This window comes from Camellia sinensis, chromosome 2, assembly GCF_055761805.1.
Source record: "Camellia sinensis isolate YWXY chromosome 2, ASM5576180v1, whole genome shotgun sequence".
Taxonomy (NCBI): Eukaryota; Viridiplantae; Streptophyta; class Magnoliopsida; order Ericales; family Theaceae; genus Camellia; species Camellia sinensis.
In genome coordinates this window covers 27,984,913-28,129,091 of record NC_138962.1, presented here as the reverse complement: position 1 = coordinate 28,129,091, position 144,179 = coordinate 27,984,913, and the positions used below count along the sequence as shown (strand labels likewise).

Sequence of the window (144,179 nt, the reverse complement as noted above, 5' to 3'; positions counted from 1 at the left end):
CCCCCTATGGTGCCTTAATTACCACACAAATCCCAGTTAGACCATTGGCTTTTGATCCACCGAACCACATTTTCCATGGTTCAACACTAACCATACCAAGTTCCATCGTTTCTTGGCTTTCTATTTGACATGGATGATCTACCAAGAAATTAGCTAAAACTTGTACTTTTACTGCTTTTTAGGGGACATATTCTAGATGAAATTTTGATAAAACTAATATCAATTTGCCAATTCTTCCTCTCAACATAGGTCTAAATAGCATATATTTAACCAAATCTGTGGTTGCAATTGCCAAAACAGTTGTAGGCAAAAGATAGTATCTTAATTTCATTACAACAAAATACAATGCAAGGCACAGCTTTTCTACTACTGAATATTTACATTCACAAGAATTTAGAAACCTACTAAGGTAATAAACTGCTTGCTCTTTGCCTTCTTCATTGTCTTAGGCTAAGAAAACTCCCAGTGAATCTTTTACTCCAGTTATGTACAACTTCAAGGGCTTATCACCCTTTGGTGGCATCAGCACTGGAGGGTTGGCCAAGTAGGCTTTGATTCCTTCGAAAGCATTTTGATGCTCTGTTGTCCACACAAATTCCTCTTCATCCTTTAACCTTAATAAGGAAGAAAATACTTTAGTTTTCCCTGCAGTATTAGAAATAAATCTTCGAAGAAAATTAACTTGCCCAAGGAACTTTTGTACTTCTTTCTTACTTGATGGAGGTCTGGCTTCAATGATGGCTTTGGCTTTATTCTGATCAATCTGTATTCCCTTCTTGTGTACTACATAGCCCAAGAAGTTTCCAGCTGATACGCCAAAAGCACATTTGAGAGGATTGAGTTTCAACTTGAACTTTCTCATTCTTTCAAAAGCTGCCTCCAAGTGAAACAAATGTAATGTTCCTCCATGGATTGGGACTTTACTACAATATCATCAATGTAGCACTCTAAGTATCCTCCAATGAAATCAAGAAAGATAGTGTTCATAGCTCTTTGATATGCAGCCCCAGCATTCTTCAGACCAAATGGCATCTTAACCCATTCGAATGTGCCAATGTTCACAGGACATCTGAATGCTATCTTATGGCTATCCTCTTTTGCAATGAAGATTTGGTTATAACCAGAGTGCCCATCCATCATTGATAAAATTTGATGCCCTGCTGAACTGTCTACCAATAAATCTACTATGGGCATAGGATACTCATCTTTTGGAGTTGCTAGATTCAGATTTCTGAAATCGATGCATACCCTCATTTTACCATTCTTCTTAACTACAAGCACAATATTGGATAGCCATTCAACATACCTGGCTGTCCTAAGAAAGCCTGCCTTGAGAAGCCTAAGAATTTCCTCATTGACCTTCTGAATCACTTCAGGACTCATCCTTCTTGGTTTTTGCTTATATAGCTTGAAGTTAGGCCTCATAGGGAGCCTATGTTCTACTAATGATCTATCCAATCCTAATAGCTCATTATAAGACCATGTAAAACAATTTTTATATCTCTTCAAGACCACTAATAACTGGTCCCTGTCAAGAGCATTCAACCAAGCACTCAAATAGGTGGGCTGCTGTATAGAACCTTCCCATAAATTCACTTCTTCCAAAGGGTCTTGTATCTGAGGACTCACTGATACTTCTTTTTTGATTTCTTTTATCTTCAAAGCAATCTCCTTGCTTTGTCCCACTCCCAGTTTTCTAGATTCAACATCTTTACCCTCCTCCTCATAGACAAAGTCTGTCCACAAGGCTTCTTCTTTCTGTATCTCCTGGACTTTTGTTTCAATGTCCAATGCACAGTATTTATCCAAGGCAAAAACCCGGACCTGTTGCTGCTCTTGCTTACAGCCAATTGCCACGGCTTCTTCCTCTTACTTACATCTTCTAAACTATTGATTTTATGTCTAATACTGAGAACTTAATTAAAGCCAAAGATCTGCCCTCCTAGGTTCCATCTTTTTGCCTACAACCAGGCATCATTGTCATCTTTGGCGACAAACTCTTCATCAGCACTTTTCTGGACTAAGTGCACAAGCTATGAAGGGTTGAGGGCCTGCGTTGATCTCCTCTGCCTCTCCATTGCACAAAGCCATCCTGATTTTTTAATGTAGAGAGGAAGACACACATTTATTGGTGTGAATCCAATCCTTACCAAGTAGAGCATTATACTTAGCATTGTTGTTGATAACGAAGAATGCCGTCATACAGTCCCTGGTTCCCACACTCAAGTTGATAGGCAAAATACCTTGAGTCATTTGTTTGTCTCCAGCGAAACCAACAATAGTTGTGCTGGTTGGGATCAACCTGGGGTTCCTTTTTTCCTAGTTTCTTCAAAGAAGATTTCGGAAGCAGATTTACTGCTGCCCCATTATCCACCAATACTCGGTTCATCTGTATCCCATCGGAAAAGGTCTTGATATACAAGGGTTTGACATGTTGTGTCATGGATGTCATGGAATACTCAAAAGGGTATGACAGGTTAATACTCACCTCTTCTCACTCTCATCTCCAGTTTCCATTGGTATGGCCACTTCAGATTCATCTTGCACCATACTCACTTGTGAGTCCTTACTAGAAACTGGAATTGGGTCAATTTCTTGACCTTCTTGGTTCTCATCTTCAGCTTGGAATTTCTGTGGTAGTATATGTACCATATTCACTGATACTGGAGGAAACAAGCCAAATTGGATGACTGGTTGTACATGTTTCTCCTCTTGGCCAACTTGTTCAATTACTTCAGAAGCATCTTCTATGCTGCATTTTGGCACTTCAGTACTAGTAACTTCCTTCAAATGGTCTGTCTCTACTGGTTCTTCAACGAAAAATGTTTGTTCAGCCATAAAGGCTTCAAACATTTCCTCCTCAACCATCTCCTTATTTTGGCCTAGGCCAACCTCTCCCTCTGTTTCACTATCACTTTCCATCAAAGCCTTTTCCAATCCTGCTAAACTGGATCTTTCTTTGGCTTTTAGTTCAGAGTGAACTTTGGCCAATTGTTCTCTGCTGCAACTCATTTTGTCTTGAGGAGTCGATTTTGGATTATGGTCTGACTTTGGATTTTTCTTTCCTTCTATCTGGCCCTTTGTCTGGACTAATGAAGAGCTTTCTCCACTTTCTTTCAGATCTTTCTGGTGCTGAGTGTACCTACGCTAGATCTTTCTTCTTTGGGATCTAGAAATCACTGGGACCATGTTTGGTTCCTTTGTTTTTGGATGCTTTAGTAACACCCAATTATTTGGGGCCACCAAGGGAGGTTTAACCATCCTACCTCAGTCTCCAATAGCATTTCTTTGGGTAGGTATCTCCCTAGATTTGTTTTGTATGACAAACCAATCTGAAACTCCAGGTACCCATGAACCCATTAGCTCAGTTGTTGAATTGTCTCTTTCTTCTTTCGAAGCCAGTTTCAAGGCTGTCTGTAAAGGCCACTGCTTGGCCCTGACTCCCTGTTTTGGGCCCAATTCAGGCTTTTCATGAAGGTGGCCACTTTCCATCCTGCATAAGGCTGGTCTAGGGGGTCAGTCTCTGGCTTTGATTCCATAACCTGAACCCCTTTCAGGTCTCCTTTCAGGATGATTGCCCTCCATTCTGTAATAGTTAGGTGGTCTGGATTCATGTAGAGGTCTCTTGCCCTTGGAGTGCATTCTGGTGGCTGTTGGCTCAGTCATTATGGTTGCTGCTTAATACCAGTTGGATATGGCCTTTTGTTATAAGCACTGGTTGGTTTAGGACGCCTCTGCACATCCTTATAATATTACTTGCCATCAATCGGAAGCCCTTTCAACCACTTGTAGCTCAACCTACATCTGGGACACATTCTTTGCATGGCAGCTACCTCTAAAGAATCATTATCCAGTGCCTCTTCATCAGAGTCTTCCCTCTGGTCTGCAAAACCTTGTCCAACAGCTGGTAAACTCCTAGCAACTTTCTCGACAATAGTCTGGCTGGCAACATGCATCTGCACATTGACCTCTTCTAATTCTTTCAAGGACAATTCTGGAAGTCTGGCACAATAACATTAGCGGCCACTTCTCCAATTTCTGGGAATGAATTAGTGTCAATCCCCATGGCCTTTTTTGCTTTAGCTGGGAATTTTAAACTCCCCTTTCGAATCTGCTCTTGGATCTTGTCTCGAAAAACAATGCAGTTTTTTGTTGAGTGGGACCAAGAATTATGCCATTTATAATACACTTTTCCTTTAAGTTCCTCTAGAGACGGAATTTTGACTCCTTTTGGTAACTTCAGAAAGTTGGCCGCAAGCAAATGATCAAAAATGTCATCTGCCTTTGTTAAATCGAAAGAGTATTTCCTGAAGGTCTTTCTTTTTAAACTGTTGGTCAATTGTTGTGTCTTTATGAATTAATGCCTCACAGATCACAGGTTCTTTCCCTACAATCTCTGCTGCATCAATCTCATAATTAGGATCCCTATAATACGTCTTGTATGATGCATTACTTCGATCTTGTTCTTCCTTTAGTAATGCTTCATACCTAGACACCTTATAGGTTAGTTCCACTAAATCTCTAAACTCAGTTGAGTCAAACTCCTTTCGAAGCCTAAACTCTAAACCATTTTGAACCAATCTCACGAATTCTGGCTCTGGTAGGATGACCCTACATTTGTTTTGTGCTCTTTTGAATATGGCAATAAATTGAGCAGCCTTTTCATTAGGCCTTTGACTCAACCTTGCCAAGTCTGCCATGGAAACTTCTAGCTCTGTTTGGAATAGTTGGGCATGAAATGCCTCCTCCATTTGTTGCTAAGTCTGAATAGAGCTAGGTGTAAGGTTAATATACCATACGAAGGCTGCCCCAGTAAGAGAATTTGGGAATAACCTTAACTTCATGTAATCATTATTGGTAAATTCACCACATTGAGCGGCAAACCTAGCAATATGCTCTACCGTTGACTGATTTCCATTCCCATAAAAAAGAGCAAAGTCTGGTATCCTGAACCCTCTTGGGTATTCATGTACCTGTAGACACCCCATTTTTGACCACCCTTAAGACTTGGGCGTTACTGATGGTTTACTTGGTGTTGAAAGCTGTGCAGTGTAAAGGTTTGGTTTCTTCGACGATAGGAGAGTCAAATCCCAACCTTATACCTCATTTTAGACCAAAGCTATTTTGAATGATTTTTAGACCTTAAAACCCTCTCTTTCAAAACATTTTTGAAACAAAGTTCCTACGATGCTCCGAGGCTCACATTTCGTTAAATGTTGCGCTTTTCGGTAAACCGAGCAAGGACAAAATGGAAATGAATGAAAGAGAGATGAAATCTCCAAAAAAATCTTTCAAAACACCTTGTTTAGGGGTTTAGAGTTGAAGAAAATGAGAAAGGAGAGAAGAAAACTAGTTTGGAAGAAGTTCGGCATTAATCCGGTTGGATAGAAACTGCACGGCTTCACCAAAACAGAAATAACTTTTTGCACAGTTGGAATTTTGATGCAAGGCTGACGCCATTGGAAAGCTAACTTCTGGGGCTTCAATATGGAAACTTTTCCAACCACTTTTGGCCTTGCCAACCATTAGCCAACCATTTTTTTTTTCGGGAGACCATTTTTTGTCCTGAAAAACCAGAAAAAGTAGTTGGCCGACCAGTAAAAGTAGCTGGCCGACCACTCAACTGGTCGGCCACTTTCTAGCACCTTTTTGGAGATATTTTTGGCTAGCTGGCACAGCTGGAGAGCATTTGAACCATCCTTTATACACATGTATGGAGGGATGGCCTTGAACCTTAGCTTCTTCAAGAAACTTTGCTTTTAGAGAACCACCTCCTCCCTCCTCTAGGTTCATAAAAGTTGCTTGAGATTTATACATATACCTTTTGTAGCTATCTTGCCCTTGGTCTTCATTTTGTGCTTCAAAAGTGTAGTTTTACCACACTTTAACACACAAACACACACTCAAACACCATCCTTGTGTTGCTGAGGCTTCTTGAGGTTTGTTTTGGTGTTCTTGGACTAGTTTGAGCTCAAAGAATTTGCTAGAGTTTCAGCTTTAAAGGTGGTCTTCAATGGTGAGTTTCTAACCCTTAAATCCCCTATTTTTGCTTAAGCTTTTAGCCCAACTTGCATGCTATTTTAGGCTTAACTTTCTACTGGAAAAAGTTTTGTTTTTGCATGCTTAGAATGCTTGTTTAAGGTCACTTTTTCATTGGGGGTGATCTACCCCCTCTTAGGCCTTGTTAGGCCTTGTTTTGAGCCATCCCTTTAAGCTCTTGTTGTAGCCTTTGCATGACCTTTCTACCACTGAAATCTAGAGGATTTTTAGTGGTGGAAAGGTGGTTTTAGGGTCCTAAATAGGAGAGGTTCATCCCCTCTCCTTATGTTTTGTATACTTGCTTCATATGCCTCATGTTTGAGCATGTTTGTTAAACTTGTGTTGACTTGTTCTTAGCATGTATTTGGGGTTATTTTGAGATATCATGCCACTGTTTTTGGTTGTCTTGATCATCCCTTGCATGCACAATACACTTGTAGTGTAAATCTCATAAACTAGTCTTGTATGCTTCATGAAGTAGCATGTCTTTCTAGCTTATGTTGAGTTCATTTCAACATGTTTTTGGTGATATTTTGCCATGTCATACCTCTGTTAGGGTTTGGTTTGGTCACCCTTTGCACGCTCCTTGCACTTGTAGTGCATTTCCATGAAATAGCCTAACATGCATCATGTTTTAACAGGTCATTCTAGCATGCTTTAGACTTAACTTCAAGAAGCTTTTATCCATGTTTTAGCATGCTCTAGGTCTTATTTTGGTTGTTTTAACCATGCATGACTTGCTTTGTATAGTCATGGTTCAATCTAGCTTATTAGTTTTGTGCATCAAGTCCACTAGCATGCTTTACTTGGACTATTTGAATGATTTGGCATCATTTATTATGTGATTTCAGTCCATGTTTCATACGCATGCACTTGCATTTATCACTCATTCAATGCGTTGAAGGGTTTGCCCCTTTTATGCCTTAACATGAATCATTGCGTATGCCTTCAAGCCTTAACTTGCGAGCCATCATTTCAATGTGTTTTTGGGGTTATCTTGCCATGATATAACTCTAATTTTTGTTGGTTAAGTCATCTCATGCTTGGTCTTAATAAGTATAGTGTAATCCACCTTATTTGCCTTGTATGCATCATGCCTTATGCCCTTCATGCTAGCTTATTTTGGCTTTCTTCCATGCATATTTTAGTATTATTTTGACATGTTCTAGGACTGTTTTGGGTTGCCTTTGCCATATCCTTCATGCTTTGTATAGCTATAGTGCAATTGGCCTTGCTAGCTTTGTGTTTTGTTAACTCATGCATGCTATCTTTGAGCTACTTAGATGATTTGACATCATTTAATACTTCATTTCAGAGCTTTTAGCATTGCCATGTTCCCACATCTTTCATGCTTTGAATGCCTTTAAGTGTTGTGCATTGTTGCCTTACTTATAGCCTAGCATGTATGCCATCTTGCCTAGGTCTTTGAACCTCCATCTTAGCATGTTTTGATCATTGTTGTGACCTATTTCAGCTCTGTCCATAGTTGGTTCATGCACATTTGCCATGTATTGCATGCCCCTCTTTGTGTTGCTCTTTGCTAGCTTCATGCCTTAAGGACTCTAGCATGCTATACTTGATATGTTTGAATGATTTGGAATCATTTCTTACCTTATTTCAGTGTATTTAGTGTTGGTACATTTCCGTATTTATCACTTCTTGAGCACACTTGAGAGTTGTGCTCTTAGACCTAGTTGAATGGCCAATGCATTGTGCATGCATGCCTTGCCCTTTTGTGCTTTTATTCTAGCATTATGACCACTAATTTGGACATGACCGAGGTCTATCCATTTTGGTTTAAGTCCATTGAGCATTGTGTATGCCATGAGGTCCATCGCATTGAGTGTGCCATGTTGTTTGCATGATTGATTTCGCATTGTATATGTCATGTAGTTCATCGCTTTGAGTATGCCATGTTATTTGCATGTTTAGGTCACATTGCATTGAGTGTGCCGTGTTCATTGCATTGCATATGCTAGTTGTCATTTAGCATTGTGTTTGCTAGTTGTTGTTTGCATTGAGTATGCATATCCTTTAGCATTGATAGTTGATTATGTTCATTGCATTGAGTACGCCATGTTGCCACATTGCATTGTGTATGCTATGTAGTTCTTTGCATTGTGTATGCCAAGTAGTCCTTTGCATTGAGTATGCATGTCCCTAACATTGCTAAGTTGCCCTTGTAGCATTGCATTGTGCATACATACATTAGCATTGTGCATGCCATTAGCCTTGTTAGATTGTTCATGTTGCATTGCATGTTTGCATACTTGTCCCTTACATGTTTGCATGCTTACGTTATATTGCATTCCATGCTTGCATGCTTGAGTTGCATTGTGTATGCCATGCTTGTGTTGCATTATGTTTGGAATAGGTGTTAACCCAAACACGGGAAACGAGAGACGTTTCATACTTAAAGTGATGAAACGTGCCTTAATTCCTGGTCGTCGAAGCTCTTGATCCTATATGATAAAGTTTTAGGCTTTATTTGTTTACTTGTGCATTCATTTTCATATTGAATTGTGCAACTTCGCCTCTCGGCCATCACGCATTGAAATGCACGATTGGTGGCCCGAGGGTCGAGAACTACACTCCCTTGAGTTCATGACATGATAAGGAGGGTGGTTGTGCACACATATCTTGCAAATACATTGCCATGCCCTTTTTTGCTCTCTGTTGCAGCAAATTGCAGTTCAGCAGCAACAACTGGTCGACCAGCCAGAAAAACTAGCTAACCGACCACTTTTTCTAGCTTTCTACAAGAAAAGTGGTCGGCAGGTGGCTGGAGAGACCAAAAGTGGTCGGCCACCCTCCCACAGGTCTCCCAAGGTGGAGTTTCAGCTTTCTGGAGCTTGGTGCAAGTTTCTGAGGACAATTGAAAACAGTGGCAAATCGGGGCATCGCATTGGATTTCCAAACGAGACGACCGGGCTTGCATGCATTTCTCTCCGTCTGAGGCTCCTGATTTACTGCTTTCCTTAGCTGCCATGCTTAGATAGCTAGCTTTTGCTTTGTTTTGTACCTTAATAGTTAATGCGTTTAGCTATTTAAATTTGTTTTGTAATAATTAGTTAACTAGGATTAGTTAATTAATTGTGTTGTAATAATTAGTTTAATTAGCTTAGATTAGCTAGTTAGCTCCTTATTCGGTCCCTCCGTCGAGAGGGCCAATTGTTGTAATAAGCGTGCGTGCGTACGTGTGATGCATGTCTTCCAACCCCCATTTCTTTCTCCCTTTTACTTAACCGCTTACGATGGTTAGTTTTAGGGCATATTTTGTTTAGCATACCTCATGCTTCGCATGCGTGCATCCATTCATCTGTCTTGCATACACCGGGCTCGGCGCATCATACTAACTGCATTGTATTTTCAATACATTTACTTGAATACGTGTTCAACAGCCAGGGCCGACCTTGAGTTTTCGGGGGCCTAAAGCGAATAATTTTTCGGGGCCTTTTAGATATTCATAAAAATAAAAATAAAAATCACCTTGTTTGGTTTAGAATTTTGAAAAATAATTATTTGAGTTTGTAATTCTTATTTTTTTTATATTCTTTGTATTTGGCAACTTTTTTTTGTTTTTTTTTAAAAAAAAAATACAAATATTATAGTTTTTAAGTGTATCTAAATTAGATGTATCTACAAAATAAATAAATAAAATTGCGTAAAATATTTAAAAACCACTAAAAAATACATAATTTGGCCATAAAAAGAGAAGAAAGAAAAATAGGCCCCAAAAACATATACATATATTTTATATTTTATCTTTTTAATTGGGCTAACAACTAACACTTATAAATATTTTTTAATTGTGTCTTTTATTAATTGGGTCAAATAGAACTTTTGATGGCCTAAATTAGTTAAACAAATTTGAGCCATTTTGAATTTTTAATATAATATAAGATAATGAATTTATGGACCTTTTTTTTAACCTAATTTTTGGGGCCCTAGGCACAGGCCTCAATGGCCTTAGCCCAGGACCGGCCATGTCAACAGCATGTTATCAAGTTGCATTTCACGTGACATTCTAGGTAGCCGAGCCTATCTTAGTTACATTTTCGCATGTGTTGCATTAGTCATCTTGACATGAACTAGGATCATGCATAATTTCTAACTAGTTCTTTGTTTAGACTCGGAGTACACTGTGAGTGTTTACGCTTTAGCATACTGCATGTGTGTTAATGTTGCTATGAAAGCATGCTTGCCATGAGGCTAACTGCTTATTTGATATAATTGCCTGAATCCTGTGGGTGAAGGTTAAATTGCTTGAATTGGAATAATTCATTGAAATCTGCGATTTAGCCTACTTGCGAGTAGCAAACTTCAAACCGTTTTCAAACAAACGAGCATGCAATGTTTTGTTCCAAATTAAGCGATCTAGTCTATACTTGTTTGTTGTGCGCATCACGTAGTAAGATTAGCTAATTAACCGGAATAAGAGCACATGTGTTTTCAAAAACAACATATCATGCTTAGTACAGGCCGATCTTTGAGCGGGCGAGCGGGGGTGTTCATTGCATGACCTTCCCCTCTCATACCCAAGTTCCCGAGCCGAGACAACTTTGGTGATGACGGACACGTGGCCTTCGGCACGAGTCAGGGTTTCCTAAATTTCCCCCAAAATAAAATATTTAGGTAGCGACTCTGTATCTGGCAAAGCAGTCCATGTTTGGCATTTCTTTATAAAAATCAGTTTTCCAAAACGATTTGCCAGATTTGGACTCTTTGGTGATTTATCGGTCTTACATCGCACATTGTAAGATTAGATTCAGAACCGTGACATTGAGTCCGAACTGTAGTAGCTTAGAGAACAAAACGAGATTCGCGCCGGCCCTCGTAAGCGCGCGCGGATGTCGGGGAGTTCCCGGGAGCGCGTCTACAGTACCCTATCTACCTATTCTGGATATTAGGGGTGAGCAGCGGATATACCGATCCGTGAAAATCGACCGAACCAAATCGATCCGCCGCATTTTGGACGGATGTGTGATGACGAGCGGACGGTTGCGGATTGATTTTCTCCAATCCGCCAATTAGGCGGACGGATGGCGGATTTGAGGTTCCTTTGGCCGCAACCGAACCGCCAAACCGCGAACACCCTTAATAATTTATAAGACTTTGTGTTTTCAATTTGTTTAAATATTTTATTTGTGTTTTCAATTGAAAAAGAGTTTAAATATTCTGTTGAAAAAATTTTCAACTTGAATATATTTTTTGAATTGAAAAAAATAAGCGTATTATTTATTTATATTTTTTGATTTTTAAATCTAACTCTAAAAGTAATAAATAGAAAATATGATATATGCTGGTTGGTTTTGTTTTCAAAAACATATATAAAGGCAACAATACAGAGACATACAATCTTTACTACTGCTCTGTTCATGGTTTTGGTAGTTTGAATTGTTTTTATATTTTAAGAACCACATATTGTAATACTTTATGTGAACAAGGCATGCTGTGATTGTAATATGTGGATGAGGCTTGTAGTGATTATGTATTCTAAAGTTTCAAACTTTCTTTCTTTGGATGAGGCATGCAGTAATTGTAATACTTTTTAAGTCATTGACTGTAATACTTTTTTTTTTTTTTTTTTGAGGAAGTGCATAAGTTGAACTATATTAAAAATTTATAAAATTTCAAACCGCCAAACCGATTCGCATCCATCCGCCAATCCGCTCAATCCACATCCGCCGGATTGGCAAACGGATGCAGATTGATTTTCTCCAATCCGCCAATCTGGCGGACGAATGGCGGATTAGAGGTTCCGTGGCCGCAACCGACCCGCGCCCACCCCTATTAGATATGGTTTCCTGTACACAGGAGTTTGAACCTCCCGAGCCATCGGTCCACACATCTCTTTAATAATATCATTAATTTGGTCTCTATGAACCATATTTTGGGCCTATTGAACCACTACTGGATGAACAAACACAGGATTTGGTGGACAACCTTGTGCCTGAAGTCGTCTTGGTCAATAGGGTGGTATATTTGGGACTGGTTGTCCCTGTGGTGCTGGCTACTGTTGAGGGTATGGGTGACCCCTCAGAGCCTGTCCTGCGAAAGGACCTGCGAAAGGTGCTGGAACAGGTGTTGTGTCTCTTCCAGTTGCAAGAAACCCTTCCAACCCCCTGGGTATAAATTCGAACAAGGGATTAGTGAACTCCCTTGTGCCAGGTATGGCTTCGAACATGGGATTTGAGAGCATCCTTATGCCATTTTCTTGTGTTGGGCCAGATCCACCAATTTGCATGACTTTACTGTTAAGTAATAAGGCATTTTGATTTGTCACAGGCCTCGAAAAAGGCTCATACCAAGACTAAGGTGATGGTCTTTCAAAATTTTGGTTACTAGTTTGACCATTAGTATGTCTATTACTCTGCATATGCTGTTTATCTCTAGCCAATCTCTGCTGAGGGACATTTGAAATTTCCTCTATGTGCCTTGCGTTAGTTGGTTGATGAGTATTCATTCGATCCAAAAAAGATGTAGCCCATCTTTTCATTGTGTTCATTAACTGTTGTCTCATGGCATCTACTAGGCCTCCCTATGGATTCATTAGCTAAGTAGATGGAACAGTGGATGGTCCAATTCCTTGGCCTCGTCCAATACTTTGAACATGTGGTTCTTGCACTGAAGTGCTGGTCTGTTCGATCATAGGTTCTGATAAAACAGGTACTTCCACAGGATGTGTTATCACATTATCCTCTAGATTAGGTATTTCTACCTCTCCTTCCACGCCTTTTTCCAAGTGTTCATTTTCTCCTTGTCTTCTAAGTCTAGTCATTTTAATTAGTCCCACCAAGCGTGCCAAAAATATATGTTGGCTTTTTTGGCTTTCGAAAGTTATTATTGTAATTGTGAGCGTGCCAGTAAGGATCAATCAGTCCTTATAGAATATTAATTGACAACTAATTATCAGACGATTGTGTTTTAGTTCTTTCAGCCTCAATGAAGAAGACTTTTACTGGTGACTTTGTTTAGGAGAATTAAGAAAACAATGATTAAATGAAGAACAATTGTAACATTTCATTAAGTAAAATAAAAGACTTACAATGATCCAAATCAGCCTCGTAAAGGTTTACAACAACAAACTACTTGAAACTACTCCTATGAACGAAGTGCAGTGCAAGAATTTGAAGTACAGAAATGTAAAGAACAAGAAATGTAAAAACTAGAAGGAAAATAAAGTAGTAAAACTGGTTTTTTGGATCTGAGTTTGGGGCCATTTTCTGGGGCCTTCTCTGCTATTGATTTTTCTTAATGACAACCGTCAAACTGCATTTCTAACCGTCGAACCATCCCTTCATGGTCGCTGATCATGTTGCCTTATAGGTTACTCCACTACGCCATATCTACAGTTAGGCTTCCCTCCTAATTTTGAATTTAAATATGAGTAACCATTGAAGCCACGTCATCTTGCATCTCTTTGCTGATCCAGTGCTATGCAGATCTACAAAAACCAATACGAACTGCCACGTCTGTGATTATGATTGAAGATTTGAATTGTCTTCTTATATTGCCCTCATCCTATCACGTGTCGAACTGTAATTGGCTTATACAAAATATGTAGCCAACACTATTATAAAATAATTACAAATTCATGAAAAAAATTATAACTTTAATTATTAATATGTATAAAATTTACCATGAATCTGTAATTATTTTTCAAAATTAGCATTGATTTGTTGTTTTTTCAACTTGATTTAAGCTCATCATTAATTATTTTCGAATAATCTTCAATGCTTGTTCAATTCACATTGATGATATCTTATTTTGTATAATTCAATAATTACAAGTAAATTAAGACAAAAGGAAACACAATGAATTTGGATTTAATTAAACTAATGAAAAGCTAAATGGGCCTTCATGGATTTTAGTGCCTTCAAAACCGTACTCAATTTATATATGTATATGTTATATTTTAGTCATTCGGATGGGATCTTCAAATGTGGGTTGAGCTATTCAATCCTGTTATAATGTAAGACTGGGCCTGACCCAAAACACACACATTCTAGCCCTAACTACAACTACCCATATTTTTACCTAAAATCACATGCTATATGCCTTTCTTTACTATAATCCACTCCATATTTCTTTATGCCAATTGCTTATATGAAGGTTCCAAATATGGATCAACCCTCCTACACATACACATACACATACACATACACATACACATACACATACGTCTCTTTTATCATAAATCATTTCATGGATTTGGAAAACCACATGATTGATTGTATGCTCGATGAATGGTATTGTTCTACCGTATGATCACATGCAATAATAGAAATTAGGATAAAATTATAAATACATCTCCTGAGTTTTGTTTAAAATACGAATTGTCTCCTGTGATTTGAAAAATTACAAATACCTCCCTGTTAGAATTTTTTATTTAACCGAATTAATTAAAAAAGTGAAATTTCTAACTGTTCACCTATACAATAATAAAATTATCTGAATTATTAATTAAAATAAAATTTTAATATTATTAAAAACTGTTAATTAATTAACTTGATGATTTATTAATAAAATGACTTATTTGTTATGAAATTAAAAATCTTAAAGGGCATAATATAATTTTTAAAATCACAAAAGATAATTTATAATTTAAGTAAATCTCAAAAATGTGTTTATAATTTATTGCAAAAATCATGAGCATCTCTAATATTATCAGTCAAAATTCCAATTAGTACACTTATGCTGTAATTGTATCTCCAATGCATGTGATGATAATTGCATAGGAAAGGCATGTAACATAGAAGGACAGATAGGACAGGGAAAGGAATGAGTCCATGAAGGAACTAGTGAAAGAGAAGGAAGAGCTTTCATAACTTCGTTTCCTTACAATTTAAGGTCTGATTTGGCATACCCGGAAAGATTTAAAAGGTTAAAAAATTATTTAAAAAATTAAAAGGTTATCGCTATTTACAAATTAAAAATATAAAAAAATTAATTTTTACAATATTTTAATAAAAATATAAAAAAATTAATTTTTACAATATTTTAATATAAACAACGACTGGACAGCGTTGTTTCTGATTGATGGTTCAGTACTTATTAGTCTATTCAAATGAACCCAAAAAAAAATTAGATGTATATATTTATTAAGTTGGAGTGTAATGTTGGGCCCATGGGGACCCACCATGGTCCGTTTTTTATAATCCAAACCGTTCAATATGTAGAACTCATCGAGTACTATATGCCTGCAAAAAATCACGTTGGTCGGATATGGATAGTTATGTGATCGAATCAGATTTTTTTTCAGCCATTTACTTTTCACGATCCATTAATTTCATACAAAACTGTTTTGATCACATAGCTACCGATATCCGATTAAAGTGATTTTTCGTAGGCATACAGACCTGAACGAGTTCTACACATTCACGGTTCAGATTATTGAAACGAGACCTTTGGTGAGCCCTACGGCCGAACAGTACCCGTGAAGCCTCATGCACCTTTCAACCCAGCCGTACTTTTCTCAACCGCCTATCACTGTCATGTAGGGGTAGAAATGTAACTTTTTTATTTTATACAATATTTTAATATACATTTTTTTTATAAAAAAGACAAAAAATTATCCAAACAATCATATTTTTCTCCTCAACTTTTTAATCTAAAAAGTCAAAAAATATATTTATTTAAGACATCCAAACAAACCCTTAATATCCCCTTAACAATTTTTTTTATTATATCATCATGGCATTTATATATCCTCTAAATTAACAAATATTGTAATTAAAATCATTTCATTGAAGATGCTCTAACCAAATGGTCCCGTAGCCCCTTGGTTACTTACTCTGAATTTTTCTTAAGAATTTTATCCATAATAATTGATAGTATTTTAGTTTAAGCTTCATACAAAAAAAAAAAAAAAATCAAATTTATAAACAAAAACTTAGGTTTCGTTTAGAAAGAGAGTTGATTTTTTTTACTATTTTAATGTGAGATTAAAAAGTCTAATTTAAGTTAGATTTTTTGACTTTTTAAACTATCAGGAAAAAAAAATTATTATGTTTGAATGTGACTATTTATCTTATTAATTTTTTAGTCTATTTTGTCATTTTATGACTATTTTAGCCTGGTAATCTTATGCCAAATGAGGGCTTAAGCTTATTTTGAAAAGTCAACTTATTAATTTATTGTTTATTTAAGTTAAATCACATCTCTAATTTTTTTTTACACATTTTATTAAGAAAAATAAAATAATTAAAAAATCGATTTTTTTTTTCTTACATATAAAAACAGGCCTTAAAGTAAAATTTTTAAAATATATAGTACGGAAAATATTATAAATCCCAAATAATCTATCAAACCTATTACATGAACGCAGGTCCAGCCCTGGGCATAGGCTCACAAGGCCATGGCCTAGGGCCCTCAAAATAAACTCAAAAAAGGTCCACTCCTATTATAATTTAGTGTAATATATTAGGTATGTTTTAAGTTTAAAAAAAATTAGAAAATGGCCAAACTAACTTAAAATAAATTGATCTATTAAAAAATTAAAAGGCCGATTCAAAAAAATTAGCATTGTTATCCATTGAAAATAGACCCAAAAAATGGGCCTCTCTTATTATAGTTTAGTGTAATATATTAAGTATATTTTAAGTCCAAAAAAAATTAAGGAAGACCCAAATTAACTTAAAATAAATTGATCCATTAAAAAATTAAAAGACCCATTTAAAATAATTAGCATTTTATCCATTGAAAATGATTTTGCAAAAAAACTTAGATTGTGCAAGTATTATTGATCTATTTACTTCTAAAAATGCAAGAAGAGCGAGGATCAAGCTATACTTATTAGTTGTTGTAATATAATGCTAAGTATTTTTTGTGATTTTAACACAAATCTTTTGTTCTTTACTTTCAATTTTTTTTATTCAACGAAAAAAATAAATGTGAAGGGAACCAAAAATTTATTAGTTGATTATCGGCTTTGAGTCCAGAAAATCTCAGGACCGGGCCTGCAAGAATGTAAAATCCATACAAATTTATGTGTATAAGCCTCCGTTTGGGAAGTGGGTTGGCTTTTTGGCTTTTTGACTTTTTGGCTATTTTAGCCTGGGCTATTTTAGCCTGGTTTGGGAAAGGTTTTTTGGCTTTTTGGCTTTTTGACTTTTTGGCTTTTTTTGTGAGAGAGGATTGTAATGATTATGGGTTGGATTTGATGTTTTGTTTTTTGTGGCTAAAATAGCCTATTTTGTTTTTTGTGGCTATTTTAGCCAAAAAAGCCTGGGCTTTTTCTTGCCAAACGGAGGCTAAATCTCACATCCATATGAAAAATTTGATAAAAAATTTAATAAATTATTTAGAATCCTTAACATGACTGAGCTAGTAATCAACTTGTTTGGTTTTGATTTCCAGAAAATAATTTTTAGAAAATTCTATTTGTTTATTTTCATATTTTAATATTTTCAATGAATTTTTTTAATATTTTAAGCAATTTTAAAAAAAAATTAGACATGCCTAACATCAATACACTTAAAAAGTATAATATTTATAAAAAAAAAAATCTTTAAAAAATTCACTAAATACCAAAAAATACAAAAAAAAAATAAAAATTCAGTACGGAAAATATTATAAATCCCAAATAATCTACCAAACTTATTGCATGAATGCAGGACCGGCCTGGGCATAGGCCTACAAGGCTATGGCCTAAGGCCCCTCAAAATAAACTCAAAAAAAGGGGTTACTCCTATTATAATTTAGTGTAATATATTAAGTATGTTTTAAGTTTAAAAAAATTAAAAAAATGCTCAAACCAACTTAAAATAAATTGACCCATTAAAAAATTAAAAGGTCCGTTTAAAAAAATTAGCATTGTTATCTATTGAAAATAGACCCAAAAAAAAGGCTTCTCTTATTATAGTTTAGTGTAATATATTAAGTATATTTTAAGTCCAAAAAAAATTAAGGAAGGCCCAAATTAACTTAAAATAAATTGATCCATTAAAAAATTGAAAAGCCCATTTAAAATAATTAGCATTGTTATCCATTGAAAATGATTTTGTAAAAAAACTAGATTATGCAAGTATTATTGATTTATTTGCTTGTAGAAATGCAAAAAGAACGAGGATCAAGCGATACTTATTAGTTGTTGTAATGTAATGTTAAATATTTTTTGTGATTTTTACACAAATCTTTTGTCCTTTACTTTCTTTCTTTTTTTTCATTCAATGAAAAAAACAAATGTGAAACGCCCCAAAAATTTATTAGTTGATTATCAGTTTTGAGCTTCGAAAATCTCAGGACCGAGCGACATGAATGTAAAATCCATATAAATTTATATATGTATAATTCTCACATCCATATAAAAAATTTGATAAAAAATTTAATACATATTTAGAATCCTTAACATAACTGAGCTAGTAATCAGCTTGTTTGGTTTTGATTTTCAAAAAATAATTTTTAGAAAATTCTATCTGTTTATTTTTCGTATTTTAATATTTTTAATGAATTTTTTTAATATTTTTAGCACTTTTTAAAAAAATTTAGACATACCTAATAACATCAATACACTTAAAAAGTATAATATTTATAAAAAAAAATATTTAAAAAATTTCCAAATACCAAAAAAATACAAAAAAAATAATAATTCAATATATTTTTTATACTTTTATGTATTTATTAATTTTTTTAAATATTTTTTATAAATATTTTACTATTTAAATATATATACATCTAAAATAATAAAAAATAAATTTAAAATTTTAAAAATATTTATTAAAAACAAAAATATATATATATAAAAATAAAAAATTAAATTTTTAAAAAATTAAATTCAAAAAATTGAAACCTATTGTCAATCATCTTTGGCCACGTGAATCAAATTTGATGGGACTTGAGCCTTCAGATTTAATTAAAAAAATTGAAACCTATTGAAAATAGTACACACGTAATGTCCGAAGTGATGGGACTTGAGGCAAACTATCATCTTATTTCATCGTCTTTGGCCACGTGAATGTCAGTTTTGTCACTACACTTTCATGTGAGCTGACAATTCAGAGTGTCTCAAACATTTAGGCCTTGTGTTTCTTAAAAATTTTTAAAAAATTTTTTTTATAAATAAGTTTTTAAAAATAATCAAATCAAATAAATTTTCTCAAAAAAAATTTCTAAAACTTGTTTGGTTTACAAGTTTTCTAAACAAATCTCTCTCTCATACACATCAAATCAATCACTTTTTTCAAAACTCTCTTTCAAAATAATTTTCCAAAACATATTTTGAAAAAAATCAAACCAAACAACTTTTCGTACTTTTTATCTCTAAAACTTATCTCCCAAACTCAAACCAAACATATCCTTACTTTTTTTTTCCTTTTTTCTTTTTTTTCATTAAGAGCACGTTGGGAGTGTATTATATAAATATATTTTTTTATCTTTTTATTTTTTGAATCATATTATTTTTTTATTTTTTAATATTTTTTATAAAAAATTTAAAAAATATATTTATTTAGGTTATTCTAAACAATTCCTTTGATTAAAAAATTGAATTAAAATTTTATTTGATAATGAGTATTTCAATACTAAATTTTTAATTTTCATTAAACAACCGGCCGATTGAGAGGACAACTAGAAGGATGTCCGGGCAGTCGATTGACCTAGTGTAATCTTTTTTTCAAAAAAATTTCAATCTGATCGTCTATCCGATTGTCCAGCAGGTCATCTATCCGGTCGTCCATCGACAGTCACTTGTAAGATTTGATGAAAGGTTAAATGCACCCTTGATTTAATGAAAAAAAAATTAGGTTTCGTTTGATAAACCTCTCAAATTATAGTTCTACCCATTGTTTTGAGTGTGTTGTTTGTTTTGAGCTTTCAAATCATAATTCTACACCAATTTCTCAAAACTCAATTCAAAACATAATCATTACTTTTAAAAACTCATAATCAAACACATAATTCAAAACTCTTTTCAAAACTCAATTCAAATCAATATTTTAATTTTTTAAATATTTAAATATTTTAATTTTGTTAAGATTTTAAATATTTTAATATTTAAACATGTTACGATTTTTTTAATTTTTTAATTTTTTGAATATTTTTAAATATTTTAATTTCAAAATATTACGATTTTAATTTTTTATATTTTAAAATATTTCATAAAAATAAATTCAAACTCTATTTTATAAAAAATATTTTTAAATATTTTAATTTTTTTTGTTATGTATTTAGTTGCGATTTGGGTGTAGAGTTGTGAAAGTAGTATGGAGTTTCGAGTTATGTATTTGGTTATGAGTTTTAAAAATAATTTCGTAATTGAGTTTTGTTTTATATGTTTAGTTACGATTTGAGTGTGGAGTTGTTTTTAAATTTAAATTATTAACATTTTAAATTATTTAAAATTTTTCATTATTTAAATTATTTAAATTTTTACGATTTAAATTTTTTGAATATTTATTTTAATTTTTTACTTATTAAATTTTTTAGATTATTTAAATTATTTAAATATTTATGATTTAAATTTTTTGAATATTTATTTTGAAAAAAAATTATTTCCTTTGTAGTATTTTCAATTAAAAAATTGATTAATGTTATTTTCTGTTAATAATAAAAAAATTTAATTGAATTTTAAAAAGAGTTTAGTTATGAGTGTTGATCAGAATTTTCAATAGTGTGAAAGCAGTGTGTTTTGTTATGAATTATAACAATTTGAATTAAGTTTTGAAAATTCTTTCCAAAACTCATAATCAAACAAATTTTCTTACTTTACTTGTCAAATCAAACTTTCAAAACTCGATTCCACACTTAATTCAAAACTCAATTCAACACTCTATTCAAAAACCATAACCAAACAAATTTTCTACACTCAAATCATATTTTCACAACTCACAAACTCAAAATACAACTCATACTCTCAAATCATATTTACAAAACTCTACCAAACGCGACCGTAGACTTTCTTTATTTGATACCAATTTACTGAAATGATTGGAATACCGTTTTTATCAAATTTTAAATTTGTTGAAAGATTTGAGTTTGAATTAGAGATAGTCTTATGAATTTATATATAGGGTTCGTTTGGAAAGTGGGTTGATTTTTTGACTTTTTAGTTATTTTAACCTATGGCTAAAAAGCCTCGATCGGGAAGGGGACTTATTGGTTTTTTTTTACTTTTATGAGAGAAAGAATGTAACGATTATAGATTAAATGTGATGTTTTGTCTTATTAAACTAAAAAATTTATTTTATCTTTTTATTATCAAAATAATCTCCAACCCAACCCTTTTTTCTAAAGAAAGCCATATTGATTTTTTTAATTTTAAAAACTATAAAAATACATCTTCTTGAGAGGGGTGAAGGTGATTAATTTATAATTAAGAAATAATAATTGAGAGAGCTTACTGTATATACACTACAAGAAAAGGGGTCAAACAACACGGAAGCAATAGCGACGGCGCGCCTCCCGTCGCAAAAAATGGTTTTTTGCGACGGCAACTTATACCGTCGCAAATAAAGGCGTTAGCGACGGCGTTTGTCCCGTCGGTAATAAAACCACGCGGATAGTTAGTAAATGCTGAATTATTTGCGACAGCGTTTTTTACCGTCGCAAAAAATATTAGTTTTGAGACGGCATATGTTTGCTGTCACAAACAGTGGCCATTTGCGACGGCAAACTTTCGTCGCAAAAAGTGACTTATTAAAACGGCGCCGTTTTATGATGTAATTAGCAACCATTGGCGACGGTGTAAAACGAACCGTCGCAAAAAGTAAAAAAAATAAAAATTACCCCCGCCCTTCCCTTTCATCTTGCTGCTCGATGATTTCAGCCAAATCCCTAATTCTTGGAAACATTTTTTTTCCCCCAAATTCCTCAAACGACCTACAAAGGCGAACGGCTCTCTGTAGCGGTGGTGCGGTGGTGCGGCGGTGCGGCGGCGACGACAACGGCTCTGGTTGGTCCAGCGACGACAACGGCTCTCTCTGCGTATGCTCTCTCTCTCTCTCTCTCTCTTTCTCTCTCTCTCTCTGTATATATATATATATATATATAGATGAATGTATATTTGTTTTAGCCTCTTGGCTCGTAGTTTTTTGATAATCACAATTGAAGTATTCCATCTAGGAATTGTTTTTCACGTTAAAATCATTTATGTCCAGATTATTGATTGCTAAGCTTAGATCTAAATCGATTTTTTTCCTTGTGTGAATTGATTAAAATTACTGCTAGCTTGTTGAGTATTGTTGTTGTGTTGCCATCCATATGCTTGTAATTGGAATTAGACATAATCACAAATCACAATCTCAGAACTTAGGGTTTTGATTCTTTACCAACATGACAACTACCAAAACTAATTTAGTACCAAACCAAAATCTGCCTAATTGTTTAAGCAGGCAACAGAAGCCCAGAAACCATCAAATTACAATAAGGGTTTAATTGTCAACCACCAAGGGAGATAGCCGTGGGAGTGGGAGCTCAATCCAACTCGGTTCGATGAGTAAGTGGCTCTATGAGGACAAGGCAATCCTCATCCATATTTGTTCCTGATTTTTGCTTGCTAGGATCCTGGTAAGACTAGAATCAAACTATGACTCAAGTCCGTCTTGAAGAAGCGTCTATGGTTGCCTTGCTTTGTAGGGTCCGCAATGGATAGGGGCTTCTCTTTGGTCATCATGGCCTAGTAGTATTTCTAGGGATGGTTGCCAAAATAAAGGACCTAATAAAGGAGATCAAAGAGAATTGGAACAGCAAGCAAAACCTTATGCTCTTAAAGCTGGTTTGAATCATGAATATAAGTAGAGATTTGGAAAGAGAAATGAGAAGGTAAGGGAAATGATTTTCTTTTCCAAATCCTTACTTAAATTCTTAATTTGATAGATTAAGCTAAGAAAACTATTCATATAAGATTAAAATATGTGAGAAAAATTTGTGATACCCTTGTTTGATTGTATCCCCACATGGGGGAAGTTGACTTGATATTTGTATTTATTCAATAATTCATACCCAATTTTACATAAAAAGACACTAGCTAGTTATGGCTATTATGGTCTCTTTTTATTTATGTGTACAGATGATGGATAAGAGTTGGATTGATTTGCCAAATAGAATGTCGAGCGAATACATTAATGGGATTGATGAATTCCTTGTGTTTGCCTACACCAATACGGTTGAAAGTTCGATGATCAGTTGTCCGTGTAGGAAGTGTGAGAATCGATACTATTTTGTACGAGAGGGTGTACGGGAGCATTTGATTTTGAATGGTTTTTTTAAAAAATACAAACATTGGATTAATCATGGGGAATCTTACGTATCTCTGCATAGTAATCGAGAGAATAAAACATTAAGTAATTTAGACATTGGGGATGATATGATTGGAATGATACAAGGGGCTATGGGAAATCCACATGCCGGTACAAGTGTTGAGGGTGATGAACCACAGGGGCCTGATCCCCATGCATCTGAACCCCAGCTCGGTCCAAATGCAGAGACTGCAAAGTATTTCAAACTTCTTCAAGATGCACAAAGTGAATTGTATCCGGGTTGTCAGAAGTTCACATCTTTGTCATTCATTGTTCGACTTCTACATTTGAAAGTGTTTAATCAGTGGACAGACAAGTCTGTTGACATGTTGCTTGAGTTATTGAATGACGCGTTCCCGTTGGGTGTGAAACTCCCGGACTCATATTATAAAGCTCAAAAGGTCACAACAGATTTGGGCTTCATGTATGAGACGTGGGATGCATGTCCGAACAGTTGCATGTTGTTTCGAAACGAGGATGCCAATCTTGATAAATGTGTCATATGCAACAGTTTTAGATGGAAATCAAATGGTGATGGTGGTTTAAATGGTCCTAACAAAGGTGGCAAACAAATAGCTACAAAACAGATGAGGTATTTTCCTTTAAAGCCAAGGTTACAGAGGTTGTTTATGTCATCCAAGACGGCCAAGTTCATGTGATGGCATGCAGAGGAACGAACTAATGATGGTGTCTTCAGGCATCCTGCTGACTCCCTTGCATGGAAAGATTTTGACCATCGGAATATTGACTTTAGTAATGATTGCCGAAATGTAAGGCTTGGCTTAGCATCTGACGGTTTTAACCCATTCAGGACGATGAACATAGTTCATAGCACTTGGCCTGTTGTGCTCATTCCATATAACTTGCCGCCATGGATGTGCATGAAGCAACCATTTCTAATTTTATCCGTACTTATTGACGGCCCGAAAGGACCTGGTGACAAGATTGATGTGTATATGCAACCGTTGATTGAGGAGTTGAAAGAACTATGGAATGAGGGTGTGTCAACATTTGATGCATCAGCAAATCAAATGTTTCAAATGCATGCAGCTTTACTGTGGACAATTAGTGATTTTCCTGCATATGCAAACTTGTCAGGATGGAGCACTAAAGGCGAATATGCATGTCCTTATTGCAATAAGCAAACTACATCGTGTTGGTTGAAGCATAGTAGGAAACAATCGTACTTAGGTCATCGCAGATTTTTACATACTGGCCATAAATTTCGGAAGGATAAAGTATCATTTGATGGTAGTCGGGAAGTTAGACTCAAACCAAAATTGTTGTCTGGAACTGAGATGTTGCTACAATTAGAATCTGAGGGTATTTTAACCCAATACAAGAGGGATGACCTTAAGGAGAGGCATAGGAGATAGGTAGAGAAGGAGAAAGCTGGACATCGCATCCATAGTTGGAAGAAAAAGAGTATCTTTTATGAATTGCCATATTGGGAGCACAATCTAATAAGACACAACCTCAATGTGATACATATAGAGAAGAATGTTTGTGACAATGTGTTGTGGACAATATTAGGGGTTGCAGGAAAATCGAAGGATGGTGTTAATGCTCGGCATGATTTACAAGATATGAATATTAGAAAACCCCTACATTTACAGTTAAGAGGGTCGAATAAAGCCTATTTACCACCAGCACAATTCACGATGACCAAGGATGAGAAAGATTTGTTCTTGAAAGTGTTGAAGGAAGTAAGAGTTCCTGACGGGTATTCATCCAATATATCACGTCGTGTGCGCTTACATGATAGAAGCATTGGGGGTCTTAAGAGCCACGATAGTCATATTCTGATGCAACAACTTATTCCATTGGCTATTCGAAGATCGTTATCGAAGAATGTAATTGAACCCTTGATTGAATTGAGCAATTTCTTTAGACAATTGTGTTCGAAAGTGAATCGTGCAACGGATTTGCAATATATTCAAGATCGTATCGCTATAACACTTTCTCATCTAGAGAAAATATTTCCTCCGAGTTTTTTTGATATAATGGAGCACTTGCCTATACATCTAGCTGATGAAGCCTTATTGGGTGGATCGATTCAGTTTCGATGGATGTATCCAATTGAGAGGTATCTTCTTACTTTGAAGCAATACGTGCGTAATAGAGCTCATCCTGAAGGATCAATTGCTAAAGGATATCTTATGGAAGAATGCAGAATTTTTGTGCACAATATCTCAATGATATGGAAACCAAATCTAGTCGACCCGTGAGGAACTATAGTGGTGCTGATAATTTGGGTCATGCTATTGGTGAAAACACAAGCTTTTATCTTGATAATACTTCTTGGGTACAAGCCCATCGGTACATCTTATTCAGTACAAGCACGGTTCAACCTTTCATAAAGTAGGTTAAGTCACTCACTCAATATTTTATTATGTTTTATTGAATTTTCAACTAAATTTTTTGTATTGCTAAAATTTCAATCTACACAGCAAACACCTTGAAGTACTTAAGCTCAAAATGCCTCGTGTCGACGATCATCAACTTCGGCGTGAACATTTTGAAACTTTTCACATTTGGTTCAAGGAACATGTATGTATTTAACTCTATAGATTCTAATTACTTAAGTCGATCTACATTTCAAATTTTACATTTTCGTGTTAAATAGGTCCAAACTTTGCGAAGGACTACTGATGTCATATTTTCTGAAGAGATTATTCTATTGGCAAATGGTCCTCATAACCTGGCAAGGAGGTTCAACGGGTATATACTGAATGGGTTTCGGTATCGAGTAAAGGCCATGGATGATCGTCGAGCCACACAAAATTGTGGTGTAGCTTTGAAAGCAGATACCATAAGTTATGCTAGTCGAAAAGACAAGAATCCTCGTGTGGGGTCTGTGTACTATTATGGACAATTGACAGATATTGTTGAAATTCGATATTCCAATGAGAAGAAACATGTGTTGTTTAAGTGTGATTGGATTGACAACATTCACGGAAAGAAAGAAGATGTCTTCAATTTCACGTTGGTGAACTTCAATCATTTGTTGTACCAAGATGAGCGAATTACCAATGAACCTTTCATCTTTGCGTCCCAAGCAGAGCAAGTTTGGTATGTTGCAGACCCGTTACAACCAGACTGGCAAGTCGTGGTGAAGATGTCTCAAAGAGGTTTATTTGACATGAGTTCGACTGATCCACAAATCGAGCCATACATGAGCCAACAATTGGAAGAAAATATAATGCTTCGTGATGAAGAAGTTGGTTGGGTGAGGGAAGCCGCAGAAGGGGAAACAGTTGATGTTCAAATAGGCTGATATTTAATCAACATTAGTAATTCAATTAAGGCCAAGGTTGTAGTTAATCATCAATTTCTTAATTTATTTTGTCTTTGTAATTGTATTAGTTCAATTAATGTCATATTATAGTTGATGACAAACCATTGTCTATGTTTCTAATGTCAATTAGTGTTATATTGCTTGCAGATTATTATGGGAAGGAAGAGGAAGCCTGATCATCCCCGGCGCATGATATCTGATGTGCTACATAACAGGACATCAGTAGCACCACCATCAGAGGAGGCATCACATCGGCCACCATCGGAGGGGCCATTAGTGCCACCACCATCTGAGGGGCCATTAGTACCACCATATCGACCACCATCAGTGGCACCACAGCAGCTACCATGTACTCAGCCTCCACGCCTACCATCGGTGCGTCCACCATCAGTGGCACCACAGCAGCTATCATCATCAGCTTATGAGCCATCTGCAGGTATATAAATTTGCTTTGATTTGTATGAAAATTATTTACACATACATTTATTTATGCTCATTATATATAACTTGTTTATTCTCATTGTATTTTGCAGACCCTTCGACTTCTTCACAGCCCACCTCAGGTTTATTTGATATGATTTGTATTCACATTATTTAAATTTGCATTTGTTTATTACCATTGCATATTGTTTATTGTTGTTGTATCTCGCAGGTCATGTTAGTTCTTCATCAACCTCGATTAGACGTGGTAGAGGATGTGCCAAGGGCATTAAAGAGTGGGGTACTGGTAAAAAGCTGGACATACAATTTGATGAAAATTACTGTCCAATAGGGGATAACGTGGCTAAGTTAACTACTCAACTTGGCATTATTGTGTGGAATGGTAACATTGTTCCTCTTACTTTTCTTGACTGGAACAATGTGCCTGATGATATTGTTGATGCTATCTGGAAGGATGTGAAGGTAAAAGTATATTTTTTTCCACAAATTCGATTTCCAAATTTGTGTTATACTTTGCCTTAAACTTTGAAATTGTGTTTTATAGGACAATTTGAATATATGTCCAGAGGAGTACAAGCCAATCTGCATGAAAAATTGCAACAGCATATGGAAGGATCACAAGAACAAGATTAAGGCTAAGTATTTCATGCCTAGAAGTTCTGATCCTAATCTGAAGGATGATGTTCCTATGCACATTGTGCCAAGCAAGTGGGAACAACTTGTGGAGTATTGGCGTACTTCCGATGCTGAGGTATACAAATAAGTTATATTTATGATATGTAAACATACAAATCATATTTACATACTTACATTTGTTGAACCTGTTATAGAAAATTGCAAGTAGGAACGCTAAAAATCGGCGAGTTCACGGCATAGCTCATACCACAGGGCGTACTACTTTCTCTCAGATACGGCATGAGGTTTACATTTTATTGTTTTATTTTTGTATATAAATAAACATTGTATATTTGCAAATTATTTGGATTCTAATTTTCATATTTCTAAAAAAATGTAGATGACCAGTAAGGGGGAGTCTACTGATAAGATGAATGTTTGGCTTATGACACGTAGAGGAGATGACCCAGAGGTTATCCAGACCTTGGTAGTTTCCAAACACCTTTGATTGTATTTAAAGTTTATTTTTTGTGTGTCAACCATCTTAATTTGGCATATACTTGTATGTCTTATTCAATACAGGATGAGTTTAATCGTCAACTCTCTATGCTACCTGAGGATGGTCGGACTTTGGAGGCTAGGAATGCCATTTTCCATGAGTTGATAGGTCATGACGGACATGGATATTGTCGCACATACGGGAGAATTGTGCCTCGGAGAGCGGTGTATAAAGATGGTGCTGGGCCATCATAGTCAACACCCCAGCCATCGACTATTGATCAGATCACACAGCAGGTTCGTGCAGAGCTAAGGGATAAGTTGAGGGAGGAGCTGCGAGCAGAGTTCTCTACACATTTACAGCAGATGAGAGCTGAGATGATGGTCCTTGTGTCACAAGGGGCGAGTGTAGATCCCAACAGACAGGTTCCATATAAATGAAATTATTTGATAGTTTAATTGTCACTCAAGATTATGTATAAAATTTGAATATGATTAACACATTATGCATTGACTAACATAGGTTCTTGATGCATCGAGTGGCCACCGGGCATTTAGGGAATCTGCAGAAGACGAGAATCCATATACACCACCACCAGAAGATCAGGTATAAAATGTATCTTTGCATTCTAAGCTAAAATGTACCTTTGCATTCTTTACATTCTAAGTTAAGAGACTTGTGGGAGAAGACGGGACTAGTTAGAGCCGAATTTAGTACGAAACTTGGCACACACGACCACCTAGGCACGAGAGACTTGTAGGAGAAGACGGGGCTCGAATCGGGTTCTCGATTTGGGAGTTAGAGCCGGATTTCACTTTAGGTAAACTACTTCCTTAAGAAACTTGAATTCGAGGTGTTAACGTCCCAAAATCACCAAACGGCGTCGGTTGAGCACGAAACTTGGCACACGCGACCGCCTAGGCACGAGAGACTTGTGGGAGAAGACGGAGCTCGAATCGGGTTCCCGGTTTGGGAGTTAGAGCCGGATTTCACTTTAGGCAAACTAGTTCCTTAAGAAACTTGAATTCGAGGCGTTAATGCTCCAAAATCACCAAACGACGTCGATTTAGCACAAAACTTGGCACACACGACCGCCTAGGCACGAGAGACCTGTGGGAGAAGACGGGGCTCAAATCGGGTTCCCGGTTTGGGAGTTAGAGCCAGATTTCACTTTAGGTAAACTACTTCCTTAAGAAACTTGAATTCAAGGTGTTAACGTCCCAAAATCACCAAAAGGCGTCGGTTGAGCACGAAACTTGGCATACGCGACCGCCTAGGCACGAGAGACTTGTGGGAGAAGACGGGGCTCGAATCGGGTTCCCGGTTTAGGAGTTAGAGCCGGATTTCACTTTAGGCAAACTAGTTCCTTAAGAAACTTGAATTCGAGGCGTTAATGCTCCAAAATCACCAAACGGCGTCGGTTTAGCACGAAACTTGGCACACATGACCGCCTAGGCACGAGAGACTTGTGGGAGAAGACGGGGCTCGAATCGGGTTCCCGGTTTGGGAGTTAGAGCCGGATTTCACTTTAGGCAAACTAGTTCCTTAAAAAACTTGAATTCGAGGCGTTAATGCTCCAAAATCACCAAACGACGTCGGTTTAGCACGAAACTTGGCACACGCGACTGCCTAGGCACGAGAGACTTGTGGGAGAAGACGGGGCTCGAATCGGGTTCCCGGTTTGGGAGTTAGAGCCGGATTTCACTTTAGGCAAACTAGTTCTTTAAGAAACTTGAATTCGAGGCGTTAATGCTCCAAAATCACCAAACGGCGTTGGTTGAGCACGAAACTTGGCACACGCGACCGCCTAGGCACGAGAGACCTGTGGGAGAAGACGGGGCTCGAATCGGGTTCCCGGTTTGGGAGTTAGAGCCGGATTTCACTTTAGGTAAACTACTTCCTTAAGAAACTTGAATTCGAGGTGTTAACGCCCCAAAATCACCAAACGGCGTCGGTTGAGCACGAACTTGGCACACGCGACCGCCTAGGCACGAGAGACTTGTAGGAGAAGACGGGGCTCGAATCGGGTTCCCGGTTTAGGAGTTAGAGCCGGATTTCACTTTAGGCAAACTAGTTCCTTAAGAAACTTGAATTCGAGGCGTTAATGCTCCAAAATCACCAAACGGCGTCGATTTAGCACGAAACTTGGCACACGCGACCGCCTAGGCACGAGAGACTTGTGGGAGAAGACGGGGCTCGAATCGGGTTCCCGGTTTGGGAGTTAGAGCCGGATTTCACTTTAGGCAAACTAGTTCCTTAAAAAACTTGAATTCGAGGCGTTAATGCTCCAAAATCACCAAACAACATCGGTTTAGCACGAAACTTGGCACACGCGACCGCCTAGGCACGAGAGACTTGTGGGAGAAGACGGGGCTCGAATCGGGTTCCCGGTTTGGGAGTTAGAGTCGGATTTCACTTTAGGCAAACTAGTTCTTTAAGAAACTTGAATTCGAGGTGTTAATGCTCCAAAATCACCAAACGGCGTCGGTTTAGCACGAAACTTGGCACACGCGACCGCCTAGGCACGAGAGACTTGTGGGAGAAAACGGGGCTCGAATCGGGTTCCCGGTTTGGGAGTTAGAGTCGGATTTCGGTCTAGTCAAAATTATTTACTAAACTATCTTTCTAATTATATAGTAGTCAATTTTTTTTTATATATTTTTCTGTAATTAAAATATTAACACCATTATATGGTTATTAATTATTTTTATCTTGTTTTTTTCAGATATTTCCTGAGTAGCAGTTTGCTTCTTGTGGAATGCGGGCGTATAAAGATTATGACCAACTTTTGTTTTTGTAACCCACGAAAGAATCAAGACGAAAACTTTTGGTTTTGATTTTGATTTATATTATTTAAATTTGTGAACAACATTATGTATGTAGTATGCGACATTATGTAGTGGCATAATTTTTATTGTTATGAATTTTTATTTCTGTATTGTTATGAATGTAACAACATTATGAATTTTCATTATTTGTCAACTTTTGTTTATGCATGTATTTATATTATTATGTAATTTTTGGATTTTTTTATAGTTATTTTTCATTTAATACAGGTTATTTTAATTTTTTTAAAATAAAATAACAGGTTTTTATTTGACAACAGGTTTTTTTTTTAACAGCAGGTTTTTATTTTAATTTTTTTAAAATAAACCAACAGGTTTTTTTTTTTTTTTTTTGAGACGGCATAACAACCCGTCGCAAAAAAATTTTACGAGGCTTTTGCGACGGCAGCCATACTGTCGCAAAAGCTACGCAATGTAATTGAAAATAAAACCTTTAACGACAGCTCAGGCTGCCGTCGGCAATAGTATCAGTTATGACACTTTTAGCGACGGCATTCTTGCCGTCTCAAAAAACCTTTTTTAGCGACGGAAATACTGTGCCATCGCAAAAACTCAGATTTTCTTCCATTATTGGCGACAGAACATTGCCGTCGCAAAAAATGCAGTCTCCCGTCGCAAAAAACAATGGCGACGGCACTTACCGTCGCTAAAGCCCTTTTGCAACCCCTTTTGTCGCGACCCCCGCTTGCCGTCGCAAAAAGCCAAATTACCGTCGCAAAAAGTATTAGAGACGGTGCACGGACCATTTGCGACGGCGTTTTGCCGTTGCAAAAAACACTTTTTTTTTGTAGTGATATATAAAATGGGAAGACTTCATATGGTCCATTAGTGTTTTGGAAAGTGGGTTAGTTTTTTAATTTTTTGATTTTTTGACTATTTTAGCCTGAGGTTAAAAAGTTTTGTTTGAGAGTTTTTTGATTTTTTTGATTTGTTGTGAGAGAAAAAATATAATGATTATAGGTTGGATATGATGTTTTATCTTACTAAAATCTATTTTATTTTTTTGTGACTATTTTAGCCAAAAAAATCTCAAACCTCTACTTCCCAAACGCGCTCTTAACAATCAGATTGATATGATTTTTTTTTTATTTTTTTGAACGCAGATTGATATGATATTTGTAATTATTTGATTGAATCCAAATTTTTATTAAAAAAAACATAAATTATTATCAAAACAATATTTGCCTATCATTTTCAAAAAAAAAAATGTACTCCGATTATGTAATTATCGGTGTTCTCTTAATTTGATTTTTTGTATAAATAATTTGTTCAGTAGATTTTATAAATTGAATGATTTTAATTATTGAAGTGGACCCAAAGTGAGCCCAAAGTTCTCAACTATTAAAAAAAAATAAGTGTTTGAGAGCATTTGGGTTTAGTAGGCCCGTTTTGAAACTAATTTCCGTGATTCAAACCGTTCATTTTTTAAGACTCGTTGAATAAAATATTCATGCAAAAAAATAAGATTATTTGACATAACTATATATTTGAATCATATTTGTTTGAAAAAAAAAATAAACGACAAATATAGTTTTAAGAATAATCATTTATTTTTTATAATATAAATTTGATTCAAATATATAGCCACCGATATTCAATTATTTTGATTTTTTATATAAATATTCTACTCAATGAGTCCTAAAGAGTAAACGGTTTGAATTACCAAAGTCAATATCAAAATGAGTCTATCAAACAGTAACAATTTCTCAAGTTAAAATGACTAATATGAGAGAAACTCAACCAAAAAATTAAACACAACGGTGAAACTAGTTGGTTTGGAAAGTGGGTTGGTTTTTTAGTTTTTTGGCTTTTTGACTATTTTAGCTTGAGTCTAAAAAGTCTCGTTTGGAGGCTTTTTTATTTTTTTTATTATATGTGAGAAAAAATGTAATGATTATAGGTTAGATATGATGTTTTGTCTTACTAAAGTCTATTTTGTATTTTGTGATTATTTTAGCCAAAAAAATCCCAAACCTCAACTTCCCAAACGAGCTCTTAACAATCAGATTGATATGATTTTTTTTTTTTTTTTGAACTCACATTGATATGATATTTGTAATTATTTGATTGAATCAAATTTTTTATTAAAAAAGACATAAATTATTATCTAAACAATATTTGCCTATCATTTTCAAAAAAAAAAAATTGTACTCCGATCATATCGGTGTTCCCTTAATTTGATTTTTTGTATGAATAATTTGTTTAGTTGATTTTATAAATTGAATTATTTGAATTATTGAAGCGGGCCCAACGTGAGCCCAAAGTTCTCAACCATTAAAAAAAAAAAAGTGTTTGAGAGCATTTGAAACTAATTTCCGTGATTCAAACCGTTCATTTTTAAGACTCGTTGAATAAAATATTCATGCAAAAAAATAAGATTATTTGACATAACTATATATTTAAATCATATTTGTTTTAAAAAAAAAATAAACGACAAATGTAGTTTTAAGAATAATCATTTATTTTTTGTAATATAAATTTGATTCGAACATATAACTACCGATATTTGATATTTTGATTTTTCACATGAATATTCTACTCAATGAGTCTTAAAGAGTAAGCGGTTTGAATTACCAAATCAGTAGCAAAATGAATCTATCAAACAAAAACACTTTTTCTCAAGTTAAAATGACTAATATGAAAGAAACTCAACCAAAAAATTAAACACAGAAACTATACCATACTAAAAATATAAATCATTAGAATTGTTTAATTTTATTGAGCTTGGCATGATCCCTCTACAGTTCAGGTTAGATTAGACAAACCTTCAATACAACCAAACCCGACCAAATTACAATTCAACCAAGCCTAACCACGGGTCTAATAACAACACCTAATTGTCACCGTAACAAGCTACTCTATAAGGTGGTATATGGAATCTTTTTCACATAATAAAGTATCAACCAAAGACTGCCAAGAAATAATTTTTTTAGCCCACATGCTTTTAAACAATTCTAATTTGAGACATATAGGGGATTTGGTGATTGAATTGACTTCCACAATTGGATAATTCCGCCCATCACAAACACGATTTTGTTTTGTTTTATTTTGTTTTCTCGACAGTGAATATATTTATAATATTTTTTAACCTTTATATATGTTTGTATATTGGATTAATTTTTGAAAGAATTACAACCCAGTAAATTAATATATATATATATATATTTATAATGCATGAAAAAAATTAATTTTTAATTATTAATATTTATAAAATTTACTTTTGATGTGTAATTTTTTTTCTAATTTGACACTGAATTGCTATTTCTCCGTAATTTTTTTTTTTATATTAATTAAGTATTAAAACATCTTGTCACTATTTTTTTTTCCTCCCAAATTTAAGAAGAGAGAGTGTAGCATCATGTGGCGCTCCATGTGTATTGTAATTAGTGAAAGAAATAGAGTTCATGATTGTCTGTCAATGATTGAGAAACTTGAGGGAACATGAGAGTTTGTAATTGGCCTGAGACATTGTCACGTGATGCCCCATGACCACCTAATAATTTTTCCTAATTGTCACCTAAAGAGAGATAAAAGGTGTGAGAAATTATTGGTTGGTCTTGGGGTATCGTCACCTGATGCTTCACATGTGTTCTGACTCCACATGTGTTATGATTTGTGGAAATGGTAGAACTTACGATTTTGTATTGGGTGATTGAGAAACATGAAAGGATATGAGTCTCCGTTTGTTTTGGGAGATAGAATGGAGGGGATTGATAGTGAGGGGATTGTTAGTGAGGGGATTGATAGTGAGGGGAATAATAGTAAGAGGGTTGATAGTGAATGGATTAATAGTGAGGAATTATTAATTTATTTTTATATAAAATAATAAAACAAATAAAAAAATATAAAAAAAATAAACATTATATTTAAAAAAAAAATTCCAATATATAAAAAATAAAAAAAATAATAAAAAAATTTCTAATCCCCTCACTATTTTTCTAATATCATCTCTATCTCCTCCTTACCAATCTCCCTTCCTCCTCCTTACTAATACCAAGGGATTACTAATTCCCTCCCTATTTCTCAAAACAAACACTCCATTCTCAATTCCCTCTTCACTATCAAACCCAATCTCCTCTCCATAACTTCAAACAAACGGGGCCTGAGAGTTTATGATTGGCCAGATGCATGGCCATGTGGTGCTCTTGGACCAACTAATAATTTTTCAAAATATGGTAAGTTTCACTAATTTAACCAATAACAATCACGTTAGAGTCTTACATTAGCTTGTCCATGGAGTAAAGAATAATTTTTCCTCACCTTGTGATTTTCAATCTAACAACAAATAATAATAAAAAAAGGAAAATCAGGTGTGAGTAGTAAGACTAAAAAGAATTATAAAATTATAATTTTAATTATTAAAATTGATAATTTTTATTATTGATTTGAAATTTAATTTAAAAACAAATACTGAAGTGTAATTTCCTCTAATAAAAACAAGGGAAAAAATTCATGAGTTAATTAAATACATGTACATACACAAAGATATATCTATTAATTTGCATGGGTTTTAGATCTCTTATGGCATTTAATAAGACTTTGTTGGCCAAGCAAGCACGGAGACTCCTAAAATTCCTCCGTTTGGGAAGTTGGTTATCTTTTTGACTTTTTAGATTTTTTGACTATATGAACCTGGGCTCAAAAGCTAGTTTGGGAAGGACTTTTGACTTTTTGGCTTTTTTGATTTTTTTGTGAGAGAAGAGTGCAATGATTATGGGATTGGATGAGATGTTTTGTCTGTTGTGGCTCATGAGCCTATTCTGTCTTTTATGGCTCATTGAGCCAAAAAAGCCCAATGAGCTCAATTATTGAAAGCTAAATACTATCCCAATTGTTCGATTCTTAACACATCACTGGAAGAAATTTTTAGGTGCAGATAAGGTAGATGTCATGTGGTACCTTTCTTTTCTCTCATTGGTTGAGTGAGTGGAAACTACATTTATGTGTTGGGTGATGGGGAGACAACATGGGAGGCCATAGTGTTTATGATTGGTTGAAGGCACCATGTGGCATGCCACGTCGTACCCTATATGCACCCAATAATTTTTCCATCATTGGGGTGCGAGTCCATCATTTTCGTGGAGGAGTATTTGGAATGCATGACCGATTTTGTTAGAAGGTTTAAGATGACACATTGGAGATGGGTCTCAAATCCAAATATGGAAGGACAAATGGGTAACATGGCCGTATTCTTTCAAAATTTGTTCACCTCCTAATTTCTTGGGTGAAAATGATAGGGTGAGTGCATTGATTGATAGTGATCTGGGGAATTGAAATGACGAAGTTCTTGGTGCTTGCTTCCCACCATATGAAGTCGAGGTAGTTAAATCTATGCTTGTTTGCCCATATTCGTCGAAGGACACACTAGTGTGGCATTACACAAAACAGGGCCTTTTCTCAATTAGCTCAGCTTACCATCTTGAAATGGGTATTCGCAGCAGGTATTCACGAGCTTCGTCGTTGAATGGTGGTGGTGTTAGGGCGGCTTCCTGGAAATATCAAAATTTTTTGTTGGAAAATGTGTTTGGAAATTCTGTTGATGTGATCTAACTTGAGGGCACGAAAGGTGTTAATAAACAATGATTGTGGTCATTGTCGTAGGATCCTGAATCAGTTTAACATTGATTGCCCTTTTGCGAGGAAGGTGTGGGAGTGCAGTAGCCTTGCATTGGTTGTTCACCGACAAAGGGATTGATCGTTGTTCAACTGGATTTTTGAGATTATTTCGTCTCTTGATTTCACGAGTGGTGAGCTCTTTTTGGTGATTTGCTAGTGCATCTGGACACACCGTAACTAGGTGGTGTCTAATGACAAGCACCAAACTGAAGAGAAGTTGGCTCAATATGCTTTTGAGTTTTACCAAGAGCTGTGAAGTTCAATGTCATGTTCGAGTGCGGCAAAATGTTCAGATGCAAACTCGGTGGATAACTCCTGAGGCAGGGATGATCAAGATAAATTTTGATGTGGCTTGTTTTACACAAGGAGGTTTGATTGGTGTTGGTGCTGTGGTTTGTGACCACAAAGGAGAGGTCATTGCTGCAATGTCGACGAACAGAAAGTTAACGATGGATGTGGAATGTATTGAGGCATTTGCAGTGCTTGTGGCGATCAAATTTGTGTTGGATTTGGTACTACATCACATAATTTTTGAAGGTGATTCGTTATTAACCATTTGAGCCTTCAAATCCTCCTTGAAGTCCTTATCATCTTTTGGGCACCTTGTGAAGCAATCCAAAACTCTGATGGCCAGATTCAGATCTTAAGAAGTTAAGCATGTGAAGCGGCAAGGGAATTCAGTAGCCCATTGTCTAGCTCAGATGGTAGCTGTTATGGATGGCTTTTCAGTGTGAATGGAGGAGATTCCGTTTTCGTTGCGCTCTCTTGTCAAGAGGGAGGCATCTTTTTAAGTCATTTTATTGTTTCTTTATGCTTTTGATTATCAAGAAAAAGAAAAGAAAAAAAAATTGAATCTTTACATAAATAATCATAATCAATACAACATATATCAATTAATTTATATTATTGTCTTAAATAGTCTAGTAATTTGTCTTATTCAAGAAAAATTATCACATACATCCGCCTCACATTTTACGTATGCCCTTGCAATTTTATTAGTCACAGACCTATTATTTTCTATTTTTTCTCCTACGTAGTACATAAAACAACTAATAAAATTAAAAGGATACACACGCTAGTTAGAATTCCTGAAAGAGAGGATAATTCCTCCCTATTTAGAGGTTCATACTCTTTTCCATTTATTTTTGGGACAATTACATGTCGGTGATATTTAGAAAAAAAATTATAAAAAAATAATAAATATTATAAATATTAATAATTAAAATAATAAAAAATTTCGTTATTTCATAATAAAATTTTAAAATATCATCTGAATAGTAATTTTCTCTTTATTTTTTTGGGAGGAAGAGAAGAGGGAAATACTTCCAATTTTATATAATAAACAAAAAAAGAATTTATGTTTTTGTCCCTCAAATTTGGGTTTTTAAGTAGTATAATAATAAAATTATTATTAAGCCTATTTTGGCAACACAGTTAAAAGTCAACATTTTAGTTTTTTGATTTTTTTAAGTCACATTACCTCTTGGCTTCTGTTTTTGATTTTGTTTTTTTTTTTTGTTTTTTTTTTTTTTTTTTTTGTATGTTTTTCAAAATCAAAAAATCAAAAAACTAACTTTTAACCTATTCCCAAATGCTTCCTTCACCAATCCTCCTTTCTTTTTCTATTTTCTTCTATTTCCATTTTATCAAGCAAAGTATGTCTCTCTAATAGGGAAATAATTTAGACCCATTGCTTCCATTCCAGTTTATCTATCAATAATGTTAGAAATACAAAAATTAAATAAAAATTGGGACACAAATCTCTTACCATGAGTATGTTCCACATGTGGATCCTACTCCTTAGAAGGTTGTGCCCCTTTTCGTAATTAGTTTATGTGTACATAAACTTACTCCTTCATATATAATTGGTTTTTCTGATTGTGACATTTTTACCACTCCTTATGAGAAGGTTGTGCCCCATTTCATATTTAGTTTATGTGTACATAAATTTAGGGTGTGTTTGATTGGACGGATTGGATAAGGGGAAATTAGAATCCATCGGACTTGAGTCCTAGAACTGTGAATCCCCCGGACTATTTGGTTGGATTAGATATGTATCCTGTGTTTGTTTTTTCATAGGATTAGATGTCTGGAAAGGACTATTTTTAGTGAATCCAACGTTTGGTTGGACGGATTGGATAGGATAAATGAACAAAAGACTATTTTACCATTTTTCAACTATTTACTAAGGAATAGCAATATTAAACATATCTTTAATATTTTAATTATTTTTAGCTAGATTAAATAAAAATTTATTTTATTTTATTTTTTACACAATTAAATAAATTTATTTTTTTTAAATAAATAAATAAAATATCAATAAAAATTTATATTATTTTTTTAATTAAAATTTTAAATAAATTTGTTTTTAAAAATAATAATAATTAAACAATGAAATTAAGGGTTGGTTTGGCATAAACTAAATAATATAAAAAGTCAAAAAGTCACTATCCTATTTAAGTCATATCATCTTATTTAAATCATATCACTTCTGTAACACATCACATCAAACCCAACACAAACCCAACCCATATAAGCCAATAAGTCAAAAAGTACACTTTTTTAGAACATCCTAAACCAACCCAAATAAAACATCTATTAACATTTAAATACCAAACCAAACCAAACCAAACCAAACCAAGCCTTAAATCCCATCAAGCGGGGTCGGCTACATGAATCCTTCTTCTCCACGCGGCCCTATCAAAGGCCATTTCATTAGTCAAATTAAGTAGATTCATATCTCTATTTATAACGCTAGTCAACGTTAATCTAGGCCTACCCCGTCCCCTAACACTTCCATCTACCGTTATAACATCGCATCTCTTCACTACTGCCTCTGTTGGTCTCCGTTGAATATGACCAAACCATCTCAAACGATTCTCTCTCAACTTATCTTCTATCGGTGCTACTCCTACCCATTCCCGAATACACTCATTCCTAATCCTGTCCTGTCTTGTCTTACCATACATCCACCTTAGCATCCTCATCTCAGCCACACTCATCTTATCTACATGATGTTTCTTGATTGCCCAACACTCCGTCCCATACAACATAGCTGGTCTAATAGCCGTTCTATAAAACTTACCTTTTAGTCTAGTGGGTATTCGTTTATCGCACAATACCCCAGACGCACTTCTTCACTTACACCATCCCGCCTTAATCCTATGGGCCACATCTGCATCAATTTCTCCCGCTGTTGTGATAATCGACCCTAAATAACGAAAATGTTCACTCTTAGGCAGTTCTTGATTCTCAATTTTCACTTCTCATCTACTTTCATTGTTACTGTTACTAAATTTACACTCCATGTACTCTGTCTTAGTTCTGCTTATCCGAAATCATTTGGATAATGAAATAATGAAATTAAATAAAATATAAACAAAATTTTAAAATAAAACATCAACAAAATATCTATAAAAAATTATTTAAAACTAAATAAATAAAACATCAATAAAAAGTTAAATAAAATTATTTTATTTTTAAATTGAGACATTTAAATTTTATTGAATTTTATTAAATATAATACATAATTAAATAGTAGATGGTCAAAATGATCATTTTACCACCTAATCCCAACAGTAAATAATCCTCCTAAAATTATCTCACACTCCCCCTAGGATAATATAATCCCCCATATGGGGGATAAGGAGTCCGGTCGGACTCCATGTCCGACGGACTAAAAAAAAACAAACATCGAATTGGATTTACTGTGCGGATTACAATCCGCACAGTAAATAATCTCCCCTCTTATCCCCCAATCAAACACACCCTTAGAGCATCTCCAATGGTTTGCCATTGGAGCTGCCATTGCTATATATAGCAGCTGCCATTGAATTTTGATACTCCAATGGCAAAACATAGCAGCTGCTAAATTTGAGAAATGCCAAAACTTGTGTCAAATTTGACACAAGTTTTGGCAGCTGCCATTCATGCCAACTCAGCCAAAACCAACGGTTTCCCTCCCTTCCTCCTTCCTTCCCTCCCTCCCTCTCTTCATGCCAACTCAGCCAATTCATCAAACAGATTCACAGATTCACAGAAAAAAATTATTTTATCTGTTTATCAATTTGATTCATCAAACAGATTCAATTTGATTCATCAATATGACGAAATTTTTTCTTTAAAAACCCAAATCAAACACAAGAGATGTGATCAGAACAAGCCAATTACAACCGAGATTGATTAAAAACAGAAGAGAAAGTCTAAGAAATTAAACACAGTAATCAAGAAACTTTACTTGAATGGCCCAAGAAAATCACTAAATAAAAAGCCTAAAAAAATTGAAAATTTTCCATTACATTTATTTTTGCAGAAAAGTCAAATATGATGAAAAACAGTGAAGATCTATTATTCAATATGATGAAAAATTATTAAAAATAGAAAACTCAAACAGTAAAGATCTATTATCCCTCAACCGAGATTTATTTTTGCAGAAAACTCAAATATGATGAAAAACAGTGAAAATCTATTATTCAAACAGTAAATAAAAACACAGTAAATATGATGAAAAATTTTCATTGAAAACTCAAATAAAAAACACATGAGAAAGGTTGATTAAAAATAGAAGAAGAAATCTAAGAAAATAAAGTGATCAAGAAACTTACTTGAATGACTAGTCATGGAAGATCAGTGAAGATCTATTATTCAATTGGAAGATCAGTGAAGATCTGTGAGGCTCTGTTTCACTACTCTGGAAGATCAGTGAAGATCTGTGAGGCTCTGTTTCACTACTCTGGAAGATCAGTGAAGATCTGTGAGGCTCTGTTTCACTACTCTGGAAGATCAGTGAAGATCGAGACCAAGATCAGTGAAGATTTGGAAGATTTGAGGAGAGGAGATGAGAAAAGAGGAGAGAAAGATGAAGATTGGTGAGGGCAATGAAGGGAGAGAGAGAGAAGAGAGAGAGAGAGAGAGAGCTTGGTTTATAGATAAATAGATATATTCGACTCAAACAGAAGGGCATATAGATAGATAGATAATGCACGGATTGTTCAGATGGATGGCTGAGCCGTTGGATCATATAATCCAACGGTGCTATTTTGTGAAAGGAATGCACATGGGTTTGAGCAACGGCTCTTTTTCATCCTTTTTCAAACAACAGCTCTAAATTAACGGGTATTTTTTTCAAACGGTCATATTCTGTATTTCTATAAATAAAAACTCTTCATCTCAATTTCATTTCACACCAAACATTTTAAATTTTATTTTTCTTTTCTCTTCTCTTTATCTGAATTTTGTTTCACACCAAACTTCACAAATTATTTTCTTCTTTGTTTTTTCACACAATCACTATGGAAGGTTCATCAAAAATGAAGAGAGGAAAATCATTTACCACTCAAGAAGATGTGGCAATTTGTAGAGCTTGGTGTCACATTACTGAAGACCCAATTGTTAGAAATTCACAATCTCATGCTCATTTTTGGGGAAGAATTTTTGAAAATTATTGTTCATTGCAGAATGATCGCTCAAGAACACAAGTGTCTATCTCATCTCGATGAGGTGTAATCATGAAATGTTGTAACAAATTTCGTGGGTGTCTAGCGCAAGTCGAAAATCTACATCCAAGTGGGGCGTCACAAGTTGATATAGTAAGATTTCATTTCCATTTATTATGTTAGTTTTTTTATTTGTCTTACATAAAAATTAACTGATTAATTAATTTAATATTTTATTGATATAGATGCTTCAAGCAAAACTGTTATACCATCAAGATGAAAATAAGCATTTTCTTTTTGAACATTGTTGGCCAATCTTGCAAAACAATATCAGGTGGCAAGATGTAACTCCTACGAACACGGTGAAGTCAAGAATACATACATCGTTTTCCCCTAATTCAACCTCTGATTCCCCTATGGATAACTGCATTTCTCTTGAAGATAACACCAGTCCAAGTGTTGGTAACAATCCAACTGTCGATGAGGGCAGTGTCTCTGTAAGGGGTAAAAGGCCGATGGGTAGGAAATCTGCAAAAGAATTATTTCGGAAAAATCAAGTCGCTCAAGCTGAAGTTCAAAAAATGGGCACACAATTGGACACATTTAACCAATACCTTGCCGAGAAGGAAAAGAAAAAAGATGAAAGAGAACAAAAAAGGATTGAAGCACTGCAGGAGATTAAAGAACTTGAGATGAAAAAACATGAATTTGAGATCAGAAAACAAGAACATGAGATGAAAAAGGAAGAACATATGATAATGACTACGGATATTTCTCATTTGGACCCTCAGATGAAAGCATATTACACAATGCGAAAAAATGAGATTTTTGCCAAGTGGTCCTCAAATGTGAGCAGCCCAAATTTTTATTTCCCCCTACCTCCTGATGAATAATTGTAGGATAAATGTTAGTCTTTATTTTTTGCAATATCATTTATTTTTTAATGTAATTTTTAGTCTTTATTTGCAATGTAATTTTTATTTTGTAATGAAATTTCTTTTCTTTTTTTTTTTGAGTATTTTGTACTTCACAATGTAATATTATTTTTTCAATGTATAATGTCCACTAATTTGTATTATAATTTAATATTTTCAATAAAGTATAATGCAAAAAAATAAATATATTTTTTCAAATGAAGGCAATAAAAAGATAAAATACTTTAGCTGATATTAAATGAAGATAATTTTATTATAATAAAAGACATTATAATATAAATATATAATTTTTTTCAATTTTTCAATTTTTTATATTTGTCTAGTTGGGAAAAATATAAATATATAATTTTTTTAACAAACAGGTAAAAAAATGTCACAAAAGATAAAAAATAAACAAAAATAAAATCACAAAAGACCTATATCCAAACAATACCTACAACTTTGGAGGGAAAGTTGGTTGAGATTTGCCAAAAATAACAAATGATCATTGGAGCACTATTGCTATAATTTAACAAAATAACACTATTCATTACCAAATTATAGCAATAGCAATAGTAAAATAGTAATAACCATTGGAGATGTTCTTAGTGTTTCATATATAATTCGTTTTTTTGATTGTGATATTTTTGGTAGGTGAGAACATTATGCTAGACGAATTTGCATCGCAGTACAATTTTTTTTCGAAACTCATGATGGCATGGTATTTTATGTGTGAATTTTAAAAAATTATATTGAACAAAATTTTAAAGACTTATTTAAATTATTGTGTTTGGAATATAGATTTAGGTAGAAATTTAAAAAGAAAAAAATATATATATGTATGTATGTCAAGTGCATTTATATTTCATTCATATTTTATTTATATTTTTTCTTTTTAAATTTTTTTTCTAAATCCATACCCCAAATACAATTCTAAAGTCTCTATTAAGGTCAAGGTTGGCATGATTGAAAAAAGACAAAAAGTCAAAAAGTCACTATTCTATTTAAGTCACATCATCTTATTTAAGTCACATCACCTCTCTAACACATCACTTCAAACCCAACCCAAACCCAACTCATATTTCATAAAAAATCAAAAAGTACACTTATTTAATCTTTCCAAACTATGCTTAAGTTTTAGTTACTAGGTTACGAGACTTCTTATTAGATTATACTGTCAAATAATATTTCATTACTATACTCAATATTTATTTTATTTATTCGTGCACCATCATTGAAATAATAAAAAAATAAAAATTCAAAGTTATTAAAGCAACTAAAGTGGTCATCTTGAATTGTCAAGTTCTGTCAACTACTACTATTGCATGACGAAAAACATGTTTTTTAACTTTTGGCAGTATAGTTTTGAACACATGTCAGAAAGATAACTGCATACGAGAGTTAGGTGTGAACGAATTCTGTACATATAAAATAAAAATAATTTAAGATATAAAATAAAAATTTACTTTATGATCTTATGCTTGAGTTTGCCAATTTTTTTAATAATTTAAGATATAAAATAAAAATAAAAAAGATCAAACCATAGTGTTAGCACCATAAATCTGCAATTTTATTATTATATAATTGCAGGACACGTGGCATCCTCTTATTCATTTGGAAGCTAAAAGAAGTTATAGAGATAATGGAGAATATGAAGGACAAAGTGGATGAGTGGAAGGACACATGGCAAGACAAGAATGAAGATGGAAGAAATGGGTAGTTACTAAGTACTTATTGCTGTATTTTTTCCTCTATAAATAGCCATTAATGGCCACATTGTACTGAGCCAGAACTAAAATCAAAGACAATTTATTTCAATATTTCTTGTCATTTTTCTTATCTTAGGAGTAGTTTAACATAGATTTATATTTCGAAGCATTTATTTTCAGTATTTCCATTTCGAAGCATTTTATGTACTTTCTTTTCGAAGTATAGGAGTAGAGGTAAGTATTTATTACTTTGATTGTTCACTCAATCATCTTTCTCCGTCCCTTTTTCTTCTTTTACTTTTTCTTTTCGCTACACTTGGCAAATTTGAAGTCCTCTTCGTTGAGGCAAAAGAACCGTCAACACAATCGCTTGGTAATTGGCTTGAATTTAATCTGTAAGGATTTTTCAATCCTTGCTGGCACGCTCGCATTTATGATATTTTCCTTCGTAGGAAAAATAAGCCAACACATAGCATATGAGAGTTTATACAAACATGCTTAATGATGTAAAAAAATTAAATTAAATTTTCACCACTGAATTAATTTTGAACCATACAAAAGGTTTGAAAATCTTAACATACTAATCCTACAACTATATGAATTTGATTTTTGGTAAACCCATAGTCTCAATTAAAACTTGTCACGTGATTGGTTTTTGATTTTATTATTGACACTGAAGTATTTATTTAAAAACATATAAAGTTGAATGGTGGGTTCATGGATGAAGGAGAGCAACCCATTACCTTGCATGTGATACCAAAGGTAAATTCATAAGGAGGGGGATTCTCTCCGATTTGGATTTTGGGTTGGAGGATACTGTTCGAGTTAGTGAGGTTCATTACGGTTTTTATTTTGATAATTTGAACTGTTTATTTATCGGGTATGAATTATTTTAAAAACATAATTGTTGTCTATTTTTTTAGTGAAAACTTGAACAAGTTATAATTATTGGATCAATCTTTTTCTTTTTCTTTTGGGAATGAAATACACGAAGTGTCCGACAAAATGAACGATTCGAATCATTAAAATAGGACCTGTAATGGGTCCCACCAATCCAAATAATACCTTCCAATTCAAAATCTAAATTGGAGGGGATCCTCCTCCAATTAATAAATACAAATCTTAATTGGTGAAAAACTAATGCACATGGAGTGCATTAAACTTTACGTAAAGTGATGGAATAAACAAAGCCTCTCACTAAAATCTGAATAAAAGATAGCATTATTAATAAATAAATGAAAATTGCATTACAATAGTGAGACATAAGAGTTGTTCACCTAATTTCATTTAGCGTCACCCCAGAAATTTCAAATATCATTATATTGCATAATTATAATCAATAAGATAAATTTCAAATTATAGTTCCATAAAAAACTAAATTTTTTTTTTTAAAGGTAATCATTATACAAATAAAAAATGTGTACAATTGATATTTGATTTGTTCGTTTATCATTTTAAATAGTAAGTCTAAGAATACAATAATCAATGATAGATCTGAGCACCAAATGTATATGAATTGATAAAATATTTAGATGCGGATTTCATCAATAAATTTTATAAAATTTTATTCATTCATATATATATATATGTGTTAATTTAATTATGTAATTGATTTTTTTGCTCATAGCATACCCCCATTTCAAAGCCATGCATTTGATTTACAAAAAGACCATTAGCAGTTAAAAAAATATGAAGACAAAATTTTCAATAATCCTATTTATCTACAAAATGTGTCCAGATATTAAATGCAGTTCTGAATAAAAAATTTAGATATACATAGCATTAGTCCAAAATTTACGCGAACATTATCCAGATTTTATATGAGCAAGTGCATATATAAAAATCACCGAAAAAAGAAAAAGTTAATATATAAAAGTTTAAAAAATATTAAAAAAAAAACTCATACGGCTCATGTGATATATAAAAATTAAAAACAAAACTGTACAATAATGTGACAGTGGCCTTAACCTTACTCTATATAATAACACGTTTACTCATAAAAAAAAATACCCCCAAACCCAAGCAATGTCTTCTTCATCTATTTCACCCTCTTCTTCTTCATCTCCACCACACCACCGCTCACATTCCGACGAGTCGCCACCGTCAAACCTTCCATTAAAACAAATTCCCGGTAACTATGGGTTACCCTTCTTGGGACCCCTAAAAGACCGCCTCGACTACTTCTACCACCAAGGCGCAGACGAGTTTTTTCGTAGCAGAGTCCAAAAATACACATCAACGGTGTTTCGAACAAACATGCCTCCAGGCCCATTCATGGCCTCAAACCCTAAAGTCATCACGGTCCTCGACGCCATCAGTTTTCCAATCCTCTTCGACACCACCAAAGTCGAAAAAAAGAATGTTCTAGACGGTACTTTCATGCCCTCCACTGCTTTAACTGGCGGTTATCGTGTCTGCGCCTACCTCGACCCCTCCGAACCTAAACATTCCCTCCTTAAAAAGTGGTTCATGTCTTTACTGGCAAACCGGCACGACTCGTTCATCCCAACGTTTCGGAGTTCCATGTCTGATTTTTTCGTTAAACTTGAAGATGCAATATCTCCAAGTGGTAGTGCAGATTTTAACGAACTTAGCGATGATATGGGTTTTGATTTTGTGATCAAATTGTTGTTTGATCAGAATGTTTCCGAGAATACGAGTTTTGGATCGGATGGACCCAAACTCTTTACTAAGTGGTTGTTTTTTCAGCTTGCGCCATTGATGACACTAGGGTTGAAGTTTTTGCCATACTTTGTTGAAGATTTAGTGTTGCATACATTTCCATTGCCACCATTTTTAGTGAAATCTGATTATAAGAAGATTTACAATGCGTTTTACGAGTCGGCGAAGAAGGCTTTGGATGAAGCTGAGAGCTTGGGGATTCAGAGAGACGAAGCATGCCATAACCTACTCTTTCTTGCAGGTAATTATTGACTCACTTCATCTACATATACAGAAATCAACCATAAAATTAAACATAATTCAGGCCTCATTTAGAAATAAATTTTTCTATTAACTTTTGAATTTTTTTGACTAAAATATGATATAAAAAAAAATTATATTTAAAATAATTTTTTAATTTTTTACAAAAAAATATACAAAAAAAAATAAAATAAAATTTTTAACTTTTTAATATAGATAGTTGACTTTTTAATTTTTTTAATAATTTTTTAACTTTTTAACTAAACAATATCAAACTTCACGCAAGTTGGGTTTTGTTTTGTGATCAGTTTATACTTTTAAGACTCTTTTTAATAAATAATTTTAAAGTATCATGACATTATTTTATTGATGTTCCAAATCAATAACATATCCAAAAAATTTACAGACGATATATATTGAAAGAATGATTATGGATCGCAATTTTTCATTTGCTAAAATATGATATAGATAATGTTATATAATATTTCAAAAATATCTAATAATTTTGTATTCAAAATGTATATATACCCCCAATTTTTTTTTTAAATATTCAGAATTTAAAATTTAAAATCAAAATTCATTTTTGGAGTGATCCTACAATAAGAAGATTAAATTTACGTCATAGATCTGAAATTTTAATTAGTTTTCTGTTTTTTATTTTTGCAGGGTTTAATGCTTATGGTGGCATGAAGACTCTGTTTCCTGCTTTGATCAAGTGGGTAGGAACAGCAGGAGAGAGTTTACACCGTCAGCTAGCCGATGAGATCAGGACCGTAGTTAAATCGGAAGGTGGGGTCACTCTATCAGCCCTGAACAAAATGACGTTGACTAGATCAACGGTTTACGAAGCGCTGAGGATTGAACCGCCGGTACCGTTCCAGTACGGTAAGGCCAAGGTAGATATGGTGGTGCACAGCCACGATGCAGCGTTTGAGATCAAGAAAGGTGAAATGATCTTTGGATATCAACCGTTCGCTACCAAAGATTCTAAAATTTTTCACAATCCCGAGGAGTTTGTGGCTGATCGATTTGTGGGTGATGGAGAAAAGTTGCTGAAGTATGTGTACTGGTCTAATGGCCGACAGATTGATGATCCGACGGTGAATAATAAGCAGTGTCCGGCAAAAGATCTGGTGGTGCTGCTGTCCAGGGTAATGTTGGTGGAGTTCTTCTTACGGTACGACACGTTTACGGTGGAGGTTGGGAAACTGTTGTTGGGATCATCGGTGAAGATCAAGTCTCTGACTAAGGCTACGTGGACTTGATCATGATCACGATCAAGATCAACAGTTGTCTGTGGTGGCCCATTGTTATCGTGTAGTTTGTGTGAAAAAATAAATTAAAATTTAATTAGTGAATGATTTATTTGTAAACAATATTTCACTTGCCGTGGTAAATCAAATAAAAGTTAATATACATGTTAGTGTGTTACATCAAATTAAATGGAAGTTTTCCAATCTGGAGGGCTTTTTTTTTCTTTCTATTCTTTTTTTTTTTTTTTTTGAAATCCTTTTCAGATAAATTTCACTGTCGTTTTAGTTTGCTTAATATACATATAATTTTTATTATTTATAAATAAATACATAACTCTTTTATATCCTATTAACAGTTTAAGCAAATACTAAAATTATTACTGCTAATGGTAAAATATGTTGAATTTTAAAAAAAAAATTACTTTTTTTAGTTTAGAAAATTCAAAATAAACTCTTCATAAGAATCAAAAAAAATCAAAAAATCATCTTTTTTAAAGATAACTTTTTTAATATTGTCAAGGGTTTTTTTTTTTTTAATCTAAAAAGTTAAAAATAACAATTCACCAAAAATAAAAATAAGGATAGATTATAAATACATTCCTGAGATTTGATTAAAATATAAATCATCCCATGTTTATTTTGAAAATTACATTCCAAGTATTGAGTTTTTTAATTTCATAACAAATCATCTTTTTTATTAATAAATCATGAAATCAATTAACAATTTTTAATAATATTATAAATATATTTCAATTAATAATTTAAGAAATTTTATTATTGTATAGGAGAACAATTATGAATTTTAATTTTTTAATTAATTCTATTAAATAAAAAAATTATAACAATAAGTCATTTGTAATTTTTTAAATTATAAAAAATAATTTATATTTTAAATAAATTTTAAAAAATATATTTATAATTTACCGAAAAAACGAAATCATCACATGTTTCTTATTTGGATAAGCGGAATCATGACCTTTCTCATCAATGAATATTAACCACGGTGACCAGACTATAGACAACTTCGAAAGAAAAGCAAAGTGTAAAGACAATTCTTATAGCCGACACGTTTTAAGTTGTATTTGGTTTTTACGGCCTTTTTGTTAGACGGTTAAAAGTTAATTTTTTAATTTTTAATTTTTTTTGAGTTATATTAATTTTTTTATATATTTTTAAAGAAATGACAAAAAATTAGTTTTTAATATATTTTCCAAAACAATTTTAAATTTGAAAAGAATATATATATATATATATATATACAATATAATTTATTTTTTTCTTAAATTTATGAATCAAATATAACGTTATGATTTGAATTGTTTCTAATAATTGCTTGAAAAATGCTTAAAAGCTCGAATTCTCTGTGGCTCGAGTGGCCCGAATCCAAAACGATGTCGTTTTAGATTTCCCTCCCAACCCCCTCTTTTATATCTGAAGCAAAAACAGAGGGAGGAAGGAAAAAAGAGAGAAGGAAGAGAGAAGAGAGAAGGAAGGGAGAAGAGGAAGGGGCTGTGACTATCACTATCGCCGCTACACCACTCCGTCGCCACCACTGCTGCGACCACCACTGTGTGTGTGATTCATGGATTTAGCTTCCAAATCCGTATATGTATGTGTATGGAGGGGGTTTGATTTTCCAAATGTGTGTGTCGAGGGGGGGTTTGATTTGTGTGTTTCATTGATTTGTGTGGGTTCCTTCTTCTTCTTCTTCTTCTTATGTATGATGTGTTGGTTGTTGATGATGATGATGATGATGATGTGGTGTTGATGATGATGTGTTGTTTGTTGATAATCTCTTCTTCTCTTCTTTCTTTTTCTTCTGTTTTCTTCTTTCTTATTCTTTTGAGTTATGGAAAATGATGAAGAAAATGGGGGGGAAAAAAATTCAAAACAACGTCGTTTTGAGATTTCGAGTCACTCGAGCCACAGAAAATTTGAACTACGTATCGGGATTGTGCTTGCTTACCTAGCATTATTATTAGGGATTGATTATGAGTTGTTTGAGATGTTCTAAATAAGTATACTTTTTGACTTTTTATGAAATGTGGGTTGGGTTTGAAGTGATGTGGTAAAGAGGTGATGTGACTTAAATATGATGATGTGACTTAAATAAGGATGATGACTTTTTAACTTTTTGACTTTTTTAGAATATGTTAAACCAGACCAAAATTTAAGAAAAATTATCCACAAATCTCATATGGAGTAATGTTATCGAAAAATTATTCACAAGTCTCGAGAGTTTTCTTATGCATCAAATAGGCCTAATTGATTTTGAAAGGTGTATTTATTTGATTTGATACTTTTTAAATTTACTAAATTACCCTTTTGTGATTAATTTGTTCATCCTGTGATTCAGTTGGTGGTCTGAAAAGGTAAGATGTGCAACCTTTCTGTTTTGTGTGATTGGAGTAGTGTGAATCACGGTGACTGGGGATTGGGGGATGTGTAGTTTTGTCAAACGTGAAAAATATTTTTTAGACGGAACAGCAACATTAGTTTGCTAACCTTTGAAACAGAACAACGTAAATTTCATTCAATGCGCGTGTTTGAAAAGTTATTATTTAGACCATCTCCAACGGTGAATCAAACCTGGCATCAAATTTAAAATTTGGTGAAAAAGTCACTTTTTTAAGCTCCAACGTTTTTACCAAATCGATATCAAATCCAGAATTCAGCAAAAATGGTACCAAACTGAATGCAGGCGAAGCATTTCACCAAATCACTGTTCCTAACCGTTGGGATGAGACGAACGGGTCGACCATCCGGTTGACCAACCGGTTAACCAACCGGTCGCCCCGGAGAAAGTTCAGACAGTTCACAAAAAGGTTGAAACCAGTCCAAAAAAAAAAAAAAAAAAAAAAATTTGCCTAGGTGGTCGACCACCCGGTCGACCGGCCGGTTGACCACCCGGTCGACCACCAAAAGTTCAAAAAGTTCAAAAAAAAAAGGTTCAAACCGGTAAAAAAAAAAAAAAAATTTTGCCGTTACCGGTTGACCGGCCGGTCAACCAACCGGTTGCCCAGCGCAAATTTGATGAAACGGATTTGATGTTGAACCGTTGGAGCGCGAAGTATCAAATTAAGGAAATAACCCAGTTTTGACTCAGATTTGGTGAAACATTTGGTACACCGTTGGAGATGCTCTTAGTTTTTTATTATTTTAAAATATTAAAATTTTTATATTTAAAAAAAAATAGTTAGATTTTTTTTAATTAAATGTAATGTTTGTGAAAAAAAAAAAAGTAAAATATTTATAAATTTAATATGATATTTTATTTTATTAATTATTTTAACCTATTTTATCTTGTAATACTATTTTAACACAAAAAAAAAAAAAAAAAAAAAACTAAAAACTAAAACTAAAAAAGTTTTTTACCAAACACGCCAATGTAAACCACTACTAGGAGGTCACATCCAAGTTCAATTATATTAGGGGTGAGCATGGTCCGGATTGGATTAGATTGGATTGAGATAAAATCAGGATCAATTCGTTATTTACGGTTCTTGAAAAATTGGAACCAATCCAATCCGTTTAAATCATGGAACCAATCCGAACCAATCCATTTAAATGCGGATTGGATCGGTTTAGGACCACGGATTCACATAATTAAATAACAAAAATATATATATATATATATATATATATGGGCAAATTACATATACACCCCTCCAGGTTTGACAAAATTACAGATACCCCCCTGAGGTTTGAGAAATTACGAATTCCCCCCTGAATGCTATATTTGCATAAGAAATTAGGGGGTAATTTGTTATGAAATATAAACCTCAGGGGATAAATTGTTATGAAAATACAAACCTCAGGGGGCGGGATGTAATTTCCGAAACCTCAGGGGGGTATCTGTAATTTAACCAAACCTGGAGGGGTGTATATGTAATTTGCCCTTTTCTATAATAGCGACATACTGTTCTTGAATTTAAATAATCATAAGAAAACTGGTTTCACCATAAGTATTTAGATCGTTACAAATTAAAACTAAAAACTAACAAACAAAAGTAATAAAAGAAGATATTATACGGTTTTAGGTTTGAGTTTAGATTTTATATAGAATAAGAGAAGATACTATGGGGAAAAATGTATAATAAAAATATAGACTATTTGTATACGGTCCGGATCGGTTCAAATCCGGAACCGTGGAGTTCAATCCAGAACCAATCCGTGGATTATGGATTTTTAATTCTTCAATCCAGAACCGAACCGCGGATTCAAAAAACCAATCCAAACATATCGGATTGGACTGGACTGGATCGGATTACGGATTTCACGGATTCCTTGCTCAGCCCTAAATTATATGGGATTACAATGCCGCATATAAATCAAGGGTCCAGCTTGTCTCAAGTTGAGATCAAGACTGAACCCGTCCAGTCCAGTTTATGGGGCTCATTTTTTTGGCCCGTTTTGATAATCTGAATTACAATATGTAGAAATCGTCGAGTACTATATGCCTGTAAAAAATTTCGTTGATCGAATATCAATAGCTATCTGATCAAATCATTTTTGTATAAAAAAAAATAGACGGGAAAAATTAACGGTTGATAAAAAACTATTTGTTCACATAGCTATCGATATCCGATCAACGTGATTTTTTACAGGCATATAGTACTCGACGAGTTCTATACATTGAACGGTTCAGATTATCAAAACGGGACCCGTGGTGGGCCCTCACGGGCTCAACAGTACAGTCCAGTCCGATCTTGGACCAAAGCCACTGCCATAAATCAAACACAACATTAACAATTATGGGACTCCAATTCAACATCAACAAGAAGACACTCCTCCGTTTGGAAAGTGGGGTTGGTATTTGACTTTTTTGATTTTTTTGGTTATTTTAGTTTGGATTAAAAAGCTTAGTTTAGGAAGAATTTTTTGACTTTTTTAACTTTTTTTGTGAGAAAATAGTGTAATGATTATAAATTAGATGTGATGTTTTATTTGTTGTGACTAAAATAACCTATTTTATCTTCTGTAACTATTTTAACCACAAACCAACTTGCCAAACAATGCTTTAAAACATGATATCACAAGACATTCACTGCAGCAGCCATAGGTAATCTGACATTAAACATGTAAACATTGTTAGACACTTGAGTATTACAGTGCTACCTTTGAAAAAAAGTTATATTAAATAATTTTTTAGTGTATTATATTAGAATGTCACGTTCTTATTCGTAATGTAAGATTTGTTCTATAAGAAGGGAAAATCCAAAACCTTTATGGTGTGGATTGTTTAAATGTGTAATTTTAAATTTGGAAAAATCTATTTTTATTCCTCAAAAATTAAACTCAAACATGTAAGTGACTATCTTTTATGTAATTTATACTTTAATGGAACTTTTGGGTTCATAAGAAAAATGTAAAGATTAAACAATTCACAAAATTATATTTTAAAATTCGGTGGTAGTACATGCACCAATTAGTATATACTAACTAGTGTACCAACACTAGTTATTAGGAATGGCAATTTGAAACCGACCTGATGGGAATCCCTGATCGTGACCCCGATTTGAGTGGTTTTTCCCTGAAAAATACCCCCGACGGAGAGAAGACGGTATTTAAAAATCAATCCCCGATTTGTTTCGGGCCGAGGACGGTGATCAATGTTTAAGCCCCGGCCCGGCCCGATCCCCAAATTTCCCCGAAGTGAAATTACTTTTATACCCCTTATATATAATAATAATAATAATAATAATAATCAACCAAACCGTATATTACATTTATAATAAACCAAACCAGTACTGTGTTGCTCTCATACTCTCTCTAACTCAGATATATCTCTCTCTCTCTCACTCTCTCGTTCTTCTCTCTGTCAACTCTCTCTCTTGTAGTCACCGACGGCGATTCGTCCTCCTCTCCCTCCTCTACCGATCTCCGTCCTCTCCCTCGTCCGCCGATCGCCCTCCTTTCCCTCCTCCGCGGATTGAGCCACCACAACTCCACCACTATTTGCGACAGTCCGGCAATGACACCATCACCACTGTTTGAGCACTTTTCCTCTCTCTCTCTCTCTCCCCATCGATTTGTTATATATATATATATTAGATTTGTTATATATATATATATGTTAGATCTTTTTTTTTTTTTTTTTGAGCTCATCATATATATATATGTTAGATCTATTTTTTTTTAATTTTTTTTTGAGCTCATCAGATCGTTAATGGTGACGAACAGATCTGTTAGATCTGAATTTTTTTATTTATTTATTTACATTTGAGCATCCGATCTCTCTCTCTCTCTATGTTGTAACAATATGGAGCTGATTTAATAATTGTTGTTGTTGTTGATGACATTCTCTCTGGTAGATCTGTTTAATTGTTGTTGTTATAGTTTGAAGAAATTATGGAACTGATTTTTTTTTTTTTTCTTTTGGTCGGGGACTTTTCGGGGTCGGGGAAACCGGATCCCCGTTAAGGAGCGGGGGCGAGGTAGTGATGAGCTCCCCGTCGGGGTCGGGACCGAGGACGGAAGGAGTTTCCACCATCGGGGATCGGGGACGGGAAGGGTGATCCCCGGCCCGGCCCCGCCCCGTTGCCATTCCTACTAGTTATGACGTTATTATTGATCATACTCATAATACAAATTACAAATATCAAAAACCTCTTAAATTATGTCACATCATCAATTGGTATACTAGTTAGTACATTAATTGGTGCATATAACATTATTCTTTAAAATTTATTAATACTTCACTCTAAAATTTACTTAATTAATGTACTTTTTTAATTTTTTATAATTTTTTTTTTATAAAAACATATAAAAATAATCACTTTACTTAGTTTGAGTTATCTAAAAACATTTTTTAGAAAATTCTATTTTCTTATTTTTCGTATTTTTTTTTTATTTTCACTGAATTTTTTTTGAATATTTTAAGTAATTATTTAATTTTTAGACACACCTAATATAAATACATTTAAAAAATATAATTTTTGTAAAAAAATATTTAAAATACCAAAAATACAAAATTTAGTAAATTTTTCTTATTTTTATATTTGTTAATTTTTTAAAATATTTTTTTTATAAATATTTTATTTTTTAGACACATTTAAGTAAAATAAATCTAAAAAAATTTAAAATTTAAAATTTAAAAAATATTTACTAAAAATAAAAAAATATGAACAAACAAAAAATTTTAAAAAATTAAATTCAAAAACTCAAATCGAACTCACTCAATACAAGTCAAATAAATACATTTATTTATCGCATTCCCAAACAGTTTTTCAAGGATGCCTTCTGAACGCCAAATTGGAAAGTCAGCTTCTCAACTCTCAAAGCATTTATCACATCACATCACGTCAGTATACTTTTATTTAGAAAAAGTTAGCAGTTTTTCAAGGATGCCTTCTGAACGCCAAATTGGAAAGTCAGCCTCTCAACTCTCAAAGCATTTATCACATCACATCACGTCAGTATACTTTTATTTAGAAAAAGTTAGGGATCATGAAATTTTTTCATGAAAATAATCATGAAATACTTATGTTCTTTGGATTATCTTGATTGGTGTGTGGTGTTTTATTCTAAATGTAATCTAAGAGTCATAAAACTTTCATGATACCTAACATTGCTGCTTTTATTTATCACATCACCTCAGTATACCTTCCATTCATTAGACTTGATCCACATCCACTGGACACGAAATAAAAAATGTAATCTAAAAAGTCTCTCCCTCAGTATATTAATTTGGTTAATGGGTTTTTTTTTTTTTTAGTTAGTGAAAAATCCTTTCTATCATCTCGCAGATTTAAGGCAGCGCCCCCTATAAAGATCATTGGAGTGTCCTATTAGCCGTTTCGAACAATGAGACTATAACTTGAGAACTTGTCCCGACCTCTCAAGACAAGCTCCGCTTAAGTCAGGACTGACCCAGCGAGGGAGTATTGAACCCACACCAAGTGCTGATTAGATAACTTGAGGTCCAATCTCATAACCAAATATGTTTCGCCTAGGAGATTGGCCCAAGGGGGAAGGAATTGAACTCATGACCTTGGGGCTGGATAAATTTAGATTTTTAAGCCTATTTTGATAATTAAAATTTTTTAATTTATTAATTTATTTAAATTATATTATTTCTTTATTTTTTATTTATTTTTTTAAAAATTAATAAATTAAAAAATGTCACTTCTCAAGATAGGCCTACTAAACCAAATTGCATTTTTAATTCATATGATTTGTCTATTAATGTAGTTACTGTATTATAATTCTAATTGCATCAATTTTACATTTAAAATATTCATATTATGTCAATTTAATTTACTTGATAATCTTTCAATAGAAATTGGTTTAAAATTAGAAGGCAAAATAATTTATTCTCCATCCTCAGAATGATTAGGGAAGTAACGTCTAATTTAAATTGACCACTTTATTTTTGAGCAAACTGTTTTGCTCTTTATTCTCTATCCTCAAAAGGATTGAGGGATTAAGATCTAAATTTCACATTAAAAGTAATATTATATAAGTTAATAAGGAGTGTTTTGGCAAATTAGTAAAAAAAGTCAGGTTTTTTTTTTTTTTTTTTTTATATCAGCTTTATACTTTTTTACACCAAAAAATATAAAAAAGTTAAAAAGTCAATTTTTTACCATCTTCTCAAAACATCACTAAATTTAATAAATATTCTTTTATTATATTTTTAGGGATTGTTTGGCATGATGTATATAAATGCCCTTATTTAGATAAGTACATTTATTTAGGTCACATCACATTTTTTTTTTTATATATATATTTTTTTATAAAAGGACTTTGCTACAGACCCCCACTGGGGGTCAACCCCCAGTGAGGTGGCAACGTGCTATTCGTCCCAATCATTAAAAAAAAAAAAAAAAAAAAAATTTTTTTTTTTGACCAATGGGAAGCCTCCATTCATGACCCCCAGTGACCCCCACTGGGGTCTTAGGCATTTTTGTTTGTACATTTGTTTTAAAAGAATAGCAATTTCTTATTGAAAGAGTTTATCAGTCTGTTTGGTTTATTCAATTTTTTGTAAATTAAGTTTTTATTTTTTGTGTTTTTTTTATATTATTTTTAGTAAATATTTTGACAATTTTCAGTAAAATTTGGTACTTTTTTAGACGCATCTTACTTAGGGTATCTAAAAAGAAAAATATTTGTAAAAAAATTTAATAAATACAAAAGAATACTAAAAATGTATTGAATTATCATTTTTTTTTGGTATTTTATTTAGTGATTTTTTTAAAGATTCTTTTCACAAATATTATACGTTTTAAATATATTTATGTTAGGTGTATCTAAAAAAATTTTAAAAAAAAATTGTTTAGAATATTAAAAAAATTCAATGAAAATAAAAAAAATACAAAAATCGAAATTTTTTCATTTTCTGAAAAGTGAATCCTAAAAATCCAAACCAAACAAGTTAAATATTTTCTTATTTTATAAGGCTCTTGCTAATGACAACTCAAAGTATTGTCAATAAAAACTACATAACTGCTAAAATAGTTATAATGTCATTACATATTTTATATATTTTTATATATTTTTTAATACTAACAATACTAATACTTTGGACTGACAATTAAAAAGAAAAATACAAGTTGGCAATGGTGTTTGATTATGAAGTATATATTTTGTCAAGTCTAATAGCCGTAACCAAATGAAATTATTAATTAGTCAATTTTAATAACTCGAAGAGAAAAAGTAAATAATATTATACCTAACAAGTTAGAAAAATCAGATATTAAACTGAATGGTTAACGGTGACAGCTTTAGGGATTTTGTTCAATGGGTTATTAAATTTTTTTTTTTTTTTGGTTCAAAAGCTATATCAAATCAATCTTTACTAAATAAAATTATTCATTAAAAAAAAAAAGTTGTTGAACTCCATAGAATCATCAAAATATTTTAGTTAGTTTTTTTTTTTTTTTTAAAAAAAAAAAAAAAATTTGATTGGGTTAGTCGATAAGTAAAATATTTTATTAGAGATGATCAAATGCGTTATGATGAGTATTATTCATCCCGATACTCAACACTTAGAAAAATAAATAAATAAATAAATAAAAATTAGTGGCCTTAGCAAGAATGCTTGCAACTCGAAGCGAAATGAGGTGTAGAACTTGGGTAAAATAAATTTAAATGGCAACTCGAAGCGAAATGATGTGTCGAACTTGGGTTAAATAAATTTAAACAATTGGGTTGCAATGATACTTTTAAAGAGATAAATAAATTTAAACAGTTGATAAATTACATTAATCACGTCCGAAGGAATACTGGTCCGAACAATCGGTTATCAAAACAAAAAATGAGCATGTATAACATTGTTTATAAATTATGAGAAGTTCTACTCACAGAGAAGAGGAATACAGATCTATTCACAAAAATTGATGTGACTTCTTTCAACAGGTATGTACGGGCACGAAATATTCTTCCCGTATAATCCTGTTGATCAAGTCTGCGTTCCTCCGTTCGTCGTCGCTTTACTCCCTGAAAACAAAAACGTGAGCTAGCCAGCGGGTGTGTGCCAGATACCTCTCTGATGCCTAAGTCAGCAAAATAGACAAATAGACAAAAAGCTCTGCGTGTTTGGGAATCAAAGTTGTGTTACCTCTCCATAGGTGATGTTGTGAGCTTTTATAGGTTTCACGTGGCATAATCCTAGTAGGACTCTTACTCCTCCATGTAGAGTCCTCCTAGGAGTCATACTCCTGAAAGATAATGCTTATCCTTCAACACCCTCCTCACTGCTTAAACCAAGTGAGATGGTTTTATCATGGTCGGACTCCAATATGACCGAGGTAAGCATGGCTATGCTAAGCCGCAGACTAGACCAAGCTAACTTTAGTTCGGCTCTTCCATTCATTGCTCTTATCCCGGTTTCTCCCAGTGCTAACCATGGTGTGATCGGACCGAGTTAACAAACAGCAAGGCTCTGGCCGAGATAACCACGATAAGCCATGACCGGGCTAACTTTGAGTACGGCAACCGAGCTATATTCAAAGCTTCTCTTAGACCGGACTAACTTCAAGATTCTTTCGGACCGGGATAACAATAAGGCTTACTAGGACCGAGCTAACTATAAGCCCTCTTTCATCCAGCCCTTCTTACTGTGGCCCAAAGAACGACCCATTTACCTAGCTCGGCCCATTTAGGTATAAATTACCCTTTCAATTGCCCCTTAATTCCATCTGTGCAGCATGATAGGGATTACCTGTTACCAACCGAGCTAAAAACTTTATCCTTATGATCGGGCTAAACTCTTTAGCCTTTCCAGCCGAGCTTAAAAAACCCTTTAGCCTTTTCAGCCGAGCTAAATTCTTAAGCCTTTCCAGCCGAGCTAAATTTACTCTGGGCTGTACCTGTCTGGTCAAAACGTCTCTTCAATCACAGAGGCTGAATCGCTTCTCTTTCCAAGGACATGTGACATGCTCTCATTGGCTGAAGATAGCTATCACGCCGTCTTCGTATCTCGCGAAATTTGAACAGTCCCACCCTTTTTGTCCTTCTTTCTACACAAAACAAACTTTTCATTTTGAATTTACCACTACACTATTCATCTCCTTCACTCTCTCTCTTTGTGCCTCTACTTCTTCAATCCCTGAGCTCGCTGAGTTCGTGTTCTTCACTATTGTTGCTTCCGTCTTTAGTTTCCTCCTCTTGAGCTGGTAAGCTACTCAAATATGTTTTGTTTTTGTTTTTTTACAATCCATGGCATATTGTTTTGTGTTTTTGCAAAACACATTTTCTTCTTGGTCATGCGTTTTTCTTAAAAAAACTTAGCAATAGAACAACTTGAACTTATAAAACAATCTGTAGAAACATTGGGTTTGATCCCAAATAATTATGCAACCGAACTAGGAAGTTGTTTGCCTTGGTCGTAAACCTAGCCATACCTGGCAACCAAACTGAAACTTGCGCCATACTTGTAGCTTCCTTAAGTCAAACCACCGTTTGTTTCAACTAGCCGAACTGCCGAACCGCGCTAGATTTGCGCAATGCCACACTAGAGAGCCTCAACGCTGACCGAGCTAAAAGTTGGGGCTAGACCAACTTCCTTAGTTAAAACCGGACTAAGAAAGCTGTCCCAAAGGCTCGACCGAGCTAAATCCCTTTGCTCAAACGGAGCTAAAACTGCGTAGCCGAACTAGGGCTTTATTTATCTTGCTTTTGTTTCTTGTAGCACGGTCCAATGATCAGTGCTTAATCACTTCTTTTTTTACTCTGCAGACTTAGGTTGCCCAGGCATTCCCTTGAGCGCTCAACCGAGCTACTCAGAATCATTTTTCGACCGAGCTAACACCCACATATAATTTATTCATAACTTAAACCACAAATGGGAAAGTATAGGTTTTTAGTTGACTCTCCTGGTGCAATGGCTGAATTTCGCAAGGACTACCAAATCCCAGATGATGTCCACCTTTCACTGGCCGAGCTAGACACCGTCCCTTGGAGAAAGCAAGGCTTTGTCCCTTTTAATGTTATTTCAATCGTAGAGTGCGGTTTACATTTCCCTGTACAGCCCCTCCTCTGTGAATTCCTTAGGCAAACCAAACTCTGCCCTACCCAACTTTCCACGAATTCCTACGGTATAATAAACGGCATTGCCGCACTAAACGACCGGGCTGGTCTTAACCTCGGGCTAGCAGAACTCTTCCACTAATATTCTATAGGATTCGCCGAAGATGGATGGGTCTATTATTTAAGAATAAGACGCCGGTGTGAAACGATAATGAAAGATACTCCGGACAAAGATGTGAACGACGACGATTTCTTCTGGGTATCTGGGAATTTTGAGGACCAACAAGCCCAGATCCCTGGTGACAGAATAAACTGGAACAAGGGGGTAGTCGGTAGGTTTATTTTGGCTCCATTGTACGCCTTTCTTTACTTCGGTTTTCAATATTTGAACCGGACTTATAGCGATCCCGGTTGTCCCTTTACTGTTCTGTTGTATTCCGGACTCGGTTCCGTGATGTTGGTGGTGGTATACCTTGTTGTCATCCTTTAATTCCACTTGATTGAGTTTTAGGATGTATTAGGCAGAGTTGTTACAGGTTGGTTAGGCTTTGGTTTCAATTCTTTGTTGCCCAGTTTTTAGGAGGTCCGCTCGAGCGGAGATTACACGCTCCGAGTTTTTTGTGTCCCTGCAAAACTTCTGCAGGTGTGATTTTTACGCTCGAGCGGGTTTCTTTACGCTCGAGCGATGGCACTCGAGCGGGTACTTTGGCGCTCGAGCGGGTAGTACCTTTGGGTGTAAGTTCTGGGAGGGGGAAATCTACGCTCGAGCGGACTGGTTTTCGTGCTCGAGCGGATTTACTTTATTCTTGTGTCTTGGCACTTGAGCGGGCCTTATTGCGCTCGAGCGGACCTAATTTTTTTGTTCTTGTCGCTCGAGCGTTGTGTTCTCCGCTCAAGCGGGAATGTCGTATATCAGTTGGCAGCTGGGAATTTTAAAATCACTTTTTACATTCTCTCTCTCTCTCTCTCTTACTTTCTAAAAAGACATTTTGAGAGTTCCTCTCTCTAGAAACTCCCTTCTCTCTAGGGTTTGATCTAGTTAGAGTGTTTTCTTTTCCTTCGGCCTTTGTAAAAGTTGGGTTGATCGTCGAGGGCTACACTTTGATCCGAGAATATTGAGTTTTGGAGCACGTTGAGTTTCTTCATCTTCTTTCCTTGAGCTCCGAATTTGAGGTAGGGATTCCTACTCACTCTTATGGTTTTTGACATAGATTTTTGGTTGTTTTGATAAAGTGTTGAAGTTGGGTAATTTTAGGGTTTAGGGTTTCAAAATGTTGAAAAAGGGTTTTGTTATTTTGATTTCAAGAATGTGTATTTTGAGTTTCAAAATAACGATATTGTTGTTGGTTGTTGAAATATAGACCATTGGGTCAATATTGGGAAATGGGGTAGAAAACCCTAATTGGTTGTATAAATTAATTGGTATGATTAATTTGAGAAAATGGTGGTTTTATGGAATTGAGTTGGAAATAATGAAATTGACTCATTATATGGTTCAATAGTGGAGTTAGATTTATTAATCGCTCACTTTTGAAAACATTGATATTTTATCTGTTGGAGCTTTTATTATCTGTTTAGAAATAATTGCTTGGGCTACCGGTGGAGGGTAGTTTTGATTGTTGTAGACAATGCATGATGATTAGGCAAACTAAAACTAATCAATTGGATATGTCATAGAGTATGACGGTTGATAGAATACATTAACGTTATGTATTGGTTAATTGTGTATATGACCTTTGTGTATATACGTTGTGTGTGTGGGAGGAGATAGGGGATGTACTCCACGGTTTAGGAGAAGATAGAGGATGAACCTCTAAACTGGATGTTGTTTGGGAGGAGATAGGGGATGGACTCCACTGATACAGCTCATATGCTTGTCAGATAATGTGTTGATATAACTCATATGCTTATCTTTGGAAGTGTTGATATAGCTCATATGCTTATCTTTGGAAGTGTTGATATAGCTATTATGCATATCTGTTGAAATGTGGATACATCTTGTGTGCTTATCTGTTGAGATGTTGATACAACTAGTACGTTTATCTATTGTAAAAATGGGAAAGGTTTAATATGAGTCACTGTCTCATATAAGTGGTTGGCCAGGCTCTGAGCCATTGATGTAAATTGTGAAATTGATAAGAAATGGAAATTGAAATGAAACATGAACATGGTGGTCATGAAAATGGAAATGGGTTATGAATTGGTTTATGGAAATTAAACATTTATCAATTGCTAATGTTTTAGTCATTGCTCATACTGTGTTTAGCATATCTCTACTGGGCGTTGGCTCACCCTTTATGGGACATTATTTTCAGGTACAGGTAGTATGCCACCTCCAAGGACATAGCTTGGATGATGATGAGAGTTGAAGACTCTTTTTTTTTTTTGTTTATTTTGTTTGTATTACATGTATATCAAGCCAAAGGCTATTTTGTATAGAGTTAGTACTCTTCTTTTGTGTAACCAGGTGTTGACTTGGAAAGCTGTAAGCCCTTAGGGTATTTGCTTTTGTTGTTAACATGTAATACAGTTGTAAGAATTACTCTGATGAATAGAAATGGTTGGTTTCTTTTATCTCAATGCATGTCTAAAGTAATGGGTTTTATGTATTATTTTGAGGGCGTTACAGGACTAACAGTTGTCTTCTTTTAATGCAGACTCGAACTTCCTCAAGTCACAGTACAGCTACCCCAACCTAGCTACACTTCGTGCCGCGCTGCGATATCCAAACCGAAGTTGGATCGAGCTACTAAATTTCCAGCCGACCTATCGATACAGTGGTAAGCGAAAGACCAAGGTAACTGATTTCTTGTTGGAGGCTTCGCCTGAACTGGACCCAACCTTGCCCCAAATCAGATTAATCCCTTTAACAACTGAACAAGAGATGGCCAAGAAGAGAGCCGTACGAGCCCTTCTGACTGAAACAAATCCGACCGAGGTACCGCCAGCTGGTCAAACTCAAGAAACCGTAGTAGCTCTGCCTTCTTAACAACCTTCATCATCTCGCCCAAAGAAGCATGCCCGGACTACCCAAACCGAGCAACGTCTTCTTAATGAAGATGAAACCGTGGTTCCTCAAACCACTGTGCCAAGCCCTCCACCGAGCCTACAACCGGAGCGCTCTGACCGAGCTACCTCCTCCAAGTGGGCTCCAAAAATCACCTTTCAGAACCGTGCTATCACGGATTCGGACTCAGTGGTCGCAGAAAAAGACCACCTGATGGCCTTCAACTTGGCTAAAGGTGTTTGTCTTCCAGCCGACATGAGGCACCGCGACCACCTAACCGAGCTGAAGGCCTTTCGCTCGTCCACCAAATCCATGGTGCTAGTAAGTTGCCCATTTACTTTATTTTTTCTAGAGAATTTTTTCGACTTTCAGCTCGGTTATATTGAAAAAGTGTCTTACCGACCTTTTGCAGGCCATACAAAAAAACCATATCGCTCACAAGCGAGTGTTAGAACTTAGGAAAACAACAAGGCAGGCCATGGCAGAAGTTGAAGCCAAAACGGCTGAGCTAAAAGCATCTCAACAGAATACGACCGAGCTAGAGGCCGAGGTCACCCGTCTGACCGGACTAGTTACCTCGGCTAACGCTGATAAACAAAGGTCCCTGACTGTAATGAAAGACAAATACTTGCGTGAGATGGCCAAGCTCGAAGAAAAAAAGAAAGCCGAAATAACGGAGCTTGAGAAGAAGCTAGAGGCTACAGAGAACCGAGGCTTTAAAGAGGGCGAAGCCCTATACATTAAGCAGTGTGAAGCTGCAAAAGATCTCTTCTTTAAATGCGGGTGGAGGGGTGCTGTGGTGCAGCTCGGTTATGGGCCTGAGACCGAGATCTTTAATCCTCCTCAATACTTTATACCAAGCTCACTGGCAGAGTATGCTGTTACCACTCAACAACAGTTTCTTGAAGATTCGGATGATGAAGAAGAAACTGTGGCCAATGATACCCTGGTCGTCAATGAGCCTGTCAATCAGTCAGCTCGGTTGGATCCAGTGGTGGAAGACCTGACTAATGAGCTGCCTACTGGAGCCGTGCTCCTAAATGAAACCGGGCTCCGCGTTGATCTTGATGCGGATCTAGATGATCTGTTTGCCTGACTTTGCATTTCTCTTCTTTTTGCTTGAAAAAAAGTTTGTAACCGGACTGAAGCCCTACCCTTTGTACTTACTTGGAATTTTTAATGAAGTCTGCGTTTTTGTTCCAACTCTTATTTCGGTTGATCTCTATGTTTGTACTTTACTTTCTAACTGATGTCTTGGAAGAGGTACAACATTCTCTTGCCGAGGTACTTTATCCAGGTCTTAATCATTGCCGCTATAAGTATTCCTGCCAACCACTCTTTGGCCGAGATACTTACCTCGGCTGAAGAGTACTAAAAGTTGGTTTAATCCCGCCAATCACTCTTTAGCCGATGTCCTTACTTCGGCTGAAGAGTATCAGGAGTTGGTTTCGTCCAGCCAGTCACTCTTTAGCCGATGTCCTTACTTCGGCTGAAGAGTATCAAGAGTTGGTTTAGTCCAGCCAACCACTCTTTAGCCGATATCCTTACTTTGGCGAAAGAGTACTAAGAGTTGGTTTAATCCAGCCAACCATTCTTTAGCCGATATCCTTACTTCGGCGAAAGAGTACTAAGAGTTGGTTTAGTCCAGCCAACCACTCTTTAGCCGATATCCTTATCTCGGCGAAAGAGTACTAAAAGTTGGTTTAATCCAGCCAACCACTCTTTAGCCGATATCCTTATATCGGCTGAAGAATACTAAGAGTTGCTTTAATCCAGCCAACCACTCTTTAGCCGATATCCTTACTTCGGCTAAAGAGTACTAAGAGTTGGTTTAATCCAGCCAACCACTCTGTAGCCGATATCCTTACTTCGGCTGAAGAGTACTAAGTATTGGTTTAATCCAGCCAACCACTCTTTAGCCGATATCCTTACTTCGGCTGAAGAGTACTAAGAGTTGGTTTAATCCAGCCAACCACTCTTTAGCCGATATCCTTACTTCGGCTAAAGAGTATTAAGAGTTGGTTTAATCCCGCCAACCTCTAGATTGGTTTTTCCAGCCAACCCAGAGTAAAGTGTTTGGTTATTCCGACCAAACGTCCTACAGCCTGGATCCTTATCCTGGGCTTAGGAGGGTGTTGGTTTTTCCAGCCAACCTTTAGATTGATTTTTCCAGCCAACCTAAAGTAAAGTGTTTGGTTATTCCGACCAAACGTCCTGCAGCCTGGATCCTTATCCTGGGCTTAGGAAGGGTGTTGGTTTTTCCAGCCAACCTTTAGATTGGTTTTTCCAGCCAACCTAAAGTAAAGTGTTTGGTTATTCCGACCAAACGTCCTATAGCTTGGATCCTTATCCTAGACTTAGGAGGGTGTTGGTTTTTCCAGCCAACTTCTAAGTTAGTTTTTCCGACCAACTATGCTTTCAATGCCCTTAGCCTACTAAAACAACTTTTACAGAATAAAAACACTGATGCTGAAAAGAAGACTACTTGTTTTATTGGGGAAAAGAAAAATTACAAGTATTTTAAAGTAAAGTTAAAAATAAAATAGTTTGAGATTGGCTGTGTTCCATGGTCTGGGAATTGCTTTGCTGTCTTCGTCTTTCAAGTGGTAAGCACCTTTTCTTGCTAATCCGACCACTTTGTAAGGTCATTCCCAATTAGGCCCTAATTTGCCATCTCCTGGGACCAAGGTGTTCCCCATTACTTTGCGCAGTACTCAATCTCCGATTTTGAATTGTCTTGGATGTACTGTCTTGTTGTATTTCCTAAATAACTCTTGTTGGTATGAGGCAATGTGAACCAGTGCTTTTTCTCTTCTTTCTTCGGCGAGGTCGAGCTCCAATGTTATGGCTTCTCCATTCAAGTCTGGATCAAAATTTTCGCTTCTAATTGTGGGGAGGCCAACTTCCAGTGGGATTACTATTTCCATGCCATAGGCTAAGGAGAATGATGTTTCTCCTGTTGATCGTCGAGGTGTGGTGCGATAAGCCCATAAAACATGAGGAAGTTCCTCAGCCCATTTGCCTTTTGCTCTTTCTAACCTTTTCTTCAGTCCATCCAAGATGGCCTTGTTTGATGCTTCCGCCTGGTCGTTGGCTTGGGGATATGCCGGTGTAGAATTATAGAACTCTATCTTGTATTCTTCACAAAAGCCTCTAAAGATTCTGCCATCAAACTGAGTGCCGTTGTCAGATATTAGGGCTTTAGGTATGCCGAATCGAGTAATGATATTCTTCCAGACGAACTTCTTCACATCTTTTTCCTTGATTGATGCAATGCTTCTGCTTCCACCCACTTTGTAAAGTAGTCTGTTGCTGCGAGAAAGAATTTCCTGTTTTCGGGTGCTGTTGGAAATGGTCCTACTATGTCCAAGCCCCATATTGCAAAGGGCCATAGGCTGGTCAATGGTAGGAGTTCTCTGGCCGGCTGATGTATTTGGTGTGCGAACTTCTGACATTTCTCGCACTTCTTCACATACTTCTCCGAGTCTGTCTGCATGTATGGCCACCAGTATCCTTGCGAAATGGCTCTGTAAGCTAACGATCTTCCTCCTTGGTAGCTTCCGCATACCCCTTCGTGTATCTCGAACAAGAATGCTTCAATTTTGCTGGGATGAACACACTTTAGATAAGGTCCTGAGAATGACTTTTGTACAATGTCATAGAAGGGGAGAGCCAAAATCGCTGCGACTTTGCTCTAATTTTGTTGGCTTCTTTCTTCTCTTCCGGCAATACGCCGTCTTTTAAGAATGCTATGATGGGATCCATCTATGAAGGGCCTAGTTCGGCGCAACATACATCTTCTGCTTCGGGGTCTTCAATGCTTGGTCTTGGTAAGTAGTCAATTAACAACGGATGAGGAATAGATGTATCTGCCATTGAAGCAAAGCCTGCTAGTTCGTCTGCTCTGCTGTTTTCCTCCCTGCCAATCTGTTCTATCCTAACTACTTCAAATTTCTTGATCTCTTTTTTGACTAAGTCTTAATACTTAGTCATCCTGTCATCCTTTGCCTCGTAGTCGCCTGAAATTTGGTTTACCACCAACTGTGAGTCGCTGTAAACCATTAGCTCGGTGGCCTTCATGTAGGATGCTAATTTGAGACCTGCCAAAAGCGTTTCATACTTCGCTTCGTTGTTTGATGTTGGGAATCTAAGGTTGACTACTTGCTCCACAACCAGGCTGTCTGGTGAGATGAGGACTATGCCAAGTCCTGTACCATGCCGGTTGGATGCTCCATCCACAAAGAGCTTCCACATCTCTCCGACGAACAATTTTCAGCAAGTGGAGGGATCAGATGATGCCGTGGGGTCAAGAATGTCGATGGTGTTTTCTTCAAGGTCCATACTTGCTGTCTGCCCCTCGCTATCTAATTGAACCAAGTCTTTATTTGTTGGTGAGACTTGGCTTGGTGTAGCATGGTTTGCTTCTATCTCGCTCTCTTTACTCTGGTCTGCCTTGGGGTCCGACTGAGTATCCTACACCAGGGGTTGTGCTATTCCGGCGTCAACTTCCATCCCTGGTTCGGTTGTGTCAGTCAGGTCGACTGGGCAGATATGATGACTTCCTGGGGCGAATTCTGCGACAAAGTCTGCCAAAGCTTAGGCCTTTATCGCGGTTATGGGTTGGAACTTGATGTCGAAATGTCCTAACTCTACTGCCCACTTCAAGATTCGCCCAAAAAAGTTTGCCCTCTCAAACAAAGCTTTTAATGGGAAAGCTGTGAGGACGACTATGGTGTGGGCGTAGAAGTAGTGCGACAACTTTCTTGAGGCCATCATTAAGGCCAAGGCCAGTTTTTCCAGTGGCAAGTACCTCGTTTCGGCCCCCAGCAATGTTTTGCTGACATAATAAATGGGCAGATGTTGGATTCCTTCTGCACGGACCAATACTGCGCTAATTGCGTGCCGAGAGACCGCCAGGTACAGGAAAAGTTATTCTCCAGGTATTGGGCTGACAAGCAGTGGTGGAGAAGACATGTATTCTTTTAAGTTTTCCAATGCGCGGTCGTATTCTTCGTCCCACTCGAACTTGGCTTTTAATGCTCGAAAAAATGATCGTAGTCTGTCTGACGACCGGCTAATGAATCGGTTGAGTGCAGCTGCCATGCCGGTGAGATACTGCACTTCCTTTACTAAGTTAGGCCTCTCCAGATCCTGAATAGCTTTGATCTGGGAGGGGTCTGCCTCTATGCCCCGGTTGGTCACCAAGAAGTCCAGGAATTTGCCAGATCCTACACTAAACGCGCACTTAGATGCATTAAGGCGCAACTTGTGCCTCTTCAGAATCTGGAACATCTCACCTAGGTCCCTTAGATGGTCGTTCTCATCTTTGCTCTTGACCACCATGTCGTCAATGTAAGCCTCCATTGTTCTGCCTAACAACGGCTCAAACATCTTGGTGATCATTCTCTGGAATGTTGCCCCTGCGTTCTTTAGGCCAAAGGGCATGACCTTGTAACAATACAGTCCTCTTGGAGTTGTAAAGGACGTGACCTCCTGGTCTGGTTTGTATATGGCGATCTGATGGTAGCCTCTGTATGCATCAAGAAAGCTAAGTCAGTTGTGCCCCGCCGTTAGGTCTACCAGTTGATTTATCCGCGGTAGGGGGAAGTTGTCCTTTGGGCATGTTTTGTTGACTATCTTATAGTCGACGCAGACCTACCATTTGCCATTCTTCTTTGGCACCACGACTGTGTTAGAAATCCATCTGGGGTAGTGCACCTCTCTGATAGCTCCTACCTCTAGCAGATTTCCCACTTCTTCCGCCACTATCTCGGCGTGGTGGAGTGCCGATCTGCAAGTGCGCTGAATGATTGGTCTGGCGGATGGATGAACATTGAGTTGGTGACAGATGAAGTTTAGATCAATGCCTGGCATGTCGTAGGGTGTCTAGGCGAACACTTCGATGTTAGAGGTCAAGAATTCCAAGACCTCTAATCTCTCAGTGCTGGACAACGACGAACCGAGCAAAAAGAACTTATCCGGGTTCTTTTCATCTATTCTTACTTCTACCAAGTCTTCCACCGCTTTTTGATTAGCTGCTTTGCCGACATCTGCGACCAGTTCATTACTCTCAGGTTCTTCTACCGAATGAACATATCCCTTGGCAGCGCGGCTGCCATCAACTGTGACAAAGCATTGCTTGGACATAATTTGGTCTCCAAAGACCTCTTCAATTACCCCGGCTTCGTTGGGGAACCGCATTACTTGATGGTAGGATGATGCTACTGATTTCATGGCATGGAGCCATGTTCTTCCCAAGATTATGTTGTAAGTGGAAGGGACCTTCAACACCCAAAATTCCACATGTTTTGTCACGCTTCTTGCCCTGACTGGCAGGATAATTTTGCCGACTGGCCATTCTAGTATTGAGTTGAATCCGATCAGGGGGGATACAGCTGGTGCCAGGTCTTTGTTCTCCAATTTCAGTTGTTTGAAGGTGTCGTAGTACATTATCTCACACGAGCTATCTTGGTCTAACAGAATTCGCTTGACATCGTAGTCCTTGACGCGGAGGGTGACGACCAGTGCATCGTTGTGGGGGCAATATATTCTTTCCAAGTCCTTGTCTGAAAAAGACATGACGTTTGTGGCCTCCTTTCTTCCTTTCTTGATTGTGGGTTGTGCACTTGGAACCTCCCTTAAGTGCTCAGCCTTTTTTATCATGCCCCTGAGCTCACATACGCGCTCAGGTTCGCATATCCCATGTATTACGTTTATCACGCCTTGAGGTGGGGCGTCGATTGACATTCTGTTCGGGTGGTTGTCATTTTCGGGGGTTGGCTGCGCCCCTCCTTCAATGTATTTGTCCAGGTGACTGGCCGCCACCAACTCCTCTAGATATTGTCTCAATGGTGTACAATTTTCAGTGCGGCGCCCCTTTTCTTTATGGAAGATGCACCGTGATCTTTCGTCGTAGTCCTTCTGAGCCTCTCCTAGCTTGGCAGGCCATCTAACGAAAGGTTCATCGCGTATCTCGCTTAGAATCCGGTAGATTGTCTTTTTGAATACCGTAGTAATGGCAGTGCGGACTCTTAACCATCTTTTATCCTGGTCTTCTCCGTTGTCCCGCCTGCTTCGTCTGTTTTTGTTCGGATATTCTACCGCGTTGACCTTTGCCGCGGTCTTTTTATCTGGTATTGCCGTCGTGCTAGACTTTGCTTTAGCACGGGCGCCATTTTCTTCAATCCGAATGTGTTGGTGCACTCTCTCCATCAAGGCCTCCATTGTGAGAGGCGATGCCATAGTGATTGAGTCCCTTAGTCTGTTCCCGATTGGAAGGCCTCTTTTGTACTGTGCGATGGCGAGATTGGTGGGGCAGTCCCCAATCTGGTTGAAGGTCTCCCAATAGCGGCTGTTGTAGGATTTTAATGACTCATTTTTTGTGTTTTTTTTTTAATATTATTTTTAGTAAATATTTTGACAATTTTCAGTAAAAATTTGTACTTTTTTAGACGCATCTTACTTAGGGTATTTAAAAAGAAAAATATTTGTAAAAAAATTTAATAAATACAAAAGAATACTAAAAATGTACTGAATTATCATTTTTTTTTGGTATTTTATTTAGTGATTTTTTTAAAGATTCTTTTCACAAATATTATACGTTTTAAATATATTCATGTTAGGTGTATCTAAAAAAATTTTTAAAAAAAATTGCTTAGAATATTAAAAAAATTCAGTGAAAATAAAAAAAATACAGAAATCGAAATTTTTTCATTTTCTAAAAAGTGAATCCCAAAAATCCAAACCAAACAAGTTAAATATTTTCTTATTTTATAAGGCTCTTGCTAATGACAACTCAAAGTATTGTCAATAAAAACTACAGAACTGCTAAAATAGTTATAATGTCATTACATATTTTATATATTTTTATATATTTTTTAATACTAACAGTAGTAATACTTTGGACTGACAATTAAAAAGAAAAATACAAGTTGGCAATGGTGTTTGATTATTAAGTATATATTTTGTCAAGTCTAATAGCCGTAACCAAATGAAATTATTAATTAGTCAATTTTAATAACTCGAAGAGAAAAAGTAAATAATATTATACCTAACAAGTTAGAAAAATCAGATATTAAACTGAATGGTTAACGGTGACAGCCTTAGGAATTTTGTTCAATGGGTTATTAATTTTTTTTTTTTTTTTTTGGTTCAAAAGCTATATCAAATCAATCTTTACTAAATAAAATTATTCATTAAAAAAAAAAATTTGTTGAACTCCATAGAATCATCAAAATATTTTAGTTTTTTTTTTTTTTTTTTTTTTTTTTAAATTTGATTGGGTTAGTCGATAAGTAAAATATTTTATTAGAGATGATCAAATACGTTATGATGAGTATTATTCATCCCGATACTCAACACTTAGAAAAATAAATAAATAAATAAATAAATAAATAAAAATTAGTGGCCTTAGCCAGAATGCTTGCAACTTGAAGCGAAATGATGTGTAGAACTTGAGTAAAATAAATTTAAATGGCAACTCGAAGCGAAATGATGTGTCGAACTTGGGTTAAATAAATTTAAACAATTGGGTTGCAATGATACTTTTAAAGAGATAAATAAATTTAAACAGTTGATAAATTACATTAATCACGTTCGAAGGAATACTGGTCCGGACACTCGGTTATCAAAACAAAAAATGAGCATGTATAACATTGTTATAAATTATGAGAAGCTCTACTCACAGAGAAGAGGAATACAGATCTATTCACAAAAATTGATGTGACTTCTTTCAACAGGTATGTACGGGCACGAAATATTCTTCCCGTATAATCCTGTTGATCAAGTCTACGCTCCTCCATTCGTCGTCGCTTTAATCCCTGAAAACACAAACGTGAGCTAGCCGGCGGGTGTGTGCCGGATACCTCTCCGATGCCTGAGTCAGCAAAATAGACAAATAGACAAAAAGCTCTGCGTGTTTGGGAATCAAAGTTGTGTTACCTCTCCATAGGTGATGCTGTGAGTTTTTATAGGTTTCACGTGGCATAATCCTAGTAGGACTCTTACTCCTCCTTATAGAGTCATCCTAGGAGTCATACTCCTGAAAGATAATGCTTATCCTTCAACACCCTCCTCACTGCTTAAACCAAGTGAGATGGTTTTACCATGGTCGGACTCCAATATGATCGAGGTAAGCATGGCTATGCTAAGCTGCAGACTAGACGAGCTAACTTTAGTTCGGCTCTTCCATTCATTGCTCTTATCCCGGTTTCTCCCAGTGTTAACCATGGTGTGATCAGACCGAGCTAACAAACAGCAAGGCTCTGGCCGAGATAACCACGATAAGCCATGACCGGGCTAACTTTAAGTACGGCAACCGAGCTATATTCAAAGCTTCTCTTAGACCGGACTAACTTCAAGATTCTTTCGGACCGGGATAACAATAAGGCTTACTAGGACTGAGCTAACTATAAGCCCTCTTTCATCCAGCCCTTCTTACTGTGGCCCAAAGAACAGCCCATTTACCCAGCTCGGCCCATTTAAGTATAAATTACCCTCTCAAGGTATATAAAAAATAATAATAAATTCAAATATAAAAAACATAGTAGTATCCTTTCTGTGAACAATTATGTATTTTATATTCTTTGTTAATAGAATTATTGAAAAATTATTTTTAAAAAAATATCCATCACTAAGCTCAAAATTTTACAAAACATATCACTCACATAATTTTAGATAAAATTCATTATTTTTTAAAAATAATAATCACTAGCATCAGTCCGACCCGATTCATATTGAATGGACCTTTTTCTTTTTCTTTTTCTTTTTTTGGGTGTGCATTGATTGAATGAATGAAGCAATAAACATGTCTTGAGACTTTCAACCCAAGACCCAAGGCCATCACTAATGGGAGTGCATTTGGGTTTGTTTTATGCTGAAAGAAATGGGCCTCGGATTGGGTTTTGGTTGTGCTTTAATTGATTCATTTGGTCTAGCCCATTATAGGGTAACAGTCCATACATAATTCAAAACCATGGGCTAATACCACAATTCATCCCAATCTCCCTTAGTCCAATTTCCCCAAACAAACACAACTTTCGAGTCCACATTGAGGTTCACGCATACCTTCACAACTAGTAGTAGAGTTGGTTGTCCAATACATTGAAAACAAGTCTAATTTAAAAAAGAGTAATGTTAATATTAAAAATAGGGAATGACTTCTGTCCAGTCCTTCATGGAGGCCTACCACGGGTCTCGTTTTGATAATCTGAACCGTCAATGTGTAGAACTCGTCGGGTACTATATGCCTGTTAAAAATCACGTTGATCGGATATCGATAGCTATGTGATCAAAACATATTTTTGTTAATCGTTAATTTATGCACTGTTCATTTTTTTTTATACAAAACTGATTTGATCACATAGCTATCGATATTCAATTAACGTGATTTTTTGTAACTATATAGTACTCGACGAGTTTTACACATTCAACGGTTCAGATTATCAAAACGGGACCTGTGGTGGGCCTCCACGGACCTAACAACATGATCCAGTCCGATTAAGAACTGGACAGAAGCCATGCCCTTAAAAATATTATTAAAATTTTGACACAACATTCACGATATATGTGAGGAGCAAGGATCCTCTAGAGTTTTTTTTTTCCTAAAGTTTCCTAGAGTGGTGTGTTGTATGGTTGAGATTTAATGACAAGTCACATCAATTTTTTAGTATTAAATCTCACCCATACAACACACCACTTTAGGAAACTTTAGGAAAAAAAAACTCTAGAGGATCCTTGGTGATATGTGAGACTTATAATATATTATTAAAATTTTGACACAACATTCACGATATATGTGAGACTTATAATCATGTCTGATAAAATATTTAAGATTTTTAATAGTATTTTTTTTTATTTAAAAATAAGGCTACATAAAGTATTCATCATAGTGTATTAATATATATAGTTATGGTAGTGTTGGTTTAAAAAACCAGTAATTGTTTCTTAGTGAAACAGTCTAGAAAAGAATGTACTACATCTAAGAATTTTTTTAGTGCAAGCATGATGTTATGGAAAGAGTTGCACCAAATAAATTGTTTTAAAAAACAATGACTAGCACCAAATACAAGATAAACTTGTACCCTACGGAAATGGACACAAAAAATAAAAAATAATTTGAGATTTTCTCTAAACATAGGAGTCACCCTGTCTCATTAATTACTATGCATTAGATGAAATCGGGTCTTCATAAATTATTTATTTATTTTGTACTAAAATAAACATCATATGGTGTGGGCGGGGTTATTATTCAGTTATTTTGAAGTATAGATACGTTATATGATATAATATTATGATTGGTGGAGAAAGTATGTGAGGTATTGTGTTGGATGGTATAATAAATTATAATTGGTTATGAATACAAACACATAATATTCCAAAAATAATACTTTTAAAAAAAATTATTATAACTTCATGATAAAAGTTATGATTTTAATAATTAATATTTATAAAATTTACTATTTATCTGTAATTGTTTTTTAAAAGGAGTGCACACAATAAGATTTTCTTACCGTTAGTGTCATGAAAAAATTTTGAGAAAATTTCAATTAAGTTGAAATGCCTTATTTATTAAAAAAAATTGTAACATTAAGTACAAAATATATAATCTCATTATAAATTGATGTATCAATATATCTAAAATTTTATGGTTAATATTGCAAAAATTTATGATTTAGTTAAAAAAAATATTTATTACATTAATTTGTGACGAGACAATACATTTTATATTAAAAAAATATATAATTTTATGATAAGATAAGTATGCAATCCTAAAAAGTGTACTCTAGCATTTTTTCTCATTGTAATATCATAAAGAGTTATGTTAAAAATTTTAAATAAATTATCAAATTTTTTATATGAATGTAAAATCTATGCATATGATTGTCACATGTGTGAATCCTAAACCTATATAAAAGATTTGATAAAAAAATTAATTTATTTAGGATATATAATATTGCAAAATGCTTCAAACCCCCATTAGGGGTCGACTCCCAGTCAGATGTAGCTCCATGATTGACTAAAAAAAATTATTTTTTATTTTATTTTATTTTATTTTCAGCTAATGAAAACGTAGCACGTCACTGGAGACGCGATCCCACTGGGTCTGCAGCACTTCTCTATAATATTTTCCTCTCATAAAATCAACTCAACCATTAATATACGAATACAAATCAGGGGCAAAAATGGATTTATGATATGACGACGTCGGTACCATTGATGTGAATAATTGGCTGTGAGTATGAGTTCTAATTATTCGAATAAAAAAAAAGTGGACATTTATGTGGTTACCGACAAGCGCGAATAATGACACGAATGCCTACTAATTTATTCCAATCCAAAATCCAATCTCAATCCACAAAACACCCTCCACGTGGTCATACATGACAACCTGTTCTTAGATTCCTCCGGGATCTTTTGAGATAATTGTTAAAAATTAATTTTTTTTAATTTTATACTTTTGAAGGAAGAAGTGGGTTAAAAATTAAGAAGTGGTTTTTAATTCACTTATCAAAATAGGCTTCCATCTCATTTTCAATTACTTACTTAGTGCTAATTTGGGAATTGGCTAAAAAAACAAGCTTTTTGGTTTTTTAACTTTTTTACAAAAAATCACAAAAATAAAAAAAATAATTTTTTACCAATTTCTCAAGACACCACAACAGGCTTTTTTTGTGTAAAAACACTAAAATGCCAAAAAGATAACTTTTTTAACAAGTTCCCAATTTGCCCCTTATTAACAAATGGAAATTGAAAGACATATACAATTATTACATATTTGCCATCATACAAGAAGGTTCAAATAAATGTCTGAGTGTCCAAACCCTAATGTATGTGAGACGAGTAGATGCGAACATGAGAAATACTAAGTAAATAAGACGTTCTATACTACTATTATAAGCGGGTAAATAAAAAGGAGAATGAAATAGAGATTGGAAGATATATACCATTATTACATATTTGCCCTCACGCAAGAGGGTCCGAATAAGTATTCAAGTGTCCGAATCCTAAGAAATGTTAAGTAAACACGGTGTTCTGTACTGTGCTGTTTTGGGAACTCTCATAAAACATTGCGTTTTCAGCCTAGGCAAAAAATGCTGGAGTGTCAAAAAACGCTGAAGACACCATTTGGGAAGATCTAAAAACGCAACTCGGCCATTTACCAAACTACCCTCATCTTATGTAAATTTCTTCAATTGCCTAAGGATATTTTGGTCATTTTATAGTGATGCGACACTTTAAAAAAATATTAAATCAAAAAGCAAAAAAGTCAATTTTTTACTAATTTTTCAAATCATCTCCAAAAAAAGTCAAAAAACTTGGTAAAAAATCAAAAATTAACTTTTTACCAACTTTCCAAAACACCCACTACCAATATAAGTGGATAAAACAAACAAACAAACAAACAAACCAAAAAAAAAAAACTCACCCTCTTCTTTTAATAATGTTTTTTTAATTTTATTATTATTATTTTTTTATAATTAAGTATCTGAATAGATCAGTTTGAGTACAACTCAATTAATTACATAATTCTGAACTTAACAACAAGATTGAACTTAGGTTTATTCTGACAAGTTACATAAAAATTAATTTTTAACTTTTTTTAATCATATTAATTTTTTATTTTTTTATTTTTACGTATGCTAACTCGAATAATATTTTAGATCTTATCATTAAATCTTTATAAATGTTTATTTACGAAGCTGTCTGACTTGTTTTGTGCTACCATACAGCTGTCTAGAAGAAGCTTCTCTCTCTATAGATAAAGGGTTGTTTCTTCTTTGAGATTTTTTATATAGAGAGAGCAGTGTGATTCATAAAGATGGTGAAGAACAATTATTTGGCTATGAAGACTGGTGCTTCTTCAACATCCTCATCTGTAGAGTTCATCAATTCTGATCTTCAAGATCTTGGTCATGCTGCTAAAAACCTTGCAAGTCATGCCCTCAAGATCTCTCTAGGCCTCAGTCTTGGCTCTGCTCTCTTTCAATGGATCGCTTCCATTACTGCAATGTAAATTCTCTCTCTCTCTCTCTCTCTCTCTCTTTTGATTTGATCAAATCGATGTAAAATTTTTCAACAAAGTGATCTAAATTTATATAGAATTTTGCCTCCGTTTGGCAAGTTGGTTTTGAGGGGTTTTTTTGGGTTAAAATAGTCACCAAAAAATAAATAAATAAATCAATAACTTGGGTTCCGAATATTTTTTTTTTTATTTTTTCACTAAAAGATAAATTTTTTACAAAGTCAAAAAAAATACATTCAAACAAAATATCACATCTAACTCCATAATTATTTCACTTTTTCTCTTACAAATATCACATCCAATCACATAAAAACTTAAGTATTTTTCCAAACACCAAAATTTTTTTATCCAATAATATCTTACAACTAAAAAAATTTACATAAAAACTCACTTCTCAAACATTCACAAAATAAAATAAGTTTTTTAATTTAATTGGACAAACATCACATTTAACCCGTAATCATTAAATTTTTTCTCTAAAAAAAAGTCAAGAAAATAAAAAAAAAATTAAAAATTCTTTTCAAATTAAGTTTTTTAATCCCAAATTAAAATAAACAAAAAATTCAAGCTAAAAAGCGAACCCACCTCCGAAACGGAGGCGTTATATCAGAATGATGCGATAATTAGAAAGTCTAAGGGTTCAAAAAAAGGGTTTACACATGAATTTAGATTAAAATTCTTTTAAATTTTTTTTTTTTTTTATTGTACAACACTAATCAATTTTCAAGCTAGTCGTTGTAGAATTAATTTGTGAATGGGTAATTTAACATCAAAAAATATTTTGAAATTTTTAAAAATTATTTATACCCTCTAAAAATATAAAATTGATAAGTATTTTTATTTTTTTTTCCCATCAAATTAATATTTAGTTTTTTAAGAAAAAAAACAGATTCTGAAACCAAACTCTAAATAGAGATAATTTCCCACTCTAAAACTTGATATATATATATATATATATATATTTTATGTAATAATTTTGACATTCATAATATACCATAAATTGGGAGAACAAATGACTTATGTAAGGCATTCGGGGTTCTATCTCAATGCATTACATATAGATGAACAATAGCCTAAAGTTTGGGCTTAATAAGTTTTGGAGACTATTTCCTCATAATTTTCTTCATTCTAGTTCTACTACTAGTAATTGTAGATAAAGAAACAAAACTTTTTTTGCGAATTGTATTTAGTGTGTTTGGTTTCAATTTTCTGAAAACCAAAATCGAACAAGCTGATTATACCTCATGCTATATTTTTTAGATTATTAATAGTCTCAAAAACTTAAGCTGTGATTACTCATACAAATTTCTTGTGACTATTGTAGTTGTTTGTTGGTCTTGGATCGGACAAATTGGAAGACCAACATTCTCACAACGCTTTTAGTTCCTTACATTTTCATGAGTCTACCTTCATTGCTGTTTGGCTTGCTCAGGTAACTGACTATAAACAGTTCTGTTTCGTGCGCTCATTTTCTCTGACTTCATGCTTCTTCTTTTTTTTCTTTCTAATTTTAGCGTCCGATAATGCAGGGGAGATATTGGAAAATGGGTCGCGTTCATTACTGTCATATTGCGCCTCTTCTTCCCTAAACAATTTCCAGGTGACTGTCACTATTAAATTTCACTATGAGAAGAAGCAATTGAAAGATATATAGTGAAATTTCTCAGTAAAACATTTTAGAAAATGGAAGTCATGGCATTTGATGGATTGTATATGTTTTTATGCTATCGAAGAAAATTGAGTGATATATATGTGATCTTGTGGTTATGATGATGCAGATTGGCTAGAAATGCCGGGGGCATTGATTCTTCTTGTTGTGGTTGCTCCCGGGTTGATTGCTGATACGATAAGGAACAACTGGATTGGCATTGCAATATGCCTTGCCATCGCGTGTTACTTGCTTCAAGAACACGTCCGAGCATCTGGTGGGTTCAGAGACTCCTTCACCAAGGGCCACGGCCTTTCCAACTCTGTCTGCATAATCATCCTGTTGGTGTTTCCTATCTGGGCTCTGTTTGACGACTTGCTATAGTCACTACTCTCTCTCTCTCTCTCTCTCTCTCTCTCTCTCTGTGTAGGGCTTGTGCCTGTTTTTCTGGTTTGCATTTCTGAACAAAAATATATTGGTGTGATTTACTTTTGAAAGTACCCAATTTGTTGCCAATGCTTGCACATTCTATTTGTGGACAAAAGCACTGTCTATGGACCTAAATGTTTATTGTAATAATGTATTCTATTTGTTGACCTCATGTTTACTTCAGGTTGAGGCCCTAACTTGGTTCTTGTTTTGTTTCTTGATTTTGTGCTTTTTGCTTTCAAAAATTTTGAAGAAAAAAAAATGTTTGGTGGCAAACAGATGAACTGTTAATGGAGCTCATTTCCACAGCAAAACTATCTTCCGGAAAAACAAAAACAAAAACAAAAACAGTTTCTTGTTTTCTTAAAATGAAAACGGGATACTTGTAACACGATCAAAATTGTCCTATTCATTCTTTATTTCACCTTCCCCCCCAAAACTATTGATGTTAAATGCAAGAGATATAATGTGAATTATGAATTCATATTCATATATGATTGTGAAACATCAGATTAATCTGGAAAACTTCGACGATTTATTCATATTATGTACAACCATGAACAAGAACAAGCATCCAAACCTTTTCTTGTTCAGAAATTTCATATTCTGATACTGCTTTCATTGCTTTTTTCCCTTTGCTTCATAGTAGAGTTGATCAATGCAGTCCTGTAGATGACATGGGCAAAAGAGAAATTAGGAGCATGGAATTGGTTCTACTTTCATAGTGCAACAAGGGACGGGACAATTGGGAAAACGTTTTTCACCTTTTAAAAGTGAAAACGTTTTTCGCCCAAATGAACTAATTTTCCATACTCAACAGAAACCGGTTTCTATCAACTTTCATTTTTCATCATACCAAATGACAGAAAATGCAGAAAACGTTTTACAGAGAACCTTTTTATGCCAAAACAAACAATTGTCTCAAGAAAGATGGGAAGTGAATTCAAATATAAATAGAGAGCATAAAAATACCTTGTAGTATTTCAGTAACTGTGGCCTCTTCAGTTTAAATGTCGGCGTTATCAAATCCCTATCAATGTCAAAAGGGTTTGGCTCCAAATGAACTGCTTTCAACACTTCGAAACCTCTAAGCTGTGCAAATATCTTTTATGTTAGACCAGGAAAGAAAAAAAAAAAAAAAAAAAAAAAAAAAAACCTAAACTAAACTTAGAATTAAAAACAGAGAAATGCAGGATTGATTAACTTCATACTTTGTGCTTCTGACCGGTGCTATTGAGCTCATCTAGAATATACTTCCTTGCCTTCAAGTTTTCACACAACAGTTTGAAATCTCCGCTTTCATTATTGTTCGCCACCCATTCCTCAAGCATCTTTCTATCAGGAACCACCACGGCGACAAGGAACGATTCAAAGCTGTTCCCGTAGACCCAAATCTGTGCACCAGTGAAAATCTAGTCAGCAAAAATTCAATTTTCAAGAAGCAAAACTACACAAATGGGTTAGCATACATATTAGTTTCTATTTAAATATCTTGTGGCCTGTAACATTTTTATAACTGTTATATATGCTATGGACCTATGGTTGATCAATCAACAATTCAACATACAGATGTCACAAGAGGGCATCGGGAGTAAGTGTTTTCGATGTTTTCCACAGCAATATATTCTCCTTGAGACAGCTTGAAAATGTTTTTTTTCCTGTCAATGATTTTCATTGCTCCATTTGGCTGCCATTCTCCAATGTCACCTGCAAACACATCATTTTAGGTATCTGTAATTTCTTCTTTAAAACAAATAAGTTTAACATTTTGAGGTTTATTTTATTTTATTATTTTTATATCTAAACGGACATAAAAAGTAAAAAATCTGAACTCCAAATTGAAAAAAGTTTATTAAAGACAAAAATAAGCTAGCTTATACGTCGTATCAAAACAAGCAGAAGCGAAGCCAATATAGGATCAGTGGAGTCATATGCCTCCCCTGGGTTTTCATATTTACATTATTTCCCTTATATATGAAGTTTATATTGAATTTGTCCTTTATAAAATTATAATAGTGTCCCTCCTTAAATCACGTAAAATTCTTTTGTATTTTAAAATTTTTAAAAGTGCTCTGTTGTGTTTTTTTTTTGTCCATTCTTTTATACTCTAAATTGGAAAGTTAATAGTAAGAATTGAATTAATTGAACATTTTATTATTATCATGGGATTTGTTTATTTTATTGTTTTCATTGTGGGATTTTTTGTTGAGTTGATAGTGTTTGAATTTGTTGATTATAAATTTCGTTGTGTTGTTGATGCAATTCTTGTTAGGATCAAACACACCCAGAAATATATCTCACACACACAGGAAACACAATATTTACGTGGTTCGGCCCAATGCCTACATCCACGGACAGAAATGAGAAGTTTTCACTAAAATGGAGCAAAATACAAAATACAGAGGAGGAGATGAAACTCACTCAACTCACAGCTCTCACTCTCTAATTTCTGATCTGTATCTCATCCTCTCCCTCCCGTCTCTATTTATACACAAAGGAGTAGGTGGGAGAGCCTTCATTCTTGACTTGGGTAGCCTCCATTCTTGACCTTTGCTATGGTTGGTGGCCACCAAGCTTGACTTGGTTGGTTGTCTTCCTTTGTTGACATGAGGATCACCCCTTTCACATGGGGTGACCTTCAACAATCACCCCCTCAGCCCATGTGAGGTGATCCACAACAAAACCTGCTGCCAAGGTATCAAGCACCCCCTGATTGGATGCCCTGCACCCCCTGCTCGGGATACCCTTGCATTACCGTGCAGCTTCTTGCATGATGAAACACGGGAGCAACTAGAAAACTTCAGAGTTTGACACATCAACATCTTCAATTTTCCTTGCTCGGAGCTTATTTCTGAACAACCAGCCTTTGCTTTCTGCACTTCAGAACAACTTCCCAGCAATCTCATACGCCCGTTGTCTGTGCTGCAATCCCTGATGTTCGGTTCTGTCTCACTTGTACGTCCGTTCTGATGTTTGACAGTTAGCCCTTCTGCCAAGGCACCTTCCACCGGTCTGTACAAGTTACCACTATGCAACTCCGTGCATAGTGCTTGCACCCCCTTATTGGAGTGCATTGCAAAGCTCACTTTGTGACTTGAAATTGCATCCCTCCCTTGCATCTTTTGAGAGGTTGCAAAATGTCTTTAACACGGGAGCAAAAGAAACTCTCTTCTTCACTGGCATAGTTTCTACAGACTTGGTTTCTTTGCTCTGAACTTTCTTCAAGATTGGCTTCACTGGCTCAGATCTGTGCACCTTTGAACTGTCTCCTTGCGTTCCCGTGCACCGTTTTCGCCATTCCTGATGAAAGCCTTGCTCAATCATACGCTTTGGTTGCGTATGTTCTCTCTTTGTACCCTTTGACTGGCATTTGACAACACTCATCTTTGTCAAAGCTTCTCCTTCCAGTCTATACAGTTTGTTGCACAATTTGCCTTGCAACATTTCTCTATCACCTCTGCGTACATGAAGAACCCCGCCACTAGATGAGAAACAATTTCCTTTTAGATCTAGCATACTCAGGGAGATTAGATTCCTCCGTACTCCTGGCACATGTCGGACCTCAGATAAAATTACTTTTCTTCCATCCTTAGTAAGGAATCGCACTGTCCCTATGCCGACAACTCTATTCACTGTGTTGTTGGCCATCCGGATAGTGCTACCGCTGACTCTTCGATAAGTGGAGAAAAGCTTCTTATCCGCACATATGTGGAACGTACACCCTGAATCCAAAATCCAGCCGGGTGTCTCCAACTCTGACGAGATTGTAAGCAACACCTCTTCATCGTCAGAGGAATGCACTGCAACTGCTGTAGTTGAGGGACCTCCGTGTCCCTTAGCCTTCTCTTTGGCTTGTCTGTCCGCCTTTTTCTCTGGGCAATCTCTTATTACGTGATCCTCTTGATCACAGTAAAAACACCTCCTCGTGTTGTCCTGTCTGAACTGTGAACGCCCTCTGCTTTTACTTCTTCCTCTACCTCTGCCCCTTTCTCTATCTCTGCCTCTACTTTCTGTGACAAGGGCATGGGACTGCTCTCCTTCCATCTCTTTCTTCCTTGCCTCCTCGTTGAATAAGGCGTCTGTGACCATTCCCATGGTCAGCTTCCCTTCGGGTGCAGAATTACTGAGAGAAACCACCAACGTCTCCCAGCTATCTGGTAAGGAACTGAGTAATAATAATGCTTGCATCTCATCCTCCAACTCCATTTTGATTGATGCAAGCTGGTTCACAAGGCTGTGGAATTCACTGGTGTGTTCAGCAACAGACACACCATTCTTCAGCTTCAAGTTTATAAGCCTTCTCATTATCAAGGCTTTGTTCCGTGCGGTCTTGGACTGGTACATGCCCTCCAATTTCATCCATAGGGCATAGGCGTCTGTCTCTTGGGCAACATGGTGGAACACACTGTGGTCAATCCACTGTCTGATTTGACCGACAGTCTTCCGGTTGGTTTTTATCCAGTCCACATCCTTGTCTCCATCTGGTTTGACCCCCTTTAGCGCTATAGGGTCAAACAAATCTCTACAATACAGGACGTCCTCCATCCGCGGCTTCCATATCGCATAATTAGAAGCGTTCAACCGAATCATCGGCCCTGAAGCTGATGTGGATTCCTCCATCATCCAGAAAGTAATCTCTGTTTGAAAAACAGGCTTTGCTGTGAAGTCCGGACTGCTCAAATTAGCCGGAAAAACACTTCGGATTGCCAAAATAAAAACTGCGAATTTTTGAAAAACTTATTTGCAAAATCTGACCGTACGGATGTGTCCGAAATATTCCAAATAGTTTGAAAACACTATTGGCTCACCCAAATCGGACCTCAAATGGCTTAGATCAAGCCAAAACAATTTTAACGGTTCAGATCGGCAGAATCTGGTGCGCCTGAGAAGCACCAGATTTTTCTCTGTTCGGCTGGCGTCTGGCTGACGTGAGCGGCTCAGTCAGCGGCTCGGTCAGCGGCTCGGGCTCGGTCAACGCGGCTCCGGCTCGAGCGGCTTGGTGCGCGCGCGTGCGGCGCGTGTCGCGCGTGAGATCACGCGTCGTCTACCTCTGAAAGCGCGTGAGGCGCGTGCATGCGCGTGAACTCACGCGTCTTCTACCTCTGAAAGCGCGTGCGGCGCGTGACGCGACTGGGATTCACGCGCCAACTTCTAGGGGCGCGTGAGAGCGCGTCTGGCCTCTGTTGGGTGTCTGTTTTATGTTTCTGGACTCCTCTCGTCGAGCCCTTGCTCCTGGTGTGCTCAAAATCTGATTTCGAGCAATACGATTTCTGGGCAGTTTCGGAACAACACTCTGTTTTTCCGCAAAACGCACAACACCGGCTCTGATACCACTTGTTAGGATCAAACACACCCAGAAATATATCTCACACACACAGGAAACACAATATTTACGTGGTTCGGCCCAATGCCTACATCCACGGACAGAAATGAGAAGTTTTCACTAAAATGGAGCAAAATACAAAATACAGAGGAGGAGATGAAACTCACTCAACTCACAGCTCTCACTCTCTAATTTCTGATCTGTATCTCATCCTCTCCCTCCCGTCTCTATTTATACACAAAGGAGTAGGTGGGAGAGCCTTCATTCTTGACTTGGGTAGCCTCCATTCTTGACCTTTGCTATGGTTGGTGGCCACCAAGCTTGACTTGGTTGGTTGTCTTCCTTTGTTGACATGAGGATCACCCCTTTCACATGGGGTGACCTTCAACAATTCTCATGATAATTGTAATATTGAATCTCAACAATAGACTCTCAAAAAAATGTATAATTTTAATAGTATCCCGTTCTTGTTTATTGTATATTTTTTTTTCAATAATATGAGTAATATGTGCTCTGTCTGTCTTGAATTTCTGGCTCCGCAGCTGAAAGTAAGGCAAGCTTCTTGGCTGAAATTATAAAGGAATTGTTACCTGTATGGAACCACCCATCCACAAGGACATCTTCAATTAGATCTTGTCGCTTGTGGTAGCCAGAGAACAGGGTTTTTCACCTAAGGCAGATCTCTCCACGTGGCACAGTAGCAAGTGCATTGTATCCCAGTTCTGGCACTGACTCGAGCCTTGCCTCGATGGTTGTCATGGGGACTCCAACAGTTCCCATCATAGAGAACACATTGGCTACGGATGTAAAACACCCACCACAGCTTTCAGTAAGACCTGAAATTTATCAAGATTTTGGAGTAGTCAAGCAATATTTACCTATTCATAACATTGGTGAACGGTTTTTGATTCAGAAACTTTATGGCATTTTCAAATTTGAATTTCAAATAAGGGAAACAACACGAAAGGTAAAATATGGTGCATTAGCATGTCGCAGTAACTTTATACTTCATTTTCAATCCCCAAAATGGCGTTCTAAAATTCTTCCCAAACAGTAAGTGTTGCCTCTATGGCACTATCTTTTGAAAGTTCACTTGACTAATGTCATTGCTTGAATTACTAAATTCATAAATAAATTTATTAACTCACATAAAGGTCAATAAATAGATTTCTAATGATTTCATAAAGTGATCATCAAAAAAATTTCCATACCGTATCCTTGTGATAAGACACAGCAGCAAGTCACCCTCAGAAACTCCTCCACATGGCTTGGCAAAGGTGCAGCTCCAGATAACATTATACGAACTTGCCCCCCAAATCCTTGTTTGATCTACCAGAATTTAAACATCACTATAATGCATACAGAAGATTTGTAATACCAATGACAAAGAATACAAATATCACTGACCTTATCAAAGACGAGCCTGTCCAGAAGAGGAGCGGCTTTGTCTTGTTGAATTCCCTTCTCTAGATTCCGCAATTTGCTGTAAATAGCTTTCCCGTATCAGATACAGTAAAACAAAGCATGAATTGGCGAAGGCTATCAAGAAAGTATTACAGTAGCACGTACTAGCTATATGCATACTGGAACAATGCCTTCCTCAATGCACCTCCCAGTGAAATTTTTTCCATTATACCTTCATGCACAAATTATGGGCATTAGTTACTAAAACAAAAACCAACAAAGTATATTATTATCATATGAAGAGACGGCTTTATACCAGTGTATATACGGTCAAAAACTCTAGGAACTCCACAAAATATAGTTGGTTTTAGTTCAACAATGTCCTCAATCAAATATCTGATATCCTGTCAGTAAGAAGTATGAAAAGAGTTGGATATGATTCAAGATTGTACCTTCAAGCGGCCAAATTGAACTTAAAAATTAAAAAAAAATGACAAGAAATGAATCTTAATCTTACGCCTCGCCAAAATCCTATTGAAGAACCCTTGTAGATGCAATAGGTTTCGATTATCTGGTCATATATATGGGCCAGAGGAAGGAATGAGAAGTATGTATCTTCTTCGGCACCCTGTAAGAGAGAGTTGGAACTTCAAAATGAGGTCCGGAATCATTTGCTGTTGAAACATAAAAGATATTTAATTGAATGCTTACCACTTTGTCTGTTTCTAATAGCAGTTGATCGGTAGACAAAACTTCTGCCATGATAGCCCCATTAGTTAAAATAACACCTTTAGGTTCTGCTGTTGTTCCGCTTGTATACATGATTGTGCAGATGTCAGTTCTCTGTTTTGAAGGAAGTTCATGATCCAAACTTCCCTAAAAAAACAGATGGATTAACAAGGTGGGTGGCAACAACAATCAAATTCAGCAACTATACCAAAAGGTGTAGAGTTATTCTGCGTTCGGTTCTCTGTCTCTAGAATTATTGAAAGAAGTACTACTTGAGCCATAAAATAAGGGATTGATGAATGAGAAGGTATTACCAGTAAAGTGAATTCTTTCCAAGAGAAGCAAGCAATGCCTAGGTCTTCAGTTTCCTTCTTTTGCATACTGGAAATCTCTCCAAAGCTGACAATAGCTTTTCAAAGGAAGATTCATGTTTTTAGTTACTTCATTTCTAGAATGCCCGTTGAATTATTAGTCATTTCTGACAAAATCAGCCTTGTGACTTACTTTTCAGATGTGAAGTACACCTTGGGAGGCATGTTAGCATCTGCACGAAGAGTAAACATACTAATACACTTACCTTGCTAATCGGGAATTAAAGAATAGCTAAAAGGCAAAATAGCACTACTGATAGAATGATGCATTCGTGGTGAAGTAGAATTATTTACACATACATATATACACAAAAATCATAATTCTTGATAAACAGATAATTTAAATGGAACCATACAGCTGGTATCTTGTTCTCTTGAACAAAAGCTATCGAAACTTCAGCATGATTGATGATGAACTCCACGGCGTTAGCACCTATGACAATAACAGAACCGAGTCTTAATCAGTTAATATTAAAATTCAAATGAACTCATACATGCTCAACATTGGGAAAAAGGAGGAAAAACATACCAAGCGTGTCGTACAGCGGGACATAGGTTATGCCATGGCTAGTACATGCCTGTATGGAAATCATGTGTGACAAATAATACAAAGAAGTAACTATTTTAAATTGTTAATCATGAAGCAAATAACAAACTAATATGATACGGAAAAAAATATTGAAATAGGTATATATGACTGTACAACTACAAAGCAATCAGTTTCTTTGTAAATGAATAAAAACAGTGAAAAAAAGTATATCTACCTCCATTGAGATGATCCATTCTGGGCAATTCGATCCATATATGCCACACCGGTCACCCTGAAACCACATAGCCCAATAACTTTATATAAAGTTTCGAGTTCGGATTGGCTAAAGTTATAGATCTCAACTTCACTTCACGGGTAAAGTTAGCATATTATAGAATTAATGTGTACTCATCTCATATGAAAAATTGATTTGATCAAATATAAATAATCACATATATATTATAACATATAGATGGTACAATTTTAAAAATATGTACCTCGTATAGATAAAAATAATCTAATAATATTACGATTGTTGTTGGAATAATTTAATTTTGTTCATCAATAATTTTTTTAATTAGTTGTACAAGCTGAATGATTGTGAGTCAAAATTAGTCCAAAAATGTGTCAACTTACAGGATTGAGATGGCGGCGGCGGAGGGCGGAGCCGACTCGAAGGGCAACATCATAGGCCTCGTCATATGTGATCCATACATAGGGACCCCCCTGTCATTACATTTTTTACTTTGCAAATTCAGTGTTACTTCCCTCATCATCATCATCTTATTTGTATTTGTATATATATAGAAGGGAAGGGGTACCATAGAATCAACGATTTGGCGGCGTCCCAGCATTGGGTTTTTTGGGTTCCTCTTTACAGAATCACTGCAGCAAAAAACAAAGAGAATCGAGGATGGAACGGGGGTTGGATTGTATTAAATAAATATATATTATTTGTAGGACAAAACATTAACAAATTGGCCTATTAGCTCAGTTGGTTAGAGCGTCGTGCTAATAACGCGAAGGTCGCAGGTTCGAGACCTGCATGGGCCACGAGTTTTTTTTTTAAGACCGGGGCTGGTTTGGTATTATATTTTTTAGTCAAAAAATTATTATAAGTTGATAGATTGCTTTCTTTATTTTTTTTCACATTTTTTTTTTGTAAAAAATCAAAAAGTTATTAAAATGAGTAAGGCTAGAGATCTCAAAAGTTTGATCAAATGTCTCTAGTATTTTTGTATTAAAATAGCTTGTTCTTAGACGAGATTTAATTACCTAAAAATCTTATTTATAAATGTTACGGTAATTCATATTTTATTTAAGATTTTTTTAACTAAGAATATTATAAATTTTACATATTAATATTTCAGATAATTATTTCACTAATTGATGAAAAAAATAAACTATGAGATTAAATGTAATGCTTCAGATAATTATTTCACTAATTGATGAAAAAAAACAACGTATGGGATTAATTGTTATTGTCTTTCTACTTATTAGTTTGATTCAATTATTCAATAAAATCGAGAATATTAATCATTTTTTTTCAATTTTAAAATTAAAAACATTATCAATTTTTTCATTTTTAATTTTTTTTTTTCAGTTTTGCACATCAATGTTACATCATCATACTCTTTTATAGACACAATTTTCAATTTTACACACAAAATAATTCAATATTTTCAATTTTTTTTGCACATAATTTTTTTTTAGTTTTTTCAATTTAAAATTTTATATTTTAAGATTTTAAAAATTAAAATAAATGTCAAATCATCATATTCTTTTATAGATAATTATAAATTATGAACAATCATTATTTGAAGGAAAATTTTAACTTTTAAAGATTTAATAAGACTTAAATGCTTAAAAAATCTTAATTAAAATTTAATTAAATATAAATTCATAAATTAATACTCATTTCTTAGCTGTAGGCCTATTTACACTACACTCTCCTTTTTTTGGGCCAGGCCGTTCCTTTGTTTTGGGCCAGGGATTCCTTTCTTACAACTGTTGGCCTTCTTCAGTTTCTCATATGATGGACCACTCTCTGTTTTGGTTTTGAGCAACAATCATGGGCCCTTCTTGATTTTTTTTTAAAAACTTATTTTTAGCTTCTGAAAAAAAATTTAAAAAATTATAAATTCATCTGAAAGGTCAAGAGTCAATTTTTAATAAAACTGATTATCCCAGATATATATATATATATATATAGATATGTGTTCATTTCAGTATTAATATGATGAATAATGAAATATTAATCGTGCAATTAGGTCGACTTTAGCAAACCACCATGCATGATCCATGAAACTTTAACATAAAAATTTTGAGGAAATGACGTAGGACAAGATTTTAAGAATTTTTATATTTTTAGTTTTAATATTTTTGATGTATTATTAGGATTCTTGTAATTTAGTATAAATATTTTAGAATTATTAGGCTTCTTAATTTTATTATTTTAGAATTAGATTTTGACTAGGATTTTAAATAGTTTAGGATTTTAGTCTCTTAGGTTTCCTAGTTCTCTTAGGTTTCTTAATTTGTGTTGATTTAAGTTTCCTAATTTATTTTGGAATCACTTTTCCTACAAGTATTAGGTTTAGTTTATTCACTTTTCCTACAAGTATTAGGCTTAATTTATTATAAATAAGTTTACAAGCATATGTAATTGATTCATTCAATAATATTTTTAAAGAGCTTTTCTTCTATCTCCTTGTGGATTCAAGGGTGTTCTTGTGGATTCAAGAATTTTCGTCTACTAGAATGATATTTAGTCTCGTGTGATTTATTCCGCCGCGTCAAGTGGTATCAGAGTAAGGATTCACCTGGCTCAATGGCACAAGACAGAGTAGATCATGCAAACCCTACTGGCGGTGATCGTGGGGTCGAAGCCCTGTGGGTAGCATATGAGAAACAACAAGAGCAGTTGAACGAAATTCGTGATCTGCTTATTGGCCTGAATCTCAATGCCAACAACAGGCCACCAGTGGTTGATAGGGTCCGTACTGAGGGAGTTGCCCAAGGCCAACCTGTTAACCAGAACAGAGTGTGCACATAAGGATTTGCCCGAGGTCAACTTGTTCAGAATGCTCCTAGACGTCCCCTTTGTTGTCCATCTGATAGTGAGGAGAAGTCTGAACCAGAGTTTGAACCACTTCCAGCCAACTATCAACCCCGAAGGCAATAACAACAACAAGGGTTCGATGAGTACCGAATGAAGATAGATCTTCCCCAGTTTAATGGAAATCTACATATTGAGGATTTTCTTGACTGGCTTCCAGAGGTGGAGCGATTTTTTGGGATAATGGATGTTCCAGAATCAAAGATGGTGAAATTGGTGGCGTACAAACTAAAAGGAGGTGTTGCGGTATGGTGGGATCAATTGCAGAAAAACAGGCATCGGCAAGGAAAAGAATCTGTACGGACTTGGCGTCAAATGAAACAACTCCTCCAAGACAGATTTTTACCACAAGATTATGATCAATACTTGTTTCAGTTGTACCAAAATTGCAACCAAGGAAGCCGATCTGTATTTGATTATACAAATGAATTTTGTCGACTTTCATATCGCAATAATCTAAACGAGACCGAAGGACAGCGTGTTGCCCGGTATCTCAATGGGTTAAAATTAACCATTCGAGAGAATATGGGGCTATCAGTAGTGTGGACTGTGGATGAAGCACATAATATGGCTCTCAAAGCCGAGCTAATGGAGCGCAAGACAACCTATTTTGGATATTGTCGGAACCTTCCTGATTCATCGTTTCCTACTAGGGAAAAAGAAAAATGGGCTACCCAACCAACAATTCCAGTAAATCAGCAGAGGAGTACCGCTGGTGGAGGAGGAGGAAACCAGATGACTGGATCAAGTAGCAGAGAGGCACCTCGAAACACAAATCCTTATGCCAAACCAACAACAGATAAGTGTTATAGATATGGTACGCCTGGCCATCGCTCTAATGTGTGCCCAAAAAGAAGGACTGCTAATTTAGTTGAAGAAGAAAATGAAATTGGGGATGATGGAGATGCAGAATATGAGGGTGATCAGTATGAAGGTGTTGAACTCGCCAGAAGGAGAACGAGTCAACTGTGTAGTTCAAAGGGTTCTACTTACACCAAAAACTGAGGACCTCAGTCAACGTCACAATATTTTTCGCTCTTGTTGTACCATAAATCAAAAGGTGTGTGACCTTATTGTGGATAGTGGAAGTTGCGAAAATTTTGTGGCTAAACGATTGGTAACGCACCTGAAGTTGTCTCCTGAACCACACCCCTCTCCCTACAGTATTGGCTGGATCAAAAAAGAACCTGCTGTCAAGATAACCGAAGTATGTAAGGTACCTATTTCTATTGGCAAACATTATAAATCCGATGTATTATGTGATGTGGTTGATATGGATGCCAGTCATGTATTACTTGGAAGACCTTGGCAATTTGATGTGGATATTACATTTAGAGTGCGAGACAACACTTATGTGTTTAATTAGGGGTCTCATAAAATTGCTATGAGTCCCTTAAAGCAACACATAGCGCCTCCGAAAGTCAAAGCGATATCTTTCCTCACTATAACCAATTCAGAGGCCGAGTTTGTGGCAGATGCGAAAACTTCACAAGAGTTATATGCTATGGTTGTGAAAACAATAGTACCTGTGGCCAAGGAGAACACAGTCACACCAATCTCTCAGAAAATTCAACCATTATTGGAGGAATTCCAAGAATTTACTGCCGACGAGTTGTCAGATGAACTTCCGCCCATGAGAGACAAACAACTGAAATATTCCAAGTATCTTTTTATTTGGCATGGACGGTGGCAGATCTCTAATATGAACTCGAGGGCGAGTTATTTCAAAGAAGAAGAGTCTGATGTAGGACAAGATTTTAAGAATTTTTATATTTTTAGTTTTAATATTTTTGATGTATTATTAGGATTCTTGTAATTTAGTATAAATATTTTAGAATTATTAGACTTCTTAATTTTATTATTTTAGAATTAGATTTTGACTAGGATGTTAAATAGTTTAGGATTTTAGTCTCTTAGGTTTCCTAGTTCTCTTAGGTTTCTTAATTTGTGTTGATTTAAGTTTCCTAATTTATTTTGGAATCACTTTTCCTAAAAGTATTAGGTTTAGTTTATTCACTTTTCCTATAAGTATTTGGTTTAGTTTATTATAAATAAGCCTACAAGCATATGTAATTGATTCATTCAATAATATTTTTAAAGAGCTTTTCTTCTATCTCCTTGTGGATTCAAGTGTGTTCTTGTGGATTCAAGAATTCTCGTCTACTAGAACAATATCTAGTCTCGTGTGATTTATTCCGCTACGTCAGGAAAAGTTAAAAAAGTCAGAAAAAAAAAAAAAACTCTATCTTTTGCAAGCTAGTAAAAGTCGAATTTCTATGCTAATGAAAGTGATTTTTTTTCTCTCATTATTTTCAAACTAAGGGGTTGTTTGGGATGATCTAAATAAGTGTACTTTTTGACTTTTTATGAAATATGAGTTGGGTATGGGTTGGGTTTAAAGTGATGTGGTAGAAAAATGACGTGATTTAAATAAGATGATATGACTTAAATAAGATAGTGATTTTTTAACTTTTTAACTTTTTTAGTTTATGCCAAACAAGACTTAAAAAACAAAAAAAAAAAGATTATAAATTTTCTTTTATCGCATTTTCTATCCCTTTTATTTGTATTATACTCAATTTCTGGATTACTGCATATATATATATATATATATATTCACTTTCCATCAGTATCATCATAATTATACTCAAACTCTATATGTATGTATATATATATATATATATATATATATATATGTAATTGAGATAAATAAGTATAAAAATAAATAATAAAAAAATTAATATATAATATGAATATTGTCTAAATGGTAAGAGTATTTTTAATGAAACTAAGGGCATGTTTGATTTGGTAGATTAGAGTATGAGATTAGGATTATTAATCCGTGAGCCCAATTATCCTATGTTTGTTTTAACATTTTGGTTTAGAATTATTAATCCAATGGATAATTAATTCAACAAATTTGTAGGATTATTAGTAATGGGGTAGGGGTGAGATTATTAATCAAATGAATATTAATCCAATTGGATTGTGAATACCACACTAATTTAATAGGATTATTAATATTTCACAATTAATCTTGTGAATCAAACATGACCTAAAGGTATTGGGTTCAAATCTTACTCACGTCTTTAAATAATATATATTTATTTTGGGTAAATTATAAATATACTCCCTAAGATTTGCTTAAAGTACAGATTACCTCTATGGTTTGGAAAATTATAAATACCTTAATATTTTTTATTTAACAGAATTAACTAAAAAAATGAAATTCATAATTGTTCTCCTATACAATAATAAAATTATCTAAATTATTAATTAAAATATATTTCTAAGGCTTGATGATTTATTAATAAAAAGAGCGATTTGTTACGAAATTAGAAACCTCAAGAGGTGAAGTGTAATTTCTAAAACCACATGAGGCAATTCGTATTTTAATCAAAACTCAGGAGGTGTATTTGTAATTTACCCTTTTATTATTGGATATGAAAATGTGTCACACCACACTATTAGGCAACCAAATCATATACTCACATATATAGCCTCTGTTTGGGAAGTGGGTTAGCTTTTTGACTTTTTTGGCTATTTTAGTCTGGGCTTAAAAATTTAGTTTGGGAAGGACTTTTTGGCTTTTTGACTTTTTTGAGTTTTTTTTTAGAGAAGAATGTAATGATTATGGGTTGAATGTGATGTTTTGTTTGTTATAGCTAAAATAACCTATTTTATTTTTTGTGGCTAAAATAATCGAAAAAGCCCAAACTATGACTCCCCAAACGAAGCCATAATATTATAGATATGCATATATTGATAGGTGGCACACGCAATTTAAATAAATAAATATAAAATAAAGCATCCAGTGGTGATCAAATAGTGAGAGCCTTATTTAACAAATTTAAAATATAATGTTCGAATCTTGTTTATCTCTAGAAGCCAATAAATCTTTAGATATCAAGTACAATATTCACATATATAATATATATATCGATATATATATATATATATAAATATGTATCTACCTGAAGAAGTCCCAAGGGGAGTGCATTCCGGCCGGCAGCTCCGTGAGACCATTTTTAGCATAAATGGACCTATACACAGCCCCTGCCGACGCCTTTTCATCGCTCCCCGGCTTCGATTCTTCTACTTTGACAGTGTAAACCGCCATTAATTCAACCTCCAAGCAAGAAAACTACCGAATTGTGTTGCTGATTGATATATATGATATCAAATTACTAACAAATTGGATCCATTAGAGTGATCAGCCAGTTACAAAGCTTTTGTGAATCTTATTGGTTTAACAGAGAAACAGATACAGAGAGGTTGGTTGAGAGCTTAATTAAAGCAATAAATTGAAGAAGTTAGAAAAAGCCAAAGACATCTCTGCGAATTCAGTATCGGCCTTAAATGCGAGTCTGTGTGTACGTAACTGATATGCCTTTTTACAGGTCTTACCAAAACAAAATTATTTAATTTTCTTATATAACAAGTTTCTTTAACTTGCTACGCTATACTCCTATGAATTACAATTTTAATAATGAAAATGAAATATAATGCATAATTATTAAATGTAAAAATTTTTTTGATGAAATATTTGAATGTGCGTCAATTTTTTGAATTTGACTCGACATGTTATTTGAGGGGTTAGGGAAAAGAAATTATGTGGATAAATTATTTTTATAATTTATTATAAAATAAAAATTAAGATTCATAACATGAATGGTGTGAAGTGTTTTTCAAGACCACAAAAGAGTCTCTCATATATAAATATGATTATTATAATATTACTCTTTTAATAAAAAAAAAAGCATGGACAGTGCAAATTTTACGCGATTGGTTTGTGATTTTTATTAACAAGTAGTGTATACCCAAAAAAAAATTATAGAATGAGACCTTTTGTCAAACATCTATATTTTATTTTGTATTTTACTTTATGTTTGACACAAATTTTTTGGACTAAAATAGTTTCAAAAAGATAAAATAAATTAAAAAATTAATAAAATAAAACGTCACATTTAAATTATAATAATTTTATTTTTTCTCTTATAAAAGTTAAAATGGTCAAAAAATTTACCTCAAGTGAAATTTTTTAATCCTAAATTAAAATAATTAAAAAAATTAACATACATTCTAAACGAGGACTTAATATTTTGATTTTTTTTTTAATTTTAACAGACATTTTTGTTCTTCTTAAAATTCGGCCACGTGGATAAGGACAGTGGAAGCTGCCAAAGCCAGCTAGACCTTGCACGGTGGTTACACGCATTTTTATTAAAATAATAATAATAATAATCATAGTAAAAGGAACGAAAGAATTGCACATGAATTACTAGACCGAGCGTTATCTATTAAGAAAAATACTCGTGAGTATTAATTTGGTATTCATAATTCACCTCTAGTGATATATAATGAAATGAATTATGTAAAGGGTGAGCTTATACTCTACCTCTCTCTTTCATCTCATTATGAATTAAAATGGAATTCTATGTTAGTGGGATGTAACATAATTAGTTAGTTTATTTTTTAATCAATACAGTAATGTTACAGATTCACAAATTCACCCAATAATATGATAAGAGAGTAAGATTCTATATTATTAGATACATAACAAATTAAAAATTAACACATATAATATTATATCATTGTGAATATAATTGTGAAATTTTTTTATATATCTTCAACATTTTCCTAACCAAGGAGATAAGTTGAAAAGTGAAAGCGTTTGCTACACATTTAACTAAGGAAACCTTGGCTTGAATTTTCGATTGTTCAAATAATTGCAGATGGTAGTTTCTAACCGTAGATGTTGACTCATGCTCTACATGTAATTGGATGAGCCTACTATGTTAGAACCAAGTATGTGTCATGGATGCTCAGGACAAAGGTATGTAGGCGTTGAAATCAAACACATGTATAACTCTTTAAGTTTTAACACAACTTGAAGGGACATAATTTGATCATACAAAGGCTTGGTTTGGAAAGTAGGTTGGCTTTTTAGCTTTTTGGTTTTTTTGGTTATTTTAGTCTGGGCTAAAAAGTTTGGTTTGGGAAGGGCTTTTTGGCTTTTTGGCTTTTTTGACTTTTTTTGTGAGAGAAGAATGTAATGATTATAGGTTGGATGTGATGTTTTGTTTGTTATGGCTAAAATAGCCTATTTTGTTTTTTGTGGCTAAAATAGCCAAAAAAGCCTGAAAACCATCTTGCCAAACACAGGCAAAGTGATACAAAACACCCTTACGCGTTATGTATCAATTTTTATAGTTGAGTTTTGTTTTGTGTATAATTGACTTTTTAAAGTAATTTTTTAGTTTTTTTAAACTAAAAAAGTTTAAGCATTCGATAAAGTTATTAATTTTTTTTTTGAGTGAAAAAACTAATGTAAAATGTAATATTTTTAATTAATAACAAACAGTTTAATGATTTTTTGATTTTTTACCCTTTTTCTAACAAACCATAAATGCCCTGTGTCATTTTTTTTGTAAGTGAGTTATGTGTTCTTAACATTATTAGAATTTGGTAAGAGGTCAATTTAACTTCTTGTTTATAAACCTTAACCTATTCTCGGTTAATATAAAAATCAATCAATCCAATCTAATAAATCAGACTTACTGGTTGTCTTCTTTCTAGCATGGGACAAAACCTCTCAGAAATTAAGATATTTTTTAAATCTAAATATATATATATATATATATATTCATTTTGTGACAAATGAGAAGACCATAAGACAAATATCTAGAACCATTCAAAGCAGTGTTTCTAGCAGTCTTAACAAAAAAATTTTAAAAAATGTTACATGATCTCGTTTTATATGACATTAATTGCATTATAATAGTGGTTTTTGGTTGTATGGATTTTATTAGATTGGTAAGAGGGAAAATAAAAAAGTGAAAAAAATAATTTTTCTCTGATAAATGAAAAAAAAAAAAAGAACAAATTAAGATACAACCAAAGAGACCCTTAGCTTCTACTTCATTTACTTTTTATTTTTTTCTTTTATAAATCACTTCACAAATTTAAAATCAAGATACAGTCTGAAGGTTAAAAAAATTAGGATGGTAGTTAAGCTTTTTGGGATGGTAGTTTGGTTGAAGCTTTTTAAGTTTGGAAAAAATTGAATTATGTTTGTCTTATTTAGCCTTTTTTAAAAAATTTGGTTGATTATTTATTTAATTTAAACTAAGCATATAATTATTAATAGAATTGAATGGTGAACAAAGTTCTTATAACTGATTTTTTCTTATTATTATTTTTGTTTTAGATAGTTTAATTTGATCATTTGTTTGGGATGAGCCGAAATTTAAATTGGAGAATACTGTTTAATACATTCTCAAATATTAGATGACAAATGATAAAAATATCCTTAGGTCATTATTTAATATTAAAAGTAATATAAAAAATATATTTTTTAAAGCCAATACAAATATTTTAAAATTAATATATATATATATATATATATGTATTTATCCTTTTTAGTATGTCACGATAGTTGTTAGCAAAATCCAAGAAGATATGAGTTAAAAGCAATACAAATATTTTAGTATGTAGCCTGTTTATGTTTGGGAACAAGTTAACTTAGTAATTTTTTAGTTATTTAGTTAAAATATAATATGTTTAGGACGATTTTTTAATTTTTTATGAAAAGATGTGCAAAAAGTAGAGAGAAAAGAGAATCTTTGACTTTTTGGTATGAATTGTTAACTTTTTGACTAATTTAGTAATTTTTTGATTTTTTAACTAAAAAGTTTGGTTGCCAAACGAGGCCAACTATGTTTTTAAATTCACATGCATTGAGACAATCATATTATAAAGAAAAATACTTGGGAGCACTAATTAGTGCTCCCACTAATTAGGTGGCAGTGGGTCCCGCCATTAATTATGTGATGTTTTGGTTTGTATTTTTTTTTTTACTTTTTTAATGCATTCATTAGTGCTATTAGTGGTGATGTTTTTAGTGGGATGAATCATTGTTGTATTATAAATGCATCGAAATAACAAGGCAAAAATATTTTCAGATTATAAAATTCATAATCCAAGAAGATACTTAATTTAAACATGAGCAATGCTACATCGCTCGAAAATAGGCCCCCCGAATCCCCCTAAAGGCAAAAACGACGTCATTTTTGCCCTTTTTTTTTTTTTTGTTTTTTGGTTGAATCAGAAACGAAGAAGAAGATGGAAAAAGAAGAAGAAGATGGAAAAAGAAGAAGAAGGAGGAGGGAGGAGGAGAAGGAGGAGGAGGGACTGGAGGGGGAGGAGGAGGAGGAGGAAGAGGAGGGACTGGAGGGGCCCAACAAATGGGGCGAAGGCGGAGGCGGGGGAGGCAGCAGAGGCAGGGGCTGCGAGGGACGGGGCTGCAACGGCAGGCCTGCGGAGGTGACGGCGGAGGCTGCGACAATCGGGCTGCGACGGCTGAGACCTGCCTCCTCTTCCCCTCTCTTCTCTTTCCCCTCTCTTTCTCTCCTCTGTGATTTCAGGGGATTCGGGGGAAAAAAATTAGAAGGACAAATCATTTTCCTTCAAACATTCACCATATTTTAAGTACTTTTTTTAAAATTTCTTTTAAGTAAAATGGACATTTTGACAAGTTTGGAAAGATTAAATAAATCTGTACTTTTTATTTTTTTATCTTTTTTAAGTCACATCAATCAATATCTCCTCATTACTTTTTTATATATATTTTTATAAAAAGTTAAAAAATACATTTATTTAAAACATCTCAAACAGCCCTTTAGTACTTCTTGTAAATTCAAACCCTCTCAAAACAAAGGGGTAAAAACAATTTGAACAAAGCTAAAGTTCTAAATATTTTTCTATTTACAAGCAATTTTGTTTACGAAAAAAACAAAACCAAAACAAAAATAAAAACAAAAACAAAAAAACAAAAATGGTGTATATATATTTTAGCTTCTATAAATGGAGAGAGAGAGAGAGAGAGACGCAGATGGGTAGAGGTAGAGAAATGGAAGTGTGATTCTCCATCCATCGGTCTATGTTCACAGTCATCACATTCACACACTCTCTCTGTCTCTTCTCTATCTCTCTCGTCTCTCTCGTCAACTTTGCATTAAATGCTCTTTTTCCCAACCCAACGCCATTCATTTAATGACCGCCTTACAAAATTCAGCCCACTCAGAACTCTCATTTAATTCACCCACGCCACCCCCCCATTAAAGCTGCTCCGACCCCATCCTCCTCCGCCACCGCCACCTCCGCCGCCGTTGTCAGTCGAGCCATTTCCGGCCAGTTTTACCTTCTGTTAAATCTCTCCGGCGACAGCAACGCCTCTGGATCGCCGCTCCTCAGCCGGCTCGACGAGAACATCCCGGCCCCCGACGACCTCATGAACATCGGGCTCGCCAACGATTTAGTCCGTCGTGATGATCCCCCTCCTACGGCGTATCTCTCCGATACCGGAAAAAATCCACCTCGCCGCCGGAAAAACGGAGATTTCATGCCTCTGTAGTATCGGAAAGAGAAAACCCTAGGTTTCGTCAACGAACTGAACGGCGACGGTCTTTTGCTCCAGAATCCTCCTCCCGGCCGATATCTCCACGGCGACGCCGTCGCCGGCTCCATAACTAACCTTTCCGATCCTAAATTTCGCTCGAATCCGAAAGAGTACGATCGCTTCAGCAAGAAATCGCGGCCGTTGAATCGGTCCTCCGACTGGTTATTCGACGGTTCCTGTGTGATCTCTCCGACGGCTGTGTCCGATTCCGGTGGAGCTTCTTCCAACGGTTCCAGAATTGTGCTCTCGATGATTATATCATCGAGACTCGGCCGGATTCTGGCGGCCATCACCGGAATGAACGGAGATTCCGGCCGGAATATTCTGGATCTGCAGAGAGGACAATTCGCGTGCGAGCCGAGCCATATATCGATGCAATCAACGTGAAACGCGTGGTAACAAACCGGAAGCGTTCTGACGTAATCGTTCTCTTCGAACTCGAGAAGACACACTGCACACTCGTGAACGCTGCTCTTCCTCGTGTAGACGGAGAGAGGAATCGACTTGATGACGGACTCGTCGAGTCCGTACGGAGACAGCAAGTGGAAAGCGTCAGTTGGATCGAAGGAGGACGAATTGTAGGGAGGCGACTCGATATCGCCACCGGCGGAGGAGGAAGGGACGTAGGATCGGAGGAGGCGCCGCCGCCTCCGCCACCGCCGCCAGCGGCGGTGCTGGTGGATAAAATAACGCGAGATTAGGCGCGAGTAGGTTACAACGACGAAGGCGGTGGCGATGATGACTAGCATAGCTATCAATGGAGGACTGAAATCAACGGGAAGTTTCGGGGGCGGCGATGAAGACAAGGACGACGACTGTGGCGACGTGGCTGGAGCAGGATCGAGCATGATATTGATTACGTGGCGGCGGCGATGGTGACGGTGGAGGGGGAAGAGGAAGGGGTTGGGTTGGGTTGGGTTGGGTTGAGAGGTGTGTTAATGGAGGGTGGTGTTGGGGTTTGTTTGGGGGGGGTTTAATGCGTTTTAGTTTGACTGAAGACTCTGGTGGTGTGGGTCTCGTCTTTCTTGCGATTTGTCGATGGGGTTGCGGGCGAAGGACACGTCAACATTTGTGAATTTAATGCTACGAGATTTTTTCTGGTGTGGAGATGTACTTCATAGTTACCATGAGGAAAATGCTTGTCACCTTGCCACATTAGGAAATGACTTCTGATTTGCTCTTGACTTTGAGTGTTGTGGTTGTGTTTCTGATGTGGCATGGATTGATTGGCTCAATGAAGTCAAAGGGTTTGTGGCTTGGTTTAGTGTTTGTGTGATTCGGTGCTACTCATTTGGCTGCCGTTTATATTATACAGTTCCCTTTTGTTTTTCTTGGCAACCTTTTAGGCCAGTAGTAGTGAGAGAGATGACACAACACAATGAGGCTGTTTGGTAGCAATTAAAAGCATTTTAAAGTTACTTTTAACTTGAATTAAATCATTTTGGTATATTTGATAAAATTTAAAGGGATAGATTATAATTTTTATTGAGTTATTTTCAGCTTAAATTTATAAGCACCTCAGGGGCTTCTTGAATCAGCTTATACGGGAAGCTGAAATAGGAGATGTAAAATGACTTAAATGCCCTTCTTAATTGATGCTAATTACAAGTGTGCCATGTATATAAACCATTTCTCATTCATTCTTCCTCTCTCACACAAACGAGAGAGGCGATTTTCGGCGAGCTAGGGCAATTTCCGGCTAGCATTCTGACGATCGAGCTCTGTCTCTTCTCTCTCCCTCACTCTCCCTCTCCTTCTCTTTCTCTTTCTTTCTCTGTCTCTCTCCCTTGTTCTCCGATCACTCTCCATCACGATTTCAACCATCACGATCTGAACCATCTCGATCGACAGCGTGAACCCATCTATTTCCCTCTTCGCTCTCTACGCCAACGATGAGATAAGAAGGAGGAGATCTAAACCATCGCGATCGATGCCGGCAGTGAGATGAGGAGGATGAGGAGGAGAAGAAGGGGGGTTGTCGGTGGGATGAACCATCGCGATCTGAACCCTAGCTCTCTCTCGCTCTTTCTGTGGATCTGAATCAAACCCTAGCGCCGGTTCCTCCCGCCAGAGCTAGGGTTTTCATTATTATTTTTGTTTTTTTGTTGAGGTTTTTCGGTGTTTTTTTAATAAAAATAAAATAAAATAAAATAATTAATGAATGAATAAAAAATAATAATTGATGCTAATTAATTGAGATTAATTAATTTAAAATGAAAAAATGAAAAAAATTTATATGTAATTGATGGAAAAATTAATAATAATTGATAATATTAATATATGTAATTTATGTAATAATTGATAAAAAAAATATTGATGAATATATGTAATTTATATTAATTGATAATATTAATTGATTGAAAAATTGATACATTAATATAAATTGATGAATATATGTAAATTGAAATATTACTAAAAATAATTAAAATGATACATTAATATAAATTGATAAATATATATAAAGAATAATAATGATACATTAATAATGATACATTAATATAAAGAAAAAATGAAATATTATTAAAAATAATTAAAATGAATAATAATAATAAAAAAAAAAATTGGAAAACTTGATACATTAATATAAACTGATGAATATATGTACAATGAAATATTACTAAAAATAATTAAAATTATACATTAATATAAATTGATGACTATATGTAAATTGATAAATTAATATAAATTGATACATTAATATAAAGAATAATAATGGTACATTAATATAAAGAAAAAAATGAAATATTACTAAAATAATAATAATAATAATAATAAATTGGAAAAATTGATACATTAATATAAATTAGAACATGAATATTAATTTTAATGAATTAATATATTAAAAAAAATGAACAAAGAAAGAAGAGAAGAAAAAAAAAATTAAAAAAGAAAAGAAAATAAGGTGAAAAAGAAAAGAAAAGAAAAGAAAATGAAAATGAAAAAGAAAAAAATGTATTATAAATGAAATCACAAATTTTATATCCTATAAGGGCAAAAATGACAATTATACCGCAAAAAATTATTTTACAACTTATTTACCAAGCACTACTCTGCTGCTTAAATCCATAATCTCACAGCTGCATCAAACAGGTTATCAACTTATGTTCACAGCTGTAAGTTATAATCTGTTAAGTTATAATCTATAATCACTTTCTCACAGCTCTACCAAACGGGACTAGTGAGTTGTTTTTGATTTTTTAAAATATTTTTTTTATTACTTTATTTTTTTTTCTGTTTAGTTTAGTTTAGTTTAGTTTATTTTATTTTATTTTATTTATTATTATTATTTATTTTTTTTGTGTGAATGAAAGTAGGTACAGTTTTTGCCTATTATTAAAAATAACTTATATAAGTAAAAAAATTGATTAGTATATTGTTTTATGATATTTTATTTAGTATGTAATATCTAATTAATTTATTAATAATAAAAACGAATAGTAAGACCTAATAAAGGGTTCGTTTGGGAAGTGAGTTGTTTTTTAGCTTTTTAAATATTTTAGCCTGGGGTTAAAAGGTCTAGTTTGGAAATGACTTTTGATTTTTTTTGACTTTTTGTGATAGAAAGAATGTAATGATTATGAGTTTGATGTGATGTTTTATCTTATTGGACTAAATTTTATTTTTGTCTTTTTATAACTAAAATAGCCCCAAACCCAACCCAACCCTTCTTCCCAAACGAAGCCAAAGTAAGGTTTAATGAACCCCATGGAAAAATAACTGGGGGGTTTTGGAATTTAAAGATGTTCTTCGATTTCATTTGGCAGTTTATTATTTTAGTTTAAAAGTTAAAAAAGTTAATAAAAAAATTAAAAAAACAAATAACTTATACAAAAAAGTCAAAGATTTTATTTTTTTCTCTATTTTTTACACATTTTTTTTTCTAAAAAATTTAAAAGTCATTCCAAACATAATAATTTTTTTAGAAAATTTGATCTAACATCCCTCTTCAACTTTTAGTAATGGGAGAGGTCTACAATAATTTTTTTTGTAGCTTAAGGTCCCTCACCCACACCTATATATAACACCCATTCTCTCATTCTCTCTCTTCTCGCACCAAACCTCTCGCTCTTCTAGAACTTAATCGAAAAATTCATCTCCTTCTATTGAAAATCCTATATAAATCCTCAAAATTTGGATCATGAAATCAAATATTTATCGAATTATCTTCCAAACCCACCAAGAACAAATATATATATATATATATATATATGTTGGCTTTTTTGACTTTCGAATGTTATTATTGTAATTTTAAGCATGCTAGCAATGATCAATCAGTCTTTATAGAAGATTAATTGTCAACCAATTATCAAACGATTGTGTTTCAGTTCTTTTAGCCTCAACGAAGAGGACTTTTACTGGTGGATTTGTTTAGGAGAATTAAACAAACAACAATTTAAATGAAGAATAATTGTAGCATTTCATTAAGTAAAAATGAAAGACTTACAATAATCCAATTCAGTCTCATACAGGTTTACAACAAGTTACTTGAAACTACTCCTATGAACGAAGTGCAGTGCAGGAATTTGAAGTACAGAAATGTAAAAATTGGAAGGAAAATAAAGTAGATAAAAATTGGTTTCTGAATCTAAGTCTGGGGACTTCTTTCTGGGGCCTTCTCTGCTATTTATACTTCTCAATGATAATCGTCGAATCATCCCTCCATGATCGCTGACCATGTTTCGTCACAGTTAGCTCCACTACGCCATATCTGCAGTTAGGCTTCCCTCCTAATTTTGAATTTAAATATACGAGTAACTGTTAAAGCCACGTCATCTTGCATCTCTTTGCTGATCCAATTCTATGCAAATCCATAATAACCAATACTAACTGTCATGTGTGTGATTACGATTGAAGATTTGAATTGTCTTCCTGTATTGCCCTCATCTTGCCACGTGTTGAACTAAGATTGGCCTGTACAAAACATGTAGCCAACATTACCCCCCACACTAATATACCTAATACTTGGTGATATTAGTGGATCAAGGTATTTTATCCACGTCTTAGAATGTGCATGGGCTTTGCCTTTTTTAGAAATGCAACCGCCATTCATCAATGAAACATTTGCATTAAATTCTCTTTTATTCTTTGAACATTTTCACTATCTCAGTATTCGAAAAAACTAGTATAGCTTTCATGGCCAAACAACCTTTTCTTACCTCGATCAAGCATATGAAGAGTTGTTTGATAATGCTGTTCGTTCTCGAAAGAACCTTCATGCATTGATTAGCCACCTTTATCCACCTTCCTATATTCAAGTCATGGAAGTTTTTGCAAACTATCAACCTTTAGATTACGAACCTATTGTCCATAATTCTTTAACCCAAAATTTTGCAAACATGGATATTGGAAGCTCTTCTTCTGACCCAAAACCTTCTGCGTGGGATGAGGCTGCAGCTTCTTCTTCTTCTTCTGGGGCTTCTAGTTGGAGAAGCTGGCCAGAACCTGAGGAGTCCAAGTTAAGAGAGCGAATCAATCATCATTTTTTTAAAATTTGTTGATCCTCTAACTTTTTTTCTTTTTGTTCAGAGTTCGGTGGTTTACCCACATGTACCCATCGACCGCCGATGCCGTTTGGAAGACAACTTACTTGTAGCATGGTACACATCTTTCATGCCTACGAAGATAGTACAAGCCACTCGTCGTCTAGAAGAGGCTCAAGGGTATAGCCCATCATTCTTAGCCCAGAAGGCAAAACTTTTCTCTTTTGACTGGCTTGATATTGTCAGCAACCCCCAATTCCCTCCTTCTTTCGAGATGGAAACTCCTGCACCTCCTCTTCCGCAAAACCCTCACTGGATGGAGGAACTGAGACTTACTCTCTTTGAGGACTAGTTTCTCCCCTCCTATAGCCCTCCATCTCCCCTACTAAATTTCAGCGATATCAAGCCCAACTTCTGTTTGCGGCCTTTTCTCACTTGCCCTTAATGTTCTCGAAAATGATGTTCCTCTTAAGAACTTTCGATGGGCTTGTGATGTTATGACCCGGGGTCATGTCCTCAACCTCATCGCCAAGTAGAACTCCAGATGTTTTTAGACCAACTCCCACTGCTTCTTCATTGGCATCAAATTTCTATGGCCACCACTTGATCTTTGGACCAAATTTCAGCCCGTCGAGTTCATACCCGGTATGAAGCAGAAAACCTCATTGACGAATATGATGATTTCAAGAATAAAGACTCTGCATACTGGGATGACTTGGACATGGATGAGATAGAACAAGGGTTGAAATAAACAGAGTTTGAAATAAAGGCCGAAAAACTTTTTTATCAAGTAAGAGCATATCAACTTCAGCAGCCTAGCCTGGAGAAAATAGAAGATAGAATAAAAAAGGAACAGAAGTTCATTGATCATAGTTGGAACAAATTCCATGACCTTGTCATTTACTCCATTCCTTATTTTTATGAACTTGAATATGTAGCCAAAAAAGGCTTCTGATGTAATTGCTTTTGTTTTAATAAAGCTAAGATGTCTTCTCTTTATTTGGCATGGTCTGATTTTACTCTATTTGTCAAAAGCAAACAAAATTAAGGCTTTGAATTCACCAATTTTGTCCTTCGAAAACTTGGTTCGATCATACCCAATGAAATACTGGAAACCCAATCTGAATTTTTCCAACATATGGAGTATAATTAACAACCTTTACCTTAGGTCTCTTTTCGAAATCAGAGTTTCGAATTCATCAATTTTGCCCTTCGAAACTTGATTTGATCATATCCAATTCCCCAACATATGGTTAATACAGCAATTTCAAATCAATTAATTTTGCTTCGAACAAACGGTCTATATTTTCCAAAATATAGAAACCTCACTACACTGTTTTTTATTCTAAAAAAGTGATTCCTTCTGTATACTACTAAACCAACTATTGGTTTGAAACTTAGAATAAACAAACTCTAACCGTAAGGTATTTCAAATTTTGCTTCGAAGGATTTTACTCACATCAAGAAACCTAAAAACAAGTCTTTAATCCTTTTGAAGTAAACAAATACCTGGGCATTCCTGCACCCTTAGGTGTGGAATGTGCTTCGAAGTTGACTTCCTACTTTCGAAGCTGTTTGTCACTTGATTTTGGTGCCGAAACTTGACTTCGAAGCCACATATTTTATTTCGAAGCTAATATTAGTATTTGAGATACGTTTCCCTCCATAACTATCAACATTGAGGGAAACTTTCCGCACCCGTACCTTTAGTACTTCTTTATGAATTCCGCCCACATAAAACGACTGAGTGTTTTTCAGACAGAAAAGTTTAAAAACCCTTTTATTTTGTGCTCCCAATTCACTTGGTTGCCTAACACACAAACCCTTTATCTTCTGTTGGCTTTCTCTTTCCCTTTACTCTCTTTCCCAACTTCGTCTTCTGGAAAAAAAAAAAAAAAAACTTCTATCAATTACTTTTTTTTCCTTGAAAATATCGGTTGTGGAACGTGCAAGTCTATCCGTAGCCTTGAAAATGATCGTTGATGAAGAGTGTGAGAAATACAAGGTTGGTGAGAAAAGTGCCATTGACGGACGCATCTTCATTCCCCGCCCCCATGAGCAACAAGAATACGTGCTTAGGCCCATTTTTAAGGAGATTCCCACTGAGCTCTCAACTCTGTATCCTCGTCTGGAAGATCATTTCCTCTTTTATGAAGGTGGTCTTGATTGGGGAAGCTGGAGGATGAACCGACCCCATCGCTGCTGGCCCACAGTGAGACCAGAGTGGGAGGAATGGTATGATCGGGTCGTCCTTAATAAAACACTGGATCTTCAGGAGCTCTACCTCTTCGACGCCCTTCAACTATCCAGGTTCACCATTTTAGAGGACCCTTTTTTAATACTTGTAGCCCTTTGTTTTTGGAATCCTGCTTTCAATTTCTTTCAATTCAGATGTAGGATGATGGCTCTTACTATTCTTGACATCTAATATCTGTTAGGATTATCCCCTAATGGTACCCCCATTGGTTTAGACTATCCTGACCTCAAAACCCTTTCTTCCCTCCCCTCTCTGAACTCATCCTATAGTGACTTTGTCAAGGTTGAGAACAAAAGAGAGGGCCCTGTGACTAATAGGGAATTTTTCTCCTTTATATTGTATTGGCTTTGCAAGTTCCTTTTCTGCACATCTTCTTAGAGGATTATGCCTAAGTTTGCCCCTCTTGCCAAAGCCCTTGTTTTACAAAGAAAAGTGGTCTTAGCTCCATACGTTTTAGGCCATGTTTATAGAGCTTGTTCCCTTTTCTGTGAAAAACCCTTAGCTGCCAATTAGGAAGGCCCATTTTGGATACTTCAACTTTGACTTTTTGTATACTTCACCGATTTACAGTCTAAATGCCTAAGGTTTTTGGAGCTAAACCCTACCACTCATGGCATGAAGTTAGCCAATATTTCACTCTATCCTTCCAATTTTGCTTTTTGCTTTTTGTTTTTTACTTTTCTTTCTTCCACCAACTCCCAACTTTCCCTTCTTCTTACAACTTCCGTCCCTTCGAAACTACCAATATTGGCCCATCCTGGTTGAGGACCTTTTTGAGTGATAGGTCCTGTTCTACACCCCAGCACAAAAATATGTGGGCCTCTATTATGATTCCCAGGGAATTATTTATTGGGACTATGAACCCCAGAGCTTACAAGTGCATCTCTAAGCCTTATTGTCCTTCCCAATTTCCTAGGCAATTTGGATTTTCACAAGGGGTCCCTATAACTCCCTACAATCAGACCAATTTAAGCCTTACCAGCAGGGATCTGAAGATTTGAAGATCTAGATTGGAAGAAGCAACTTCCAAATTCATTCAAGATCTAATTGAATTTGAGTACTTACCCTTCATACCTCGAATCAACATACTGAAAGGGTGTCAGAACTGGTGGATGGCCAATATGGAGATGCACTTGGCCATTCCTCCTCAAGATCTATTGATGGTACTGGATGTACCTCAAGCCAAGTCCAAAAGGACTAGAGTTGTTACCTCCTCCACTGCTCATGCTACTTCAGCTCTTGCGCCTGTCACTACAAAGTATGTTCCTGCTGCCTTAACTCCTCCTAGAGTTACTCGAGCTGCCTCGAAGAAAAGTATGTACTCTTGTTTCTTTTCTTTTCTCTTCCTTTATGATGCTCTTGTCCTTACTTATAGCTCTTTCTTTGGTGTAGCTGGTGCGGGTGCCTCACAGGGAGATTCTCCCCAAAAGGTTCAAGCTTTAAATCTTCTCAAGAGCACACAGCAACAACAAAGGAAAAGAAAGCTCTTGCTTGACCCTGAAGATGAGGTACCTGAGGTTCATGTAGAAGCAAAAAAAGAAGAGACAGAAAAAGAGCAAGAGACACCCTTAAAAAGAAGGAAGAAAATGATTGTCTCTCTTTTTGATTTCATCGGAGACCCTATTCATGAAGCATCTGCTAAAGTAGTAGAAGCAGAACATTCCAAAAAGCTTATTGTATTTCAGAGGGCTGAGAAGAGGAGGCAACAACAAATGCTTAGGGATGAAGCCGCTGCTGCTAATGAACTCCAAAGGGAAGTTGCCAAAAAACAACAAACTGCTGAACATTATACCCTTTGCAGCTCTCCAATCATTGCCACCACTTCTGAAACCAGTAATTTCCTTTGTGCCTCTATTTTCCTTTCTCAAATTCTTGATACTGAGGCTTAACACTACTTTTTATTTCTTCTTTTGCAGCAACAACTACTTTGCCTTCTCCCTCAATAAGGATTCCTTCAATTTCATCTGAAGTTGAAAGACCTCGAACTGTGGAGCCAATTCAAACAATACTCCCACTTCCTGGTCCTACATTTTTTATATCTTTCTTGAGGCACAACATTCCTGCATCTTTTGGCTTAACTCCATACTTTCATTTTCTATCTTTCAACTCTACCCAATTTATCCTTCCTTCAAGTCCTGCTGCTCCTTCCCCTCCAGAAGAAATTCCAGCTACTACTTCATCTTTAGTGATAGCTGATTCCGGTAAAGAAGACACTGGTAGCTCACCAGTTCCTTGTCCACTATCTCTATCTAGCTCCAGTCCTTCTTTTCTTGACTTACTGGTAGCTAAGACTATAGAAACTGCTAAGGATGCTTCATCTTCCTCACCTATCCCTATGCAGCCATCTTTTCCACCTATCAGACCTATTTCTGCATCAACTATGTTAACAGAAAAAATGGACATTTTTTAAACTAGACTAGCTAGCCTTTTTGACATGCCGTCCACCACTCCAATAGCCAGCAATGAAACTGAGCCATTAGTCCTAGCTGATTCTTTCTTAGAAATCTTTGAGAGCTCTTCCTCTACCAGTAGGACTTCCTTGCCTTCATTAGACTTGGACAATTGTTTGGAGTTGCTGACATCCTTCTCGAGGATCCCCTTTGAAGCCTTGCAAAGGCCTATTATCAAGAATGGCTTCCTCTAGTTCTGCAAAGTTGTTGAGCAATCCAGCATGACTATTTCAAGTCATTTATCTTAAGCGGTAACCACTATTGACTTTTACATCAACATCTGCCATGTTGCCAAAGTTGCAGAAGAGAAATTGCAGAGAGACCAGAGATTTGTTTCCCAAATACATGCTGAAGTGTCAAAATGGAAAGAACAACATTCCTTTGTCTCCCAATTTCGAGCTCAACTATTGGACAAGAAAGCTCAGCTTGAAGAAGAGTTATCAGCAGTCAACCAGGCTTTAGATCGAACTGCCACCAAGTTACAGATTATTAACCAAGGACTGGCTAATTGAAAGTAGGAGATGGCTGCAACCATTCAGTTGTTCCCATCTCTTAATAGCAGAGAGTCTATTTTAAAGGAACAACTGAAATATTGTACTGACTTTTGGACCAATCTATCATTGCATGTATTCAACTCATTATGAAATAAGATCTTTATTAATTACTTGAGTGCTTTCATGCTCTTTTTGTTTAGCACTTATTATATTCCTTGTGTTTCCCATACGATTGGATAATAAGGCTTCAAATATTTGCCATTAATTTTTTTTGGATGTACATATCCATTCAAATTTCTCAAATGATATGTTCCCAAGGCAAGACTCTATGAACTTGATATGGTCCTTCCCAGTTAGGTGACCATTTGCCAAACTTGTGGCTTTTAATCCCTATTGGGAGTATTATTTTCCATACCAAATCACCTTCATCAAAGCTAATGTGCTTGACTTTCTTATTATAGTTTTTGGCTGCTTTCTTCTTTTGGAAAAGAATGTTATTTAATGCCAGAATTCTACCTTCATCCACGTTCTCTAATTCCAAGCACACACCCTGATGGTACTGCTCAAGAACTAACTGATCCTGGCATCTCACCCTCAATGACTTGATCTTAATTTTTATAGGTAGTACAGCATCATGGCCATATACTAAGGCATAAGGAGTGACTCTTGTACTTGATCTTGGAGAAGCCCTATAAGTCCATAATACATTCAACAGTAAGTTATGCCAATCCCTAGGATTGTCTTCCACAAATTTCTATATTCCTTTCTTCAAAGATTTATTGGATGATTCTGCCTGACTATTGGCTTGTGCATAATAGGGGGTAGAATTAATAAGGCTAATTCCAAACTCTGCCACAAAAGACTTTACCATATTCCCATCAAATACAGTCCCATTATCAACATTTATAGTTTGTGGGATGCCAAATCTATGGATCAGATCTTTAATGAATCCAATAACTTCAGTCTGGTCTACAGCCTTATATGGTTTGGCTTCGACCCACTTAGTGAAGTAATCTGTGGCCACTAAGATGAAACAATGATGTTTCAAAGATGGTGGATGTATTTTTCCTATCATATCCATAGCCCATTCTCTAAATGGCCAAAGCTTCACAACCGTATACAGATCAGTTATGGGTACATGTCTTATTGTGCCATGCTTTTGGCATGCCTGGCAACCTCGAGAATATTCTATACAATCTTTAAGGATGGTTGGCTAATAGTAGGAATGTCCTCGAAGCAGCCATCTCATTTTCACACCAGGCTGATGAGTACCACAGATGCCTTCATGAACCTTAGTCATGGCTATCAATGCTTCCTTTGGCCCTAAACATTCCAATAATAACCCGTCTGCCCCCATTTTATAGAGAGCATTACCATACATTATGTATTGTATAGATTGCAATTTGATTTTTCTACTGGCTTTCGAAGATAGGCCAGCTAGATACCCCATTATTGGATGCCTCCAACCTTGTTCTTGTAAGTCATTATGACTAACTTCTAAGACTATATTCATTTTATTTAAGGGTGGTATTACCTTTTGATATGTTGTTTGACTTATGTTCATTTGAGTGTTATCCCTTCTCCTGAAATTCGAAGCTTTCTGAGCCACATCATTAGCTTTGTTATTCAAGAATCTTGGGACATAAGTCACATTTGTTATCTAAAATTGAGAAAGCAAATGCAGTGCAACAACATAGTATGGCATCATGCTTGCACTTTGACATTTGAAAATTCAGTTCACCAGGTTAACCACCAATTGAGAATCTCCAAATATATCAACTGCATGAGTTTGTAATCCAATAAGTATTTCCAGTCCCATTATTAAAGCTTCATACTCAGCTTGATTATTGGAACAAGTAATTTCATCCACTCTAAAACCATGTGTGGTTTCTACCTCTTGTGGTGACTTAACCACCACACCAATTCCAATTAGACCGTTAGCTTTTGATCCATCGAGCCATGGTTCAACACTAACCATACCAAGCTCCATTATCTCTTGGCTTTCTGTCTGACATGGATGATTTGCCAAGAAATTAGCTAAAACTTGTCCTTTTACTGCCTTTTGGAGGACAAATTCTAGATGAAATTCTAATAAACCTAGTATCCATTTGCCAATTCTTTCTCTCAACATAGGTCTAGACAGCATATATTTAACCAAATCTGTGGTTGCAATTACTAAGACAGTTGTAGGCAAAAGATAGTGAGAGGGTAATTTATATTCATAAATTGGGCCGAGCTAGGCAATGGGCCGTTATGGGCCACAATACGGAGGGCAGAGTAAAAAGACCTTGAAAATTAGTCTGGTCTTAGAACTTTGAAGTTAGTTCGGTCCCAGACGGCCCTAAAGTTAGTCCAGTCCCTGAGAGCCTATTGTTATCTTGGTCCATGAGAGTACTACGGATAGCTCGGTTGCTAGGTTGCCGCACTCAGAGTTAGTACGGTCGCGATATAGCGCAGCTAGCTCTATTGGACCTAGCTAATGGTCAGCACTAGGAAAACCGTGGTAGGAGCAGTGAATGGAAGAACTGAGGTAGAGTTATCTCGGTCTAGTCTGCTGCTTAGCATAGCCATGTTTACCTCGGTCATGTTGGAGTCCGGCCATGGTAAGACCATTTCACTTGGTTTAAGAAGTGAAGGGGGTGTTGAAGGATAAGCATTATCTTTCAGGAAGGTGAATCCTAGGACTCTACATGGAGGAGTAAAAGTCCTACTAGGATTGTGCCACACGAAACCTATAAAAGCTCACAAACATCACCTATGAAGAGGTAACACAACTTTGATTCTCGAATACACAAAGCTTTTGTCTATTTGTCTGTTTTATTGACTTAGGCATCGGAGAGGTATCCGGCACACACCCGCCGGCTAGCTCACATTTGTATTTTCAGGGGATAAAGCGACATCGTACGGAGGAGCGCAGACTTGATTAACAGGATTACACGGGAAGAATATTTCGTGCCCGTACAATTGGCGCCGTCTGTGGGAAGATCAGACTAGAACAAAACCTCTTGATCAAGCTTTTCCTCTTTAGAAGCAATGGTGCACAACGAAGATTTACCGCAGTCCGCCATCGACGGACAAACACCAGAGGGGGGTGCAAGGCGCGAAGGGCTACCTTCTATCCCTTCCATGGCGGACTTGGAGCCACAACGACAAAATCCCAGGGGGGATGCAAGGGAGAGGAGGCGGACTAATAGCCCCTGTCACTCTCGTTCATGAAGTCCTAATAGACAAAGGCAGAGGATTGATCCTCAAGTTCTGGAGGACCGCGTGAAGGAGCAAGATGAATTAATAAGGAAGATGGCGGCGGTCATGGAGGCCATGAAGCGCCAGATCAAGGGAAAATGAGTGTCGACAGGAGAGGGGCGCAAAGGCAATGTGCCTCCTCGCCACTCAGAAGATCGTAGTAAGCATACCAAGACATCGCAAGCAGAAAGTAGAAGCCTCAGGATGAGTGAAACTCAATCAAGGACTTCCAGAACTCGTTACTCCAGGTCTGAGAGGATGAGATCATTAAGGTCTCACACAGAGGGAAGTACCTATCAGCCCTCACACACGCACCATATATCATCTAGGCAAACGGAGTTGCCTAGATCGTCCAACTTACGGACTGTGCTTGAAGAAAGGGCGGGACAGAATGAGGATGCTAGGGCACGTGACCCGCATAGAGTTTCAGCCCTTCGGCGGTTGGCTCCTCGGACGCATGGAAGCGTCGAGGTTGGAATGCCAGTACCACACCTTACCTATGAACCAACAGATAAAGCATTGGCAAGACTCCATAGCTCGCCGTTCATTCCGGCAATTGAGAATGCACCATTACCCTCAGGCTTCATCCAGCCTAAATTTACTACGTACGAAGGGAAGACAGACCCTTACATGCACATAAGTCACTTTCGTCAGGTTATGGCAGTATACCGACGGAACGAAGCTTTAATGTGCATCCTCTTCCCATCAAGCCTTGGTGACCTAGGCTTGACTTGGTTCGAAAAACTTCCAGAAGGCAGCATAGCCTCCTGGGTGCAATTGGCGGAGGCATTCGTGACTAGGTTCAGAACAAACACCAAAACCCCGGTGTAAATTGATCAACTGCTCTCCATCGACATGGGCGAAAAAGAGTCATTAAAATCCTACAATAGCCGCTACTAGGAGACCTTTAACCAGATTGGGGACTGCCCCACCAATCTCGCTATCGCACAGTACAAAAGAGGCCTTCCAGTCGGGAACAGACTAAGAGACTCAATCACTATGACACCGCCTCTCACGATGGAGGCCTTAATGGAGAGAGTACACCAGCACATTCGGGTTGAAGAAGATGACGCCCGTGCTAAAGCAAAGTCTAGCACGACGGCAGTACCAGATAAAAAGACCGTGGCAAAGGTCAACGCGGTAGAACGTCCGAACAAAAACGGACGAGGCAAGCGGGACAACAGAGAAGATCAGGATAAAAGATGGTTAAGAGTCTGCACTACCATTACCACGGTATTCAAAAAGCCAATCTACCGGATTCTAAGCGAGATACGCGATGAACCTTTCGTCAGATGGCCTGCCAAGCTAGGAGAGGCTCAGAAGGACTACGACGAAAGATCACGGTGCACCTTCCATAAAGAAAAGGGGCACCGCACTGAAAATTGTACACCATTAAAACAACATCTAGAGGAATTGGTGGCGGCCGGTCACCTGGACAAATACATTGAAGGAGGGGCGCAGCCAGCCCCCCAGAATGACAACCACCCGAACGGAATGCCAATCGACGCCCCACCTCAAGGCGTGATAAACGTAATACATGGGGTATTCGAGCCTGAGCGCGTATGTGAGCTCAGGGGCATGGTAAAGAAGGCTGAGCACTTAAGGGAGGTATTAAGTGCCCAGCCCACCATTAAAAAGGGAAAAACAGAAACCACGAACATCATGTCTTTTTCAGACAAGGACTTGGAAAGAATATATTGCCCTCACAACGATGCACTAGTCGTCACCCTCCGAGTCAAGGATTTCGACGTTAAGCGGATTTTGATTGACCAAGGGAGCTCATGTGAGATAATGTACTACGACACCTTCAAATAACTGAAATTGGAGGACAAAGACTTGGCACCAACTGTGTCCCCCTTGATTGGATTCAACTCAATGCCAGAGTGGCCAGTCGGCAAGATCATCCTTCCAGTCAGGGTAGGAAGTGTGACAAAACAAGTGGAGTTTTGGGTGTTAAAGGTCCCTTCCACTTACAACATAATCTTGGGAAGAACATGGCTGCATGCCATGCGATCTATAGCATCATCCTATCATCAAGTAGTGCGGTTTCCCAATGAAGTCGGGGTAATTGAAGAGGTCTTTGGAGACCAGATTATGTCCAAGCAATGCCTTGTCACGATTAATGGCAGCCGCGCTGCCAAGGGATATGTTCATTCGGTGGAAGAACCTGAGAGCAATGAACTGTTCGCAGATGTCGGCAAAGCAGCTGATCAAAAAGCGGTGGAAGACTTAGTAGAGGTGAGAATAGATGAAAAGAACCCGAATAAGTTCTTTTTGCTCGGTTCGTCGTTGTCCAGCACTGAGAGATTAGAAGTCTTGGAATTCTTGACCTCTAACATCGAAGTGTTCACCTGGACACCCTACGACATGCCAGGCATTGATCCAAACTTCATCTATCACCAACTCAATGTCCACCCATCTGCCAGACCAATCATTCAGCTCACTGGCAGATCGGCACTCCACCACGCCGAGATAGTGGCGGAAGAAGTAGGAAATCTGCTAGAGGCAGGAGCTATTAGAGAGGTACACTACCCCAGATGAATTTCCAACACAGTCGTGGTGCCAAAGAAGAATGGCAAATGGCGGGTCTACGTCGACTATAAGACAGTCAACAAAGCATGCCCAAAGGACAGCTTCCTCCTACTGCGGATAGATCAACTGGTAAACCTAACGGCAGGGCACAACCGACTTAGCTTTCTTGATGCGTACAGAGGTTACCATCAGAGCGCCATGTACGAACCAGACCAAGAGGTCACGTCCTTTACAACTCCAAGAGGACTGTATTGTTACAAGGTCATGCCCTTTGGCCTAAAGAACACAGGGGCAACATTCCAGAGAATGATCACCAAGATGTTTGAGCCGTTGTTAGGCAGAACAATGGAGGCTTACATCGATGACATGGTGGTCAAGAGCAAGGATGAGAACGACCATCTAAGGGACCTAGGTGAGATGTTCCAGATTCTGAAGAGACACAAGTTGCGCCTTAATGCATCTAAGTGCGCGTTCGGTGTAGATTTGGCAAATTCCTGAGCTTCCTGGTGACCAACCGGGGTATAGAGGCAGAACCCTTCCAGATCAAAGCTATTCAGGATCTGGAGAGGCCTAACTCAGTAAAGGAAGTGCAGCATCTCACCGGCATGACAGCTGCACTCTACCGATTCATTAGCCGGTCGTCAGACAGGCTACGACTATTTTTTCAAGCATTAAAAGCCAAGTTCGAGTAGGACGAAGAATGCGACCGCGCTCTGGAAAACTTAAAAGAATACATGTCTTCTCCACCACTGCTTGTCACCTCAATACCTGGAGAAGAACTCTTCCTGTACCTGGCGGTCTCTCAGCACGCAATTAGCGCAGTATTGGTCCGTGCAGAAGGAATCCAACATCTGCCCATTTATTATGTCAGCAAAACATTGTTGGGCGCCGAAACAAGGTACTCGCCATTGAAAAAACAGGCCCTGGCCTTAATGATGGCCTCAAGAAAGTTGTCGCACTACTTCCACGCCCACACCATAGTCGTCCTCACAGCTTTCCCATTAAAAGCTTTGTTTGAGAGGGCAAACTTTTCTGGGCAAATCTTGAAGTGGGCAATAAAGCTGGGACAATTCGACATCAAGTTCCAACCCAGAACCGCGATAAAGGCCCAAGCTTTGGCAGACTTTGTTGTAAAATTTACTCCTGGAAGTCATCATATCTGCCCAGTCGACCTGACTAATACAACCAAACTAGGGATGAAAGTTGACGCTGGAATAGCACAACCCCTGGTGCAGGATACTCAGTCGGACCCCAAGGCAGACCAGGGTAAAGAGAGCAAGGTAGAAGCGAACCATGCTACACCAAGCCAAGTCTCACCAACAAATAAAGACTTGGTTCAATCAGATAGCGAGGGGCAGACAACAAGTATGGACCTTGAAGAAAACACCAGCGACATTCTTGACCCTACGGCATCATCTGATCCCTCAACTTGCTGGAAATTGTTCGTTGGAGAAATGTGGAAGCTCTTTGTGGATGGAGGGTCCAACCGGCATGGTGCAGGACTTGGCATAGTCCTTATCTCACCAGACGGCCTGGTTGTAGAGCAAGTAATCAACCTTGGCTTCCCAGCATCAAACAACGAAGCGGAGTATGAAGCATTTCTTGCAGGACTCAAATCAGCATTCTACATGAAGGCCACCGAACTAATGGTCTACAGCGACTCACAACTGGTGGTAAACCAAATTTCTGGCGACTACGAAGCAAAGGATGACAGGATGGCCAAATACCAAGAATTGGTCAGAATAGAGATCAAGAATTCGAAGTAGTAAGGATAGAACAGATTGGCAGGGAGGAAAACAGCAGAGCAGACGAACTAGCAGGCTTTGCGTCAATGGCAGATACATTCATCCCTCATCCACTACTAATTGACTACCTACCAAGACCAAGCATTGAGGACCCTGAAGTAGAACAGGTGTGTTGCGCCGAACTAGGCCCCTCATAGATGGATCCCATCATACTGTTCTTAAAAGACGGCGTCTTACTGGAAGAAAAGAAAGAAGCCAACAAAATTAGAGCAAAGTCGCAGCGATTTTGGCTCTCCCTATCTATGGCATTGTACAAAAAGTCATTCTCAAGACCTTATCTAAAGTGTGTCCACCCCAGCAAAGTAGAAGCATTCTTGTTCGAAATACATGAATACGTGTGCGGAAGCTACCAAGGAGGAAGATCGTTAGCTTACAGAGCCATTTCGCAAAGATGCTGGTGGCCATACATGCAAATAGACTTGGAGAAGTATGTGAAGAAGTGTGAAAAATGTCAGAAGTTCGCACACCAAATACATCAGCCAGCTAGAGAGCTCCTACCGCTAACCAGCCCATGGCCCTTCGCAATGTAGGGCTTGGACATAGTAGGACCACTTCCAACAGCACTCGGAAACAGGAAGGTCTTTCTCGCAGCAATAGACTACTTTACAAAATGGGTGGAAGCAGAGGCATTGGCATAAACCAAGGAAAAAGATGTGAAGAAGTTCGTCTGGCAGAATATCATCACTCTGTTCGGCATACCTAAAGCCCTAATATCAGACAACGGCACTCAGTTTGATGGCAGAATCTTTAGAGGCTTTTGTGAAGAATACAAGATAGAGTTCTACAATTCTACACCGGCGTATCCCCAAGCAAATGGCCAAGCAGAAGCATCAAACAAGGTTGTCTTGGATGGATTGAAGAAGAGGTTAGAAAAAGCAAAAGGCAAGTGGGCTGAGGAACTGCCTCATGTTCTGTGGGCTTACCGTACCACACCTCGGCGATCAACTGGAGAGACACCATTCTCTTTAGCCTATGGCATGGAAGCGGTAATCCCACTGGAAGTTGGCCTCCCCACAATTAGAAGCGAAAATTTTGATCCAGACTTGAATGGAGAGGCCATAACATTGGAACTCGACCTCACCGAAGAAATAAGAGAAAGAGCACTGGTTCACATTGCCTCATACCAACAAGAGTTATCCAAGAAATACAACAAAACAGTGCATGCAAGGCAATTCAAGATCGGAGATTGGGTGCTTCGCAAAGTAATAGGAAACACCGTGGTTCCGGGAGATGGCAAGTTAGGGCCCAATTGGGAAGGACCTTACAAAGTGGTCGGATTAGCTGGTAAGGGGGCATACCACTTAGAAGATGAGGACGGCAAAGCAATTCCCAGACCATGGAATACTGCAAATCTCAAGTTATTTTATTTTTAACTTTTTTTTTTAAGTATGTGTAATTTTTTCCTTTCTTAATAAAACAAGTAGTTTCTTTCAGTATAGCTGTCTCCTTCTGTAAAAGATTGTTTTACTGAGTTAGGGGCATTAAAAACATAGTTGGCTAGAAAAACCAACACCCCTCCTAAGCCCATGATAAGGATCCAGGCTGCAGGACGTTTGGTCGGAATAACTAAACATTTTACTTTAGGTTGACTGGAAAAACCAATCTAGAGGTTGGCTGGAAAAACAAACACCCCTCCTAAGCCTAGGATAAGGATCCAGGCTGCAGGACGTTTGGTCGGAATAACCAAACACTTTACTCTAGGTTGGCTGGACAAACCAATCTAGAGGTTGGCTGGAAAAACCAACACCCTTCCTAAGCCCAGGATAAGGATCCAGGCTGCAGGATGTTTGGTCGGAATAACCAAACACTTTACTCTAGGTTGACTGGAAAAACCAATCTAGAGGTTGGCTGGAAAAACCAACACCCCTCCTAAGCCCAGGATAAGGATCCAGGCTGCAGGACGTTTGTTCAGAATAACCAAACACTTTACTCTAGGTTGGCTGGAAAAACCAACTTAGAGGTTGGATGCAAAACCAACACCCCTCCTAAGCCCAAGATAAGGATCCAAGCTGCAGGACGTTTGGTCGGAATAACCAAACACTTTATTCTAGGTTGGCTGGATTAGACCAACTTTTAGTACTCTTCAGCCGATGTAAGGATATCGGCTAAAGAGTGGTTGGCTGGATTAAACCAACTCTTAGTACTCTTCAGCCGAAGTAAGGATCTCGGCTAAAAGAGTGGTTGGCTAGATTAAACCAACTCTTAATACTCTTCAACCGAAGTAAGGATCTCGGCCAAAGAGTGGTTGGCTGGATTAAACCAACTCTTAGTACTCTTCAGCCAAAGTAAGGATCTCGGCTAAAAAGTGGTTGGCTGGATTAAACCAACTCTTAGTACTCTTCAGTCGAAGTAAGGATCTCGGCTAAAGAATGGTTGGCTGGATTAAAATAACTTTTTAGCACTCTTCAGCCGAGGTAACAATCTCAGCTAAAGAGTGGTTGGCAGGTATACCCAGTTAGTTTGCAAAATTAAGACCGGGATAAATAAATCTCGGCCAGAGAATGGTCTACTTCATTCAAATTGCAGTAAGAAAGCAAGTACAAGCAGGGAAGTAAACCGAAATAACAGTTGGAACAAAAGGAGATTTTCATTGGCAAATTCAAAGCAAATACAAAGGAGGACCCCTAGCCCGGTTACAATTTGTGTCCAATAAAGAAAAGAAGAAAATACTGAAATCAAGCAACAAAGAATAGCGAAGTCAGGCAAATAGATCGTCAAGATCGGCATCAAGATCAACTCTAAGACCGGTTTCAGCTAGCAGCACAGTCTCGGTTGGGAGCACGATTTCAGTAGGCAGCTCATCAGTCAGGTTCTCCACCACTGGCTCCAACCGAGCTGACTGATCAGCAGGATCATTGACAACCGAGGTATCGTTGGGCACGGTTTCTTCTTCCTTATTTGATTCTTCAAGAAATTGTTGTTGAACGGTCGAAGCGTACTCCGCCATTAAGCTCGGTATAAAATATGGTGGAGGATCGTAGACCTCGGTCTCTGGTTGATGACCGAGCTGCGTTACGGCTGCCCACCATCCGCATTTGAAAAAAAAGGTCATTCGCAGCTTCGCACTGCTTGATGTACAAGGCTTCGCCTTCTTTGAAACCTCGGCTTTCAGCATCCTCCAACTTTTTCTTCAGCTCCTCAATTTCGGCTTTCTTCTTTCTTTCTAGTTTAGCCAGTTCGCGCAAATATTTATCCTTTATCACGGCAGCAGCCTTTTGTTTGTCTGCTTTCGCCGAGCTAACCAGTTCGGTCAGACGGCCATTCTCGGATTGTAGCTCAGCTATCTGCTTCCTGGCTTGCTCTAGCTCGACATTTTTTTCAGTCACTTCGGCCATGGCCTGCCTTGTTGTCTTGCGAAGTTCTAACACATGCTTGTGAGCAATGTGACTCTTCTGCATGGCCTGCGAAGGAATGGGAAGACTTGTAATCGAACCGAGATAAAAGTTGGGCAAATTAGAAAAATCAACAAAGGAAGCTACTTACAAGCACCATAGACTTTGTGGCCGAACGGATGGCCTTCAGCTCGGTCAAATGGTTGTGGTGCTCCATGTCTGCTGGGAGACAAACACTCTTGGCAAGGTTGAATGCCATTAAGTGATCTTTTTCAGCAACCACTGAGTCAGTGTCCTGAATAGCTTGGTTCTGGAAAGTGATTTTAGGAACCCACTTGGACGAGCTAGCCCGGTCGGAGCACTTCGGTTGCGGACTTGGTGGAGGGCTTGGTGGAAGAATGGTTTCGTCTTCATCAACAAGGCGTTGCTCGGTTTGGGTAGTCCGGGCACACTTGCTTGGGCGAGATAAGGAGGGTTGTTGAGATGGAAGGGCCACCACGGTCTCCTGAGTCTAGTTGGACGGTGGTACCTCGGCTCGGTTGGTTTCGGTTAAAAGGGCCCTTACTCTGTTCCTCTTTGCCATCTCTTCTTCGGCAGTAGTTCGGACCAAGTTGATCTCAGGCAAGGATGGATCCGGTTCTGGAGAGGCTTCCAGCAAGAAATTGGTTACTCTGGCTTTTCGTCGGCTGCTATATCTATACATCGGCTCAAAATTCAGTAGTTTGGCCAACTTCTTTCAGGGTATCGTAGTGCGGCGCGAAGGGTGTTTAGATTGGGGTAACTATATAGAGACTTGAGGTGGGCTGAATCTGCATAAAGAAGACAACTGTCAGTTCAGTTCAGGAACAAGAAACCGAAATAAAGGAAAGCATGCAAAGAAGCCGAGGTAGTTATACCGGGGGTTCCTTTCTTCCAGTTTATATTGCGGTCTGGGATCTGGGCTTGGTGGTCTTCAAAATTCCCAGATACCCAGAAAAAATCGTCATCATTTAAGTCTTTGTCCGGTGTGTCCTTTATTATTTTCTCTCGGCGGCGGCGTATTCTTAGATAATAGACCCAACCATCTTCTTTTGATCCTAGGAAATATTGATGGAAAAGTTCGGCTAAGCTGAGGTTAATGCCAGCTCGGCTATACCATTTATTATACGGTATGAATTTGTGGAGAGTTGGGTGGGGCATATCCTAGTTTGCCTAAGGAATTCACAAAGTAAAGGCTGTACAGGGAATCTTACTTCGGTTTCTATAATGGACAGGAGGGTGAAAGGTACAAAACCTTGGTTTCCCCATGGTATGATATTTTGTTTGGCTAAAGTGAGATGGACATCGTCAGGAATGTTATACTCCCTTCAGAATTCGGCCAAGCCACCAGGTGTGTCTACTAGAAACCTATATTTACCTATTCTCTATTAAGTTATGAATAAATTAAACTGGTGTTAGCACGGTTAGAAAACGGCGTTGAGTAGCTCGGTTAAGCGCTCAAAGGAGGGCCTGGGCAACCTAAAGTCTGCAAAGTGAAAAGAAAAGTGTTAAGCACAGATCACGGGACCGTGCTAAAAGAAATAAATGCAAGATAAATATAGTCCTAGCTCGGTTTGTGCAAGGGGTTTGTTATCTCGGTTTGTGCATGGGTTTTGTTAGTCCGGTTGAGCCTCTAGGGGCAGCGCTCTTAGTTCAGCATGAACTACGAAGGCTGGTCTAAGCCCCAGGTTAAAGCTCAGCCGTGGTCGAGACTATCAAATACACTATTACGCAGATTTAGTACAGTTTGTTAGCTCGGCAAAATTAAATCAAAAGATGTTTTACTTGTTGAAACTACTGGTACAGTGTTAGTTCGGTTGGTAAGTCTAGTTGGATTAACATCAACTACAAGCAGCTTTTTACTCCGGTTACATCGTCATTTTGGATCAAATACAGCGTTCTACGAGTTGATTCATGAATACAAAGTGGTTCTTACAAGGTTTTTTTTTCCAGAAAGCATAGCACAAAATGGAAAAAATGTGTTTTGCAAAAACACAAACACTATGCTATGGATTGTATAAAGCAAGTGCAAAAACAACAAAAACAAGAGAGATTAAAAAATGCTAGGGTTTGTTTTGTGAAGGAGAAAGGACAAAAAAGAGCGGGACTGTTAAAAAAACACGGAGTACGAAGATGGCGTGACAGCTGCATTGAGCCAATCAGAGTGTGCCACGTGTCATGAGAATGAGAAGCGGTTCAGTTGGTGTGATTGAAGAGACGTTTTGACTGGACAACTAGAGCCCGGTGTGAATTTAGCTCGGCTGGAAAGGCTAAAGAGTTTTAGCTCGGTTAGAAAGGCTTAAAAGTTTAACTTGGTCGTAAGACTAGAGTTTTTGGTTCGGTTGGTAAAACAGGTAATCCCTATCATACTACGCAGATGGAATTAAGGGGCAATTGAGAGGGTAATTTATATTCATAAATTGGGCCGAGCTGGGCAATGGGCCGTTATGGGCCACAATACGGAGGGCAGAGTAAAAAGACCTTGAAAATTAGTCTGGTCCCAGAACTTTGAAGTTAGTCCGGTCCCAGACGGCCCTAAAGTTAGTCTGGTCCCTGAGAGCCTATTGTTATCTTGGTCTAGGAGAGTACTACGGATAGCTCGGTTGCCAGGTTGCCGCATTCAGAGTTAGTACGGTCGCGGTATAGCGCAGCTAGCTCTGTTGGACCTAGCTAATGGTCAACACTGGGAAAACCGTGGTAGGAGCAGTGAATGGAAGAATTGAGGTAGAGTTATCTTGGTCTAGTCTGCGGCTTAGCATAGCCATGCTTACCTCGGTCATGTTGAAGTCCGGCCATGTTAAGACCATCTCACTTGGTTTAAGCAGTGAGGGGGGTGTTGAAGGATAAGCATTATCTTTCAGGAAAGTGAATCCTAGAAGGACTCTACATGGAGGAGTAAAAGTCCTACTAGGATTGTGCCACACGAAACCTATAAAAGCTCACAAACATCACCTATGAAGAGGTAACACAACTTTGATTCTCGAATACACAGAGTTTTTGTCTATTTGTCTATTTTACTGACTTAGGCATCGGAGAGGTATCCAGCACACACCCGTCGGCTAGTTCACGTTTGTATTTTCAGGGGATAAAACGACGTCGTACGGAGGAGCGTAGACTTGATCAACAGGATTACACGGGAAGAATATTTCTTGCCCGTACAGATAGTATCTTAGTTTTATTGCAGCACAATACAATGCAAGGCACAGCTTTGCTACAGCTAAATATTTACATTCACGAGAATTTAGAAACCTACTAAGGTAATAAACTGCTTGCTTTTAGCCTTCTTCATTGTCCTAGGCCAAGAAAACTCGCAGTGAATCTTCTGCTGCAGCAATATACAACTTCAAGGGCTTATCACCCTTTGGTGGCATCAACACTGGAGGCTTGGCCAAGTAGGCTTTGATTCCTTCGAAAGCAGTTTGATGCTCTACTGTCCACTCAAACTCCTCTTCATCTTTCAACCTTAATAAGGAAGAAAATACTTTAGTTTTCCCTGCAGTGTCAAAAATAAATCTTCGAAGAAAATTAACCTGTCCAAGGAATTTTTGTACTTCTTTCTTACTTGATAGAGGTCTGCCTTCAATGATAGCTTTGGCTTTATTCTGATCAATCTGTATTCCCTTCTTATGTACTATATAGCCCAAGAAGTTTCCAGCTGATACGCCAAAAGCACATTTGAGAGGATTAAGTTTCAACTTTAACTTTCTCATTCTTTCAAAAGCTGCTTCCAAGTGAAACAAATGTTCTTCCATGGATTGGGACTTCACTATAATGTCATCAATGTAACACTCTAAATATCCCCTAATGAAATCATGAAATATAGTGTTCATAGCCCTTTGATATGTAGCCCTAGAATTTTTCAGGCCAAATGGAATTTTAACCAATTCGAAGGTGTGAATGTTCCTAGGACATCTGAATATTGTCTTGTGGATATTCTCTTCTGCAATGCAAATTTTGTTATAACCAGAATGCCCATCCATCATTGATAAAATCTAGTGCCCTGCTGAACTATCCACCAATAAATCTACTATGGGCATGGGGTACTCATCTTTTGGAGTCGCTAAATTCAGGTTTCTGAAATCGATGCATACCCTCATTTTACCATTTTTCTTGACTACAGGCACAATATTGGATAGCCATTCAACATACTTGGCTGTCCTAATAAAGCCTGCCTTAAGGAGCCTAAGAATTTCCTCCTTGACCTTCTGAATCACTTCAGGACTCATCCTTCTTGGTTTTTGCTTGTATGGATTGAAATTAGGCCTCATAGGGAGTCTATGTTCTACTAATGACCTATCTAATCATGGTAATTCATTATAAGGCCATGCAAAACAATCTTTATATCTCTTTAAAACCACCAACAACTGGTCCTTGTTAAAAGCATTTAACCGAGCACTTATATAGGTGGGCTGCTGTGTGGAACCTTCCCCTAAGTTAACTTCTTCTAAAGGGTCTTATACTTGAGAACTCACTAAAGCTTCTTTTTTGATTTCTTTTGTCTTCGAAGCAATTTCTTTGCTTTGTTCTTCTCCCAGTTCTTTTGATTTAACATCTTTGCCCTCCTTCTCATAGACAAAGTCTGTCCATAAGGCTTCTTCTTCCTGTATCTCCTGGACTTTTGTTTTGATGTCCAAAGCACAGTATTTATCAAAGGCCAAAAACATGTCCTGTTGTTGCTCCTACTTACAGCCAACTACTATGGTTTCTTTCTCTTGCTCTTGCACCTTCTGGACTATTGATTTTATGTCCAATACTGAGAACTTAATTAAAGCCAAAGATCTGGCCTCCTGGGTTCCATCTTTTTGCCTACAACCAGGCATCATTGTCATCATTGGCGATAAATTCTTTATCAGTACTTTCCTAGACTAAGTGTTTCAGGTGTGCTAATTCCTCATCAGCCATCACTTCGGCTAATCCATTAGGTTTTCTCAGTATACTAAGTGGTGCCACTTCTTCAGTATACAATTTGGCCTCTGCAAAGTCTGCACAAGCTATGAAGGATTGAGGGTCTGTATTGATCTCCTCTGTCTCTCCATTGCACAAGGCCATCATTATCTTCTAATGTAGAGAGGAAGACACACATTTGTTAGTGTGAATCCAATCCCTACCAAGTAGAGCATTATACTTAGCATTGTTGTCGATAACGAAGAATGCTGTCATGCAATCCCTGGTTCCCATACTCAGGTTGATGGACAAAATACCCTGAGCCATCTGTTTGTCTCCAGCGAAACCAGCAATGGTTGTGCTGGTTGGGATTAATCTGGGGTTCTTTTTTCCTAATTTCTTCAAAGAAGATTTCGGAAGCAGGTTTACTGCTGCCCCATTATCCACCAATACCCGGTTCATCTGTATCCCAACGAAGAAGGCCTTGATATACAAGGGTTTCACATGTTGAGTCATGGATGCTGTAGGATACTCAAAAGGGTATGAGAGCTTAATACTCACCTCTTCCTCACTCTCGTCTCTAGTTTCCATTGGTGTGGCTACTTCAGATTCGTCTTGCACCATACTAACTTGCACCATACTAACTTGTGAATCTTCACTAGACACTAGAATTGGGTCAATCTCCTGACCTTCTTGGTTTTCATCTTCAGTTTGGAACTCCTGTGGTAGTATATGCACCATATTCACTAACACTGGAGGAAACGAGCCAAATTGGACCACTGGCTGTACCTGCTTCTTTTTCTGGCCTACTTGTTCAATTTCTTCAGAAACATCCTCCATGTTGCATTCTGGCACTTCAGTACTAGTGACTTCTTTCAAATGATCTGTTTCTGCTAGTTTTTTGACCAAAAATGTTTGTTCAGCCATGAAGGCTTCAAACATTTCCTCCTCAACCATCTCTTTCCTTTGGCGTAGGCCAACTTCTCCCTCTGTCTCACTATCACTTTCCATTAAAGCCCTTTCCAATCCTACTAAACTGGATCTTTCTTTGGCTTTCAGTTCGAAGTAAACTTTGGCCAACTACTCTCTGCTGCCTCCCCTTTTGTCTTGAGGAGTCGACTTTTGACTATGATCTAACTTTGGACTTTTTCTCCCTTCTGTCTGGCCATTTGGCTAGACCAATGAAAAGTTTTCCCTACTTTCTTTCAAATCCTTCTGGTACTGAGTGTACCTTCACTGGATCTTCCTCCTTTGGGATCTAGAAATCACTGGGACCATATTTGGTTCCTTTGTTTTTGGATGCTTTAGTAATACCCAATTATTTGGAGCTACCAAGGGAGGTTTAACCATCTTATCCTGGTCTCTAACAACATTTCTTTTGGTAGGTATTTCCGTAGGTTTGTTCTGCATGGCAAACCAATCTGGAACTCCAGGTACCCATGAACGCACTAGCTCAATTGTCGAACTGTCTCTTTTTTCCTTCGAAGCCCGTTTCGGAGCTGCTTGTGAAGGCCACTGCTTGGCCCTAACTCCTTGTTTTGGGCCTACTTCAGGCCTTCCATGAAGATGCCGCTTTCCATCTTGTGTGAGGCTGGTCTAGGGGGCCAATCTCTGGCTTTGATCCCATAACTTGAGCCCAATTTAAGTCTTCTCTCAGAATGATTGCCTTTCATTCTGTAATAGTTGGATGGTCTGAACTCATGTAGAGGTCTCTTGCCCTTGGAGTGCACTCTAGTGGTTGTTGGCCCAGCCATGAATGGTTGCTGCCTAGGACCAGTTGGATGTGGCCTTTTGTTATAAGCACTGGTTGGTTTAGGACGCCTCTGCACATCCTTGTAATACTGTTTCCCATCAATCGGAAGCCCTTTCAACCACTTGTAGCTTAATCTGCACCTGAGACACATGCTTTGCATAACAGCTGCCTCTAAAGAGTTATCATCTAGTGCCTCATCATCAGAGTCTTCCCTTTGGTCTGCAAAGCCCTATCCATCAGCTGGTGAACTTCTAGCATCTTTCTTGGCAGTAGTCTGGTTGGCAACATGCATTTGCACATTAACCTCTTCCAATTCCTTTAAGGATAAATTCTGGAAGTCTGGCACAACAACATTGGCTGCAACTTCTTCAATTTCTGGGAATGGATTAGTGTCAATCCTTATAGCCTTTTTTGCTTTAGCTGAGAATTTTAAACTCCCCTTTCGAATATATTCTTGGATCCTGTCCCGAAAAATAATACAGTTGTTAGTTGAGTGAGACCAAGAATTATGCCATTTACAATACACTTTTCCTTTAAGTTCTTCTGGAGACGGAATTTGGACTCCTTTTGTTAACTTTAGGAAGTTTGCCATAAGCAAATGATCAAAAATGTCATCTGCCTTTGTTAAATTGAAAGAATATTTCCTATGAAGGTCTTTCTTTTTAAACTGTTGGTCTATTGTTGTGTCTTTATGAATTAATGCCTCACAGATCACAGGCTCTTTTCCTACGATCTCTACTGCATCAATCTGTCAGGACCCAAACCCACCCCTATGGGTTTAGCACCGTAACCGGCTAGTAATCCGAGATTACCGAAGGCTTGCTTAACAGTGATACAGTAATACAGAGTACAGGGGCTGGCGGAAGCCATAACAGTAATTAAAAGATGTCCAATGAGCTGTGACAGTCTGTATGCAAAAAAAAAGCTTTTCAATACACATGTACAATCAGTACCAAAACAGTATGTACAATATATACAATCATTTAGGACAGGGACTTAATCCCTATTAGAACAGTACAGTACAACATCATTCAGTCTATACAGAACATAAACAAAGAGGAGGGGAAACTAAAACACCCCAAGCAGCCTCAGCTTGAACAGTTCTGGAACCTCAAAGTGAGGCACAAAGGTTGGCTTGACAAAACAGGAGTTAAGCTTGACACCCCTAGCAACGGTCCGGTGCCTGAACACTTACATATATATATATATATATATATGAGTAGTGAGCTAAAGCCCAGTGAATAACATATGCGTAAAGAGGTTAAGAATGAATGTCCTTTCAGTATTGAAAACAGTCATTTAAACAGTATATCAGTCATTCAATTTGTGGCTCATAAATCATGCCACACAGTAATTCAGAAACTATAATAGGCATATGTAGTACATCCAATAGCAAAACAGTACAGTAGGTCTTAACAGACCGAGCAGTCAATGATGGCCATCAGTAATGGTTCCAAACGTGGGAACCGACAGAGATCTCTGTAACAGTAGCAGTAACAGTTCAGTAACAGAATATTGCTATGGATGCCACAAATACAGTTCACAAATAGGACAAACATTCATTTAGTAAACAATATCATTTCATAAAGTAGTACAATAATTTGTTTAGAAAATAATCTCAATTGAACATATCTTTACAACATTGTTACTCACAGAGTTCTGGGCTACAGATAAGCTAGTACGCATCCTCGGATGCCAACCCTACACAGTTACAGAGTGAACACACACTAAGCTACACAATTGGGAAATAATAACTTAATCCCTAATTTGCCTTGGTGTGGTTCTACATCCATATCTTCATTAAGATGCCTTAAACTAGGCCTAAGAATGCCTAAAATGGAATGAAGATGCAAAGATACACTTTAAAAACATTTTCAGAATTTTCAGAAAACAGAAGTCCCGCTCGAGCGGGCATGCAAACAAAAGGCTCCGCTCGAGCGTAAACTTTATCGCTCGAGCGTACTGCAAAAGTACTGGATGTGTGAAAATCACGCTCGATGGATGCTCGACACCTGCTCGAGCGTGTGACATAATTCTTCGCTCGAGCGTGCAAAACCTCGCTCGAGTGGACTGTAAACACAACAAAAGTGCTAGATACACGAATTTCCCGCTCGAGCGTCACTTACCCCGCTCGAGCAGGAGTCTAAAATCTGGAATTTCCAGATTTGAACCTCAAGCTCAAAATCAAGTTTTAATGCATCAAATTCGGTCCTCTTGGGCCACTTTTCTAGAAAACACGTGTAAAATCATAATATAACATGATTCAAAGCTCAATTTGTAAAATCAAGGCCCAAAGGTAGATCAATTGAATACAAATTCAAACAAATTCCATGAACATGATGTAAAACATAACATGCATGAATTTAATCAACTCCAAGCTTTCAAAACATGAACAAATGAGCCAATTCTTTCTATAACAAGATGAATTCATGGACTATACTCAAGATATGGACATGCATATGAGGAATTTATGAACTACAACCTCAAAACTTCAAAATGTATACATGCATGCAAGAATTAAGCCTCTATTCAACAATCTACAACCAATTTATGATCTTAAGCTCCTATTTACCATGAACCATGCAACAATTAACTTGAATTCACAAACAAGAAGGTAAATGTCCAATCTTAGGTCTTGAATGCAAGATATGGGAGCTCTATTATGCAAATTATCCTTCAATTTCCTATAATTTCCAAGCAAAACCTCCAAGTTGAACTCAATTTCTCTCACTCTCTCACTCTAGTCGGTTTTAGCTCTCAAAGTGGCTGAGGAAAAGGGTGCTCAAACAATGTAAGGGTGAGAAGAGGAGTGGTCTAGCATAACCCACTCAGTGGCAAAGTTGTAAATAAGGCCAACGCTTGTAATTTATCAAAATAATCTAATTTAAACATACAAAATCACATTTCAATTAACTATACCATAAAATCGTATAAATCTTAATTAGCACAAAACATCAATCAATTTCAGATTCGGTCGCCGATAAGGCCTTCAATTTGCAGTTTAAAGCATAAAACATGAACAGATAATTTAACAGTCAACAGATAGAATTGCATTCAAACTAGCACAATTAATCAATCAGTTTAGTAATTCAGTCAGTCAGTCAATTAACATGCTTAATCATAGGTTAGCACTAATCAGTAGTGTTATCAGTAAGTAGTGGTGGGGGTTGTCACAGTCTCTCCTCCTTATAAAGAGTTTGGTCCTCCAAACTCGAATTACCTTCGTTCTGGAAGAAAACAGAATTCAGTGGAAACAATTCAAGATATCTCTTCATCATATCATCTTCCCTCTCCCAAGTGGCATACACGCCACCATGGTTTTGCCAGTCAACTTTCACTAGCGGAATCTCTTTATTCCTCAACTTTTTGATCCGTCTATTTACAATCTGAATAGGTCGTTCTTCATAGGTGTAGTCATCACTTAGCACTACATGGGTAGGCTCAATCACATGGAAGGAATCCTGAAGGTAATCCCTCAACATTGAAATATGGAACACGTTATGCATATGCTCCATTTCAGGAAGAAACGCTACTTGATACGCCATCGGATTGATTTTCTCAATGATCTCATACGGTCCGACATATCTCGGCGCTAACTTGCCTTTAACCCCAAAACAGGTCTGGCCCTTCATCGATTTCACTTTCATAAAAACATGATCACCTACTTCGTACTCTCTGTCTCGCCTTCGGACATTCGCATAACTCTTCTGTCGGCTCTGTGCGGTTTTTAATCTCTTTTGGATCAGTTTCACTTTTTCGGTAGTTTCCTGTACAATCTCGGGCCCAAGCAAAGGCCCATCTCCAACTTCTGCCCAGCAGATAGGAGATCGGCATTTTCGGCCATATAAAGCCTCGAAAGGCGCCATTCCAATACTTGAATGGAAGCTGTTGTTGTAGGCAAATTCAGCTAAGGGTAGATGACTTTCCCAATTTTCCTGGAAATCAAGAACACACATCCGCAATAAATTCTACAGAGTCTAGATGGTTCTCTCTGACTGACCATCTGTCTAAGGATGGTAGGCACTACTCAATTTCAATTTAGTACCCAATGTAGTTTGCAGGCTTTGCCAAAATCTCAATGTAAACTTCGAGTCCCTATCAGAAATAATGGACACAGGCACTCCATGCAATCTAACAATCTCATCAATATAGATTACAGTCAATTTGTCTGCATTATAAATTGTTTTGACAGGTAAGAAATGAGCAGATTTAGTCAATCTATCAACAATAACCCAAATTGAATCCATACATTTACTGGAGCGAGGTAAACCGATAATGAAATCCATAGTGATATATTCCCATTTCCACTCCGGTATCGGTAAGGGTTGCAGTAAACCTGCGGGTCGTTGATGTTCGGCTTTAACTTGTTGGCAATGAAGATACTTTGACACAAAATCAGCAATCTCTTTCTTCATTCCCGGCCATCAGAAATTCAATTTCAAGTCTTGATACATTTTCGTATTTCCTGGATGGATAAACAATTTTGAATTGTGGCCCTCTTGCAGAATTCTTCTTTTCAGTTCAGGATCATTCGGTATACACAATCTTCCCTGAAATTTCAACACATTATTCTCAAATTTGAAATCCGACCTCGGTTTAGATTCCCGTTCTTCGATGATCTTCTTCAAGAAGTCATCCTGTTGTTGTTTCTCTTTAATCTCTTCAATCAATGCCAGTTGAGCAGAAATAGCAGTTAAGGTTCCACCTTATTCACGCAAAACAATCTCAATTTCAAGTTTTTCAAGGTCACAAAGAAATTCTTTTTGCCCGGTGAGTAAACAGGCCAAATTTCCAATCGATTTCCGACTCAATGCATCGGCAACGGTGTTAGCTTTCCCGAGATGGTACAAAATTTGCAAATCATAATCTTTAATAAATTCTAACCATCTCCGCTACCTCATGTTCAGTTCTTTCTGTGTGAAGAAATACTTTAAACTTTTGTGATCGGTGTATACTTCACATGTCGCCCCGTAAAGGTAGTGACGCCAAATTTTTAGTGCAAACACCACTGCGGCAAGTTCTAAGTCATGGGTCGGGTAGTTCTTTTCATGTGGTCTCAGTTGTCGGGAAGCATACGCAATCACTTTCCCATTCTACATTAAAACACACCCTAAACCCTTATGAGAAGCATCACTAAATATAGTATAACCATCCGTACCTGAGGGTAAGGTGAGAATCGGTGCGGTCACTAGTCGAGTTTTCAACTCTTGAAAAGCTGATTCCCTCTAGTCGGTCCAGTCAAATGATATCCCCTTCTGAGTCAACTGTGTCAGTGGTAGGGCAATTTTGGAGAAATCTTTGACAAACCTTCTGTAATACCCGGCCAAGCCTAGAAAACTTCAGACTTCGGTAACATTTGTCGGTCTAGGCCAGTTCACTACTGCTTCAATTTTCTGTGGATCAACTGAAATTCCATCTTTACTAATTACGTGCCCCAAAAACATAATATTGTCAAGCCAAAATTCACATTTGGTTAGTTTTGTATAAAGTTTCTGTTCTCTTAGGGTCTGTAGGGCAATTCTTAAATGATGTTCATGTTCTTCCATACTTTTGGAATAAATTAAAATGTCATCTATGAATACAACAATAAAGTCATTGAGGAACGGTTTAAAAATTCTGTTCATAAAGTCCATAAATGCAGCAGGTGCATTGGTAACTCCGAAAGGCATAACTAAGAATTCATAATGTCCATATCTCGTTCGAAATGCAGTATTTTCTATGTCCCCTGTCTTGACTTTTAACTGGTGGTATCCAGATTTAAGGTCAATTTTGGAGAACACTTTGGCACCCTGTAACTGATCAAATAAATCATCAATGCGAGGTAATGGATATTTATTTTTCACGGTTACCTTGTTCAGTTCACGGTAGTCAATGCAGAGTCTCAGTGAGCCGTCTTTCTTCTTTACAAATAAAACTAGTGCACCCCACGGTGAAGTACTGGGCCTGATGAACTTCTTATCTAACAGTTCTTGCAGCTGAACTTTCAACTCCTTCAATTCAGTCGGTGCCATTCTGTAAGGAGCTTTAGATACTAGCTGTGTACTCGGAATCACATCAATGGTGAACTCAATCTCCCTGTCAATCAAATCCCCTGGCAGATCATCTAGGAAAAACATCTGGAAATTCTCTGACTATAGAAATACTGCCCACATTAGTGTTATCATCAGTAGGTACAGTCAATACAGAACATAGATACCCTTTACACCCCTTTATAATCAATTTAAAAGCTTTCATGGATGAAATCATGTATGGGGGAGGTACTACTCCAACTCTGTTAAACACAAATTCAGGAAGTCTGGGTGGACGGAAAACAACTTGTTTTGTTACACAATCTATGGTAGCATGGTATTTTGTTAACCAATCCATTCCCAATATCACAACAAAATGATCTATATTCAATGGCAGTAAATCAATATACAGATGCGCATCTTCAACAATAATCTCATATACAGGATACATATAAGCACAAGTCATAGATCCCCCAACAGGTGAAGATATAGCTAGCAGATAGTTCATGGGTTCCAATGGTCTATTCAATTTTCGCGAAAAAGCATGCGATACATATAAATGTGTAGACCCCGAATCAATCAAAACATACGCATTTTGAGCACAAATTGAGAGTATACCTGACACGACGGTCTCGGTATTTTGTACGTCTCTCGGTACGAGTGCGAACACTCAGCCTTGCCTCATAGGCTCTTTCCCAGTAGCTTTGGGGTTGGGTTTCGGTGGAGCAGTTGATGCTGCGGCGCTTGGTGCAGCTTTACTATTGCCCTGAGGAGTGGAAGGGCAATCTTTGACCATGTGGCCCACCTTGCCACACCTGTAACAAACACCTGAAAGTTTATAACAAACCCCTTTGTGTTTCTTACCACATTCAGAACAGGGCGGTATGGAACCACTTCCCTAACCGGAACTGGTTGTTGACCCTGTATTCTGCTTCTTATTCGAAGAATTGTTTCTGCCTTTCTTTAATTTAAAACCTCGTCTTTTACCACGCCACTCGGTCGATGGTGTGTCAGTTTGTTTCAGTGCCTCGATGTTCGACTCAGCCATGATTACTCGGTCAAGAACATCCACATACTTAAGCAATTTCAAAACATTAATTATGTCCAGTATTTCCACATTAAGGTCGCCTTCAAACTTCCTGGCCTTCTTGTAGTCAGTGTCAACCATGTGTGGTGCATAACGGGCAAGTTCTGTAAATTTTGATTCGTACTCAGCTACCGACATGGTGCATTGTTTCAACTGTTCAAATTCGGTTACCTTGCGGTCCCTGATACACTGTGGGAAGTATTTCTCAAAGAAGGCTCCCTTAAACTGAGCCCAATCCATAGCAGTATTTGTGTCGCGGACCAGCATCCACCACCTTTTGGCCTCTTCTTGTAAGGTGAAGGTAGCCAATAGGACTTTGTGTGCTTCAGAACACGGAAAGACTTCAAATAACTTTTCTATTTCAAGCACCCACGCTTCGGCCTTTAAGGGTTCAAGGCCTCCTTGAAAGGATGGCGGTTTCATCTTACTAAACTTCTGTGTTAGAGCAATGATGTCATCATTAACATTCTGTTCCGGCTGTACCGGAGAAGGTGGGGGCTGTTGGTTCTGTTGTTGTAACCTTAAGGCCTCAGTCAACATTTCCATCGTTCTTTCGAGCCTTGCCATTCTGGCCTCAGATGATTCAGTTTCATCGGTAGTTCTTGCATTATCCATTTCACTATAGACAATTATGGAAATTATAAACATAGGCAGTTGCATACTTAAACACATTAGCACATTAGCACAGATATTCATGTCATGGCCACACACACTTTTCAATGCTCATGCAATGCCCTATTCACTTTTCTAGGACATCCTATAGCTCATTTGGATGCGTGTGTGCGGTATAATTCGTGGTTTAGTATCGCTCTGATACCACTCTGTCACGACCCAAACCCGCCCCTATGGGTTTAGCACCGTAACCGGTCAATAATCCGAGATTACCAAAGGCTTGCTTAACAGTAATACAATAATACAGAGTATAAGGGCTGGCGGAAGCCAAAACAATAATTAAAAGATGTCCAATGAGCTGTGACAGTCTGTATGCAAAAAAAAGACTTTTCAATACACATGTACAATCAGTACCAAAACAGTATGTACAATATATACAATCATTCAGGACAGGAACTTAATCCCTATTAGAACAGTACTGTACAACATCATTCAGTCTATACAGAACATAAACAAAGAGGGGGGGAAACTAAAACACCCTAAGCAGCCTCAGCTTGAACAGTTCTGGAACCTCAAAGTGAGGCACAAAGGTTGGCTTGACAAAACAGGAGTTAAGCTTGACGACCCTAGCAACGGTCCGGTGCTTGAACACCTACATATATATATATATATATATATGAGCAGTGAGCTAAAACCCAGTGAATAACATATGCGTAAAGAGGTTAAGAATGAATGTCCTTTCAGTATTGAAAACAGTCATTTAAACAGTATATCAGTCATTCAGTTTATGGCTCATAAATCATGCCACACAGTAATTCAGAAACTATAATAGCCATATGTGGTACACCCAATAGCAAAACAGTACAGTAGGTCTTAACAGACCGAGCAGTCAATGATGGCCCTCAGTAATGGTTCCAAATGTGGGAACCGACAGAGATCTCTGTAACAGTAGCAGTAACAGTTCAGTAACAGAATATTGCTATGGATGCCACAAATACAGTTCACAAATAGGACAAACATTCATTCAGTAAACAGTATCGTTTCATAAAGTAGTACAGTCATTTGTTCAGAAAATAATCTCAATTGAACATATCTTTACAATATTGTTACTCACAGAGTTCTGGGCTACAGATAAGGTAGTACGCTGTAGACGTCCCCGAACGCCCCGGGAGGGTTAGTTCCCGTTCTGTTCATTTTGGGTTACTACAGCTCAGACTCTTAAAATGTCACGGTTCCTAATCTGAACCAAAGAGTCCAAATCCGGCACATTGTTTTGAGCAACTGATTTTTTGAAAAAGTAGTGCCAAACATGGACTGCTTTGCCAGATACAGAGTCGCCACCTAAATATTTTATTTTGGGAAATTTAGGAAACCCTGACTCGGTGCCAAAAGGCCACGTGTCCGTCATCACCAAAGTTGCCTCGGCTCGGGAACTTGGGTACGATTGGGGAAGGTCACTTCGTGAGCACCCCCGCTCGCCCGGTCATAGACCGGCCTCTACTAACCATGATATCAATTTTTGAAAACATTGTGTGTCCTTATTCCGGTTATTAGCCTAGGTTACTATGTGATGCACACAGCATATAAGTATAGACTGGGTCGTCCGAATTGGAACAAAACATTTCATGCTTGTTTATTTGAAAATGGTTTGATGATGCTACTCGCAAGTAGGCTAAGACGTGGATTTGCCACCCTCAGGTGGGCTTAGAAAACATGATTTTGCCACTATCTAGTGGGCTTAAAACACACATTTAATGAATTATTCCAATTCAAATAACCCAACCTTCACCCACAGGCATTCAGGCAGTTATATCACATAAGCATATAGCCTCATGGTAAGCATGCTATTCATGGCAGTCACTCACACGCATGCAAGGATGCTAAAGCATAAAACTTACCGAGTACTCCAAGCCAAAATGGAAATTACATTAGAAATCATGCATGATCCTAAGTATACAAAAATGCCTAACGCAACACATGCAAAATGCAACTATAGCAGGCTCGGCTATTCTAAACATGGCATATGAAATGCTACAGCTAACATGTATTCAATTTGGAATTGAAAGTACAATGCAGTTAGTATGATGCGCCGAGCCCGGTGCATGCAATACATATGAATGATGCAGACATGCTGTCATACTGTATGCTAATTTAAACATGCCCTAATCTAACCATCAAAAGCGGATAAATAAAAGGGAGAAAGACGTGGGGTTGGAAGACATACAACACACACACGCACACTTATTACAGTTGTGGCCCTCGCGCAGAGGGTCCGAATAAATATACAGTCCCAAATAAAAGAATATTACAGTCCAAATATTACAGTCCGAATATGTACAAATTCCTAATTAATTTACAAATTAATCTAGGAAAGCTGTAAAACTGGCATGCAAGCCAGGGACTGCTTCGCTTCTGATGGATGATGCATGTCCGGATTGTCTTGCGCGGAAATCCACCGGAATGCCCCAATTAGCCTCTGTTTACACCTATTCTTGAAATGCGTGCCAAGTCCCAAAAGGTTGCTGATTCTTCGTTTTGCTGCAACAGAGAGCATGAAAGGAGCATGGCAATGTATTTTCACAGATATATGCATGTCTCGATCCTCGTGCCACTAATCACGCATACCGAGGCATGATGGCCGAGGAGTCGAAATGCACAACTCAATATAGGATGAATGCACATGAAACTACAGCTAAAACCTAACTCCATCATGGATAATCCGGAGTGTCGGTGACTGGGGAATTGAGACACATTCCGTCACTCGGAGTACGAAATGTACCTCGTTTCCCGTGCCCGGGCTAACTCCTATTCCGAACACGATGCAATATGCATGATATGCATGAAATGCAACTAAGATATAATCCTAACATACTCAATGTTATGGAAATGAAATGCCTCGAAATGCGTGCACGTAGGCACGCAAACCGAGAAAATGCACGAATGCAATAAAAATGAGATGTCTCGAAATGCGTGCACACGGGCACGCAAATCGAGAAAATGCAAAATGTGCTATGAAAATGAGGTGCCTCGAAATACGTGCACAGGGCACGCAAACCGAGGCGATGATATGTGTCTCGAAATACGTGCACGCGGGCACGCAAACCGAGGAGATATGATATGTGTCTCGAAATACGTGTACACGGGCACGCAAACCGAGGCGGTGATACGTGTCTCGAAATGCGTGCACGTGGGCACGCAAACCGAGGCGATGATACGTGTCTCAAAATACGTGCACGCGGGCACGCAAACCGAGGCGATGATATGATGTTATGTAATGAAAATGAGATGCCTCGAAATACGTGCACACGGGCACGCAAACCGAGAAAATGACAGAATGCTATGAAAATGAGGTGCCTTGAAATGCGTGTACACGGGCACGCAAACCGAGGCAATGGTATATGCAATGCAAATGACATGGAAAATGCAACATGGACTTATACTAACATGAGAGAGCCTCAGCCACTCTCACATAAGAAGCCGGCAGATAAAAATGAGGTGCCTTGAAATGCGTGCACACGGGCACGCAAACCGAGGCGATGGAATGCGATGAAATGACATGGAAACATGATATGGGCTTATACCAACATGGGTGAGCCTCAGCCACACTCACATAGGATGCCGACAGATAAAAATGAGGTGCCTCGAAATGCGTGCACACGGGCACGCAAACCGAGGCGATGGCAGAATGGGATGAAATGACACGGAAACATGATATGAGCTTATACCAACATGAGTGAGCCTCAGCCACACTCACATAGGATGCCGGCAGATAAAAATGAGGTGCCTCGAAATGCGTGCACACGGGCACGCAAACTGAGGCGATGGCAAAATGCGATGAAATGACATGGAAACATGATATGGGCTTATACCAACATGAGTGAGCCTAAGCCACACTCACATAGGATGCCGTCGGATAAAAAAGAAGTGCCTCGAAATGCGTGCACACGAGCACGCAAACCGAGGTGATGGCAAAATGCGATGAAATGACATGGAAACATGATATGGGCTTATACCAACATGAGTGAGCCTCAGCCACACTCACATAGGATGCCGTCGGATAAAAAAGAAGTGCCTCGAAATGTATGCACACGGGCACGCAAACCGAGACAATGATGAAATGTGATGAAATGACAAATGGGCTTATATCAACATGAGTGAGCCTCAGCCACACTCACATCGGATGCCGATAGCAGAAAATGAGGTGCCTCGAAATGCGTGCACACGGGCACGCAAACCGAGGCGATGAAAAAATATGATGAAATGACATGGAAATGACAAATGGGCTTATACCAACATGAGTGAGCCTCAGCCACACTCACATAGGATGCCGTCGGATAAAAAAGAAGTGCCTCGAAATGCGTGCACACGGGCACGCAAACCGAGGCAATGATGAAATGCAATGAAATATGGCAAAAATGATATGCAAGCATGCTAATGGAATTTCAGCAACAAAATACAGGGGAAAACAGTCCCGAAATGAAGCGAAATGACATGAAATGCAAGGAAATGCCCCGAAATGCAACATAAGGCACCCGAAATGGCCTATAGCTATGCCAAACATGCACAATATGGACATGCAATGCAAAGACAGAAGCTAGACAGTCCCAAAAGATGCACTTTCACAGTTATGAACATGGCCAAACATCAAGTATAGGTATGGCAAAAATAGCATGCAAGAATAGGGGCCAAAAGAGGGGTAATGAAGCAAGTGGTATAAGAAAAACCCAAACTGAAAAATTTCCTTCTACAACACTGAAGATGGACCAAAAATATGAACATTCACAGTATATGGCAGCCTCAAAATCAGTATACAAACATGATAGAAATGTGATGCAAAATAAGGCTCAACAATGGCTATAACATGAAGTATACAAAATATTCACCAAACAGAAAAAAAGTGTGAATGAAACATGAAGTATAGGCCAAAATAAGACCACTTTCAGTTCGGGCCAAGGTCCAAAAACAGAAGCAAAGAGGGTTGCCAATTTATGCAAAAATGGGTCAAATAAGGGATATAATTACAAGTGACACATGGAGACACCAAACAATGTTGAGCCCTTCTCCAATGTTGAAGAGGGGCTCAAAATAAGTCTCATATCAGTTTATAACATGCTCAAAAACAGATTTCTCATGGGCCAAAAATAGCATGCAAAATCATGACACATAAGAGGATCAATGAAGCAAGTGTATTATGGAGGACTCAAACAGGGTTGAGCCCTTCATGAAAAGTGAAGATGAGCTCAAAAGAGGGCCCTTTTCAGTTAGGGCCGGAGCTTGAAACAAAAAGCAAATGGGGCTTAGAAATAGATCAAGAAAAAGGGTCAAAAGGGTAAAAGTGTTACTTACCCTTGAAGATTCGAACTTTTGTTGCTTCTTGGATGGATTTGCAGCTTCTTTAGCCTTTAAGAATCCTTCCTTGTTGCTGGAAATGAGATGGTGGTGGTAGAGCTTGGTGGTGTAGAAGGAATGATGGTTAGGGGCTTAGGGTTTTTTGAAGAATTGAGAAGGAAGAAGATGGAGTTGGCTATGGAAGCTTGAAGGAGAGTTTTTCTAACCCTTGCAAAGGAGGCCACCAGCTGGTTATAAGGATCAAAAAGGGGGTGTAAAGGTGGAGGAGAAGGAGAGCAAAACTCCCCCACAAAATATCCCCCGGATACAGAAAATATCTGGGGGATATTGCCCCACAGCTGTAAAGTGCACAGTGGGAGGAACACGGCCGGCCTCTCACTTTTGCTGGAGGTGGCCGGCCGGCCACACCCCCTAGCCGGCCGGCTAGGGGTCAAAAGGGCCAATGTGATTTTCTGGCCAGCAAGCTACTGGGGAGGTAGTCCTATGTGTGTACAACACAACCATGTGGTTAAAATTCCAAGAAAGTGGGTCTAAGGGGTTCAACAATGGCTCGGAAAGAGGGGGTCAAAAGGGTCAAGTTGACTTATTGGCCGGCCACGAACTTTTAGGGGCCTCTCATGTGTGTACATCACAGATATGTGGTTCAAAGTTCAAGAAAAAAGGTCCAAGGGGTTCAACATTAGCCCGGAAGGAAGGGGTCAAAAGGGTCAGGTGACCTTAATGGCCGGCCATGAACTTTTAGGGGCCTCTCAGATGTGTAGATCACAGATATGTGGTTGAAAGTTGGCAACACTAGCTCCAAGGTATTCAACATTAGCCCGGAAGTGCGAAAAACGGGCGCCGGGAGGCTCCGGAAGAGAGATAACTGGTTGCTGCAACAATTGCTGGCCTCCCACCCTTCAGTGACCTTCCCTGTGATAAAACAGAGGTACCTGCCAAAAATGAACGAAAACCGTTGTAAAACGAACGTTCCGGGGCCAAAACACGCAGTTCGGGGTCCCGAAAATGGGCTGTTAAGCACCGAAAATGGTATTCGACCTCGAAGTGGGTTTCTTAGCCCCCAGTGTCCCTCAAAAGGGATGAAATAAGATGTATGCCAAAATTCAGAGCAAACGGAGATGGTTAGGCGGTCCCGAACCGAGGCACACGGCCTGACGGCTCCGAAAACCGGAAACCGGGCTCCGAAATGGGAAAAATGGCCTACGGCCACCAAATGTAGCCTACGGACATTTGAGAGACGGTCTACGGGACCTCTCCCTTCCCTCAGGAAAAGAAACAGAGAAAACCGAGTCTGGTTCGCAAACCGAGATAAGGCACAGAAGAGGGTTCGGAAGTCCGAAGGCAGGGCTCACGGCCGTGACTCTGAAATTTCTGAACAAGCACATTATGCAATATCACCAAGTGCTCAACTGGTGACGTCTGAGTCTCAAGGTCGGTCAAAAATGGGGTGTCTACATACGCGTCCTCGGATGCCAACCCTACACAGTTACAGAGTGAACACACACTAAGCTACACAATTGGGAAATAATAACTTAA

At 36.9% G+C, this 144,179-nt stretch overlaps 5 protein-coding genes, 1 long non-coding RNA gene and 1 other non-coding gene across 7 annotated transcripts; 5 read left to right on the top strand and 2 right to left on the bottom strand.

Annotated features, from left to right (window-relative positions):
* The first annotated feature begins 26,663 nt into the window (after positions 1-26,663).
* LOC145812675 (uncharacterized) lies at positions 26,664-37,151 on the top strand. Its single transcript, XM_082907622.1, has 4 exons — positions 26,664-27,010; positions 27,108-27,137; positions 27,227-27,477; positions 36,885-37,151. Exons 1-4 carry the CDS (start codon positions 26,728-26,730, stop codon positions 37,149-37,151), a joined length of 831 nt encoding a protein of 276 aa, XP_082763748.1. The 5' UTR covers positions 26,664-26,727.
* A 4,650-nt stretch (positions 37,152-41,801) lies between these two features.
* On the top strand, positions 41,802-42,975 carry LOC145819516 (uncharacterized). Its single transcript, XR_014360262.1, has 2 exons — positions 41,802-42,179; positions 42,272-42,975. It is a non-coding gene; the product is annotated as an uncharacterized LOC145819516 (long non-coding RNA).
* Positions 42,976-46,603: 3,628 nt separating this feature from the next.
* On the top strand, positions 46,604-49,009 carry LOC114304833 (allene oxide synthase 3-like). Its single transcript, XM_082914001.1, has 2 exons — positions 46,604-47,572; positions 48,238-49,009. The coding sequence occupies exons 1-2, from the start codon at positions 46,675-46,677 to the stop codon at positions 48,834-48,836; spliced, it is 1,497 nt and encodes a 498-aa protein (XP_082770127.1). The 5' UTR covers positions 46,604-46,674; the 3' UTR covers positions 48,837-49,009.
* A 28,696-nt stretch (positions 49,010-77,705) lies between these two features.
* LOC114324099 (cold-regulated 413 plasma membrane protein 1) lies at positions 77,706-80,602 on the top strand. Its single transcript, XM_028271825.2, has 4 exons — positions 77,706-78,315; positions 79,653-79,760; positions 79,858-79,928; positions 80,107-80,602. The coding sequence occupies exons 1-4, from the start codon at positions 78,125-78,127 to the stop codon at positions 80,358-80,360; spliced, it is 624 nt and encodes a 207-aa protein (XP_028127626.1). The 5' UTR covers positions 77,706-78,124; the 3' UTR covers positions 80,361-80,602.
* Positions 80,603-80,869: 267 nt separating this feature from the next.
* Positions 80,870-96,210, bottom strand: LOC114324092 (putative CoA ligase CCL6). Its single transcript, XM_082914000.1, has 19 exons — positions 95,854-96,210; positions 89,583-89,646; positions 89,398-89,487; positions 88,997-89,053; positions 88,762-88,810; positions 88,589-88,665; positions 88,366-88,405; positions 88,176-88,270; positions 87,844-88,008; positions 87,650-87,760; positions 87,449-87,536; positions 87,298-87,364; positions 87,136-87,211; positions 86,940-87,057; positions 86,319-86,564; positions 81,973-82,112; positions 81,617-81,799; positions 81,378-81,497; positions 80,870-81,071 (listed from the first exon to the last, which is right to left on the bottom strand). The coding sequence occupies exons 1-15, from the start codon at positions 95,997-95,999 to the stop codon at positions 86,395-86,397; spliced, it is 1,413 nt and encodes a 470-aa protein (XP_082770126.1). The 5' UTR covers positions 96,000-96,210; the 3' UTR covers positions 80,870-81,071; positions 81,378-81,497; positions 81,617-81,799; positions 81,973-82,112; positions 86,319-86,394.
* On the top strand, positions 89,741-89,814 carry TRNAI-AAU (transfer RNA isoleucine (anticodon AAU)). The gene has a single exon. It is a non-coding gene; the product is annotated as a tRNA-Ile (tRNA).
* A 4,551-nt stretch (positions 96,211-100,761) lies between the features above and the next one.
* On the bottom strand, positions 100,762-102,973 carry LOC114324105 (RING/U-box superfamily protein). Its single transcript, XM_028271836.2, has one exon. The coding sequence runs from the start codon at positions 102,185-102,187 to the stop codon at positions 101,078-101,080; it is 1,110 nt and encodes a 369-aa protein (XP_028127637.2). The 5' UTR covers positions 102,188-102,973; the 3' UTR covers positions 100,762-101,077.
* Between the last annotated feature and the right edge of the window lie 41,206 nt (positions 102,974-144,179).

Excerpts from the sequence above, each read along its gene's own strand:
- LOC114304833 (XM_082914001.1), top strand. The coding sequence starts at position 46,675 with ATGTCTTCTTCATCTATTTCACCCTCTTCTTCTTCATCTCCACCACAC. Across the intron at positions 47,573-48,237 it reads TAACCTACTCTTTCTTGCAG|GGTTTAATGCTTATGGTGGC; the intron begins GTAATTATTGAC and ends TTATTTTTGCAG.
- LOC114324105 (XM_028271836.2), bottom strand. The coding sequence starts at position 102,187 with ATGCTCGATCCTGCTCCAGCCACGTCGCCACAGTCGTCGTCCTTGTCT.
- LOC114324092 (XM_082914000.1), bottom strand. The coding sequence starts at position 95,999 with ATGGCGGTTTACACTGTCAAAGTAGAAGAATCGAAGCCGGGGAGCGAT. Across the intron at positions 87,537-87,649 it reads CAATAGGATTTTGGCGAGGC|GATATCAGATATTTGATTGA; the intron begins GTAAGATTAAGA and ends TCTTACTGACAG. Across the intron at positions 87,058-87,135 it reads ACAGGCTCGTCTTTGATAAG|ATCAAACAAGGATTTGGGGG; the intron begins GTCAGTGATATT and ends AAATTCTGGTAG.
- LOC114324099 (XM_028271825.2), top strand. The coding sequence starts at position 78,125 with ATGGTGAAGAACAATTATTTGGCTATGAAGACTGGTGCTTCTTCAACA. Across the intron at positions 78,316-79,652 it reads ATCGCTTCCATTACTGCAAT|TTGTTTGTTGGTCTTGGATC; the intron begins GTAAATTCTCTC and ends TGACTATTGTAG. Across the intron at positions 79,761-79,857 it reads TTGCTGTTTGGCTTGCTCAG|GGGAGATATTGGAAAATGGG; the intron begins GTAACTGACTAT and ends CCGATAATGCAG.
- LOC145812675 (XM_082907622.1), top strand. The coding sequence starts at position 26,728 with ATGGGAAGGAAGAGGAAGCCTGATCATCCCCGGCGCATGATATCTGAT. Across the intron at positions 27,011-27,107 it reads AGCTTATGAGCCATCTGCAG|ACCCTTCGACTTCTTCACAG; the intron begins GTATATAAATTT and ends TGTATTTTGCAG. Across the intron at positions 27,138-27,226 it reads TTCTTCACAGCCCACCTCAG|GTCATGTTAGTTCTTCATCA; the intron begins GTTTATTTGATA and ends TGTATCTCGCAG.